Source organism: Gobius niger (assembly GCF_951799975.1).
Source record: "Gobius niger genome assembly, chromosome: 9".
NCBI lineage: Eukaryota > Metazoa > Chordata > Actinopteri > Gobiiformes > Gobiidae > Gobius > Gobius niger.
Window position 1 is genome coordinate 24,140,783 of NC_136860.1, and position 129,219 is coordinate 24,270,001.

The 129,219-nt window shown below is 41.3% G+C and overlaps 3 protein-coding genes across 4 annotated transcripts; all 3 read left to right on the forward strand.

The window, feature by feature from the left end:
• Positions 1-509: 509 nt before the first annotated feature.
• trim45 (tripartite motif containing 45) lies at positions 510-10,130 on the forward strand. Its single transcript, XM_079562537.1, has 8 exons — positions 510-1,158; positions 2,613-2,901; positions 3,459-3,604; positions 3,836-4,149; positions 6,524-6,653; positions 7,918-8,032; positions 8,717-8,843; positions 9,785-10,130. The coding sequence occupies exons 1-8, from the start codon at positions 677-679 to the stop codon at positions 9,937-9,939; spliced, it is 1,758 nt and encodes a 585-aa protein (XP_079418663.1). The 5' UTR covers positions 510-676; the 3' UTR covers positions 9,940-10,130.
• A 6,935-nt stretch (positions 10,131-17,065) lies between these two features.
• Positions 17,066-99,872, forward strand: man1a2 (mannosidase, alpha, class 1A, member 2). The gene is made up of 14 exons (XM_079563137.1): positions 17,066-17,312; positions 18,417-18,942; positions 31,673-31,934; positions 42,328-42,424; positions 56,905-57,023; positions 65,120-65,200; positions 77,778-77,872; positions 78,439-78,562; positions 78,639-78,732; positions 87,576-87,691; positions 88,322-88,541; positions 89,453-89,625; positions 98,043-98,158; positions 99,367-99,872. The coding sequence occupies exons 2-14, from the start codon at positions 18,629-18,631 to the stop codon at positions 99,500-99,502; spliced, it is 1,947 nt and encodes a 648-aa protein (XP_079419263.1). The 5' UTR covers positions 17,066-17,312; positions 18,417-18,628; the 3' UTR covers positions 99,503-99,872.
• An 8,046-nt stretch (positions 99,873-107,918) lies between these two features.
• On the forward strand, positions 107,919-112,597 carry tent5c (terminal nucleotidyltransferase 5C). Of its 2 annotated transcripts, none has more exons than XM_079562407.1 (2): positions 107,919-107,974; positions 109,242-112,597. In XM_079562407.1, exons 1-2 carry the CDS (start codon positions 107,943-107,945, stop codon positions 110,413-110,415), a joined length of 1,206 nt encoding a protein of 401 aa, XP_079418533.1. In that variant the 5' UTR covers positions 107,919-107,942; the 3' UTR covers positions 110,416-112,597. The 2 variants fall into 2 exon arrangements, with proteins under 2 accessions (XP_079418533.1, XP_079418534.1); XM_079562408.1 differs by lacking the exon at positions 107,919-107,974 and adding an exon at positions 108,152-108,288.
• Positions 112,598-129,219: the final 16,622 nt, after the last annotated feature.

The following is a 129,219-nucleotide window of genomic DNA, read 5'->3' on the forward strand; positions in this document are numbered from 1 at the left end:
GTTCTCGCCCAAACTGGCAACAGGAATAAATAAAATGACAGAAAACTTGCAATGTGTTTTTTTCTCACATTTATGACAGTGATCTACAGCAACAGTTTCAAATTGACATCTGTAAATTTCCTTTTTTTCCCTATTCACCTGCAGTGTCTCGCCGACTGTTATAATAGAGCATGTTGTTTTCTCAGCTCTTAAATGCTTTTGTTAGAGGGCACACATGTAAACCTTGCATGTAGGTTAATAAAACAATAAACTTTTTTCCTTTGTCCGTTAGGCTACATGTTGCTCCTTTTATTCATCAATTTATTTCTTAAGGCCTAGCAATATTTTTGAAAAGGTTTTCCATGCTTTACTAACTTGTCTGCAGTTTCTGGTGCTGTCACTAGAGGGGGTAGTGGAAGTAGGACCACCCCCACACATAGGCCTCCGGAGACTCCCATTGGTTTTGCACAGGGAGGGTGTCAAATGTCCCATCAACTCTGAATGCATCGGCAACTTCTGCATGAAAAGAGCGTGCGAGTGACCACAGGAATTTAATCAGTGAGTTCTTACGCACACAGTACGTCAATGTAGAGGCCGAAAGAAAGTGTTTTCGTGATGCTGAAATTGCCATAACAACTTCAAAGTTTTCTGGTTGATTTTTGGTCGTGGTGTGGAAGTTACTTGGAACAGAAGCGCAATGTCCGGGGCTCAGGAAAACGCGCTCCAAATCGTCGCGAGCCCGGAGAAAGCGCAGCAAAACGGGACGAGTGTCAACGCGAGGGCGGTGTGTAATGTGTGCAAACGCCTCTATCGGGATCCAAAGATCTTACCCTGTCTCCACACGTTCTGTTCGGACTGTATCGCCCAGCTGGAGCCCTTCTCGCGGTGTCCCTCCTCTTCTTCTTCTTCTCCCCGGGACAGAGCGGTCAGGCGGGGCAGTAGGAGCGAGGGCTCTGTTGCGGTGACCGTACTCTGTCCTGAATGTGACTCCGAGGTGGACCTGCCTGCGTCGGGACCGGCCGGGTTGAGCACCGACCACCTGGCGCTGGATGAGGTGTTTCTGGAGACCCTGGTGACGGACGGCCCGCTGCCCTGCGACCTGTGCGGGGAGGGATCCGCAGAGAGCCGCTGTGAGATCTGCGCCCTGAACCTCTGCGAGTTCTGCTGCCAGGCTCACAGGTAAAGGAGAGGCTAAAACTGAACTAACTGCCCCTGCAGACAGAGGGCAAGATGATGAACGTGAGGGTCAAGTGTGCCGCTCTGTCCACCAGTGTCTGCAATTAGCTGTAACAATAATTAGGCTACCCTAAAGCTCCATGGCAGGAATTCCCATGTGGACCCTAGACCTTCCGAGTGGAACTTTGGCTTGTGGATTTCAAAGGTTTCAAGCCAATTCACAATTTTGATAGCAACAATATCATTAGTTGCACATTTTACTTATTTTTTGACAAAATGAAAGACTGGTTTGGCAATAATAATAATAATAATAATAATAATAATAATAATAATAATAATAATAATAATAATAATAAAGGACTACACTTGTATTGCACTTTACAAGCCTGTGTTACCAAGTTTCTAAGCGCTACATTGTCATTATATAGTTATATAGTCATTATTCATTCACGCCGGTGGTGGTAAACTACTGTCGGACACTTAACAGGTGCGCATGGGTGGTGACCCTTGAACTGCCTTACTATAAATGAGTGTTCCCGCTTTCTCTCTCTCTGCCCCCACTTCAATAAACAGGGACATGGTCCAGTACTGTCCTCCAAAAAGACCCTCTGCTTTGCCTTATTCTCCACCCTTCACATCGGTCGGCTACACCACTGTTGTAGCCACAACTACTCTGGGCTCCCATCCAAGTGCCTACAACAAAACTATTGGCTTACTAGGCATAGGTATTTTGATTGATTGTTTATTCCGAGTTCAGTGTACAATATATATACATTTACACCATTTTTTACATTAACATGTGCAGCTTTTGCGACATTTTAACATGCATTCATGACATATATACTTGCCTATATACATAATGCTGTACATAAACTCGAAAAGGCATAGGTTAATTTATTAATGTATATAAAACAACCTTTGGCGACAAGTGGCAATTGCCTATATGCAAATCCCGATAGTGAAAGGTGCACTATGCAACGTTTTATTCAAATATAAAAGGTTGTTACTGTAGTTGTGCTTATTTGACCTTGTCGTGACCCAGCGGCTGTATGAGTGGTTAACATAGAGTGCCTTTACTTTCAACCGCATTGGTCTCTCTACAATGCTCCAGGATCACTTGTTCTGTAGATTTCCTGATGAGAGGGTCCAGTGGCAGACAAAACCTTCCAAACAATTGATCCTGAGGCGTCCTGGAAAGTGAAGGCACAATGCTGACCACTCATGCAGCCACTGGGTCACGACAAGGTCAAATACGCACCAATATCAACTTGTTTTTTTCCTCGCATAAAAAGTGACATTATGCATCTTTCATTTCGAATATTAGAATAGACTAAAAAAACGGTTGTGCTGTTGTGGTTTAAAGGCAGTCTGGGAACACCTATCATTGCAGATCATTTATCACCGTATATTATGGTATATGATTCAGATGGGCCCTCTTTTCTCTTAACGCCCCGCAGACGTCAGAAGCGGACCATCTCTCACTCGGTTCAGGCTCTCCATGAGTTGAAATCCCGTGGCCGCCTGTGTCGCCCCGTCCTCTGCTCGCTCCATCCGGGACAGGAGCTGCGCCTCTTCTGTCAGCCATGTGACCTGCCCGTGTGCCTGGAGTGTTCCGCCACGCTGCACCGGGACCACGGCTGCTGTCCCACACGAGATGTCATCCTTCGCCATGGAGACCACATCCGGGAACTGGTCTCTGTTCACCTGCGACCTCGCCTGGAGCGACTGGAGGAGTCCCTTCAGAAGGTGGAAGAGTTCTGTATATGTTTTGCTTTAGAATGACTTGAAGTATTTTGTTAAATGCCAATGTATGTGCTAGTCTTGGTAATTAGTTCTATGCCATTTGATTCCTCTGTTGTGTTACATTACTTTTTCTTGTCAGTTCTATTATTATTGACATTATTTCTACATTTTCATAACTTACTCAGATTTAAAAGATCTATTTGTCATCCAGGAATTGATTGATTTTGTTATTTATTTGTTCTTTTAGAATGGAACTGCTGAATGATTGGTCCCCAAGTCTTAAACCATATAGTTACTCTCATGACGAAAGCTTTTTGAATTATGTCACCATTTTTGGACAGCATTTTGAAAAAAAATATTACCTCAGATTATTAGTTGATTAGATGAGACGTTGAACTTTGTACCAATTACAGAAATAGTAACTATAAGCATCAGCATTTTGACAGCAGAAAGGCAAATTCTTCACCACTTCAGTATTAAGGTATATGCTCTTTGGTATCTTATGGTGTGAATGTGATCTATTTTGAAAGTGCTAAATCTCTCCTTCTGGCCCTGTGAAGGTGAATGAGTCCCAGGAGTCCCTGACCTCACATGTGGAGGAGGTGGCAAAAGAGGTGAGAGCTTTTGCTCGCGGATATGCCAGTGCTGTGGAAGCCCACTGTGTGTCTCTGCTGCACCGCTTAGAGGAGCTACACATACAACGCAGGTACAGAGCTCTGACATGAGAGCAATCAGGTTTTAACTTTGAATGTCTAATAGTGAGTTACATTGTGTCAAGTCAGTGTAATTGTACGTCTACCTCCTCTGAGCAGTGTTCTTTGACAATGAGTTTTCACTTTCTGTGCTTTGCTGTTAAATTATCTTTGAATAAACCGCCACGACCAGGACATTGTAAACTTAAACTCCTAAAATACCGTCATTCTGTCTCTTCCCCCAGAAACCAGCTCCACCTGCAGAGGGCTCAGCTGTGCCAGGCCCTGTTGGACGTCCGAGGTGGAGTGGAGTTTGCTGAGAGGCTTCTAGGTTGTGGTTCGGACGCAGAGATCCTGACGGCCAAAGCGGTGACCGTGCAGAGACTGAGCACCCTGTCTGAGAGCAGCTACGACCCGCAGGCTGCCGCTGGACCAGACGACGGCTCCAGCATCTGCTTTTTGCCCTCCGAGCCGGCGGGGGACGTCAGTGGGTACCCAGTGGTCGGCATCATCCACGGAAAGACAGTGGATCCCAGCAAGTGCACGGTGGAAGGAGAAGGTAAGCCAACAATATTGAAAGTTATTAGATTAGATATGATTATATGTTATTGAAGTAGATTTGAAGATGTTTGAGTAATGAAGGCTTTAAAAAAAAAATCCCCATAGAAGTAAAGAATTCAGAACAAATAATGTGTATGTGGGTGAAAGGTCTTCAGTATGGTGAGGAAAAGGTAATGGAACTGAAGCCCAAGAAAAGAAAATACACAAAACATTAGTGCTTTCGAATGGCCTGGTTAATGGCCTCCCTGTTCATATTATTGTCTTAGGAAGACTCTATAGACACATAGTTTAGTGCCAGACTCTGTTGCGAGTTACAGCTGGTGTGACTGTGTAGGGGGAGGAACAGTGTGGACAGACAGACTCTGTTAAAGACTATTGTTTCATGGAAATTCCTTTGGAGGAGAAGGAATGCTCCTGGGGCCCGGGGGGTAAAACAGTGACTGGGGATGTTTACACCTAAACACGTGCATTACAGAGAAATGCTGGGCATGTGGCAACAGTGTATTCTAAATCCTGGATGGAACCACTACAGAGGTACTTTTGTCAATATGACAAAAGAGTCGACATGCATGACATTTGTATTTCAGTGTTTCAGTGTTTAACCCATGTAGTTTAAGATTAAAATACAGATTCCCGGCAACTTGAAAATTACCATTATTGTAGGCATGGAATCAAAAAGGTAAGGAACTAGATAAACACTTTGCTGAAGAAAATACACATTACAATTTTGAACATCGACATGCATGCCTATTTGTATCTCTCCATCTCCATTCTGTTTCTAGTAAATGGAAATTTGTCTCAATTAATTTACATCGTTTTTTTTTCACTGGGAGCTGTCTCAAGTCCCTTTTTATTCCTTCGAATGATTATTTCTCAAGCTGTAGAGATACTTGCCCAGGCTTATGCATTTGTTGAAACAGAACTCATTACATACATTGTGTTTCCGTATTTCCTTTAATTTCGTTGCAAGTGTTAATGAGTTTGCATTTGCTCATTACACAGGTGACATGAGGAACAGCTGTGTCCGTTATGTGGACAGCTGCTGCTTACGAGGCAGAAAATTCACTCAATTATTTTGTCTGATATCTGTGAGTCAAGTTGCTCTACCAGTTGGAATTGTTGATGCATTTTTCTGTTGCTATTTGGTTCAATTCACAAGTTTAAAAAAAAGATACAAGATAGTGATACAAGCACTGCAGGGCCTTATATAAAACTCTATGGGTGAATTATTGTTTTTGAATGAAATATCCAGACGCAAAATTCACATATGTTGATACTTATACTGTAGATTATCTGTTAAGGATTAGGTCTTCAGACTTGCCATATGACCACATTAATCTTGTGTCTTTAAGTTCTGTCAGCTGAGAATATTTGCAACTCTGTGATTCAAGTATGTCACCATTTTTTGATGAGAAAAAAAGTCACATTTGTCCGTTTTCGCTGATTTTATGCCAGTTTGTTGCACTTTGATAGGTCCAGTGTCTGTTGACCATATCCAGGTCAAAGCATTTGCCTTCTATACAATTAAAGGAGGAACATGCTGTTGCTACTATCACAGAATATTGGCCTGCACTCCACCTCCATGTTAAAGTATTGTCTCTTTTATAATGACATGAACACAACCTATTGAAAAATTAAAAACAATCATCTGAACAAGTGGAAGCGATTCGTCTTCCTGTCTCTAAACAGGCCGAACCACAGCTGCTGGGAGGCACATGCTGAAGAACCCTAACAGTAGCGTCATTAGTTATCCCAGACCTATTAGACTCTGAAAACCAAATACCAAACTGCATTAATCATAGATGAGAGTGCAAATGATGTTAGCTTTGGAGCAAACTTGAAGCTGATGAATATCTTGAGTTGTTGAGTTTTTTTTTTCTTTTATTCATTTATTTATATGACACGACAAATGCACCTGACCAGTGAATAAGCTCTGTTTTAAAACCTCTTATTTTGCATGTAGGCACTGTAGCAGCCACCTGTGTGTTTGTCCAGTGCTGTTTCTGTTGGTTATTAATTGACCTGAAGTATAATTAGTTTTTTTTGTTATTATGCTAAATGAAGATGAAGAATAGAAGGTGAATAATTACTTGGTTATATTGTGAGTGTGACCTATGCCTTGCGGTGGCTAAATAAAACTAATAAAATGCTGCAAATTTCCTTTGACTATAAGCATTATTATGCACACTTTAGACCCCTGCTTTACAGTTTGTATTTTTTTGTATCTGTCCCTATCAAATAAACAAAAAAATAAATAAATCAGAAAATATGTAGTTCTTCACAAAACCTTATTTGTCTCATGTTGAAGAGTACTGCAGTGCCTTGTGTGTTTAGGTGACTTATAACAATATAATGATTGTACTTTACTACAGGACTGTTGCAGTGTTGCGTAGGCCAGTCTGGACACTTCACTCTGGTCTGTCGGGACTCGGGAGGGGACCAGCTAACCCGAGGAGGAGAGCATATAGTGGTCAGCATTGCCCACAAAGAGAAGCGAAGCTGGTGAGTTTAATATGTGTGTTTCTCAAACCATTTAATAATAATAATAATGCATTGGTTTTATATAGCGCTTTTCTGGACACTCAAAGACGCTTTACATTGCACTATTCGTTCACTCCATACTCTGTGGTGGTAAGCTACTATTGTAGCCACAGCTGCCCTGGGGTAGACTGACGGAAGCGAGGCAACCAGTCTGCGCCATCGGCCCCTCCGACCACCACCAACCACTCACTCACTCACTACATTCGCTAGGCTTCCTGGTGTTACCAAACGGTCTCCCATCCAAGTACCGACCAGGCCCTTCCCTGCTTAGCTTCCAAGGTCTGACGGGATTGGGCATCGCAAAGGCGGTATGACCACTTTACAACATTGATTCTCACAGTATAAGTGCTTAAGATGGCACCCTCTGCAGTGCCGGACTTAAACAGCTTTAATAAAGGTTTTGTCCTTGTTTACTAAAGTTTTGGTTTCGTCCTAATAGAGTTGATTTAGGGCAGTTAAAACCTGATTTTGATCTGGCAGTAGCTACTTGGAAAGGCACATTTATTCTATGGTGGAAGTCAGAGCCCTGGGCATAGCCGGCCACCTATGGCGCCATCTGCTGGAGGGCCAGCTGAATTGCGCTTTAATTTTGAACACCATGAGGTCCATGCTCCTGCCATCTACAACATCTCCGTTTTTCGGGCATACCTTTATAACAGAAAGAGATAGAGACTTGCCTTTTGTGTTGGAAACTAGAAATTTCAAGCTTTCAAATTACCCCTCCCTGGTCCTTCTACACCTCCGGGGAGCCGTGTAACATTGTGAAAATTTGTAAATTTATTTCAGAAGTACAGGTTCCTTTTTAAATGAATAGATAATCATAAAAAAATAAAATAAAACTTGCCGTGTGTCCAAAAGGTTTGGGATAGAAAAACACAGCAAAAAAAAAACGGTATCACTTTATTTTACAGTACCTTGATACATTGTACCCACACTTAATTTAGTACAATGTAATGTGCTCTGTAACAATCTGTAATAACTTGTACCTATGGGTTAGATACACAATGGAATAACTTGTGTTAATACTTTGTAGGTACATAATGTAATAGGACACGAGACGCTTAGGGTTAGAGCTTAAGGTTAGGTTTGGAGTTAGAGTTATGGCTCGTCTAAAATGTTTAAAAACCACCGGGATACAAATTATACAAAACATAAATGGTCACGTTTTATTTAATTTAATGCACTCTTTCAATGTTTGTCTGTATGGTTTGTGTCTTTTGCTCAGCACAACAGTGGCATCAGTGGTGGACAACAATGATGGGACCTATATTGTTTCATACACACCAGAAGAGCCGGGACCTTACTCCTTGTGGGTCTGTGTCAAAACCCAGCATGTCAAGGTACCAAATAATGGTTTCTGTTTTGTGAACCAATTGCTGTGCAGCTTGACATTTGTTAATGTAATGTCAAATACAACATTGCTAACCTTTTCATGCAGTGATGTATAACCTAAAGGCAACGCTCTCTACTAGTGTTTCGTAAACGGACGGCAGGGAACGAAAAGTGATCATATCTGTAATGCTGAGCGTTTATTTTAATTGAAGCCTAATTATTGACTGTATGATTGTCGTAATTAATCCTAAATCACTTTTAACAATTAATGGAAAGCGGAAATAAGACGTTTTGACCCCCAAAAGATCACACACACAGATACTTTGTGACAGGGTAATGAAATTTGGCACAAAATATGCTGATGTGATGAGGATAATAATTAAATTGCATTATTGGGGCTGGGTTTTGATTTTTCAAATAATACAAGCATAAAAATATATATATATTCTTGAATTTTTTTCAGTTTTTTTTTTTTTTTTCCTGGAAGAGTAGGATCCATAGTTCTTCCTGCCAAATTTGAATCCCAAAGTGAACCATTGTTTTGCCTGATCACACCCACTAACGTCCTGCCTTTTAACTTTTTGTTGTTGTTGTTGTCAAACTTTCACATATTCCTTTATATTTTTGAATATGTCAAATCTTGTCTGCTTTGCTGCTCTGAATACAGCTGAGCCCCCCTGTCATGTTTGTAGGGATCCCCATTCAACCTGAACATAAAGAGGAAGCTGAGGCGCCACACCGGGACGTTTCATTGCTGTTCTTTCTGCTCCAGTGGAGGATCCAAAGAGGCTCGCTGTGGCTGCCCGGGAACTATGCCAGGTATGTCACACAACACCTGAACCTGCTGCTGGGCTCTGAGCAGCAATATCAGCAGCAACAGACTGTTGACTGTCAGGCAGGCTGCATTACATGGCCGTAACCATCCTCACCGCTTAATGCAAAAATAAACACTTTTTCTACTTACCACTTTAACATTGAAATGTCTGCATAAAATTAATGCAGTTTTTGGTTTTCAAATAAAAAGCTACTCATTGCTTAAAAATATATACAGTATATATGTATTTTTTGTAGATTTTTTTTTATTATTATACTTTTGTAGAATATATATACAGTGCAACTAGCAAGTTACATGGTACAATATCCTTTCCAAACATATTATGCTTAAAATTTGCGAACCTGAGCTGTCCAAACCTTTTTCACTGAGGGCCACATACAGAAAAATATACAAACAACTGGGCCACACTCCGTTATGGTCAGATATGTAACTTCACTTCTATTGTATTAAAGTTAGCAAATTCAATAAAATGTTAACTATGCTTTTTAATTGAATATGCTTAAATTATATTTAGAATTTGCAGCGGGCCAATTAAAAGTGGGCCGCGGGCCGCAGTTGGCCGTAGTTTGGACACCCCTGCTCCATCATTTTATTCATAAATATCAAATGTAATTGCAATCTTAAAGGTGCATTATGCAACTTTTTATGCTGCATATTTGACATAGTAATGACCCAGCGGCTGTATGAGTGGTCAGCATGGCGCCTTTACTTTTGACCACGGTGGCCTCTACAACGCTCCAGGATCAATTGTTTTTTACGTTCTCTGGTGCGAGAGTTCGTCAGCAATGAAAACCTTCCACTACATAAACCCCCCCCCCACATATACGGTTGCATAATGCACCTTTAAGTATTGTCAGAAACATTTCAAGCAGCTATATTTTCCACAGTCCAATTGCATATCCAACATTTCTGTTGTGTCTGTCAGGTGGATTTAAAGGCTGTGGTCATGGCCATAAGGGACACCCAGGGAAGCCGCACTGGTCGTGTTGTGGCAGTACAGCAGAGCGGTCCGAGTGTTTACCCGAGAGTGTGTTAAATGCTGTTTCTGCTCGAGGCCATCTGAGGACTGTGGAGCTCTGAAAGAAATGTACGCGGCAAATGTCACGGTGATGAAAGCCAGGCTGCAGAGGAGCAAGACATTCATGACCTAATACGGCATTAGACTAATTGATGTCGGTCAGTGCTTGTCCAAGGTGCCTTTTATTCAACAATACACTGGAGTCGTTTCTGTACAAGATAGTGAAAAGTTAAACGCATCTTGTCAAATTCACTGTATTGTTCATTTGCAGAGAAAGTGCAAGTACGTATCCAATAACATAATCATGAACATAATCTGAATAAACAACATAACAAAATAAATCATTAGAGCATTTTCTATCTATTTGCCTCATTTTAAACTAGCTTTAGTAATCTATTTTTCTATATTCACTTCAAACTTGAAGCTTGGCTGTTTTTCTTTGGATATTATCTGCATTGAACGTGGTACCTCTGCACATGGTACTTATGTGATACTGTGATTACGCTGCTGTTCAATTGAAATACTCTTGATGCCTTTCAACTTTGTCTCCCTTTTCAAACATTTTTTGAAACGCTTTTATTTCTAAATTCAAAAATCACTTTTACTATGACAGTACTAAATAATTGCCATAAAAGGCTTCCAGTGTTAAGGTTACACAATACCCGCTCACTCCAGCAGGTGGAGGTGTACAACTACTTTCCCCCATTACCCCATTCAGAAATACTGACTATCTACTTGGTGAACTTTCCTTTTCCTGGGCTCAAACATCTTTACTGAGCTAAGAGGCTGATTAAACTGCATTATCAAGAATTGTATTTATAAACAAATGTTAACATGTCTTTGCTCATCTAGAAGTTACAGCATTTAGTTTATAGTTACCCGGGCCTAGCTGCATCCTGCTTGATCAAACTGTTGTTCATTGAGCATATTGAATAAATCAGTGGTCTGACAAATAAAACTCCACCCTTTGGGGGAAATGTTCAAATTATACATGCCTTTATTTCAAATTTAATAATAATTCAGGATTTGCACTTACTTATAAAGCCAATTCTCTGGGGTAGGGGGTTGGGACTAGTGATTGCATAAAAACTAAAGAGCAGTAGTCCACTCCCAGCTCTAAAATGGATGAATGGTTCTATACTTACAGTTACAGTGAGTATACATTGTTGTTGCCGTTTTATTTGTCATTACAACAACTTTACAAAAGAATGTGTCAGCTGCATTTGAGTCATTCTTCATTGCTGCTGGGGCCCATCTCCAGATGTTGAGCCAGGTTTATGGTCAGAATCATTTGGCTGTTGGATTGTGCAAGGGGTCATGGGGAAACCTGTGCACCCAGAGGAAATCCATCCAGGGTTCATTCCCCGTAGGGTCCGGGGATTGAATCCAGGACCTTCTTGCTGTGAGGTAAGAGAGTCAACCACTCAGCCACCATGTTATATTGTTTCTTTCTTGCATATGTGAGACTCATAACAAGGTTGGTTCTAGTAACCAGTGTAGAACCTGGAAGCAAGGTAGGTGCAGTGTCTTGCCAAATGACACAACACTCAATATGCACTAACCAAAGCTGATAAACTTCCAAACTTTGGATTAGTGAGTGAACGCTCTGCCACTGAGCCACTGTCCCCCACGCACACCCTCCCAAACACCTGCACTAGTTTTTTTCCATTGCATTAATGACTCACAGAGTCTTGTATCTATCTCAGACAGAGACATCAAGATATACTTAACTAGAAATGACTTCCATAACCGGCCATTGATATTGATTTATCATTATTTCACTTCCTTCTTAACTGCAGTGGACACGGGCAGTGTTTTGGGACCGCAGCCATCTCCTGCACACGCCAAATTGAACAATGACAGTATGTAGCTAACGACAGGGCTCCTGCCATCACCGTGAACCCTGGGGAGAGGGACTGCTGCCAAATCTCATAAAGCTCCTTCATGCGGCATTGAGCTCTCAAGTAATGTACCTTGTAATTGAGAGAGCCGGGCATAATGATCCAACTCTGTCCCTCAGTCAAGAAACATTTATGTATTTTATATTTTTTACTTTTAATGCTTTAGTGGCAAGTACTCTATGTGCAGGTTGTATGTTACGAATTGCCTCCCCATGAGGACATAATGATTATAAACAACTCTTGTGATCTGTTTTATTCATCCGTCTGTGAAATGGTAAAATAATAAATGGTCACATTTACAGTATATAGCACTTTTCTACCTGCTTTAGTCAGTCAAGGCGCTTTACATTTAGGAACCACTTACCCATCCACACATCAGTGTACACTGGAGGCAAGGAGGGTGAAGTGTCTTGCCCAATGACACAACCACTGTCACCCCAATGTGCCAATTATTGCACCCGGAAGTGAAGTGATAAGTGAACTATAAGTGATTATCCACTTATAGTTGAGTGATTGACAGGTGTGATGACCCGCCTCTGTAATGTCTATTATGTACAGCATATCTCGCTCAGAGTGAGAGGCTGTGCCCATCGACATTAACTGTTTGTGTAATAATTAATAGTTTTATGGTACAATGTGATTGAAAGGCTGGAGGGGGGCAAAATAGCTCATTCCTGACTGTGGTTATTGAATCTTCCTCTTGTGAATCTAAAAGTGGGGCAAGGACGTAGAACAGAATGTCTACTGGGGATGATGGAGATGGAGGTGCAAATGTTGTGACGGCACATGACACTGCTCATCCACAGATGAAGCATCTCTGTAAACCAACCAGGATATTGCACAGTTCCATCATTTCATGGATGGCAAGCACTATTTTAAAGGAATGTTTTAAAATAACATGAAGGGTAAGTACTTCCAAAGGCTCAAGATTTAAAAATGCAGGTAGATGCAGGTGCTCATAAGGAAAAAAGGCCAAACAAATGGATGAGCCGCTAAACTTGACCTTCACTTTCTCTCAGAAAAATATATTTTTTAACTGCAATGGCAAAAATCCCATGTTTTCATCACATTCATATTACCTACTAACATCCTGACCTGAAGTGACTTGTCCAAATCACTTTATAGACCTAACTTCACCTTCACTTCGCTCCAAGAAACCTGTGGTTGCCTTTGTATTCATGAGCTGGGACCCTCTGTTTTGCGAGGGCAGGTCACTCAGACTGAACCCTGTGTAACTCCATTAGAGACAAAGACGGAAAACCCATGCCACCAGTATAATACATTTACACAGCTCTGAGTGGGGCCTAACTAGCTCACGCCGCCAAATACTGCACTTAGAACGCCGTAAAGCCTGTTAGTTTGGAGCCAGGAGAGCCAGTCCAGTGCTGGCGAGTGAAGAGTCCACTTGTTTGGCTATGCTGTGAGCCATGCCTCAATTTCTTAATAAAGTGATAGCAGCAGCAGAGTGTCCACTGCGTTATAAAAATGAAGAGCAGTGTCACCCAGACCTGAAGACGGGGGCAGCTCTGGCGGTGTTTGGGAGGTCATCTTCGCACATCATTGTCACCAAAGGTACAATTCAATTTCTCATGCTGCCACTGTGCTGAAAACCCTCTGTAAGTCGGCCTATTTTCACACCGAAAGCATATGTAGGACTACAGTGTATTCACAACAATTTCAGCAAAACGAAGATTTCATTTCCGATACATGGTGAGGTGGTTGATTGATATTTGCCATAGGCTGACATCAGTGAATGGGTCAAACATGTTATGCAGAAAAAAGAAAGAAAAAAAGAAAGAAGTGATTGACATGCCAGGGTACATGACATTGCTTCCTGAGAACAGACTATGGTTTTGTCATGGAATCAATGTTAAATCCTCCAACCAGTTTTATGAAAAGCTTGATTCAATGGCTGCACTTTATTGCGTTTGGAGTCATATCCTGCAGCATCATCATCGACAATGCAGTCATTCTGAAGAAAGGTCTTTAATTGAGCACTCAAAATTTTTTGTATACGGCTAATCTTACGGAGAATGCAGTGCGAGTAATTCTGTGCTCATACTGACTTCTATCACGCATTCATGTGAACAACACTCTGTTTATCCATTCACCCTGCCTCTCCACAGAAACTCGTAATCACTGGTGATGATGGCGGTGTAAGAAAGAAACGCTCTGCTGCACCATTAAACACAATGTCACATAACAGAGTGAAATGCAGGGGCACTTGTGGGGACTGTATGCCGTTACAACCACCAGACCGTGGGATTGACACTTGAGACACACGTTTCTTTAGCACTCTCACTGAACAGAGCCAGAGGTGAAGACTGCCCTTGTACTGCACTGACAGACACAGGACATTGGTAATATACACTTTGACACTCAAACCATGACTTTCACCACCATACAGTCAATGACTTCCACATGTAGCAAGCACCAATAACGAAAACTTTTCATTCGCCTGATGCAATCGAAAAACAAAGGTTGTAACCACCAAAACAAATAATGGTAGCTATAAGTTAAGTTTAGTTAACTTTTTAATGATTTAGGAGAAACAAAATAAACTTGTCAGGGCCGCCCTACAGTCATGATTCAGTTTGATAGTAATTAATTTGTACAACACAATAGAATAAAGTCTGGCAGGTTATCTTCCTTTGGACAATGATGCACCAAACCATACCCCTTTAATTAATGCCCTTCACATATCCAGTCACCAGTTCTCATCTGAGAAATTTAAAACTGAATGAGCTGTCATAGTACACTCTGCAATTGTGCATTCAACACAAATGACACCAATGTAACTCAGGTTATACATTATGATTAGATATTTCTGGGATCTGCTTCTGCTTCTTTTTTTCCCCTGACATTTTGATTTTCCACACCATAAACTTGAGAGTGTGTAGTCTTTGTGTGAAATGTATGATAAATTCCTCACCGGTCCAATGGCTATCCCCTTGACAATGATCATCACAAATGCACCCAAGCAGAAGACACCCTCCCTCATATTTTCCTGAACTGTCAGTGTTTTTGTGTTCGCTCAGCTCTTTTTGCATTTTGTGTGTGGTCCGGATCGCGGAGTTGCATGGTGAGGCCTCTGTGAAGGTAGAACTTTAGCTCTAATTCACTCACTAAGGGGGAAACGTTGTAAATCACAGTGCCCCTCAAGCCCTGTTGTTGCCACTGTGGTGAAGGCCAGGCTCAAGGACTGTGTAATGATGGACACTGGGGTCTGTGACTGTACTCAGCAAAACGCCATGGCTGAGTTTATGGCTGGACTTTAAACTACTCTGATAGATCACTGTAGTGTGTGGGCAGCCACTGTCAGTGTAGACGAACAGCCTCCAGAGCTTTGGTTTATGAAGTGTTTTAAGTGCCAAAACAAAACATAAAAAAGAGACTTTGTAAAGTTCCCTGTTTTTTTATTTATTCACAAAACGGGTCACAGCAGGAAAGTCCCAGATTTGATTTCCGCACAAGTTGGGGCCTTTCTGTGAAAGCGTGTTCCTGTAATTTCTGGGAGAGTTTTTATGTTTATGGGCACTGTGGTTTCCAATGATCGATCCAACACATGTGCCCTAATCCTTACCAAGATCTTAGCTCAAGATCTGGACATTGGCTACCAAAGCACTGCTCCTGACAGGTTACCCTGATGCACTGGAATGAATGATGGGTCAAATGCAGAGGACAAATTATACATACTAATTGTAAGATAAATTATATGTAAAATGGGGGAGAGCCTGGTTTAGACATACTTTAGTCCTATAGTCTAGTCTAGAGTCACTTTTTCTCTAGACCCAATTGTCTTGTTTTATTGGTCTTGGTTTTCTGGTTTAGTCTTTTTTTCTTTCATAGTAAATGCAAAAATACATTTGGTTGCGAATATTAAGAACTTTTTGTCTTCTGTTTTCGGGGAGAATCAACTCTTTGGATCCAAAAGGTCTCTCACCCTAGATGGTGTTGCTAAGACTATAAAACAATGCAGTCCTTCAATTCTTCCAGGTGTTTCCTATACTTTCTACACACTTACAAATGGCGCACAATAAGGCTATAACACGGAAAGGCAATAGCCTGAAAACAGCCCCTCTTCAACAAACTTCAAAAAAGTTTTTCTGGTGTTTTGCATTGTCATTAGAACAAACTTTACTTTGGTGCTATTGTGTGTTGTATGTTTATGTCTCAACCATGTAATCTACAGTGGTAAAAGTGTGTTATGAGTTACGCTATGACAAATTATGGTTTCCTACTTTCGGTGGCCCTTTAAGCCTTACCACTGAAAAGCAAACACATTTGCTGCTGGGAAAGTGTCATCGCTGAGGTGTCTAACAAATTACAGCCTTCAGTGAGAGAGAAAGCTTAGACAGGTTTTGGGCTGGGAGTGTGTCCAGAGACAGAGGCAGAAGAAGCGACACCTGTCTAATAATGGACACAGTGTTTTTATGCTGTGAGAAAAGATGGAGTATTGTCAAGGCTAAAAGGGTATGATGAAGTGTGTTTATCCCAAATCCTGGCTTTAATAAAGTAGAGAACACGCCTATGATTGTCTTGGCTATTTGTGATGCCCCTGAAGTTTTACTTAAGGCTATACACCTAGTAAAACTTCACCTTTTCCATTGTTGTCGATTTTGGCTCTCTACCAATAGCCAAAGCTGCCATAGAAAAAAAAATACTAAGACCTATTGTTTCTGAAGGCCAATATTAATGAAGTAATAATTCAGACAAGCAGTTAACAGTGGGGTATTAGACTGAAACTGCATGCAGGTATGAGCATTGTCAGATAGTCCCTAACTTTTCCAAAATGCAATGGGAGTTAAAAACATCACGGATTACAAAATATAGTGTAACCAAATATAGTTTCTTTCTTTAGGATGATGATGATGATTTATGCCTTTCCCCCACACACATTATGTCAGCCTGGCCTACACAGTAGAGGCCTATCAATCAGACAGTTTCAGTTCCTGAAATGCAGGGGAAATTAAGAGAATTAATTTAAATTTGTGGATATAAAATTAACAAACATGGTTACATTGGATTGCCTTCCCCCCCCTCTATAATAGCCTAAATGCTTCATTTGTGTTTTTTTCATAGCCTATGATGATTCAATATAGTACAATTTCAACTAAACTAAAATAGGTGACCTTTTCCAAATTATTATTATTAACAAAAACAATAATTTAATGGTGCAAAAGTCCAGTTGTGTCGCCTACTGATGTGCCTGTGGGTTCATTACTACAGCAAGGATTTGTTGTGTGTAGGGTAAGTGTGAGACCGTCCCTAACAGAGGCGGCGCTGGATCTCACAGCAGCGGCGGCTCCAGTCAGTCACAGTCCGCCGCAGCAGCTCCACAGTGCGGCCGTTCACGCTCTTGAAGTCCGCGGACCTCCACGGCTTTGTGGCTATGATCTGACGGCTCCCTCATCGGACAGTGTATCATTTACGGATATGAGGACACCTGGTACAGCCTGTGCTACCAAACCATGGACCGGGATCCCTGACGGGCAGCGCTTTTCTCCCGTTTCACCGAGCAAATGAGAAAGGAGGTGATGCAGCGCAAGAGACCGCTTCTGTCAATTGATAACTAGCTAGCTAGCCTTAGCCACATATGCTAATAGCTAACATCAGCAGCACATATGCGAGGAAATAGACTGTTACTGAACTTAAGTATTTTACCGGCATGGTTGACCATTCGTTTGCATCATTAGCTTCAGTGGATCCCTGCCTTGTTATATTTACACGCAGACTTGTGAAGTTAGCCACTCGTTGCTAGCTAGCATTATGTATGAGCTAATCATCATCTCACAGACTGCCACTGTCAGGGAATGAACTTGGTATTCAGTGTAGACTGTGAGCACATCGTAGCAACAGCCTCGATGGAAAGCTACTGCAAAACAATCCCAGCCTGAAATACGGTTTTCTTACAGAAATGCCACAGGGGAATTTACCCCAAGGTATTTTTTTCCACGACCTCTTATTTTTAAAGGGAGCATTTTAAAGCCACCCTCGCTTGAACAGATGCTGAGCAAAAAACAGATATTTCATTTCGTGTCCTAAAAGGTAACGCGGCGAACCAGCTCGGATTTTCCAGTAAGCCTTTTACTCTGAAATAATGAAAAAAAACATATTCACGTTACAGTAGATTTGAGCAATGTCAAAGCTGAACATCCATCACTTTGACTTCGACTACATTGTTGTTGCTATATCCTGCCCCATTTCTGCACAATATCGAACCCACATTGGAGTCAATAACTTGATGTTTAGTCATGTCGTGCACGCGCAGGTGTGTGCTTTCAGCTCTGTTTGATCAGATAGTACCTTTTGTACTTACATTCCACCGGTTATTTTATAGACAGAGTCGGGCTGCACAAGTAAGCACAATGGATGACAGCGCCAAAGACATTATATCTTCTGGAAACGATACATCTGTTTCAATCCAAGAGGAATTATGTATAAAATGCAAACCCTGTATTTTAGACCCTGCCACCATGTTCTCAAATGCATGTGATTTTAGTTCAGTTCATATGTCAGTATCACTATGCTTTCCAGAAAATCTAAACGCGAAATTGTGCTGCTTTAAGATCCAAATAATTTCATATTTAAAACACAAATCTTTCAGTTTTAGTAAAATATTTCAATGATCTTTTCAGACTCACCATGACAGTTGTCCTGCTGACCTCCATCACAGAGGGACTACAGCCCTTCTTCTGCCTGGTTTCTGGATTTGTCACTGCTGGCATGAGATAATAACGTGGCACGGACAGTGAATGCTGCTACGACAACACCTGTGGCAGTGTTAGACCCATCCCCCTCTCACCCCTGACCCCCTCCCTGTGCCAAGTCCACCTGCAGAGTGTCGAACATGACCACTCCAGCCCTCCTGCCGCTGTCTGGCCGCAGGATACCCACTCTCTCACCGGGCGCCTCCTCGTTCCCCCACCACAGAGCCACTCTCAGGCTCTCGGAGAAGTTCATCCTGCTGCTCATCCTCAGTGCCTTCATCACGCTATGCTTCGGGGCCTTCTTCTTCCTCCCGGACAACTCTAAGCACAAGCGCTTTGACCTGGGCCTGGAGGACGTGCTCATCCCACATATTGACTCTCCCAAAGAGGGGAAGCACGCCTCGGGACAGGTGGTCATACATGGACAGGGAGGACATGACGAGAACAGACACAGGTAAGGAAGAAACTCCGTTAGCTGTCGGAAATTAGATGATGTTTATAGCTGAGACACATGTTGTGAAAAGTTCTACACTGCTGTAGTTTTGTTTCTGATCCCTTGTTGAGTCATGGTTAGGCTCAGACTATTGGAAAAGCTAAATGGCCATCTGCGAGTAACCAAATTGAAAAGAACAACATTTTTTGTCTGAAGCTATTTTCAAGTGTCTTCTGTTTCAAATCCTCATTAGAGCGTTCTGGGCACTGAGAAAGAGTCGAATGCTGCCTAAAAGTAAACCCTATCCATTCACGGTTGTTTTGACAAATAGGCGCTACTATCTAAGTGTTGCTCTGGTCTGGAGTTATTTCCTGCTTAATGGTTAGATGCCTGGCATGTATTCAGTGCACCAACATTATTTTGCAGTGGTAAGATGCTTTGCTACATCAGGTGCTCTGGTTCTGTATTATTTGTCTTGTGTCTTTACAATATGTTTTATTCTGTTTTCTATTAAGATAAGATAAGATAAGATAAACCTTTATTGATCTCACAAAGGAGAAATTCACTTGTTACAGTCGGCGTTCAAGAAGATCACTCAGAGTTAATAAAGTGCAGCTGATACATAGATTATTGCATGTTACTTTACAGTCTTATTGTAACCTTGAGAATTTTGAAAGGCCCACAAATAAAAGTATTTATTATAAAGGGATACTAAAAGTAACAAAAATGCAGATCGCAATACACCTAATCCAATTATTCTATTCTTGTATTCTTTAGATGAAGTTTTGGATATTTTGTTGAAAGAATGTACTGCCCACTCACACCAGCAGCTTTTTCCAGCCGCTGTTTTTGAGGCCAAACTGGGTCACGGATCCACACAGATCTGTTATCCCGATCAGGATTCCCCTAATTCGCCTCTTCTTCCTCTTGAGTAGCTTAATCCCGCCTGCATACGATTCCAATGGCATTTTTCTACAGTACGACTTAGCATGACAAAGATGTATAGGAAAATGAAGTACTCCCAAAGCCGAGCAGTTGGTGGAAAGTGTAATTTAATAGAAAAGGTCTCCTGCATGCGGCTGTAGGAGGGGCGCGAGTTTTACTGAGAGCTGGGGAAAGGTGGTAAAAGCAATTTCTCAGGCGCTTTCCACAGTGTTACCTCCCAGTTCCCTGCGGTGCCTTATCATTTGTCCAGGCCCTGAAAGCCGACCAGAGTTTGGGACGCGTCCTTGTTGAAATAATGTAATTATTGAAGCGCAGCAGATGTGGAGATGAAGTAGGACTTGGCTGAGGTCTCATGTGTTGGATAATGTTTGTTTTCCAAAAGATCCCCCCAAAAAAAGGTTCTTCTCAGTGTTGATGCATTGTTCTTCTTCAGTGGTGGGTGACATGCCAGAAAATCTGAATTTCCTTAAGGCCTTAATCAGGATTTTGATTTGATATCAGTTCACATGTACTCATATTGTCTTTGAGAGGTGACTAAAGCCATCAGCTTCGTGTGAAAGTTCTCACTTCCGCTATGATTAGTTCAATCATAGTGGATCACAGTATGGCGATAGCACAGAAACGGTAGTTTGCCACATGGATCAGATGATGATTTGATTTTTGTCAGATAGCCCAGCCTTAGTCCATTTGTTCTTATTTAGAAAATTGACCAGTAGAGGAAAAAAATGTTCCAGTACAGGAAAAAAAATGTTCTGGTTCTGTTCTAAATTTCCTCCAGATTGAAAATGTACCAGACTTAGTTGGAACAATTACACAATACATGCTGAAGTCCGTCCATGTTATGCACTCTTACTGTCTCTATCACCTTTATGAATGTCCAAAGCCAAGCAGGGTTAGGCCTGGTTCGTACCTGGTCGAAGGGTTTGTTGGCCTCAGTCTACCCCAAGGGCAACTGTGGCTTCACAGCAGCTTACCACCACCGAGCAGGGCTGCAACTAACGATTATTTTGCTAATCTACCTATTCATTTAACAATGCATTGATTCTCGCTTGGTTGTAAAAGGTGCATGGAAATAGTATTTTTTTCTAATTTTTCTACCACATAGAGCTAAAGTGGCACCGCTTGAGGACATGTTGATGGAGTAAACTTAAAGTGAACAGTTGTAGGGGTCTTTTTGTGCTGATTCTGCTTTATGATTGGATGAGGCAAAGACAGATATTTATGAAATTTACAATGTACAAAACTTTTTTTTTTGCTTCATTTAAGTCCGTGTTTACTAGAAGACGATTAATTGATTAATAAAATAGTTGTCAACTGTTTCAATAATCGATTAGTTGTCGATTAATTGTGTCAGCCCTACCACCGAGTAATGAGTGAATGAAAAACCTTGTGTAAAAGCGCTTTGGGGCGAAAAGCACTGTACAAATAAGATTTTATTCCCTTCTCTTCTTTCAGTTTCGCTAAGTTTCTCAGCACTGCAATATCAGCATGAGCTACAAGAATGAACAGTCACAAACATATCCTGTACATTTCTCTGAGGAGGTGTATTGCACATTCTTAATCACTTTTTTTTTTCTTTTTTCAACATTAAGCCAGTCTCTTGTTAGATTGGGTGCGCTGTAAGGCAGAATAATACCTTTTGAGAAGTGTTGATTACAGAATGGTACAAATCACACAGTTATTTCTATGGTTCGCAGTTTATGCAAATCTTTCGTTTTGCTGCTCAGTTACACTGCCTCAGCTCCTTAAAATTCCCCCTTTGTGCTGTAGAAGACCAGGGTTCAGGCTGCCTCTGGAAAATGAGGCTAAATCGTGCAGCAGATGTCCCGAGGAAAGCACAGCGACTGGTAATAATTTCACCTTTACCACAAGCCCCACGGTGAGCTCAGCCCTTCTTCACACCTTCACACCGTTAATAGTCTTATAAAAGCTTCGGAGAGAACAAAGGTTATTCTGCTATTTTAGCCTCATTCAGGGGAATATAAACTCTGTCGCATTTGAAAAGCACCGTACAACTTTTCACTGAGAGATTGCTCCTGTTTGCCGGAGCTTTAGTACCACTCAGTTCCGATGGTCGTCTAATCTCTTTGGTAACTCGGATCCCTGCATTAACCTGTTTAAGTAGAATACGGGATTAAAGCAGTGTAATGAAATACAAACTTTTAAACCACTCAATCCAGATTAGCAGGACTTCAAATAAGATTACCCTAATACCCAATTGCTGAAATTTCTCGTGTATATGCATTTTGGAATTATATTATCTTGACACCAACTAGAAAGTTATCTTGAGAATGAGCTAATTCAGTGGTTGTTCCATTAGACTACTATGTTAGCCATGTTTCATTTCCTTTCTGACAAGTAACTCGGTTGTGATTATGATTAGATCTGACTATAATACAAGAATCACAGGCATGCAGAGCTAAAGACTACAGAGTTCGCAGATTTCATTGTGCAATTCCATGGAGAATGACATATTTATTGCTAATAGACATTGTAATGTGTATAAAATTGATGATTGTTCATGTGTTTCAATTTCTTTGTAGTCCTAAGCCACAGAGTTGGATAGAATCTGCGTACAGTGTAGAATGCAAGGGTAGCACGGCTGATGTAAGTCGAGCAGCGTGTTATTGTCATTCGCTGTGAAGCCGGTGAGTCAGTGCTGTAAACAAGCAGGGCACATCTCGATTTGATTTTCAAACGGGGCTAGACCAGAAAGTACCTCAACGTGATTTAACTGTTTTAATCCATCATGTCCAAGCAGAAGACTTCAGTGAATGCATTCCATATTGATCTGTTGTGTTAACTATTTGTCTTTTTGCACCAGTCTTTACATGATGGTAGAACTGACAATAAAGTGAGGTATGAAAATATTTGAAGAATCAGATGCTAGCTTTACTTTCAGTGAGTATGAATCGTGATGCAATCAGAATTCTGTGCTATTAGGAGCATTGTCAACTGAACGAGGACATTTCTCTCTTTGTTTGTGAAGGCCTGTGTCTTGCGCCCGACGGTTTGGCAGGACAGACCATCCCCGCAGCCGTTAATGTTCAAAGGCACAACAAAAGGCCGGTGAAAGAACAAGCCCATGTTCCCATGCAACGTCTTCCACATAACGGAGTTGGTGCCTTGACTGGCGGTAACCCTCTTAGCTGCTTATTGCAGTGCCAGTTATTGTTAGTGGTGCTGGCTGATAACTGTGCTTTGCTGCTCGGATATGGCCATAAATCAGTCTCTCTGCCCTGTGGCTCTTATTAAAGGCCATGGCCAGCTTCAAAGTAAAGTTATTTATCATGGTTACTGGGATCTCTGATATCATTTCTGTCGTTTGTAAAGTGAATCTTGGTAGTTGTGTGTGTAGTTCCTGGATGCACCTGTGTGGTGGTTGGTTTTGTATTCTTCATAAATACTTTTTCATAAATATACACACTATTTAATTGCCTCAAGATTCAGTGCTCTGAGGTGACAGGACAGATGAGATTGAATAAAAGATATTGTTCAGTTGCAATCTAAATGTGAACCATGACTATTTTGGATTGACCAAGAAGACCACTGTTTGTTGTACAGTACTACAACATAAATATTTCTGGATACCTATGTAATTTTTAATCGTTGCACTTGCAGATGTTACATGTTAAAGGGACTATACGGAGTTTAAAAATGTATATTTTGTATTTTCATCCCCCTACATGTTCCAGCCATGTCCTAAGGTGTAGAATGAGCCCAGACCTGTTCACCACAAATGCCTCTAAAATCCTGCACTGTCACTCAAAAGGTTTTTACTTCGGGTTCGAAGTGCCGTCATGCACAAGCTTAATATAGAAGCTGCAGTTACAAGTATGACCTGAGGTGGCAGTAGTGAGTATATATGGCCAACTTGCATCTCGCTCCTTTAAATGAGTGATTTTTGCTGGCTCGCATTTGGTTGAAATTCCTCATCATTTATCATCCTATCGTCAGTGTTTGCCGTAACTGGCGTATTAATAATAGCTGTCATGTAATATTTTCTGATTTATTATGAGTGTAGCACAGAGCATCTGTTTCATACAGCTCTCTAAAAACAGCTTTGGTGTTGACATTAGGGTTTAAGAAAGCCCATATTGGACATAGATTCCAGGTTGTTTTTGTATAACACACTCTCAATGCTATGACCACCATAAAAATGAATATTAGCAGGCTGACAGATATTAATTTTGTAATTTTTTTGTGCATCATTCACTGCTTTCTTTCCTCATCAAAGGGTCATCCTTCAACTCCTCGCAGGGAAAAAACATTTGGCAATAGCTAATTTGTTCTCCTTTAGATCTCCTTCAGAATGGAAAGTAGACGTGAGCGTAAGTGAATGACCATATCAAGCTCATCCTTGTTGGTACAATTTCCAATGCTAGTCCTATTTAATTACTGTGTGAGATCTAATCACGGACAGTTGGTGTTTGGAGAAATGGGCAGCAACCGACCTCCATCAAACATAATCTGCTCATTAAAACCTTGGCCAGCATCAGTCCTGCCTCCCACACCTCTCATTTCCTGTTCAACTTTATGACATTTGCTTTTTCATTTGTCATATGATCTTCATATGTCTTTGTAAAGCGTTGCTGCAAAAATGGATTGGTTCAGGTGGAGAAATACGTGATGGACTGTTCAATGACTTTCCCTGACGTTTGTCTCTGCATCCAGTCATATGTGATTAAAATTTAATGTTTACAATTACTGTTGACAAAAGACCATGTTAATGACTACCATGCTTAAAAACGATGAACGTGAGTGTAAAATTGTGGTGAAGAAAATGTCTTTGTAATTTCAGGAACAAGGTTGTTTGATAGAATTCGGAGATAAAAAGGACAAAAATGTAACAAAGCCTTTTTACCTTTGAAAAGCAAGGCAATCTGTTCTCTGCATTTCTTACCAAGGTCCAACTAAACCCAGACTGTCACTTGGACTGTAAATCACCATTATTTATTATCATTTGGTGTTGTGTCTCTCTCCCCCATGTTTTCTCAAGAACAGCTAGGGAAAACCTATTGTCAGAAAAGAATAGTGTTTCTGATAAGTAAATGTTGTTCTGCATTGCTTCTCCGCTGCAGTGGTCACAAGGTTGTGCTACATTCATCGCGCAAATGTGGAGTTGTTGTTTGGTTTGTAGACTTCATCACAACAATGTGGGAAGTATTAAACACATCATGGAGTTGGCAACGATGATACGAAATTGAAACCTTGAAAAAAAAAAAAATGCAAAACTACTAGAAACTCCACTCAACTTGTAGAAGACATTTCACGCACCAGCACAACTCGACGACAGAGGCGAAGGTGGTAGAGCGGGTCTTCCCATGATCGGAAGGTCGGGGGTTTCGAATCCGGTTCCTGCAGGTGCACATAGTTGTGTCTTTGGGCAAGACACTTCACCCACCTTGTGTCCAGTGTCTGCGTACATTGGTGTATGAAGAGTGAATGGGTGAGTGGTGCTTTGCTGTAAGTGCCTAATGTAGGTGGAAAAGCGCTATACAAGTTGAGACCATTTACCATTCATGTGCTTCAGAAATAGTTAATGGATATTACATTACATTTGAGCTTTAGGAAACTTGTTATAAGCTTTATTAAAAAGAACAGTTGTTAATTTAGACTTAAATATACCAGTTGACATCTCAAAGGCCTATACGCGGCTTGTACGGAGTTAGAAGGTCACACAGATAACTAGAACCTCAACCATTAAGAGACTTTGTCATTAGAGTTTCACGATCTGTTCTTTAAAGAAGAAACTTGTTTACCTTAATAAATCCTTTTCGTAGTTCCTCTGGGGGTAATATAAGTGTAAATGGGATTATTGGGGGGTCTTTCATCTCCTCCTGTTGTCTCTGTCCAGAAAACCACCCTTGCAACTTCCCTGCCTCCGAGTTGGTGGCGCAATACACTATTAGAATCACGAAGAAGAAGCTAGCAGGCTGCGATTATATTTTTCCTAGGATAGTTGGTAGATCAACCAGTCACAAGTCATGAGAGTCAAACGTCACACATACTATATCAACCAATCAGTTTAACCCTCACCCTGCCCTAGCCACTAACCTTAAGGATAGTGGGCTGGTGCCTAATCTTAAATTAGTCTCTGATTGGATGATGAATGTCCACCGTTGACCAACTTTCCTAACGGGCAAAGCAAACTGCGGGCTAGCGCCACTTTAGCAATGTTGACAGCCAACTTTGAGTGAAAAACAATTATCTCCATTGTGTCATTGAGCTGTGGCACAATGTACACTATCCCTCTCTCCTTTTGTCTTTTCTGTCAGCGTAGTATTTACTCTCAAGGACAATTATTGAGTAAAAAACAACAACATGCTACCACACCTGCAGAGGCGCTTATGGCCTCTATGGGCATGAGTTACTTAGTTCTGTTTTAAGTCACCAAAAAGCCAGTGCAATGATCTTAACACACTGGATATAGTCATGCTCATTACATCGAGCTGCAAACCCCTTATACTCCAATATTAATCAAATATCGATCAAATCAAAACATATGATTTGATGTAGTGGCAACAACAGGAACTCTTTTTTTCGGAGAAGTCCTGTTTGGGAATAAGGATGAAGGGACGAGAGTAATGGTTACGGGGCAGCACATGTAAGTACCCATTCACAGATCACTTATGTCTTTCATCTGTATTCTCCCCAGTGTTTCTGTATCAGCTGTAACAAGAGACAAGACCGCTTCAGGAGCAGAGGCAAAGAAAATGGAGACACTTATTTGAATTGGTTTGCATGAGTGCAGGGCCGGGCTTTGTGATAGGGCATGGAGAACACCAAAATGGAAATAAATCAGCGGTCAAAAGAGTGGAGTGACAATCTGAAGATGCAAAACTACAACGTAGCAAAGTTTCACCTCTGGCCGTGTTGTGCAACAGTGGGCCCTCGTTATTTGAAGAAACATGATCAAAGTCTTTCCATTCAGCTCCAAAATAACCAATTACTCCTGCAGTTTTTGAGCTTTGAATTTCAAATAATCCTGTTTGTGCCACCACAACGTATTAAAACCCCCAGCTGTGTCCAAGCCATAGGTGTTCCTAATGATGGCAGCAAGATTTGGCCCAAGGATTGGAAAATGGATCTGAGGCTTCACAGGAGCTCTGTCTAAACGGCACACCCTCTGTAGAGGTAACAGAGGTGTGTTTGGGACAAGGCTGGTGATCAAACTGGGATCAGTGGGAGCTGACAGGAAAACATGTCAAGGTGATTATTGGAGAATGTTTTCATGTTATTTTTGGTGCTATACCAGCGGTACACTGGTTTTAAGTTGTTGCTGGGGCAGATCACAGGGCAGACATGGAAAAATGAACAGTCTCTTCTGTTTTTTCTTTCTCCAAAAAGTTATCTGTTGTGTCTTAAAACATTCATGCTGTTTTTTTGGAAGTTTGATTCCAGTCAATTATTTCCCCTAAAGACCTACGTAGCAACCCAAGAGATTCATGATAGACAAGATAGACATTTTAAATAAACCTCAGCTTTATTTAATATCGAATGCTTTCCACCCCCGTGTCATTTAACTCTCCAATCATACCTTCTGTTCCAAACCACGTGCTGTTACTACCACAGAATTGACAGAAAACCTGACGATTAAAACGCTCAATGACAATCATTGAGATTGACCATATTTGTGATGACGATTTCAATTAAATCTTTATATAATTACACAGCCTCTGAGTAGGGACAGACAAACAGCAGGAAATAATCCCACGATACTGAGAATAGCACAGAGACGAGCATTTGTATTCCAACCAAGCGCCTTGGCCATCCTACAGCAGTGCACACATGAAACATTCAATATCTTGGACTTGTACTTGGCGTTGTTAACATAGCCAATGCCTGATGCAAACCATTATTGCATTAAGCCAAACGTGTAGGTCAGAATGACACAACCACCATGTTGGACCACTGGGCTCAGGTGTTCTCATGCCCTAAAACAAAACCCCTAAATTTACCTAATTCTGCTGAGACAGTGAGAGAGGAAGTGCTATAACATTTTAGCCAAAGGGGATGTAGCCGACTCTACACTGACATGTGTCGTCAACTCAAGTTCAGGAAAAAAAAAAGTTGTGTCCCCACTCTTGAAACCTAAAGGATCTACTGAAACTTCCGTTGACTAAAAGCAAAGGTTGTTTTGCTCAGGCCACCTCATCCCCTCCCTCACGACACTTATCTCTGGATGGCTGGTGGCTGGCTGGAGGCAGGCTTGTCTCGTTCACTCAAAACTCGAGGGCCCTGTTCCCATGAGAGCTCTCAAGTTTGGAAAAAATATAAGGGCTACTTAAAGGGGTATGATGTATCAAGTGTTTTCAAAAGGTATAGTCAACCGAAGTCAACCTAAGATACAAAATTACACAGATCCCACCTGTTCATGGTGGCTGATGAAATATGAATTAGATGACACAGGACACATCTGGCATGAAAATAATGTCAGGCTGGATATCTATGTGATAGGAAAAGTGCAAAAAATAAAAAATGTTTAGTTCAGCCTTATTGTCGGCTAACTCGAAGCTTATTTGCGCTGCCAGAAAGCCCAGCAGCCCCACTCCTGTGCATAAATGGGTAAATTAAGTAATTATGCCTCGACTTGCTCGCTGTGACCTCTGTCTGTGCGAGTGTGTCTCAGTTTGTTGCCATGGTTACCTGGCAGCCTTTCTCTGCCGCTTTACCCCGCATCTCCACGTCTAAAAAGAATAGCGTGTCTGATATCCCGTCAGGCAACCAGGCCACTGCTGCTTGGCTCCACCTGCTGAGGTACAGATGCTCCCATCGCCATGACAGCACCAGAGGCAGATGTAGGGGACATGGTGAGGGCATGAAGTAATAGGAGCGAGAGTGCCATGCGCTACAGGGACTTTCCAAAGCCTCACACTCAGTTAAAAAATACAAAAACTTAACCCTATCCTGTTCCTAAACCTTCACTTTAATTCATTTATAATAAGTTTGGAGTAAAAAAGAGTTGTGCATGTTCTCCCCACGTAGGTTTCCTCCAGGTGCTCTGGTTTTCTCTGCCACTGAAAACGTGTACCATAGTCCAGGATGAATGAAAGTGTGTTTGTGAATGCACTTTCCTGCCCAGAAAAATCAAATAAAGGACATATTTATGCGCTCACATCAAGGCACCATTCACTGATTCACACGGCAAAACAATCTTCAAGGTATGAGGGAATTTAACTAAACATTCAGAAACCTCATACCCAACAAAGAAAATTGCAAATATAGCTCTGTATTGTGGCCTCCAAACCCCTAAGATTTCTGGTGCATGCCGTAACGGTACACAATATACATTTTGAATCCAGATTACTGGATGGACTGGAGTTTTTGTTCCCCTTTAGTGTTGTATTTTTTGCTAATTTTGTCTGTGGACAGTGTTTCCATGGTAAGGTTAAATTTATACCATTTCAACACAAACTCTGTTGGCAAACTGCAGAACTGTAGCCCCCCTATCTTCACTGTCAACAACAAATCAGTCCCAATCACAGACATCCATTAAGCACTGATATCACGGATCCACCACGCAGCATACAGCGCATTTGGCAATTCTTACAAACTCATGCTTTGACATTCAGAGGCGTACATGCGGTAATTGCAGCCTTGGTGTTGCAAAAATATGTTTTCTATCAATTAACGTCAGACACGCTGAGTTGCGGTTTATGAATATGTATGAGGCGTTTCCAGGGCAATGTTGTGTAACTCAGAAGCAGTTTGGGTCTCCGTTGGACCCGCATGGAAAATCACAACATAAATTTGGATTGTAAAAATGGAACTCTTTTCTAATTTACCTAACACAATACCAGCTGCCACTTTCTAAAGACGCATTCGCACGCTCTCACTGTCTGACTGTAAAACCCTTTTCCCCTAAAGAGACATACTTTGATGTGCTTCGCTACATTAGGAAAATATCAATGAGCTCGATAGTTGGCATACGGCTTTTAAGAGGAACGACTGGAAGTTATGACATTGATCACAGTGACTGCATTGGCCCTTTTTATTCCATCAATATTCTAATCACTAGCTTGTTTTTTTCTCAAATCAACAATGTTTGAAGTATCTTACAAGAAAAGAAAACGAAAAACAATACTATTTTTATGTGTGACTTGAGACTTGTCTACTGAAAGCATTTTAAATCACTTCATTGTAATAGAATTTGGCATGAAGCAATAAAGGTTGAGAAGATGGAAGTAAATGTCAGTGCTCCTGATAAACGAAAGCCGAAGATGCTTCTTGCACCAAACAGTTCAGTCTCATTTCATTTTCATGAGTTTTAGTTTTACATTTTAGGTGTGTTGGCTGGTGATATGAACCTTCCCACCTGTTCTGCCCACCCTTATATTCGTCCTATTTGTGCGTTAAGGAAAGATAATAGAGTATTGTCAGTGCCACAGCGTTGCAGAGGCGTACTGCTTCGTCCACATGGGTACCAGCAGGTCTTCCACATGTCAGGCTCATCCCACACAAGGGCGCTCACACGTGTTTAATAAACGGTCTCATTTGAACGCTGTCAGTGTTATCAACTCATTCAAAATAGCTAAAGGTATTTTTTCATTTGACAGGTCGATTAAAGCGCCGGAGAAGATAAGTGTGTCGCCTTTCCCATTATTATTAAAACAATCAAAGCCATTCTTTTTCTCAGCAAGTTACTACAGTGATCCATCCCACTCACTCGGCCTGGCACCTGAATAGAAAAATACAAAGTTTGACCTATGCTTGTCATTAAAATTCATTATGTATTGTACTGCTTCCCTGAAACCAAATGATTACAAAACGAAATTGCTGTTGTCTTTTCAGTCAAGGACCGTTTTATTCAAATGAAGCTCTACCCTTGAGCTAGCAACGCTGAGAGAATTGTAAGATATAGCCTTTTGTTTTAGTCACTGACATGCTTTACTTTGAAACAACCCAGCTACAGTTTTCCTCCACATTCTCAGTTCCTCTTTCACCTCTGTGCGGCCCGCTGTGTTTGTTTTTATTGTTTCTGCACCACGCCGCGGCGAGGCGGACATGTGCCGTAACCCCCCGAGGCCCGAGGCTCAACGGGACGGGGCAGATGATGTTTCTCGTCTTTTCATTGTTTTGTCTCGTCGCACCTGTCCTACTTCCTGGTGGTGATGTAACGGCGCAGTGCTGAGGGAGGGGAACGAGTTTCCCATTAGAGACTGCTGCTTTCGTCTGTGGTATAATGAGCAGAGTTACATATGGGTCAGGCGGGCCGCTTCTTGTTTAGCTGTTCATGGAGATGATAGTTAGCCATGCAGTGTGTCCTGGAAGTATTCACACCCCTCTATTTGTTTCCGTGGTATTATGTGAAGTCGGACACCGAAAAGAAATGTTTTTTTTTTTTCTTTTTTAATCTTAAAAAAGTCCAGACTCAAGCTTCGAGGCTGTACCTTGGAGTATCATGGGAAATGCAAATGTATTTTCCCACAGACTTTTCATAAATTTTCAGAAATGTTTGAGAGCAATGACATTTTTGCAAGTACAATAAGAAATCTTGTAAACAAACCACACTGATTACAAGGCCATTGTCCTTATTTTTCATGAGGCACATAATGAAAGGTTTTCTATTTCTATTTTGTAATGTTTTTATGTACTCGTAAACGTTGTTTTGTTGTGGTAATGGAGAGCATTTGCTGCTGGGCTGAAATATTGCAGATGCTGTTCTCGCACTATAGTTGAATTCTGTGGTTTTGATCGTTTTTCCTGAGGTGTGGTTCTTTAAGTCTCATAAGACGCATTGTGGAGGTCGGCGGCGTGCTGAATACTAAGAAACCAATCTGATATCTGTGCTCGCCCCCTGCAGGGAGGAGGAGGAGAGCCTGCGGGATAAGATCCGAGCGGACCACGAGCGAGCGCTGCAGGAGGCCAAGGAGAAGCTGCGAAAATCCCGCGAGGAGCTCCAGGCCGAGATCCAGACGGAGAAGACAAAGGTGTTGGAGGACTTGAAAAAGAAGGACCCAGGGCCAAAACCTTTGCCTCCGGTCCCGATGCCCCAAGTGGTGGGGGTGAACGACGGGGAGCCACCAGAACCCGACGTCAAAGAGAAACGGGACAAGATTCGAGAGGTAATACACAGATATCTGTTGAACTTTTTCTCTTGCTTTTTTACTTGAAATTGCAAGTTTCATGGTCACAATTGGCAAATCTGAAATGCATGTGATTCTTCTCAAATATTAATGAAGCAGTTCATGATTATATTGGTCCTCTCACAAGTGGTAATGCTCCTGAATCCCTACAGTTTAGCAGTTTTGTCCCTTTGCCTCATGGCTTGAAATAAATATTATGATACAATTAATTAGTGGGTATTCCTTTGAGACTTGAGTATTTTATCTTAACACTCCTACATTTTCCAATGGACAGTTCCCAGTGGACAGTCCATTTGTGTTTTAGAATAGCTAGGTCAAGCTGCTTTCTGTGCTAGATAACTTTACAGATATCTAGCTAATATAAAGTCATGTTCATGGTACATTGCTGCCAATATAAAAGATTGCTTTCTAGTGTTGCCTCAATGATTTGTTCGACATCCCTGTGAGCGTCTGTCAGGTCCAGTGTTCCTCTTTGCTGTGCGGCTGAATCTCTTTCTCTTTTCTGCACCGGCTCTTATTGAAGGCAACAGTAAGCCAGACGTGCGGCACCTGTTCAGAATTCAGAGGGTTCTATCTAGGGGTATACACTCACAGCCAAACCAACCTCTCCTCTCCTCCGCTACTGAGTTTTCGTAAATAATTGCCTCGTATCTTCTCGATGCGCTCCTTGGAATCAGAGCTCTTGCTGTAAATGGAGCAGGCCCATTCACTCCAAACCTGCCTTTGTCTCTAAATGCCCCTTTTGTTTGCTTCATAATCACCATTCATAGAGAAAGGCTGCACTCTCCAAATGAACACAGCTGCATTGGCTACAGCAGCATGCTCCCCTTACAGTCAGATTAGTGCTCTGCAGTACTCCACCAACACGACGAGCGTCTCACCTTTGAGCCCTGGATACTGCCATCACTTTGAGTATTCTGTTGGAGTATGCTATTTGAATCGAATATTAGGGATGCACTGATCTGATACTGGTATTGGATATCGGAGCTGATACTGGAAACAATACAATATCGGGTATTGGCTACAAATATCCGATACTGAACCAAGTGTTTGTATTTTAGCTTAAGTAATAACTGATCTAACATATTTGTAATGATCAGATCACTTCAAGTGAGTTGTTTATATTAATGCAATATCATGACAATAACATATGATTTTATTGATCTTAAAATGGAGAAAATAGTCTATTTTAAATTTTTCACTCAGAGAAAGACACTTTTAAGAAAGTCTCTTGGTATCGGTAAATATCGGATATCGGCAGACAGCAGGTGTCCATCAAAACACCACTAAGCAACAAATACAAAGCGTACCGCTAAAAGTTCCAAGTCTACGCCCTAAGAAATAACCATGTTGATCAAGTTAGTAATAGGTCCTTATTCTCAGATGCTACGAGCTTAGAACAATCTCAAATATGAAAAAAAAAGTGGATTTGAATTATTTTTCTGAATGTGGCAAATGTTAGAATCAACCTTGCTAAATACTGCGGCACCAGAAAAGCTGCTGTGCTGAGTGTGACCCTGATCTTAGTAACCAGTGACCCTTTGACGACCTTTGCTTTGAATGAAATGAGCTGTTAAAATTTCCTGCACCTGCACACGAGCTGGGAAAATGTCCCGTTAATGGGGCCAAGGTTTGTTACATAATAATCTGACACCATTAAAGCTAAGGCTTATGCGCGATAGTGTTCAAATTAATTGTATGCATTATTATAAATCTTTTAAATGCGTTTTCTGTGAGCTTTAAAAAGTGATTGAAATTGGCAGTAGTTCTCGTTGCCATCGTTTTGTGGAGTGACACCTTGGTTATGCCGGCAGATGGTGTGAGCAGTGGACATCTGTGTTTGCCTCAGTGGCTCAGGGGAAGGGTACCGCTTTGTTCCGTTATTCTCCTCTTCCCTTATTTACAAGATATTGCCCTATTTGGTTTGCTTTTACCATTGTTAGTTTTGCCTGTGTTTCTGCGCTTTTAGCCTTGATATATGTTTCTTGTGATGCAGATGCGTTTTTCCTAAGGCGCATTCATTTTAACATATTACCTTAATGTACATCCATTTATCTTCATGGATAAACAGCGGTGCAGGGCTTTTATGTTGAGTGGTAATATAGTGAAACATTTTATGTGCTTTTATCTCTCACAAACTCCTCCTCTCTTATTGTCTTTAAACAAATCCAACAAATCTGCAGCCCCTTTGACTTGGCCAGTAAAATGATCACATTTTATAAGGACAGGTTTATGTCCAGCGGTGAACAACAGTCTTTTTGAACTTTTACTTAAAAGGCTCTCTATCCCTCAGACCCGATAAAAGTCTCATTGTGTCTCAAATGTCTGTCTCTGTGTTGGAAAACATACCATCTTGCTTTATTAACATGTAGCGTGTGGACGTAGTAGGTCATACAATTAGATTGAAATGTAATTTGACGTCGTGGCCATGCGTAAACAAGCAGCCACTTCCCTCTCTCTTGGTACAGCAGCGTTTTTTGCCTTTTTCTGCGAATGCATTTGCATTTTGCTGGATACTTTTGTACCTCTTTGCCGTGTTTTTGTGGGGTTCGATGGATTTTTTGACTGCAAAGAACCTATAATGTTTCTGAAGAAAGCAGCTTTTTAGAAGTAAACACACAGCTAGCTTATGCGCTTAAGACATTTGAGAGCTACACATTTCTTCTTCTGAAACACTGAAGGGGCAGCTAGAGCCCCCCACACCTGCAGCACAGTTGAGGCATCACAAGAGGCGCTACAGGATACAAGGAAGGAACAAAGGAGAAGATGGTGAAAGACTGTTGTGGGGCGGAGGGAGCTGCGCAGGAGGAAGCGGAAGGAGGAGGTGGAAGAGCTGACCAGTGCAGGACACCACGCTCTGAAACAGGGACAAACCCAGAATGCGGTGCACCGTTTCAGAGGATCAGAGGAGCAATGAAGGTAGCCAGTCGGGTTTCCTCCGGGTGCTACGGTTTCACAACCTGCAAAAACATGCTGGTCAGGTTGGCCCACAGTGGCAGCACGCTCAGTCATGACGAATAAAGCACTTACTTACAAAACTGTGGTCAAGATCAACAGTCGGTCAAAAAAACAACACGTCGCCATTGTGGAGGGTGCCAATATTAGCCTATCAACACACACGATTGATACCGCGCTATATCAGTTGGATATAAAAAAAAATCAACAAAAGGGAAATCCCTTTTTTTTGTTTTATTGCGGTTTATTTTAAAGGTTTTTCTTCATTACCCACATTGAAAATCATAATCAATATGAGAAAACAAATCTTGATTCTAGTAGGCCTATACTGGACTTCATTTGGCTCAATGATCTTGTGTTGAAAACTGTTTATGGCTGCAGTAATTGACAGCGATCACGAGGTGCTCTGGTGAAGCGAAAGCCACTTTGCCCACTCTCATAACTGTCCTCTCTTTCTCTAGAGGAAACAGGCCTTTAGCGGAATATGGACTCTGTAACTAGCACAAAAACGGCTTATTTTATTTCCTTGTGGGTTGTTAAATGCACCTCCTGTCATTAAGATTTTAATTAAAGTTCTTCTTTCCATTTATGCTGTTTTCATAACTAATGTGATTGTGTGCTGTGATTAAGCTGCAGGAAATACAGCTACTCTCTCTGTTATGCTTTAAACTCCTCTATTGTACAACTCTAGCCATACAACATGAGAAAGAAATGACATTTGACAGCCATGACCTTGCAGACCACATTATGTTGTATTTATTATGTATGATTGTATATGCCAACATGGCTCTCAGCTGTTATGAGTTTCCTTGAATAATGGCTCTAACCTTTTCCACACGGACTCCTACATCGCCCTTTTACATATTCTATAGGTGCAAGTCTTTCCTCTGATCCCTGAGTAGTCCATATGTGCTGTCAGGTTGTAAGTGCTCAAATAGCCCTCCCTATGTTGTTGTTACATTTGTTGTATCCTGTCTTTCTTTTTTGCAGTTCCATTTTTTTTTTTTTGCATTTCACAGGATTGTTAAGAACGCGACCCATGCCCAAAACATTTAATCCCCGGCACTGGCTCGACTGTTTACACAAAATGTTTACAACTTTCAAAGGTCAGCAGCGAGCAAACATATTTTTGCTCTAAAATTCCATCTGCATCCAAGCATTTCTTAAGATTGTGTATCAGAGAAAGATGGTGACATATGAAATTGCCCACGAGGTGAAGGAAAGTCAGGAAGGGGGCACTCTGAATGGTCTTGTGAGATTGCTCAAAACACCGATCCTAGGATGTGTTTGACAATAACATGGTAAAAAGCTCTGAAAACGCTTTGTAGCACGATATCCCCATTTAAGTTATTCTCTTTTAAGACGGAGGAAACGCAATTCTCTTCTTCCACTTTAATTTTCGGCTTGTTTTCCCTAATTCGTTTTCTTTTTATTATGCGTCGCTTGTTTAGGAGTTGACTCGAAATAATTTTGCTGTGTGACAGTTTTAATGAACCTCTCCAATTAGCGCCGCCGAGGTGATGTAGAGGGAGTGACAGAGACGATGGCTGCGCACAAGATTACATATCCCACTGCGACGCTCTCCCCCAAGACTTTCCATACATAAACACCGCGTTTCCTGCCAGGGCAGTTGAGTGTAACCCGCATTGTATCCTGTATTTTCGGTTTGTGCAGCTCTGTGGTTGCATCATTCTTTACAGAAACGCTATGTGTATTCTTTCAAAGTTCATACAGGCCTCCAGATTGATAAGAGATTGTGTAGCTATAGTAAAGAGGTGGAAAATGTGCTCTATTGTTATGACACTGACATTGTTGACCGCCCACACTGAGAATAAAAAATTATGCAATCTTTGTTGATCTCGACTGGTAAAAAACAAACTGATATTTCCCGTCAGTGCATTTGCCAACTTGTTAGATATACAGTATTTTGATAAATATTCAAGTTGTGTTTAGATTATCAATAATGCATCTTTGTTGTTACAGTTGGTCACCCTTTGACCATCTACATTACAGTCCTTCAGCAGATTCAGTTTGAGCAATGGATGGAACGATCCTATATTGGTATCGGATATCAGAGCCGATACTGGAAAAAAATTGGTATGGGGTATCCGATACTGAACCGATAGCAGTTTTGGCTCTCACCGCTTTAAAAACACAACTTTCACCGCCTAATTCTGAGTGAATATGGACATGCTGTTTGCCATTTTGAAGGGAAGAACCTGGAGTTAGTTTTAACCTCCGCAAACATATTTTTGATCACCACTCAAAATGCTGCGGCTAAGAGCAGCATGCTAAAGCTAGTGGGAGAATGCTAAAGCTAACGGCAACTAAACTAGGCAGGGTCAGAAACTATGATTACCTAAAGAAGCCTCATAAAATAAATCGGCCACTGCTGGAGTGGCCAAGTGTTTTTATTTCAGTTTATGAAATGCTGGTGGGGATTAACTGCTATAAGATATTTGTAATGCACAAGTTGTAATGATCAGATGACTTCATGTGAGCTCTTCTTGGAGGCATCGTTTAATATCGGATATCGGCAGATTCACAAACCCCAAGTATTGGTAACGGGAGCAAAAGCGCTGGATCGGCACATCTCTAGTTTGAATCTGAGAGTAAATGAAATCACAACTAAGTGATTGCAATTAGAAAGTCACAAATTATCCATTTGTTTAAGTGAATAATGGTCTCTGCAAACAACAAATCCTCTCGTCTTCTGGGGAACTCTACGAAACCTGCCTACGCCATGTTACCTCTACAAACATGACAAAAAGCGCATGTGATTCTCATTGTGGTTTGTGTCTTCTCTCAAATGTTAACAATCTGAGAAAATAAGAAAGCCAAATCTAATTGCTGCTGCAGTACTTGTCAGAAACACTTGAATAGCCTTTATCTGAAAGAATGTCATTGTGTTTTATGTCTGTGCATCATCATCAACACAAATTGTTACTTTCTTTAAAAAGTGGGCTTGATAGAAACAAGCCACTTTAACTGCGCCGATTTCACGACAGGTTTATTGCCGCCCCCTGTCCCAGCTTTCAGTGTGAGGAGCCATTCAGCTGTGGCGCTGCCCCCATCCCCATGTATCTTCTGCGAGGGCTCCATTAGGACGGATGGGAAACCTCCATGGGGCGAGTTTAAAGCAGGTGTTGGAGACGTGTGCCTTAAATCAGACGGGACGAGTCGTGAGGTCACACCAGGTCTCTCATAACTCCCCCAAGATCCCAAACTTCCGAACGATATCCCTGGCACTCGAGATCAAACATGGCTCCTACCAGTACACGCTGTTCCTGTGTTCTTGGCTCTATATTAACTTCTGCTATCACCATAGCTACCATTGCTGCCAACAATACCACTACTTGTACCTCGAGTCCTGCTACAAACTCTTGTCATTGTGCTGTGAAAAAAGTGAACAATGCAAAAGTAATGGCTCTGCTCTGCGCCACTTGCTGTAAAGGGATTTATTAATATTTTACTGCCCCGGGGTCTGCAACGTTCGACCGTGTGTGGGACTTTAGTATATTATATATGGTTACATGAGTCACGCTGGGTCGTCCTTTGGGAAAGAGATGGCTGGAGGCTGGTCCTGCTGCTTTTTACTGCACACCGGACTCGGGCAACTGGTCGGCTGGCTTTTGGCTGCCCCTGTGAAGGTCAAAGCGCTTTATCCACTCTGCAGGCTTCCTGGTCATTAACATGGAGGCCAAACCTGGTACCTGGCTCTGCTGAATACAGTCAAAAAAGACTTTCCCCTTACTTTTCCAGTCTTACGTTGTCCCATCCCATTCATAACATGGTTCACCCCACACCCATGAGGCACCCATGAAAAACTACAAACAACTGCAATATGGTCAGAAATCCTTCTTTAGAGATTCTATTTTTTCCCCCTTAAGCCACGACTCAATTTTTTGTACTTATTGCTCAGATAAATCAACCTTGAAATGACCTATCCAAAGTAAATATTCAAATCCCCACCCGTCCACTCTTTATCAAAGCCGGCAGTGGAGTTGACGCTTCACTTTTCCTCTCCGACTCATCAGTGGGACGGCGAAGGGGAGGGGAGAGCGCTTTTTAATCTCCCTCTGACTCTGACCTTAATAACATGGGGCCACTCCTGGACCGCCGGGCCGTTCCAAACTGTGCTTCAGAGTATAATGTGTGGTGATTAATACATTCACTGTGGCACTTTGGTGACTGGCCCACATAGAAATAAGCAGATCACTTCCCAAGACGATAACTGAAACATACAGCCACAGCTTTGAAAATCTCCTCAGACTCGGAGCAAAGGCAATAGGGTTGTGCCGATGGACGATATCATCGTCCATCGTGATGGATGAGCAACATCACGAAGGAGAGCAACCATCGTGATGCCACGCCCCCTCCTGTCAGAAACACGCACTGGTCTTCTGTAGGCCTTGTAAACCTACAAACTTTGCAGGGATTGCACTGTAAATTAAATCACAGATGTAACTAATATGCGCGCTAGTGTCAGTAGCCTGCCAGAAGCCACGATATGTTAGCTGTAATTATTAAAGTAAAGACGCAGCGCTGCTCTAGTTCTGACGTGCGGGGCTCTCTCTCTCTCTCTCTGCAGCTCAGAGTTTAACAGCGCGTGGTTTTGCTTTGCTTTGCTGCGTACAGAAACTTAAATCGTTTTAAAATGACGAGATGGCTCTCACATCGGAGCTAGATGAGCGTGCGGATTATTCTCACGAAGGACCGAGAGAGGAAAGAGAGAGGAGAGAGAAAGGCGCGGTGCAGGAGTTACGAGGTCACGAGCACACGGACCGGGCGGCGCGTGGAGCGGCTTCAAAAATGTAGGCTACGACGCAAACTTCTAACTATTGTCCCGTTCACCCACTGTTTCTTAAACATTACGTTAAAACTGAGCAAATGCAAATAATAAGCTCCGATTTACATTTGTATTAGTGTGATAAGAGCCTTGGAGTTCACGCTCTGAATGAGTCGTTCTCCTCTCAGACTTTGCGCACAAGTTTTAACACATTTCTTTTGCAAAAGTCGTCTTCCGTGACTCTGTTCAAATTATGTTTAGTTTAGATCCATTTCGTTTTCCTAACATACATAGTAATATGCAGCATATATATAGGCTATGTAAATGTCTTTTAAAAAATGCTTATAATGAGAAATGGACGATATCATCGTCCATCACGATGGTTCACTGTAAACATCGTCAACGGCCAAGGGGACATCGCCCAATCCTTAAAGGCAAAGCTTTTTTTATTGTGTGATGCAGCTAGGTTTACTAACAATGTTTATAACTCTAAGAACGAGGTTATTGGAAAGTAGATGATTCGTTTTTGTGGAAATGTGAGATAGTGGTTTGAGTAAATGCGGCTGAGCTGAATACAAAGGGTGAAATGGTGGAACTTGAAAACCCCATTGTCTTTACTATGCTGTGTGTGTTGGCTTGTCTTTGCATAGGCCTTTGGACTCTGAGTTCTTGTTTAGGACAGTTTGCTAATGAATTGACAAATTAGCACATAATCTGCTATTTCGGCTTGTACAAACTAATTTGTTGGTTCCGTTTTCAAGGTGTCCTGATGGTGAGCGGTAGCTACTGTCAAAATCAATCTAGTATTTGGCTCCTTAATGACCAATTACTTTCCCAAGGTCCTTCTGGAACGAGTCATGTGTCAACTTTGTCAACAAGCTTGCGTTGCCACGCTTGTCCTTGCCATATGGACCAATCAGAGCTTGATGAAGCATCCAATCTACACAGATCACAGGGAGTGTGCCAGCGCCTAAGTGTCCATGTCCCAGTGTATATTAATCTGGTTTATAATGCTCGCCACGTGCGTGTGCAGCGTCATGGAAAGGAGCAAGGCCAAGAACACACCTCGTCTTTATTAACGGGCTCCCTGTCTTCTTCAAAGAAAGACTCAGACCTAGATCCCCTCAGGAGCTGAGGACCCTCTGAGACCCAGTGTTTGAAGTGCCGTCACCAAGGCTGCTGCCACTGGACTAACGCCAAATATCGCAATCTTTTCTGGCAGACACTACATTTTATCTATCAAAGTCAAAGATGCACTTTTTAATGTGCTGCTTTTTAGTGACGTGATTTTCTCTGGCACGTTGAAAAGTTACAACATTCCAACATTTTTTGCTTTTCATTGCAATTTGTCCACAGTCAACACCAGTGCTAATCCGACAGTAATATATCAGTCTGGAAAAGCTCCGGTTTAAAGTGTTTGGGAAGAGGATGAAGTTTCTTTTGGATATTTGCAGCTGATTGGATCACCAATCATAGTCTCCAAAAAAAATAAATGTTATTATAGTGTTAATCAGCATCAATGAAAGTGCTAGTATTTTATTTCATAAAATTCTTGGCACTGACTTTTTAAAGCATGTTCTGTTACTTTTAGCAACTTAAGAATGCACCGCACAAAATTCTCTTCATATAATGATATGGAGGACATGCAAATGTAACATACTCGGGAGCGCTGCCATGTTTAGAAAGGAACAAATATCACATTCGCAGATGTCCACTGAAGACCATACACATATCACTGAATGTGTCGATAGCACTTGAGTTAGAGCTGTGAGAAAGAAGAAATATTTGAAATGGAAGCAGCAGCAGTGCCGAGTGGAGCCTGGCTCTTTCTCTGCTGCTGCTGTGTCGTCTGTAGAGTTTGCCCTGCAGCTCCTTTCCTCTGTGTCAGGACTCATCTCGCCCTCTCCTTCTCTCTCATGCCTCATGGCCAGGTCTCCCTCACATCCTTCTTCTAAAGGTTAAATGAGGAGGAATCTCTGCTGTATTATTTAGAAGACAAGTGTATTGAGATTGCATCTGCTGTCATACCACACCACATTTTCACTTAGTGTAATGGTGAACCCATTGAGATTTGCAGAAGTGCAGAAGTGCAAAATACTTGGGCTGCACAATTAATCTCAGTCAAACCAAAATTAAAATTTGAAAAGTTACATTTAGCAAATTCAAATTTCTTTGGCTGTACAGTGTCCTTTTGCAAACCACTCTCCCTAACCATGGAGTTCAAACTTTTGCAAACATTCTCTGAAATGCATGTGATACTTGTATTAGTTGCGGCCTTTTTTTTGGTCTTGATGATCCTGCATGTGTTTAAATGATGCATGTGGTGAACTGAACACACAATAAAATACAGAAGTTAGCATGTCGTTCACTCTAACATATTCTTTTGCCATAGTGTGCGATGTATTCACTACCACAATTTTTCCATTGCTCTTGTCTGTCATGAATAACTCTATGGACCTGTTGACAACAATCATGTCTGATTTTGACTCACGATATCTGACATTCAGTCTCTATTAGTGAAGCTCAGGGGGAAATGAATATGTTTCGCTTTCAAATGAGCTGAACAGGTTTATTAAGACTGAACACACGCAACACCAAGTCTGAGGATTTTCTCTTTGTGTTTTGCAGATGATGAAACATGCGTGGGACAGTTACCGACAGTACGGCTGGGGTCACAACGAGCTCAAACCTATCGCCAAGAAAGGACATTCCACAAACATATTTGGTAAGTTGAATAATAATGCTTTTCAGTTCAATGGTTGCCAACAAAGTGGACGTTAAGGCTATGGCCACATATTTGATGTGTTACTTTTCGGTATAAACTTTACTGCGGAACTCAAGACTTTCTAATAGCTGTGTTATTAAAAACCAAAGGATAAGTGGAACCCTTTCTTCATTCCTCCTGGTTTCTTCCATGCTTTATAAGTGATGTGCCTGGTGTATTAGGCCATCAACAATGATATTCTTTCTTGCCATGTTTCTCGCAATTCTGTCGTCTATGATGTAAAAAGTGCCTAATATTTCCCCATCTCCCCTTCCCCTGTATACATGGAGACCCAGACATATTAAACAAATTAGTGGTGAGTTTATTGTAAATCTTTCATTCTCGTCGAGCTCCTCTTTCCCAGCGTCCCTGAGCAGCAGCTTGTGTGCGGTGTGAGGATGCATTCATATGAGGGTTTTGTGGCAAATTGAAATTTTCCATCTGCAATTTGTCCCAAGCCGGCGGTGTTATTCTGTGTGCTGTAGCTAAATGGTAGATAGATGATGTTTATTTTTGCTGCTGCCCATTGTATTCTTCCTTTCCCTGAGTCCGTGTATCTGCAGGTTATTAGATACAAGGCGCCCCAAACACACAAGGCCACACACAGCCACACGTTTATTATTGATGGGTTGCATCCTGTCACCCTACGCAACCTTCATACTAGAGCTGTGCGGGTGACAAGGACTGTGACAAGTATGAGAATTTATGTTTATTTCATAGCAGAGCAAACAGTATTAATGTACCAAGTTTCAGCAGTGAAGGAACAGCAAGAAAGATGCTACATTTCTGACTCAGAAGTGAAAAAAGGAACAAAATACGATCCTCATACTAAGCAGCTCTTCTCCAGATCATTACTCTCTGATAACCTCGAGTTCTCTGCTTGAACCTGCTTTTGTCTTCGTCTTTTCTCCTCTCTGTTGAAATGAGTGGAGTCCAAGCGCGGATACAAATGCAGCCTTTGTCTCGAAGGTAAGCAGTTCAGCCAAGGATAGTGTCTTGTAAAAAAGGAGCATGACACACGTTGTCTGAAACGGCAGCTTGGGAACATTCACGCTCACTTAGACACAGGCTCATTGTACATGACGGTAATGGCTGAGGTTCCACGCTGAGAGCAGCCGTGTGGAGGGAGACGTAAAGCTGTTCTGAATCTTTATGTACGCCGTGCGAGTGTCACACAATAGCACATTCATCTCTCAAGGTTCAGCCTAGTTCTTGTATTCAGATCTGCTCTCTTTGTCAAAGTACTTTAAAGTTTTGCTGACATTGCCTATTCTAAATCTCAGGTTTTAGTGTCTCTTGCCCAAGGACACTATAACAGCATGCGTCACCGGGAACCAGAATTCAAACCGGCAACTTTTTAGATGATGCACTTTACCTTCCGAGCCATTGTCGGCCGGTTAAATCGACGTGTGACTCACTCAGACTCGCTCGATAGGAGAGGTGAGTGGGGTAAAGTGTATTTTGAGCGTTGCTGCATTAACAGGAAAAAAAACACTGAATCACTTTATCACAGTATCACTGCATAGCTCAGGGATCACAGGATTGCAATTAGTTTTTATTGTCATATCACCCAGCCCTACACGCCATATCCATATCATTTTGATTTAAGCAAACGGGTGAAAGAAGAGGTTATCGTCAACCAATTTTAGGCAATAATGTAGTGAATCTGCTTGAGCAATTATTCATCGCAAAACATCAAGGTCAGCTTGTTTGTATTGTTTATTCAAGAAAATCCACCCAAACAGATTATAGCTGCTGTCATCATGTTTGTTGAACTTTGACCCGGGGTAAATTTGAGTGGATGGTGGTACCCTGACAAAGCCATGGACCTGCTCAGGCTGCCGTAATGAGTTTCAGTGGGACTCGTGTGTTTGTGCGGGCCCAAATCTACTGCTTTTGTTTGGGCTTTACGCGGCTGCACTTTGAATACACAAACATGCTCAATGCGATTTATCACGGTCACCCAGGGGTAATTGCGGGACATCGCTCTATTGATTAGCCCTGAAAGGATTTGACCCCAGCGAGCGTTGGGTCAGTAAAAGCAGAGGGTTGCTGCTGTGGCCTCTTGTTTGTTGAAGGACAGCTCAGTCTCATCTTTAAACGCCCGGCTCTGTGTTTGCTCAAAAACAGCTCCCAGGAGAGTCTGCTCATTTTACATTGATCTGGAGTATGTAAAGCCACACCGCTGTTTGTCCTGCATGTTGTGGTCACGCTGGCTGCAAATCCTGGTGTTTTTCAGATAAACCCCAAACTAAATCAAACGGTAGAGTCGACTGAGTAGAGAGGTCAGAGACTTGGCATTGCTTTGCGACTGTGGAAATTTTAAACACGCATGTGCACTGTTTCGTCACCGCCCAATGCTACATCTTGTGGGACACGTTCAACTCGCGCTCGAAGAAGCGATATGGTTTGTGGCGAAGCTTCGGGTACAACCACGTCTTACCCCTTAGGCTTGGTGTTTTGTAATATACCTTAAAATAATGTACATGTGTAGAAAATAATCCTAGGTTTGATAATACACTGCCTGAACAAAAATAAAAAAGTCGCCACCTGGATTGAACTAACTGTTGAGATGATGCAGTTGGCCAGGTAGGTTCAGCGACGCTACGGGCCAGAGCAAGCTCCATGGTTATCTTCCATGGGCTCAGCTGGTATGTGCCTGCGCCGCTCTTATGAAAAGAGAGGTCGTCTGAGGCGTGGTTTATTACAAGCAGCACTGAGAGCGGTGCTCTGATGGCAGCCTCACATTCATTTCCTCGTTTACATCGTGCTGCCTTGTGTTCTTCCTTAAGCATTATCGGTTCTCACAGGTCATCGAGAGCTAAACAATGTTCATGGCCAGAGAGTTCATGTAGCCTTCAGCCCTTCCACTGTAATGTGGGTCGGAACTCGCTTGACTGTAATAGCGTTAATGCAACCAAAACAAAAGCACATGTTCACACACGCACACACCGCTCCCCCCCCCCCCCTCGCTGCTTGCTGCAAGTCTGGTTAGAGGAAAAAGGCTGTCTTAAATGGGTGTTTCTCCACCCCACATACTTCCCACTTAAAGGAATAGGCCACCGTTTTTACATACTGAGATATGCTCTTACCTCACTTTAGCCGAGTTAATATATCCCCGTCTGGTCTTTGTCCGCGCGCTCTGCCAGGCAAACGGAGCACATACGCAGCCTCTCCCACATGTCACATAGCTCCAAAAAAGCTCACGATAGAAGCTACCACGCTCTTCCACGTGTTCCCTATTTAAATAAAGTTACGTGAAGCGTTTTCATGCGAAGTATATTTACACAGAAATGTAACGTGTCGATTTTATAAGCAGATAAAAAGGGGGACTATATTGTGAGGCGTAATGATACGAGGAGTAAAACGTCTGCGCAGTAACTCCTAAAGACTTCCCCCGCTCACTTCCGTCAATAACCTTTAGGAGTTACTGCGCGGACGTTTTGCTCCTCGTATCATTACGCCTCACAATATAGTTATAAAATCGACATGTTACATTTCTGTGTAAATATACTTCGCATGAAAACACTTCACGTAACTTTATTTAAATAGGGAACACGTGGAAGAGCTTGGTAGCTTCTATCGTGAGCTTTTTTGGAGCTATGTGACATGTGGGAGAGGCTGCGTATGTGCTCCGTTTGCGTGACAGAGCGCACGGACAAAGACCAGACGGGGATATATTAACTTGGCTAAAGTGTGGTAAGAGCATATCTCAGTATGTAAAAACGGTGGCCTATTCCTTTAAATGCGCTAAGTTTGGAGTGGCAAGATCTGAAAGTGCGCTCATACTCTGCCCGAAATGTTGCGCGATAGTCTGCATTTAGAAACACAAGATTAGGCCCTATGTGTCCAAAGAATGAGATCAGCTGACAACCAGAACATCCTAGATGACCAGGTTATTCCATGACATGAAGGGCATATTCCAAGATGCCAAAATGAATTGGGCTCACATTGTGAAAGAGTGGCTCAGGGAGCATGAGGCATAATTTTATTTCATGGATTGGTCACAGAGTCCAGATCTTAACCTGAGAACTTTTGGGATGTGCTGGAGAGAACTTTCAATAACTTTCAATGACTTCCTCTTTCTGACAACTTGCTGCTGGTGCAAAAGGCAAGGCTCAAGGTGGCAAATATGTAGATGGTGAGGTTATTTTTCTTACATGATGTGTGTGGATAGGATAAGGATCACTTCAGAGGGACAGAGCATTTCAGAAACAAGGTCACGATTCCAGATTGTGATAGAAGGAAGTAGAAGAGGTTTATAATATAATGTCTCACACTTAGAAAATCAAAGCATGTGTGAGTGATGGTTGACTCAGGGACATGTTAAATCACTTCCTGCTGTAGATCAGAAGACTATAGTGGTCGTGTGCCACACTGATTGGTTGTGTAATCTCCATGGCTTTCATGGCTGACCTTACCGTAGCGATGTGATTGGGTTTAATCTGGTGGATCCCAGTGGAGCAACTGCATTCTGCCAGTGACACTTTCCACTTCATCACTTCTCTGGAGGCTCACACTCTGATCATTTTAATCTAAGCTAGCAGAATCTCTCTCTCTGTGCCGCTGCATTGCCTTTTCCCATCGGCAGCTCGACATATTGGCAGTAAATGATATGAGCGTGGGCCTGAGGTGGAGCTGACGGCAGGAGCAGGAGATGATGTAAAAGTGGAGTGAACTGCGGACACATGGCTTGTTCCCCCGACCTGTTAATGCAGAGAGCTAACACATTATTAATGGCACTCGCTTTATCCATTATAGGATTACTTACATGCCGTTCTCCATAGAGGCCATCTTCTATCTAATACTCATGTAATACACACCTCCTCGTGTAAGCTAAAGCCCTGTCTAGTTTAGCCAGCTGTTTATAAATTAGGATATTATCAAACAGGCCTTCTTAGGACGGCAGTTTACAAGGAGGGAAATAATTGAATATTCACATCAGGCGGCAGATTGACCATTTGTGAAAGAGGCTTTAAAGTTTCCATCTGATCGCTCAAAAAGCGCCTCAATGTGTGTTGTTGAGCAAAGAAACAAAGGAAATTTACTTTGTAATTAAGGAACTGTTGGCTCATTTTTACTATTTCACAAGCTAATCTTCTGGTTTTGTTTGTACTTTGAACTTTGGTAGCATCTCTCTCCCCGTTGCTGCATTGAAGTGCACTACGGCATCACAGGGGCACTAACAAAAGAATGCACAGATTATTGGCGCTACGCAGTAAGGCTTTTCTCTGTCTGTCAAAGGAATGTATTAGCTGAATTTTGAGCAATTCAAGCTTTCAAACAAAGCATTACACGTGCATGCTCCTTCGTGTGCCCACATTGAGTGGTAGGTTTTATTTTTTTACTAGTTTTTTACTAGCCATACCGCCTTTGCTATGCCCAATCCCGTCAGACCTTGGAAGCTAAGCAGGGAAGGGCCTGGCAGGACTTGGATGGGAGACCGTTTGGGAAAACCAGGAAGCCTGGCGAATGGAGTGAGTGAGTGAGTGGTTGGTGGTGGTCGGAGGGGCCGATGGCACAGACTGGTCGCCTCGCTTCTGTCAGTCTACCCCAGGGCAGCTGTGGCTACAATAGTAGCTTACCACCACCGAGTATGGAGTGAACGAATAGTGCAATGTAAAGCGTCTTTGAGTGTCCAGAAAAGCGCTATATAAAACCAATGCATTATTTTTATTATCATTAGTTTTGATCAGATCCATGAATTCTGGGGTCTCTCTCTGTACACTGCTTTCCTATTCAGCATGTAGGCCATGGGTCCATGTGATTTGCTTGCAGCACCAAACGCAGAGCGATGTGTTCTAAGAAAGCATTGTGAGCATTGTGTTGAGACACCTTTCAATGCGGTCATGCGTAAGACTGAGGCAGAGAGGAGCCGTATAGCAATGAGACAGTATTGTGTTAGAAGAAGGCTTTATGGCTTTATTACGTAACTGTCTGATTCTACAGTTTTCTATTATAAAAAATAAATGGATATGAAAATGCCGGAAAAAAACATTTTATAAAAGTAGTTTCACAGTGACTTTGTTTTCTGACTCTTTACAACAATCACAGACTTTCTTTTTTCTCAGTTTTTGAGTATTGTTAAAATCTTATATCCGTGGTCAATTCCTTTTATATCTTTTTAAATAATTAGACATTTTTCGTAACAGTCTTTAACAGTAACAAAAATAGAGGGGTAGTGTATGCACCAACTTAACATGTCTAATCATCATAATATGTCGTTCTAATGTTGGATGTCTGACAGTGTTGTCCGTGTATTAAACAAGGGTTCTATGTAAGCCTGTGCTGAGCTGCTGTAAGCTGACAGCATCTTAATGCGATGTACACAACTTCCTGCCTCGTCAGGCCTCTGCAGTTTATTGTCTTTGGATCATAATGGCTTCCTGGCATAGTTAGTGTTTGTCATCAGCATCTTAAGTTTCACTTGGGGCTGTTTTACTGTGTGGTGTGAAGAGGGTCTCTGTTACACTGCTGCCAATCACAAGCCTGGGCAACTTTTCATTTGGATTAAAAACCCACATGTGCCAACTGCCAACAGTCATCCGAGGTGAAGATGTAATATTTAAGGTCCCCAGGGTCTAAACGTGCTATAATATGCCTTTACTTCCAAGAAATGGTTTGTACTGAATGCAATTTAAACCCTCAAATGACACAATGAATTTTGTGAAGCTTTCTGGACTTTTAAACATGGAAGCCCCACATCGTCACATCAGTGGGTGGGGGGGCAACCATTTTGAGATCATTTGTTTTTAGAAGAGATAGCCTGAATATGAAACAAGGCAGAAGTCCAGGTATGTCTTATCAAGGGAACATTATGATATAGTTAGAAGCTCATAAAAGGAAATATCACAATGTATTCTGTGCTTATTTTGTACAATGTTTCATAATGTTTTGTCATCGTTATCTCTTTTAAAACGCTCCGAAATTGCAGTTCTTCGATAATTCACTCTCAAAGCCTCTTGAGACGCCGTCTTTCGAGCACCACCTTATCGTTTCCTCATCAATTTTAAAAGCTAATCACTTCTCCCCCTCGGAGCTTAGACGACACGTTATGTTAATATATGTTTTCATAACTGATGGTGAAATTTGCTTCTGTTAAATATGAGCTAATAAATGCATTATTACTCTCACTGGATGAGACGGGGCTGCCTGCTGCTCGATGTGATGTGTGGCCTTTTTTTTCGGTGTTGACTCAGACACACTGATGACTGTGGCGGAGGTTCGGACAGGGAGGGGGAGGTTGATGATCACTTTATGAGCGCTGCAGGGTCGGTAGTCTTTGCGTTATTTGTTGTGGGGTGAGCAGTAAGGAAATGTCATGATTGATGGGAGTGTAATAAAAAAAGAAGGGGAAAACTGTAGTGTGCTTGACTTTTTACTTATTGTACATTGTTACGAAATGTGGGCAACGACATTGTGCAAATCCTTGAAAGGATGAACAATATGGCCATTTTATTTGACCACTTGACCGAATGAAATAAGAGGAACAGTATAGGAATAAATTGGGAAGATCGGGGCTAAAACGAGAATTTTAAATAGTTGTTACTCACATTTTAAGCCTCTGTGCGGCAAAAAGCGGTGTCTGTCAACTGCAAACCATAACCATGTCAGACTTTTTCTTTTTCTTTCAGATTTAGCTTTTAACAGACCTGTGCACCTAAATTGGACCGCTGGAAACAGAAGGATTTGCCTACTGCTGAGTCTGGCAGGAATGTGCATAAGCCCTAGTTCAAACAGAGAAGAAAAAGATGAAAAAGCTTTGCCCAGTAATTTTGTACTGACAGTCTGTGGGTTGTCTGAATCACTCCCCAATTTAACACCAGATGCTTATTCAGGCTGAAGTCTCTGAAAAACTTTGTGCATAATTTCAGTGGCATCTCTTTGGACCACATCTGGCAAAGACAGGCATCTGCATGTCTAATGAGCTTTAGTGATCAACGTAACAATAGTGCATGTAAATATTGAAACAAATTAGAGTTGCCCTTTGGATTACCGGTGAAATACGTAATAAAGCCTGTGATAATTTCATGAAAAGGTGCCCTTCTTGTTCTGGACACGCAGCACCTGACAAATCTGTATGGCATTTCTGTAATTGCTTTTTGTTGAGTCCGAAATGGCTTTAATGTCAGCTTAGCAATTATTTGCTGTTGGTGATTGCCTTGATGTCCCGTTCTGATAAAAAAAAGAGGGGGCTGCTTTCTTTAGAAGTGGAAGTGTTTGCTTGGTCTAAGGACTGAGTGCCCTCGCCCAATCCACCAGTATGAAAATATACTCAGAAATAGGCTGGACTGAATTTAAATGAGACAAGGCAGCTGTTTTACTTTCATTTGGCAATTTTCTGGGTGACTAATGTATGTTTTGTTTGACGTTCTTTTTGTTTTGTTTGCCTTGTCTGTTGTGCAAATGCATGACCCTGAAATCAAACATAATACTCAAATTTAAGTCATTTCTGATAGTATTTTTCAGTATGCGCTCATTTCAACTATATTCCTAATCAAAGCTGGTATTGTTGCGTTTAATTCCATCAAATGTCTTTACACAAACTGCCCCCCCCCCCCCCCCCCCCCCCCCCCCTCCCTGGAGTGGTCTGGCATTTGGCCTGCAGCCGGTCAGCCAGACAGTGGTTGGCGCGGGGCACCAGGACATGAAGCCTCTGCACTAACTCTGGGAGGCAGTGAACATAACACAGCAGATGTCTGGGTCTGGTGCCAGGGAAGTTGGTAACCAGTGGCCCCAATGGCACGCTGACTGCAGGTCGCGCTGGTCAGAGCTGGCTTTTGTTTGTGGTCACTGTGTGGACTCATTCTGAAAACACTCACTGGACCAGAAACCATTTGGATGCCTGCTGGTGACAGTGTCTGTGGCAATGAATGCAAGTGCTTCTAATTTGAAGGACGAAAGATGTTTTCAAGAATTCAAAAATGTTCTGAGCTTTCTGAAAAAGAATTCAAATGGTTGCACGGCTCAAATGCATCCACAAATTTAAATCATACAGCGACTTAAGTACCGTAGTTGGATGGACATGCAAACAGTACATTCATGTTATATACAAAAAGAGTTTCAAAAAAGTAATCATCAATGTGTATAGTTCTGTCATGATACAGAAATGCCATACTCTACTGCATCTCATGAATCTGATCAAAAAATATTTCCCAACTGCATTTCATCATTACCCGTTGTTATTGGCCTTTTTCTGGATTGTGACTTATGACCTTTTTATATTATTTAATGTGGTTATTGTAGTTATTCAATATGGCACAGTAAATTGCGAGGAGATCTTTCTTGAGACTGAACTGAGAGAAAGTAGAGTTGTGGAAGAAGGCCTTGGCTGTCACAGAGGTGTTAAAAAGTGACAGCCATGGAGAGATCTGCTAAAACAAGTCCACTTTGGCTGTCTGAGAATAGCAGACAGTGTGTGGAAAGGGAGCGTCTAGGGATCTCTCCATTAGAACCGTTTGATGCCAGAGAACTTTCAGTTTAGAGACAGAAACCATGTTATTGTTTCTGCATAATTCATTTGATCAGATGGATTTGGCATCCGTCCATGAATGACTTTGCTTTGATACTGTTGTAATCCTGCAGTATTATTTACTACTAACTCAAAATACATCATGTCATTTAGATTATCTATATGCAACAAAAAAACCTATAGCAATAGTAGACAAATTAGTCGTCAAAATGTTAGCCTTAATTGCATTCATTTTATGGGAGGCTGAAATAGTCCCTACAGTTGTAACAAAGTCCTGGCACATTTCATCATTTACAGCTCTGTCAAACTGTCTCAAATTTCCAAAAGCCTGACAGGCAAATGGATAATTGGCCTAAATCGTCTGTACTATAGTGTTACTCTTTCAAAATAAGTAGAACGAAAAGCATTTGTGCTGAGACTGCGGCTTAGGCAGAAAGCTGGTGGGGAATCAGATGAACTGAGAACAGAAGACGCTAAACAGCACAGCGCACTGCAAGTCGAAATGAGAGATGCTCCGAGTGAGAGAGGGAGTCCTAGAAATGGAACACAGGAATCAGCCCCAATCTGTTTTTTTGCGGAGTATCTTATTAGTCAGGCTTCTCAGTGCGGTCTATGGGGAAAACAATGTACCAACATGAAACAAAACGCAGGCACCACTCTCCAGCACTGAGCTCCTACTGTACCCCAACTGTTGTTATATACAAAAACAAATGACTAAATTATAAGCTAAACACTGGTCCTGCCTCACTTTTCCTGATGCGGAACAAGCGGGCTTTCCATCACAGACTGATCTACAGCCAGAAGACGGTTTACAAGACACTCAGGGGAACACAGCTGAATAATGACATCACGTTTGCCTGCCTCTCATGAGGATTCACAACGACAAAACAACAGAAATCCGATCTATTGAAACGGGCGAGGAGATGGCGAGGGGTCTCACGAGTGTTTGTGAGAGATTGTGATAAATGATCAGGCAGTCAAGAGTTCAGCTGAGGTACGAAGAAGACGGGTGACTGGTAGTTTAGCTGCTAATCTGGTGAAGGTGAAGGTTAGGAATATGGTTAAAGGAATAGGCCACTGTTTTTGCATACTGAGATATGTTCTTACCTTAGCTTAGACGAGCTGATACGTACTCGTCTGGTCTTTACGCGTGTGACTTTATTGCGCAGACGTCAAAGTGCTCCTAAGGTATAATTACGCCTTACAATATAGTACCCCTTTTTATCCGCTTAGAAAATCGACATTCTTCATTTTGTGTGACTATACTTGGATCGTGTAAACCAGTGGTTCTCAACCTTTTGGAGCCGCGACCCCCATTATAGCAGGTAAAGGGATTTGTGACCCCCCACCCGGGTCACACCTTGAGAAATAGGAACATTAGCCTACATAATTCTTAAAAACCACAGAAAAAAACAAATGGCTGAAATAAAATTCATTAAACTACGAACAAGTTACTCTGGTAAAATGGCAAACACATGCTACAATAAAACATTACATTATATGCTAATGAAAATATGTTTATATCATCTAAAATGATCTGGCGACCCCTTTGGGGGTCCCGAACCCCAGGTTGAGAAGGTGTAAACGTATTGAAATAGGGAAATCGTGGAAGAGCTTGGTCGCTTCTAACTTCACCCACGTTGGGGTCCATGAGGAGAGCAGGAGAGGCTAAATGCTAACAACATGTTCGGTGTTTTTGCGTGACTGAGCGCACACGTAAAGACCAGACAGGTACGCATCAACTCGTCTACGCTCAAGTAAGGACATACAGTATCTCTGTATGCAAAAACGGTGGCCTATTCCTTTGAAGGAGCAGAGTTTTGGGGTTTATTGTAACAAAAAGTTGAAATCCGTTTGAGGGAAATGTTTTCTTGCCCTATTCAGAAACAGCGAATTTCATAATAATTCGAAACCGGTTTGGGCTTTGGTTGATGTAACAGCAGGGACGAAATGCCAAACATTTAGGGAGTCCTACGAGATGTAGCGACAAGGAGTCAAGTTAAACACACATGTTCCTTTATCCGTTGGATAATAATCTTTTCCTTTACATGTTGAGGCCATTGCAACTGATGGGCCATTGTCAATGTTTGACCATGATTAGGTATTTGGTGGTCGCTTGCATCAGCCCCAGCAACCTGTGATCCCTAGTGGAGATAGGCCAGAAGATGAATGGCATGAATTTCAATTAGAAAAACGCGGATTGGAAGCCAGATGGTGAAAAGCTCGATCATTTAATAGTCAAGCCAAAAATGTTCATTCTCTTTGCGATTTATGTTAAAATGATTAAAAATGAAAAGATATGGGTTTGCAGTTATAGGGTCTGTCTTCCTGCTTGTTCTATGCAAATGAGGCCCCGAGCAATAATTCCATGTCTAAACAAGCCTCTTTCTGGCCAGTGCGTCTGAGATAAGCAGTGGCTGGCTCCCGTGAAGCCACAGACTGGAAGTGCCAATTCAGCTCCATTTGATGCACTTGGCTTGATTTAAAGAGGTTTGTGAAGCCCAAATGAAAAGTGAGTTATGGCTAACTGACACCGACAGACAGCTTTGTGTTGACAAAACCAGCCCCTTAGCAGTAAGACACTGATATGACGATGGAGGACAAAAGTGGGCTTGATTTGGCGAAGCTTAGAGCATTTTCGCTAATAGGGGGCAACACGACGAGGGGCGCATCGGCAACGGATGGAGTGATCAAGAAAAGATTAGGAAAAACACAGTGAGACAGTGATGAATGAGGGCAAACAGATGGTTAGGGGCAGGAGGGAGGAGGCGGTGAAGCAAAGAGGAAGACTTGATTGGAGCGAGAGCCAAAGTTTGCACACAAAATGAGAGGCTTTAGAGTCATTTGCTTAGCAGAAATTAGCAAACAAATCCTGCAAGTGATCTCCTAATGTACCTGCTTTAGCCGAATACATGTGCTCAAAATGTGTAGTGTTCAGCTCACCAAAAGTCCACTCCATTTCCCTTACAATTCCTCTTCATTGTGCCAATACAAAGAAATTAAAATGATGAGAGATACCATTTGTCTTCCTGTGCGAAGGGATTTTGTTCCCAGCTCAGACATTCATCATCAATCCAGTTCACTTCTGGGCATGACCAGGAGGACTTGGATTAGGACCAGTAGCCACAATGGCATTAGCATTTCAATTTTATATTTTCCGTATTTAAGCTGTGTAAGATTTTTCAAGATTGTAGTGTTGATTTAACCAGGAACTCAAAAGAGACTACCAACAAAATACTATTGACTAGTGACTATTGCTCAAAAGCAATAGTCACAAGTTAAAGTGGACATGTCATACAAAATTGTAGCTTGTAATCCTGCGACTGGGCATCAGAGGATTGATACTTAATAGAGGTTGACCGATACAGGTTTTTCTAAGGCCGATGCCGACTGTTTGGGATTTTAATTGGCTGATGCTCATATGCATGTCTATATGCATTCTTGTCTATAATCCTGAATATGAAGCTTCTAAACTGTAAAATGTGTTGAACTGTGACAGCAGGGGGTGCTTTATTAGGGGCATAAGGCTGATTAAAAACATTCCTTTTCCTTTCTCTGAGTGAAAAAGTGAATGGTCCTCTTTTCTCCAGTGTAACATCAATACAGTCTTAAATTTTTCTTGCAAACACGATATTACAGATCATTTATCTGTAAACTAATGTTAAAACATTAAACAAGGATCACTAGACTTTTCCACACTAAATATCCTCAGGTGCATTTTAGGTCTTTAGGCTTTTAGGTCACATTAGTATGAACAACTCACATAAAGTCATGTGATGATTGCAAATATGTTATATCCGTTATTTCATAAAATAAAATACAAACACTTGGCTCCAGCAGCGGCCGATTTTATTTCTTTAAATGATCCAGTCATACTATCTGTGACAGCTTTGATTAGTTGCCATTAGCATTAGCATCCTGCCGTTAGCATTAGCATACTGTTGCTAGTCCCGGCACTTTGCACAGCGATCAAAAATAGGTTAAAACTAACTCTCAACTGAATTCTCCAGGTTCTTGGCTTCAAAATGAGCAGCAGGTCCATATTCACTGAGGTTTAGTGAAACTTGTGTTTAATAGACGTTTTTCAGGCTGATTTTTATTGCAATGTTTCCCTTTCCAGTGCAAAGCTGAAGCCTCTATCACTTTCGGTTCCGGAGATATCTGCATTAGATCGGCCAATAGCCAATATTGACCTGATATATCGGTTAACCTCTAATACTTAACATATAATTAAAAGTATTGTGTATGAATAGAAATTACACTTGATATGATTTGAGTAAAGAAAAGAAAATTACCAATCACTGTGCTTCAGCAATAGTTGAAGAAATAGCCAGCACATTAATAACATGGCTAAAGGCTCAACAAAGTGGATTTTGTACGATATGTCCCTTTAAAGACAGGTCAAAGGGAAATGATCTTTTTTACTTTTTGTTCATCTGGGCTTTCTTGCTCGAGACATAAAGTAACAAGTGACCTTTAATAATCCAAAAGCTGTGTACAATTATCCTGGCCTTTCTATAGTGCCGCAGTCCTCGCTGTCCTCGGTTGTGGCACGCTGCGTTGACGGCCCGGAGCGAGCCTGTAGGTGCTGAAAGTGACAGAAGGAGAGAGCCGCTGCTGTACTCCACCAATACTCGGACCAATCTGTCAGGATCAGGCAGGGGGCCAGGGCATCTCACTATCTGCTCTGCCCGCCTGACTGCAGGGTATTTTTAGAGTGATTTAGGGGTTCCTGTCCATAATGATAATAAGACTGCGGCTGCTGCATGATGCCCGGCGCTGTTCGCGTTTTGAAAGAACTCGTAGATAAGAACAGCGGGAAGCCGCGCTGTGCAGCTGATATGAAATGAGCAGAGAATTATCGGACAATGCCTGGGGAATGGTTATGGCAATTTAATTGATCTTTCTCCATGAAGAGGTTTCTTTACGGCTCGATGCTATTTTCTGATTGACTTTTGTTGTTTTGCAGGTAATTCTCAGTTAGGAGCCTCGATAGTGGATGCCTTGGACACACTGTTCATCATGGGGCTGCAAGATGAGTTCAAGGATGGACAGGAGTGGATCGAGCAAAATTTGGACTTCAGTGCGGTAGGTTTTTATACACACCATTTCTTAGTCCTCCAATAAAAATCGCTCTACCACCTGAATTGGAGAAAGGATTTCTGTAGCTTTTCATGACATAAGTCCTGCAAAGGGCTTTACAAAGTATTTACAGGTTTTACAGATTATTTAAATTTTCTTCAGACATCTTGGACATAGAGAAAGAAATAAAGCATAATTACATGCTTCTCCGAAAGGGATACACCCCCTGCAGTATGTGCTTCAGAAAATTGGAAATTAGAGATAGCTGCCATTAGACCAACCACCACTAAGCACTCATTCACTCATTCACACCACTTACACAAACTACTTGTTATTCTCTAACGGTTTCTCATCCAGGTAACCAAGCCCGTCCCTGCTATAGCTTCAGAGATCTGACTGAGACTGAGCCTTGGGTCAGTAACAATGGCCATCTTTTTCCTCTGCCTACACTGTTTTTGTTTTTGGAAACTAGACTTGATCATCCCACACAGAGCAATCACAGGGCAGTCATGAAGAAGAGGCAGAGACGAGCTAACACCCTGACTCTGGGAGGACAAATTAACCCCCAGATCATTGTGGTGAAAGAAAGAGAGTCTGAAATTGGAGAGTAGCCTGGGAGACGGAGCGCTGTGTTGGATTACTGGATGGAGAAAACCTATATTTATCATTAAAATACAATTTGAGGAAGAAAGTAACTCTGAAAGATCAGTCCATAAACACAAAAGCGCAGATGCCAAAAGCATAGCAGAACAAAACAGTCTTAGTAATGACTTCTCTGGACTACACAAAAAGCATGTTATTATACTGGAAACTATAAAGGAGGAAACAAGTCTCATGCACCATTAGAGATTGGAGCAATAAAAAGTCAATCAGAAGAAAAAAATATTGCAAAAAATATGTAAAATGTGCTGAAGGCAATTACAGAATCAGGAGTTAATAATGAAGAATCCTTGCTCACAAGATGCTTCATAATTCTATCCTTGGAGTAAAAAAAGCAGGCCTCTTAGCTGAGACTAGTTAAACTGGATGATGGAAGACAGCGTTTATGACTGATATGTGAATTCATTTGTGTATTTCGATTCACTGAAAGAGCAGTCCAAAGAGGAGAGGACATTTCCAATTCTGCCTTTCTGTTTCTAACTTTCACATGCCGACTTGTCTGTTCTGTCAGTGTTGGTGTAATCGAAAACGCAGGATATAAACAATAAGGATTTTCATTAATAAAACTGCACTCTTTTGTATTATGATTTTATTTTAAGGCTTAGTTTTCACCTAACCCATAGTTATATCGTATCGATATCGGGATATCTGGCATGAATATCGAGATATTGAAATTTTGTCCATATCGTTCAGCCCTAGTGGATACCCAACCAAATGCTAGTAGTTTCAAAGATGCTACAAATGCAGTATAACTTTCAGGGTTCATTTTGTCAGACAATAGGATTAGAGATGTTGAAATCTTTACCTTTATCTTTACCTCATGTGAAGGAAAAGATTTCAACATCTCTAATCCTCTAATATTATTGCAGTATAGTACATTTCAAAACAGTAGGTTTCATGTCAGCAAATTGTATCAAAACAAAACTTGCCATGTGTCGAAACTAGTTCCAAAATTAAGGTTAAAATGACTCAAACTGAACATTTTCACAATTTCAAGTTACCAGTTGTTTATTTTTTAAGGCTCAGAAAGAAGACTTCAGTGATTATGAGATGTATTGTGGCTTCTTGCATATTGGGCGACGATAATTTGCCGCTGTATTGTGCAGCCCTTGTAGAAATGTATAGTAAGCATATTCGCAGTTGGTCTTCCAAGAGAATGTGCGACTGAACTGGATGTTGTACCGGGTCCTCCGTGGTGGGAAAAGGGGACAGGATTTTCTTTCGAGAAGATTAAAGACATCATCAGTCTCAGGCAGGGATTTGTCACTTAAACTTACTTGGGAGGGTAATTATGCCTGACATTTCCAGAGTGAGCGCACTGCGTCGATCTGTGTCAGTTAAGTTCAGAAATTTTGACCTTTGCTCTGTGTCTGTCTCGGCTCCGTTTGATGTACTCTATGATTAAAACTGATTTTTATAATTAGCCTGCACTTTCAACCTTCATCATTTGTAATAAGTTCCTATTGCAAGGGACAGTCTTAGCGAACCACTTTTATAGAATATGCATCACGAGGGATCAGTTGTTGAGTGTAGGCTTCAAAACAATGGATGACACAGTGAAATACTGTAGAGTTTAGATCCTTAATGACCTGCCAATGACTGAAACATTCTTTGATGTGATTTAATTTTGGTCTTATCAGTAATGACAAATTTTGAAGAAATTATTACTGTATTTTTGCGTAAACTGATTCAAAAGACGTCAATGTGACTTTAAAACTTTTGTTTATTTTACTCTCGCGAGCAGTACACAATTGTATGCGATACTTCAGCCTTGCCTTAGCCATCCGTAAACTCTGGTCAATTATCATTTCCCTACATGTACGTCTGGGTCTGATCTCAGTGGCTGCGTTACATCGGTTGAATTTCAACCTACCGTTCAGCGAGCGGGGGAGGCGGGTGTTGTAGATGACATCAAGCATTTACGCCGCATTTGCTGGTTGTAGTTTGGCAATGCCGGCGGATACGAAAGTAATGGAAGCTCTTCAATCTGTTCTTCAATTAAAATTGAAGCCTTGGAATGTGCAAGGAATGTCCCCAACAGTTTTGATAGCTGCTTCACTCACTGTGCGCATTACATACGACACGACCAAACACTAGCGAAAATCAGATCCAATCGTTTCAAAGGAGTTCACCCCTCCCACCTGATAACGGAGCTCAATTGTGAAGGTCCAGACCCTTGTACGAGGGTCTGGTAAAACCACGCTAGCGACACTTGCAAATTAGCAAACAAATCATTAGTTTCGGTGTGAAAATCAATGAGATTTGCCTCCAAGCACTGGATGAACTAAACACTGAACAAAAACACCTACATTGCCTGAAAAGTGTTGTTGCTATTACCTCTCTCTTCAAACTTTGTGCGCCTCCCACCTGCTTTCATACTTTGATTGTTTACAACACACGCGCGGCCCTACAGTCGTGCCACCCACCTGCCAACACCAGCACCTGCCCCCGATGCAGCACTAATGAATGATTAAAAAGCACAGTGTCGGGGCGAGTGGTGAGTCATTACTGGACTCCGGTGTCCTGGACTAGCCCCTGTTCTGCAGCCTGCTCTTACATGATGGATGGGTCAGAGTAAAAACTGTGCACGCTGCCGGCCTCAAAGATCCACCAAATTAATGGACTTCTATCACTCCCATTCATCATTCAGATCAGACACGGAGATAATGTATGTGTACACCGCTCAAAATCTTTCATTTTGTCCTTCTTGACAATGCCACAGCTGTCTTTTCACAGTGTTGCTCTGGAGCCATTCACACTCAAAACATGTGTACATGACAGCAAAGTGTAACATTATTCCCTCCTCGGCAGATCACAGTAAATCATCTGCCATTTGTACAAATCGATATTTCCACACTTTCAGGGACAAACACAAATGTTTCCTTCTTCAGGCGCGACACTGCAGTCGAATAAGGAAAATAATTCAGTTTAGAGATATCAATTGAAACCTTTGCTGTAGATTACTGAAGTATTTTGTCATTTTATGTTTTCATATAAGGCATTTTATGTGTAAGAGTGGCCCGAAATGGGTCACGTTCACGTTTTAGAATGTGATGCCATAATGTCGAAGACAATGATTTTCCTCATCAGTATTTGACGGTGATTGGATTCACAAACCTGCCACATTATTTTTGTGGCTGAAAGTCCTTTCTAGTGGACATCACTATATGAATATTGTCTCCACTTTAGGACGCCTTTTATGAGAAAATAATTGGGCATTAGTTTATATGTGCTGATAGAGGGGACATTGAACTTTTAAACTGTTTTGGCTTCGTGTTGATTGTCTTAATAATGACAGAGATATTCACCAAAAACTAGGACAACAAAATCTGCAGTTCGCCAGTTACCATAGTTACCAGTATGGAATTTTCTGTTACTGTCCACCTCAATTTTACACTATAGGCTTTAGTTTAGTTTATTTAATCAAGACAATGTGCAGTTACATTAAAAAGATGGCTGTACCAGATTTAGCACTATGCTAATTTCCATCTGTACAATTAAAATTACATTACAGAAAAGTACATAACAAAAGGCAATTTACGAAACGAAAGACAGTTAATACAATGTAGTGTATTAACTGTCTTTAGATTGTTGGGATGTCACGTGAACGCAACCTATTGCTTATAATTTCAGCGATATAAACAATGATAGATTGAGCCAGGTTTAAAAGTATGTTTTTGTTTTATTGACATATTAATTACACATTGTTCAGAGGGGATGACTTATCCGATTTTTGAATAAGCTATTGATGAGGGGAAAAAAATCTGTTAAGATTCAAATGTAACCTTTTGCGGTTCAGAGCTCAATAAATCTGTCCAGGAAGAAAAACCCTCTCAACAAAACGTCAGCATATTGAGTCAATATAGTCTGCAGGAGCTACTAAAGTCGAGATATAGAAGAGCATAAAGAAAACCTCATTTTGAGAAAACGGGTCCTACAGTCCACACATCAGCCTGTATATTTCTCCCATCTTTAGCCACAGCTATGGCCCTGGTTGTTTCCCAGAAAGGAAATGATCATATTTGGATTACAGCGTCATCTCAGGCGCCTGAACACTAAATATGTCAGTATATGTGAACACATACGAGTGGGATAGACAAAGACAAAGTACAGGCTGGAAATCGCCGGCTTGCTACCGGGCAAAATGCAATAAAATAAGCATGGATGAGTTTGGCCTTTTATTACTCTGACATTTAAACTAAGATATTACGGGAGAAAACTAGCTAAAAATCTCAACATTGACCACTTGATGAAAAATGGATGTTTTCACCTGCTGTGTCTCGCCTTAAACCAGCCTACTCTTTTTGCACATGGTTTGGAAATGTCTCTTTTGGTTCTGGAGCTTCATTATAATAACTACTGAGACTCTTATAACCCATATTGTGCTTATTTTTCTGTTAACCACATTATATTAAACCAAAAATAATTATAGCTAAAAAAAAAACACAAACTGAAGCTTTCCTTTACTTTTTTTTTAAACCTATGATAAGTTGTCCAAAGGTACAGCATTTTAAAACAGATAATAACTTTTAAATTGTTAAACCACACAAAGGAAATATCCACATTGATGCTTTTATTTTTCACACCAAAAAACCCTCTAATGGCACATTAGCATACTGTTTACACACTGGTGCACAGCTGTCATCGTGGGCAGCGTTTTTGCAGAAAGTGAAAGACGCGTGACACGGTGACTGAGAGTGACTCTGCTTCACCCGTTTCCCCCTTGTCACCTCGAATGACAGGTTGTTGCACAATTTAATATTTTAGTGTAGCCTCCCGAATGACAAGTTTTTCAACCGTTTTCATCGTACCATCATCACTTTTTTTCACGCTCTGGTGAAAGATGGGAGCAGCTTCTGTGCACGGTTTGAACAAGCAACACACCAAGAATAAAGGAATCATGTTCTATGTATGTGCAGCACTTTATTTATTCAGCAGGCCTTAGGAGCTAAAATATACCAATCTGCTTCAGGAAATGTAGAGAGAACCGTAGGGGTTTTTCATACTGAACCTTAAAGAATCTCGTTATAAGCTACAATGATCTTCTTAAGTATCTGCTGCTGTCTTAAAATTACATCCTAAATATCATCTGGGATAGCCTTGTGACTTGTGGCCCTGATTCATTAGCACTAGTGCATTTTTTTTTTTTTTTACTCTTGATTCCTAATGCAATGTGCTAATGGCTGCATTTTCCCTTATTCCAAGAAAAGAATCCATACTTCCCATTCAGTAGAAAATGAAAATTTTTAAAATGCCTGTGTGGCTGTCAAACCCCTCTCACACTTCAGGTTGGGGAATAATAATATGCAGTTTGTGCTGGGTGCTCTCTTATTTCGCCTCAGTGCCTGGGCTTTTAATATTGCAGCACTGCAGATCCTTTCTGTTATCTCTCGCACTATGTGGTGAGCAGCCCAAGAGCACTAATGCATGCACACAATCACACTTTCTCTCACAGTCTTTAAAGTGAAGTTTCAACTGGCCCAACTTTAATTGAAACAGAGGTTCAGAAAGATACTCGACGGAGTTGGAGGCACACTTTGATTAAAAGCCTGCTGCTGCTAAATGACGTTTGTTTCTGAAAATTAAATTAAATCTTGCAGCAGACTTCACAGTCGATGAATTAAAAGCAGTTATTTACATTATACGTCCCACAGAACTTTCTCAATGACAGTCTATTAACTTAAAGGACTTGTTTATGATGTCAAATATTGATTTATTCATTATGAAAAAGGATCTCCTTTGAAATCCTTTATGTTCAAACTCTCTAATTGTTTAGTTCGGGGGTAAATGCTGCATTGGGTCTGCACCAGTGGAGTAGCTGCGGACTCTGCAGACCATAAAACGTTAAAGATACAAAGACAAAGTCAAAAAAACTTGTCTAGTGTCTTCCCAACAGTACTGCAGCCTGGCTCTTCCTCACCCCAGCTTCACTGAGAGGGAGTAAAAAATAAATAAACAAATCTCATATAATAACTTTGAAAATATCCAAATGAGAGGAAACCAAAATAGGTGCATTTTACTGTTACATTTAGCCATAAGGACATGTTTTTAAACAGTTCAATAAACAATACATTTTTCATCAGTAACTCACTAATCCAAAGCCTTTGTCCCATTGGACTTTTCTGTTATTCTGTTCATAAACCTGTTACTTTTCCCATTTCATTCCTAATAATCAGTTTTGTATCTCGCATAGTCAAACCTTGAGCATTTTATCACCTTCCTTGGCTGTCCCCTTGAAAACTTGCCAGTGTTTTTACTTTCTCTTTTATTTTGTGCCTAATCGTAGAGATTTCAATTACAGATATTTTGTGCTTTTGCGCGGCATTGCTGACCTGCTCTGCGCGTTGCCAAGAAACTCCTGAAAACCCTGCTTGAACAGATGTTAAGTTTTCTTCCATTACATCGTGTTGTGTTTCATTGGCGACCGCGGGCCCTGCTGCGTTGATGTGTCATGGGAAAAGTGAATTAATACCAAACTGCTTGTGCGGTGCTCTTATGCGTCATTGCACGAGCAGCATGGTTCCTCTGCATCCTCTCTGTTTCGACTGCGGGCGCTCATCTAACCAGGGCTTGTTTATGGCGCTGCATCTCATGGGACCGGCCCACCAAACAACGGTTTCAAATGGCACATGCATAACAGACAAAACAAATCTTTTTTCTTGCTCTTTGTCTCAACCAGTAGCATTGTGTAAATGCAAATACTGTTATGATTTAGGAAGTAAAATGTCCTCTGCAAACAACAAAATATCCTGTTGCCATGACCTCGGCAAACGTTTTCTGAAAGGTGTTCAGTTCTTTTATTTATTTAGCAGTTGATATTTCAGTCTTCTCTCAAAGGTTAATACTCTTGCTGTATCTGATATATTTTTGTATGCAAGACTTAGCTGTTTTATATTTCTTCTAAAATTGTGCTGTCCACATAAAAAAAATGTGCAGTCCCTATATGTTTGAGAATTAACCATGGTGTTCGAGAGGATAGATGAGAGTATAGGCAGCAGTCTGGATGTCTACAGGAGATGTTTATTTACCATCAGTAATTACAACTATGTTGCACTACTCCTAAAATTCAAGTCTGTCTATGCTTCCACAGAAAAGGGATAAATACCCTCTCAGAGCATCACACTGATACGCAAGCAAGCATTCAGTGGCTGACAGTGGGCGCCTGAGCACCACAGTAAAGGCTATGACAGAGATAGTACGACTTTACAGCTTGACCCAGTATGATAAATAGCAATTCAATGTTATCCTCTAACAATATATTGTCGATTTTGGTCAAAATAAACAAAAATACAAACATCACAAAACTGATCTCCACGTGCTTGTTAACCAACTCTGGCATTTAAAATTACTTGCTCGTTATCCCGTTCTTAGTGATAAATTTGTCAACAAAAGGTTGACTTGATTCAATATAAATATAATATGTAGTTGTTTTGTTTTCCCAGAATGCTGAGGTGTCGGTGTTTGAGGTCAACATTCGTTTCATTGGAGGTCTGCTGGCTGCATACTATCTCTCAGGACAGGAGGTGAGTACATACATTTAGTGATGCCATTAGCCTTGCTAGTCTTCTGACTTACTCATGTGTTGGAGAGTAAGACAGTCTGGTTCTGTTCCATAGAGACAGGATTTGCCACAATTCATTCTTCAAGGACAAATCAAACTGCTAACTTTGCCTGTAAGCTGAATTCCCACAGTTTATGAGCGTCCATCTTGTGCACCTTAGGCTGGTTTGTTTGAATTTGCACCATCGGTGGTTTGAATCAAATGACTGTATTTTCATGAGGCGGGTTTTACATTTGCTGACATCTGGTACTTTTATTGATACTTTTTGAAACTTAAAAACTTGGAAAAAAATTATAATTAGTGGATATGCTACTGTGGTAGTTTTGAGACTTGGCTGTGATTGGCTAAAACAAGGCATGCGACGCGTCGATCCAATCAGAAGCAAATACTTCTCATACTTTGTCAGTTTCCTGAACAATTTAAACAGGAGCTATTTCAGATATTACTGTGCTTATGTTAAATGCTCTATAATATCAACCTGGCTCCTGTCAGGTTATCAAAGTATCAGGGCCAAGTAAATCTGCTAGATTTGGAGGTTATTTTCCGCTTACAGAACGAAATGAAAAGGTGCAGCACATACCAATTTTCTCTGACTGGTTCACGGATTGTCTCACATTGAAATTGCAGTTCATTGGAGCAATACCCAACAGCTTCGATGGAGTGTAAGTCAGGAGTAAGTCATTGTTTGTGTGGTCAGCCCTGAAACATTTAGTTTATAGACTTGCTGGTTATAGTTATATCAAGAACATATTGCTTACAAACATGCACCTTTTGAACATTTGTTAATCTGCCTTGTCAGAATGTTCAAAAGAGAGAACAGTTTGTCCCTGAATATTGTTTCTGAAAGTAAAAAATATGTTTAAAAAAAAAAGTCAATTGGAATGGCACTCAAAAAACGTTATTTGAGGCAACACAGGAGCAGAATTGTCATTGAAGGACCAAAGAAAAATGGCCTAGTGATGGGACTGTGTGGTTGGAACTGTCAAAGAGGAGATGGGCACAAACAGTGACAAGATGTTGTAGGTGTTGAAAAGCAGAGGGTGAAATGAGCCTGATAAATGAGAGGGAGTCAGCCACTGAGAGCCATTCTTCACTCACTCTGGACATGTCCTTGAGCAAGGCACTTAACCCTCCAACTGCTCCAGTCAACCAAGAGCAAAATAAATGGTTGATTCTGGGCAGATCCCCGGAGAAAATTGTGTGCAACTGCATGAATATAAAGCAGAGAGCTGAGTGGTTTGAAAAGTGCCAAAGATGACGACTCGAGTGGGGAGGAAATGAGAAGCAGGGGGCGAGCAGATGAAGGTGGCATGTCGGGCTTTCCGGCAGCTTGATAATATGGTCAAACAGGGAAGGACTCTTATTTTTCCACTTTTACAGCTCAGGATTCTGACTAAGAATGCTAGAATTTTTTGTTTTGTTTCGAACTTTTAGCTAAATTAGACGTTTCCTAAATCATCGCTAACTTGCAATTGACCTTATATATTCTGCCAAACTGTATCTGCCTAAACCCATAATTATGCTAACTGTCCTACTTCCCACTTCCATTTTGAAAAGCAGAAACTAAATCCCTGTAAGTTGCCTTGTTGTGGCTGAGGCTGATGTCTTTCTGAATCACTTAACTTTTTCTCCCGGAGCCAGAAATGCACCGTGCTCTCCCCTGAGTTTAGGCTGAAGAGGCAATTTATTATTAGTCAGCTTCAGCAGTCAAATCAGAGCGTAACGCGTCGATGATGAGTGTGCACTGTGAAGGATTGGAAGCTGCTTATGAGGGAAATTACTGCGAAATAAAAGATGTACAATAAAGTGAATGTGACAGGCTCTTGTTACGGCGAAATGTTTATCTCCAGACATTTAACTTGTCCTTTTAAAAGACCAAAGCATTTCCTGCTTTCTGAAGATTGATTATGTTAATGTATTCACAAGTTTTTTATAAGCTCCCCATTCTAATATCTTAGCTTTGTTTACTTTGTATCCTTAAACTAATAATAAGCAGTATTATTTAGCTTCCGGTTCACCCGTAGACATTTACTCCTATACTTGTTTTTACCTTTCATAAGAAGAGCTATGACTGCAGGGTTAACCTTGTAGTAACTTGTCAAGTTATAGTGTCTGTGTTGCTTTACCACGAGCTGTTGTCTAAATATTTTCCAGTGGCTCTAGTTTGATTATTCACTGGCTGAAACCTCTCTTTCCCCATCTAACTTCACGGCTCATTTCTTCACAGCATTTATTGGCTCTTGTTCCAAAATCCTGCGGTCGATCTCTCCGCTCTGCAGCTTAACTGTACAAGTGTTAAAGCGAACATGCTGTTCAATGGTTGGAGATTTTGTATGGATTTGGAGCTGGGTCTGACTCTGAAATAACATTTAGTGATTTGCACATTTTAGGCTCTCACTTTTTAGTCAGGAAACTGAGCAAAAATCTGAAGTCGGAAGCCTCAATGTGTATTCTGTAATGGCCATTTTATTATACCTACTTAACCTCTTAACCCCCACCTGAACCGAGCACATATTCTCCAGTTTGGCTTTACCTAAATCTAGGAAAGCTTGAAAAAAGTGTCAAAACAGCAACAAAAGAGCGACAAAAACGTGACCAAAAAAGTGACATAACGAAAATGTGAATGGGAAAAAAGTGGCGACAACGCAAGGAATAGATCAGTTTGAAGGTCTTAGCTTCCAAATGAGGCATGACACTGGCCTATGCTGTAACCTTTTTGATTTGGGCAGTTGGTTAAGGCGGGGGTTAAGAGGTTAACATGATCACAGAATCTTGCACACACTGATACATTATGCAGTTGGTTTTATTGTTTTGCAGTACTGTGTTTGCAGACATGGGAAAAAAAAGAGACTGTTGCTTTTCATTACCTGAAAGTAGCATAAACAAGTGGCTTGTTCCCTAAAAGCTGTGAAAGTTAGAAATGAGTATACCACAACAAACAATATATAAAAGAAATATGAAAGCGGGAAATAAACTGGGTACAGGGCCTTTAAACTAAAATGTGCCCAGTCCTTTGTAAGTTTCATCTATCACACACTGCAGCCCTAGAGGGATTCTATCAGTAAAGAACTTGAAATAAAATAAAATCAAAACATGCATATTATTGAAAAGTACAGTACTCTAATATGCAGCCAAGTGTCAAAGAGAATTAGGTTGAGTTTTTGAGCCATTACAGCTCAGATTTTCCCACTTTGATTGTCGAGCTGTAAAAACCTGGACCTCTCATAGTGAAGAAAGCTATCTCGCGCCTTGTTCCAATGCAGTGGAGCCTTCGTAACGCAGACAGTTTGGGAAGCGGAACGGCAGATGGCCGAGATGGTGGAAGGTCATTGCACCGAGCACAGGCCTGTAATGTGGCATAATGAGAGGAGAGCGTCTGAAAGATGAGATGCTGCTGCCGACTGTGCCTGGATCATGCTAGGCTGTAACCACAGAGTAGATGGAGAGGCGGGTCGTCCAATGACAGAGCGGGCTGCCACAGTGAGACCGATAATGAGGGCTAATGGAGGAGGAACACTAGGAAGTGTCCCACCCTGAGCCCAGAGTGCTGCGTAGCCTGCAAAATAAGACTGACAGAGACAAGCAAGACCCATCACACTGTATCAACTCTGACGCGTGGAGAAGCTGGCCTTAAGTCTCACGTCAGCTGCCTCGCTTCTGCCTCGAAAGATACACTAAGGCAAGGCACACATGAGAGACACCCAATCTGGAAGACTAAATATATATGTTTGTGTGATTTGGTTGTTTGGGCGGCACTGACTCCCAAACTTGAGGGCTGGTGTTTGACCGGAGCCTACTGTCATGGTGCCTGCTGTCATTGTGCCCGTGTGTGACTGTGGTTTGTGAGTGATTGAGTGGGCTGAGCTTTAGGAGTATATATTGGCACCAACGCTTACACCAGTCTGGCCCGCGACTGCTGTGTTTGTAAATGTTGCTAAACTTACACAACGGCGTGTGCGGAGAGTAAATGAAAAATGCCCGAGATTGTCAAGCAATGTAGAGAATAATAGTGACATCAAAATAATAGGTCCAGCATGACACGTCTAGAGTATTATACAATCTAGTGCATTCTCAAATGTCTTTCTGAGATTATTTGGATCTATCTCTTTGTGGGAAGAGGTGCAAGGACACATGGGTTTAATGTTGGTCACTTTACACTTCGACGTTTGAATCAAATATTCCCCACTGCGGCCCAGAGACACACATCACTTCAAGCAACGTGAAATGAGGTTAAGAGTGTGAGAGACGGATTATCTGTTGATGGCAAAAATATGCTATTTATGATCCACTCGTGCCAATCAAAGTCACCTGCATTAGTCCTATAAAATAAAACCTTTTGATTCCTGGGATTGTATGTTTCTTCCCTGAACATCATTTTGGCTCATATTAATTAGAGACCTTACGTGTTGCAACTTGCAGTCTGCAGTTTTAACCACTTTAAGGGGCAAATCCCTGATCATCAGCCACCTACTCTACTTATCTTTGGTGTGAGGGATGTTCTTTGGCGCTCCGGTTTAGTCATTTTGAGAACCGACTGCTGTCTTAGTTGACCCTTTACTGAAAAAGCCTTTAAACCGCTGTGGCTAAGACCACCCAGTGCTAACTTTCCTTTGCAGCCATCCTCTGAAGAAAGGCTGTTCCACCAGCAGGCAAGCACTCAAATGAAACATTACAGCAGCTTCTCATTGTGCCTCGATAAATCACTTAGAAAACAATGTAAACAAACATACACCGCCAATCTGTCTCCTGTACTCAGATGAATCTTCAATGTGAGGGAAATTACACTGTATCTGCAATTAAAGTTGTATGAGCATTGATGAATTGGAATGGAGTGGGAAGTGGGTCTGGGGAAAGAATGAGCGTTTTTGGTAACGAATATGACACATCGAGAGAAGTGAGGAAGTAGAGCGTACACCTAATGGGGGGAAAAATAATGAACTGTGGCAAAGAGTTAATATAATGAGGCTAGAAGAGGAAGTGGGCGCAGGAGAAACCAAGAGAAAGATGTCATGAATTAATAGTGACCACTCACAGGTGTGCAGCAGTGCAAGTGAAATATTCAGCCTGGAGTTCAGAACCGTTGGAGTCGTATTAAAAAAGTCTGCCGTTTTGTCATGAAACTGAATTTACTTCTGCTCGAGTTTGGTGAATTTTCTAGCTAAAGAATGAAAATGCAAATCCCTTTTTCTGTAATTAGAATGTAACTGATGCTTTTTTTTTTTTTTTTTTTTTTTTTTACTAATAGTACGGTCCCAACCTCAAACCCCTAGTCCTTCTTTGCTAACTAGCCGCAGAGCCAGTGCAAGCAATATTTTATTTTGGCTCATGACAAAGCTTTCTGTAGTGCTGCTAATAATACCTGATATTTTACTCCATATGCGTCCACTGTTAATGCATTTCTCTTTGAAGATGTCCCACATTATATTTTAAAGTATGAAAAAGAAGCTTTGTTCTATTTTCAGCTCTCCTGTGGGACTAAAGCTGGGTGAGCGCTTGCGCAGCCCAGCTCTTATGCTCGGTATCGTGTGAGCCTCCTCAGAAACACTCAGTAGACAAACTATATTAACAGCTTTTGGCATGTGTTAGATACCCCTCAGTGCAAAACATTACTCCCCAATAGATCATTTGACGTCAAAATGGGAAGCGCAATGTGGAGTGTGGCATACAGTAAAGGCAGGGATACAGCGGTTGACTTAATCCTGTCTCTCCTGTTGGTCCTTGGGGGCCTTCTTACGGAGCCGCTTCATTCAGCACATTTCACAGTCTACTCCTTAATCCCTTTAGGAGGCTCCATTACATGTCAAGAGTGGCCTGCCGCTTCCATCAGGGACTGCGTTGGTGCTTTAATTTAGCGCCCTGTGAAAAATGCTGATCTTATTAAGCTTGGTTGGCTCTGCTCTTATTATCAGCACTACATTCACTGTCCAGTCTTAATCAGGCCATTTGTAGAGCATGTTGGGCTCTCAGGAGACCTGCAGCGAAAGTGAGGGATGGTGGTGTTGAGTGTACACAGCAAGTCTTGGGCAGAAATGACTTCCTTTGATAAGCAACGACCTCCGGCAAGGCAACAAAGTGGAGAAGCAGATACAAACTTTAACTGTGTTTAATCTAGATTAGGGGTAGATTCTCAGTGAACATATTGTGTCTGTCCCACAATAACGGTAACAATTAACAGTTCCAAGATGAGGATAAAGTCATTCTTCTTTATTGTAGTTGATTCTTGGAACAATAGTGACACTAAATGTTATTAAAATCTTGCCTTTGCTTCACTTACAAATTGGTATCAGCAGAAAAAAAACAACATCGCTTTATTGGTGTTTTCATAGGTTTCAGCCACAGGATTTATGGGTGCTATTTGAAGGAGTTCATTTTTCAAACGGTTATTGCTGTGGTTATGATATACTGTATGTTCCAGTAGTTGGCTAATATCACAAAAGCGGGGATTGCCCCAGATTTGAATTTGGATGATGGAGCGTTTGTTTTACTTCTCCTTTGTAAATACCCTTCCCATGAAGCAGACTGTCTTTGTGGAAATCTGCGTCCCAAACAGTGCCCTCATGTGTAATAAGAGGATGATTGGCCGAGTTCGGGACATGTTTGAGGGGAGGATTACATCTCTCTCTGTCCCAGGGACCTCACATCGATGTACCATTTGGCTGCGGCTTACGTCCAAAGCGCCTTACGGGAGGCTGCGCACAGTCTGCACAAGGACGGGTCTCTGTAGAAATCAAGCGCTCGACTCCAGCAGCAGAAGTGTCATTGGCTTCAACAGGGTCACAGCGTGTCACTGCCGCTCTCAATCTGCCGTCTGGAGCTTTGAATTTGTTCCATACAAACAAACACCTTGCGTCTTTGGGTCACTGCGTATTCTGAAGGAGAAAGAATAAAGGCTTCGACTGACAAAGGAGGAGAACAATACATCAGTCGACCAAAATGTTGTTCTGTCTGAAGCCATTCTTTTGGATGATTCAAATTATTGTTTGATGCATGAAAATTGACTGTCAATATAGCATTTTGTCTTTTGTGTACATGACCGATGAAACTGGGGGAATACAGACTTAAATTAGGAAGAGACTGGTCAATATCTATCTCTGAAATTTTTAAGCAACTTTCATTTGCTAGAAGACGTTTTATATTGCATTGTGTTAGACCATGGATCTATTATAAACATGTGAGGCAAAATACTTCCTAATATAGCTATTTGTGTGCTTAAAGCTACACTAAGTAACTTGTTTACCTTAATAAATCCTTTTCGTAGTTTCTCTGGGGGTAATGCAAGTGTTAATGATATGATTGGGGGGTCTTTCATCTCCCCCTGGTGTCTCTGGCCAGAAAACCACAATTTTAACTTTGCTGCCTACGGGTTGGGGGCCCCAATACACACTAATAGAATCAAGAAGAAGAAGAAGCTAACAGGCTAATGGGCAAAGCTAACTGGGCTAGCGCTACTTAATCAGTATTTACAGCCAAGTTTGTGTGTAATTGGATGTTCAATATCCCTCTCTCCCTTTCTTTTCTGTCAGCGTAGTATTTTCTCTCACGGACAATTAATGAATAAAATAATGCAACATTCCACGACACCTGCAGTGGCGCTCATGGCCTCTAGGGCACGAGTTACTTAGTTCTGATTTAAGCTGCATTTTGTGCATCTCGAGGTTGTAGTAATTCCTGTTGCTTGTTGTGATGTGTATTACGTTTCTGTCTAGAGAGAGGAATATATTACAAATAAATGCTAAAAAATTTGAAGAAGAAGATCTTCATTTATATAGAGCCTTTCACATACATAGTCACAAAGCGCTTTGAGGTTGCGCCTTCGTTGTGCTCGTCTGCACTCTCGGACTCCGTCTAGTTGCTTGTTTTATTTCATATTCCAGACTGAAATGTTTTTTTTTCTTAACACATAGATACCTTGCACCAGGCTTAACCAGCCGTATGACCTTGCCTCATTCCCTTTTGTCCAGCTACACCAGGTGCAGCTGTTCTGTGCATCTGTGTGTGTATTGTATCATTATGCAAGAGTGTGTGCCTATTTGTGTTCACTGAGAGAGTATATCCTTCAGTGATCGATTTTGAAAAGTGCTGTAATGCATTTTAAAAGGCTGCTCAACACTAAAGCTGTCAGAGCAGCAGGGAGAAGTTGGGAAGCCGGCCCAACCAGACAACAAACTGTCTAGGCCGCTCCTCTCTAAGGATTCTCCCTCAAAGCTCTCAATATCCTAATCTTGTCTTCCTGCTACAGTAAATATGATATCCACAGGGAAGATGTGCGCGGCCCGCAGGGTGTCATGCTGCAGTGATTTGGGTATCTGTCAAGGACACAGGTGTAACATTGTGTGCATAAGATGAGCAAAGGTTGACATTTTTGGTTAATATTAAATTTTGCAGTCAGACAAGTTCACTAGGGATTATGCAGCGGATTTCAAAACATATAGGCTATGACTCACTTTTTTTTCTCTTTCCAGAAGATTCAAAAGTTGAGCTTAGACATGGGCACAATTCAGTAAGATATTGCTATGTTGGTTTTGTGTAAATGGTATAGTGCAGGGGTAGGCAACGTCAGGCCCGGGGGCCAAATCCGGCCCTCCAGCACAGAACCTCTGGCCCCCAATATGATTTTGAGAAATATTATTATGCAAATAAGGGATCAAATACCTGTTAAAGTACTCTAAAATGTGAGGAATAGTGTCCTTTTATAGTGTATTTTTTAAATGTCCTTGCAGAACATCCCACTTGGTCATATATAATGTAAAACACTGATTCTCAACTGGTGGGTCGGAACACAAAAGTGGGTCGCGAGCCTACAGGGAACTTTTTTTCAATATTTTCCATCTGAAACTACACAGAAACACACTGGAGTCTGTTAAAATTAATATTGTCGTTTTTTTTTATCATAATTTCAGTCGTGTGGCCCTTAATTTTGCACCCTTTCAAGACCCTATTGTCAAAAAATGTACACTCCAAAAAAGAGCCTTAAAATAACCATATATTCATATTTTTTTCTGCTTCTTTTTACAAAAATCTTAAGTGGCTTTTGGGTCATTTTGATAGGCCGTGGGCTCCAGTGGCTTTCGGGTCAAAATGACCGAAGGCCCCACGAGGGTCTATGTCTTGTTCAATAAAAACATGTGGTAAATACAATATTTTATACGATATATGACAAATTACAGTTTTACTTGGTGGTACTAAAGTGGTCTCGGAGCCGGACCACTTTAGTACCACTGATGTAAAACATTGGCATTTGCACAAAATGGTTCTTTCTTTAGGCTACAATGGTGAGGTTCGGCCCTTGGTGTTTTGGCTATGATGAAAATCGGCCCTCTGTGACGCAAACTTGCCTACCCCTGGTATAGTGACTATAGCACACTTTTACATTAATTTCCTTTACCTGCAATAAGCAAAGGACAATGGATTGAGGTGCATTTTTAAAAGGAGAAAATATGTTCACAAATTTTCTACATGGATAAGTAATCTAGGAATCAGTGTCGTAAAAAATCCGTCATGAACTGTTTTTATTTGTCATAAATCTCTCATTATATGCATTTTTAAAAGAAAGCTATGTATATAGGCTGTAGGTTACCTATTATTTATGTTAGGAAAAAATATGAGATTGCAGGATAAATGGAGCTAAACTAAACATGATTTCTGAACAGAATCACGGAACACGAATTTTGCACTAGAAATGTCTTCAAACTCGTGCGTAAACTTATTCAGAGCTTCATCTGCTCATCATTATGAAGGCTCAAATTTCACTATTACAAATACATATTGGAGCTTATTTGCATTTTCTCAATTTTAGTGTAATACTTATGAAACAGTGGGCGAACAGGACAATATTTTGCAGTTCGCCTCGTGCGTCTTCATGCGCCCGATCCGTATTATCTTACCTCCATGCACCGCGCCGCTTCTCTCTGTTCTCTATCTGTCCTTCACGTGTTTATCCAAATCCATGCACTTTCAGCTCGGATTGTAAGAACCATCGTGGCACTAAAAAGCTGCTTAGTTGCCGCGCAAAATAACAGCAGAAGTGCACTTTAGAGAGAGTGCCCCGCGTGAATTTTCCGTCAAAACTAAAAATATTACATAAATGACGGAGAATGTTCAGTTAATGTAACCTCTGACCCATGGACCCAGGATATATCTTGTATTGTCAAAGCAAACAGACCCATTGCAAAAAACTTGGCACTGAATGGAAAGGGCAGTTACTCCTAAAGTTGAATTTGCTGTACGTGTTGTTTGAATATCCCTGTTGCTCAATGCAAGAAGTGCCCTGGTAGGGGTCTGAGTAATCTAGACATTTTTGTACTTTCTATGTTGTTCATGTAGCCAGAAAATGTATTATTAAGTTCAACATTTCAGTGTTACATCTCAGTCCAGCCTCCTAAAGAGAAAGCAGCTGCCCTGTGACCTCCTGTGCTAACACTCCATCGCTGAACGAGATAAAGCATATGCACAGGTGGTAATTATCTCTTCCCTCTACCTGTCTCAGCAGCTTACATCGCTTCACAACCAATAACTCTGCCCTTGATGCTTTAGGAAGCCGGCCCCTATCTCCAGAGGGTCTTTGTATTCACATGGCCGCGCGCAGATGGGAGCAGTGAGAGAGATGATTATCACGAAGCTAAAGTTTTATCTGCGTCTGCCCTGATGAGAAGCTTGGATCCCGTCCCTTCTCCGTGACATCAGCAGCAGCAGAAGCACTGATAATAAAATGCAATGGAGTTTGTAAAGGGCCGCTATGTGCCGCTGCCAGGAGACAGGCTACGAATCAGTGGAGAGGTTTATGATGACGAGACAGACACCACTAAACCTGAGGGGACCTGGACTCTCAGACAGAGCAAGCGAGGATACAAGGAAACTGTTATTTCAAGGCACAGTAAACGTTTCAGTCAAAAGGGTTGGGTTTACATCCTAGAATTTGATGTAAACATTTCATATACAGGGCAGGGGACCATTATTTGTGAAAATTTAGGTAAAAGGAAAAAAAAACTGCCATTTTAATTATACACCTAAAAGATTAGACACTTCACCAATGTTACATGAATGTATTGGCTTGATATTTGAGATATTTTGGGGCTATCTGTTTTCATTTTTGAAACTTTGTATTCCCAGAAAACCAAAATCGTCCCCTCACTTGTGCCTTATGAGTGGGCTTTGACTAGTTTCCCCAGTAACTCTAATTTTTATTTCGCCTTCCGAATGCCCTGAATATCTCCATCATCCATTGTTTGTTTCTGTCACGGCCAGTTCCAGCTCTGTGTGACCTCCGAGTCTTCCCGAAGTGGCCGGGGCGGCTGCTTAAGCATTCAGCAAACACCTGCATGTGTTATGGCTCCTCTCTCTGTACTGAGGCGGTGGGAATTTTCCATAGATCCAGTCTCTCTATAAAAACTGACCGCTCTGACAGACTGTTGATGAATCGGCCTCCATCTGCCTCTGTGTGAAAGCCACGGTTGCTCATTGCTCTGCGACCAAACTCAATGTTTCCCATAACTCAGCTCTTATGCTGTATAATGTAGTCGTGGCAAGTGGCAAATGATGCACAATTACTGGTTTGTGAAGGATATATCTTGTTTTGTCAAAGCAAACAGACCCATTGCATAAAGCTTAGCACTGAATGGAAAGGGCAGTTACTCCTGAAGTTGTATTTGCTGTATGTGTTGTTTATGCTGCAGGATAGAAGAATGGTTTCATTGCAGCACATTGGGCGGTGTGTTGGCATCATGAGATTGGTTATCCTCCTCAGATTATTTGCTTGTCTCTTCCCTCTCTTCACCCTTACCTTACTGTTTATTGTCCTGTTCAACAACAAACAGAAACATTTGCTGCGTTGACACTGGTTTGTGGCATCAAAGTGTTGAGAAACCGCCCTGGGACTAGCATTGCACGAGATTGTGTGCGCTTAACAATTTTTTTTTCTCTATTTTAGTATTTGCAACACTAAGTTTTGCTATTCCTTTGTTGCAAATCTATTTTGAACATGTCTGTTTCAAGATGTTTGCTTTCGCAGCGGATCCACATTTACATTTGCTTGTATTGTTTGCTTGTTAGCCAGCAGGAGACAGCCAGCGTAACTTGTGTTCTTTCATCTTTTTGATTGGCATCTCAAGACGGGAGGAAAAGAAAATCACTGTCTGCGGCGTTCTTCATCTTTCCGCTGCCGTATAATCTGAAATCGGACACGCGTCTATTTTGCCACATCACTCTGTTTGTGTCTGTCTGTGTAATCTATGCCGCGCATCTTGCTTAGCTCCGAATTTTTGACTTTTATTCTCCTGTGTTTAGTTCAAAGAGGGGGTTTGCACTGACATGCTGCCAGCTGTTGCCGTAAATTGGTTCAGTTGTGTCAGGTCAGATTGTTATTAGCATTTTGTCTGTCTCTCGCCACTTCGCCTCGCTGTATGCCCTCACTTTTGTTAGCTTTTTAAGTTTGCACCTGGAAAAAGTTCAGCCAGTGTTTTGGGAAGATAATTAATCTAGTCTAGGTTTTTGGTCAAATGTTGGGGTGTTATTTAACCTGTTCTTTTTTTGTGTTTTTGTAGGTTTTCAAAATGAAGGCGGTGCAGCTGGCCGAGAAGCTCATCCCTGCTTTTAACACCCCCACAGGAATCCCCTGGGCCATGGTCAACCTCAAGACGTCAGTAACTCTCCTCCTTTGAAACCCACAACTCAGAAATATTGTTTGTTATTTTGGTTTCATTCGACATCACTAATAAAGTTGCATATATTAGTCACATTATTTCACATAATTGTCTCTGTGCATAACTTCCCGTTTCGATCCAGCCAAAATAAAAGCACACAGGTCGTCTCATTGATTAGTTCAGCAGGTACTTGCAACATTACACGAATATAATTTAATGTCTGTTAATAGTGAGGCAGAAAGAAAGTTGAACTAATGAACTGCTGAACTAATGAATAACATGGTGCTTTTATTTTGGTGTGCTGGATCAAAACAGGAACTTCTTGGGCGGCATTGTTATGAATTAAATGATTTGAACATTTGGGCATCTCTTCAATGTGACCTACTTCAGACTTCAAAGAGTCCTTCAGTCATGACTGCACTTTCTAGCCACGGTTTTGATGATTGAAATGGTTATTTGAAAAAGTAACTTCTGAATTTACATAAGGTCTTGTGTGTGACGTACATGTTGAGTATGTGACTTATATTTATAAAGTATTATTCTGTTTTCTGCGTGTGTCCAGGGGTGTTGGTCGTAACTGGGGCTGGGCCTCTGCTGGGAGCAGTATCCTGGCCGAGTTCGGGACTCTGCACATGGAGTTTGTCCACCTCACCTATCTGACGGGCAACCCAGTCTACTACCAGAAGGTGCTCCACTGTACTAATAACACAGCTTTTGTATGCCGTGTTTTCAGGCCTGACCAATTGTGTTTCTCGTTATCAGGTGATGCACATTCGTAAGCTGCTTGCCAAAATGGACCGCCCTAATGGTCTTTACCCGAACTACTTGAACCCTCGGACAGGTCGCTGGGGGCAACGTAAGTAAACATGATATGCTTAGTGAACCCTAAAAAACAAATCGATGCTGCCCTGACTACAGTGTAAACCTCGCTGTTGTTTTACACAATGTCCTATATGGTTGAATGAACTGATTTTCGGTCTTTGTTTGGCCAATGTCCAGCGTGTTCCCCTTCTAGCCCATAATTGCTTGGATTGGCTCCAGACCAATCTAAGCAAAATTTAAAAATAAATAAAGTATTTAACCTTAAAGATTTGCATAAAATGATCTTTAGACATTACTAGAGTTGAATGTTCGGATCTGTTTACAAAGTGAGCGCAATTGACACAAACTAATTGGAGGAAAAAGAAAAACTATCTCCTCTAATGAGAGCAAATTGGCGCCAGCGGAAGACAGGAAGAGGGGAACTCAGAATTCCCATTGTATTGATTACATTTTGGCGGCACGCCCAGGGAAATTAACAGCTCTCCCCAATAGGAAGAGTAAGACAGAGTGACACGCTGCTCTGACTCTGAAACTTGTCATTTCAGGACAAAGGAAATTTAGAAAAATGTGTCATTAGTGAGAGGGAGACAAAAGGGCTGCCGAACAATAACTTCATTAATTGAGGTCTTAGTTTCTTAGTGTGACATATGAAGATGGATGGCAGCTCGTTTTAGTGGGGACAATGAAAAGTGCATGGTGCTTTGGAGAAAATTACAGCACTTTTAATGCCAAAAAGCAAATTACTGGTGAAATAAATCTCCACAGCTTTACTTCAAAAGCTCTAGAACGTGATTTATGTTTGTAAGATTTTTTTTTACAAGATAACAGACTTATTGTAGCCCAAACACTCATGGTAAAAGGTAGAAGCATCAAAGTCAGATGGAGCAAATAAAGTTTATCTGGTTTATTTAAAAGGTCAGATTGTTGAAGCTCAAATATATTTGTAATCCCACATTACATCGCCAGTGCTGACTTGGAAGCAGAGACGACCTCACCTCCTTGCCTCACAGTACACCCCCAACACAGCCCTCACCTGCCCCCCATAACGTAAACGCAAGCACATGCACTCCCAAATACTATGAACTGGAAAACCAACCTGAAATCCTCATCTGTTCATGATCGTTTGTTTATTAGTCCATAATCCAGTTTGAGAGTAAGGGGGGGATAAACCAGTTGAGGGGTCATGCAGAATAGTGTTGTGGCTTTAAAGAAGAAGCATTAAAAAAATATATATATATATATTCATGGCACGAGTTCCCAGCTCAAACTTTATAACATCAGAGTCTTTGCCAACAAAATCCTCTGTCTCATAAACAAAAATACAAATATACTTGCCTCCAGGCTGGGTTAAATAACACTTTGACAGAATTTGTATTAATAATTTACCCATAACTTTTCAGATTGTTTAAAAGAGTAACATTTCAAAAACAGTGTCCCACAGTTTCACTGCCGCTTTTCACACACACTTTTTAAGCCGCTGCACATCTTTGAGTCCATCACTTCTCGTGTTCAAACATTTGGAATATTTAGCATTTCTCCCCAAAGTGCAATCTGACTGTTTGTTATTCTCTTTTGAAACATTTTTTCCTTTGCCCACAATTCACTGGAGTGTATTAAGAATTCCTTTTTGGTTGTTTCAGCTGGGAGAGGTTTGAACCTGCTAAGGCTCTCTTATAGTGGATGCTTTAATGCTTGGGGACAGATTGATGGTTTTTGGAATATTTTTACAAGAGATTTTGTTCCATTACAATAATACCAAAAAAAAAATCCTTTCTACAATAGCCTTGGAGAACATTTTAAGCATTCATTGTGCCTGTCAAATTTAAAAATCTCAGTAGATTCAGCTCAGGCAAAGGAAATGAAAAGATTGGATCTGTTTGAAAGAGCTGCATAATGTGGAGGTGTGAAAAATGCTTTATTTATTCTCTATGCAGCGACAGGAGAGGGCGACGCAAAAATGAAATTAAACGCATTGAGGGTGTTTTCATTGTACAAACAAATGAATAAAAGAGTTGTTTGCTTTACCTGTCACCGAAACAAATGGCGTGCAGTGATGGGTGGAGGCGGGATTAATGGGCAGTCTCATTAATGGATGAGTCAGGGCTGCAGTCAGGCGGGTGCTGGTGTAGGTGCACACATTCGGGGACAGGCAGGCAACAAATGAAGCAAGATGAACTGAAGGAGATTGATGGATAGATGGCACATTAACAATGAATATTTCGCTGACAGGGGGTATGCTTTGTTTTGTATGCACGGTCGCACAGAGCAGACTATTGTTAATGTTTATCGCGTCAGCCCAGAGACTGGTCTATGCCTCACTCTACGAGGAAGATTGTGCAAAAAAAAAAGTGATTAGAGGTTTAAAAGAGAATTTTATATTGAGGATATACTTTTTTTTGTCTGAAGTAGCAAAGGTTTTTAATAAGTAGGCCTCCAGTTCGAAGGCGAAACTTCATGTCTAAAAACGTACCCTAGTGTAGATTTTCAGTTTCTTAAAAGTGTTGCTGCTTCTAGCTTGCACATTGTCGAGAAGCAACGGTAATTTTTTCTTTAGAATTTTTGTTAATTGTTTCTATAGTAAACCTCAAGGCTACGTTTACAAAACAGTGATTTGATTTTTGTGAACTGATTCATTTGGCCACCATGAATCCATTTTAATTTTATATACAGCCACAATCTTTGCAGATCCGAGAAATAAGATAATAATAATAAGATATCCGATATTTACCGATACCAAGGACTTTCTTAAAAGTGTCTTTCTCTGAGTGAAAAAAAATATTGACTCTTCTCCATATTGTAAGATCAATAAAGTCATATTTTATTGTCATGTTACAGATGTTATCAATTAGATCTGTTGATAAACCCTTGGATAAATATTTTTACAAGGATGACTTTTCTACACTATTTATCCTTGGGTATATGACAGGCTTTAGCTTACATTAATATAAACAACTCACATGAAGTGATCTGATCATTACAAATATGTTAGATCAAATATTTCTTAAACTAAAATACAAACACTTGGCTTCAGCAGTGTTTTTTTTATTTAATTAGGCTACTTTAGGTATTTCTATCACAGTTTCTGACCCAGCCTTGATCAGTTTTCATCAGGATTAGCATGCTCCCGCTAGCTTTAGCATGCTATAGCTAACTGCAGAATTTGGGCGGCGATCAAAAATACATTTGCAAAGGTTTAAACTAACTCCTCCAGGTTCTTAGCTTTACAATTACATACAGCATGCCCATATTCACTTAGATTTAGGTGGTATAAGATGCGTTTTAAGGCGTTGAGAGACAAAACTGGTATCTGTTCAGCATCATTGGATATTTGTACCCAATATCGTATTTTTTCCAGCATCAGCTCCAATATCCGATACAAGTATTGGATCGGTGCATCCCTAATTACAAAAGTCTCAGGCAAAGATGTATAGTTAGTTATAGTAAAATTGTTGAGCTTACTAGTGCACACAAATGTAACCACTGCTGTAGAGGCTTATGAGTTGTGAACACAGTCTCCCCCCGTGGACAAAAGTCAGCTCTTCACCTCCAATTAAGAGACAAAGGACTCCCCTCTGAGCAAAGTCAAGGCTTCATTTTTCTCCAACCGGCCGACTGAGAGCAGATAGCTAGAGGCCATCTTTCTCAAAATGACCAGACCTTCACTAAACATGAGCCACAGTGGATATATCCGTACTGTTTATAATGCAATCTTTTCCATTGTGGCTCAGCCTTTCCCAAGTCACCACCACGAGAGAAAAAGGCCTGTCATTTCTGCTGTCAATTGCATGTTCATTCACTTGTCCGTACTTAAGATTGTTACTTGTTAAAATCGCAATTTAAAATCTAATCACAATCATATTACCAGTGTGAGAAATTGTAGCTCGATATTTCCCGGAATCATTCAGCCTGAGCAAAGCGAGTGCATTGGCGTAATACTTAAGCTTTATTGCATGTGTAGTAGCAGCGTTAGTTTGTGATATTGCTTCATGATTACCCCTGGCAGATGTTGCAGACCATTATGCATATCACATTAAATTAGATGTCACAATATAATGCCAGTGTATTAGTCCAAAGTATAGTATTTTCAATATCGCTATGATTAAATTGTAATTAAACATCCGAGGCTCGCAGGCTTCGTGCACAAACTACAGCAGTATTGATCCTGCCTGCTGTCCATGTGTGCACCCAAAGACCCAACACATTAATTAGCTGCCTTTCCATCAGACTTAACCACACTATTGAATACATTAAAGCGGCGCAGGATTAATTAGCACCAAGATAATCTGAAATCAAACTCCAGCTCCTGAATCGCCCGCCAAGCGAGAACGTGAAGAAGCAAGAGCCGTCCCTTTGATAAGCCCGGAAAATTGCTTTGCAGTGTAAGTCGTGTAAAATATTAATTGGGCAACTATTTATTTAACTTGTCTTTTTTGTGATAGGATTGCAAAATGAAAGACTAACTGAAAGCTACTAAGGTAAAATGGTAAATGGTAGTGGCAATGTTATGTACGGTCAAAGGCTCTATCAGGGTTAGAAAGCATTAAAAGTTATTAAATGAATTTAGCCAAAATCAAGGCCTTAGTTAAAGCAGTACTGTTTACCTTAATAAATCCTTGCCCCCGGGTCAGAGCCACCAATACACACTAATAGAATCACGAAGAAGAAGCTAACAGGCTAACGGGCAAAGCTAACTGCAGGCTAGCACCACTTAGACAGCATTTACAGCCAAGTTTGAGTGAAAAAAATGTATCTCTATTGTGTAATTGGATGTATAATATCCCTCTCTCTCCCTTTGTCTTTTCTGTCAGCGTAGTATTTACTCTCATGGACAATTAATGAGTAAAAAAAGAAACACATGCTACCACACCTGCATTGGCGCTCATGGCCTCTAGGGGCATGAGTTACTAGTTCTGCTTTAAAAAAAATACCCAAGTCTCTTTCCTCTGTTTGCAAATCTTAAGAAATTAAAAATGCTTAGTTTTTTATCTGTGTTTGTGGCATAAAAATGTAATATTCGGGCATTAAAAAGTATAAAATTGTATTTGCTTCTGCCTGTATAAACCCTGTCTGCTGACTCAATATAGGAACATAAAGCTTCTGCCCACTTTGAATTTTTGTAAGTAATTTCTAACTTGCCATTATTGGTAGTGCCAGTTCCAGTTTTTCATCGTAAAGGGCCCAAGTTTTGAAGGAGAACTGAAAGTGACAAGACAAAGAATGTTTCCAACCTACTCGTAACAGCAAGTTTGTAATGTCGTTGTCGCAGCCTATAGATTTCCAGTCGCTGATCCGTTGCTCAACATTTAGAGTTCCAGCCGCTGTGACAAATTAGGTTTTCGCGTTGGCTCTTAGTTTGCACATTTGTGAACATCTGTAACTCTTGCCGAGTCAGACGGGGACACATCACATTCACTTCAATTCATTTGGACAAACGACGAGCACCAAGGCCGTGAAGCAAGGCACTCTGCAGGCAACAGTTTGAGCTCAAAATGAACTATTAAAGCAGCTGCCATTGCAATTGCGCGTATATTTGTCTCGAAAAACATCAAAGTTAGTTTAAGGTGATGATATAAGATCAAACTGAAGGTGCGCCTGAGCCATAAAGAGATGTAATGTGGGGATAGAGGGAAGAACACAGTGCAAATGTGTGTGTAGGAGTGGAGACAGTAGTTAAGCCAAACTAATGAGTGCTGTGGCTCTGCTCCTCGGTCCTAATGACATCCTCCTGTGAGTGACAGCCTTATTACTGCAAACGTCTCTTTCACTACAACAACACACAGAAAAACACCTCCCACTCTGGTTTTAACCTGCAGAGAACTTAATCAGTGTTTGGTAAAAGCACATAAACAAGATATGGAGTTATTGTTCTGCTCATGGAAGCGATTATTTTTAAAATTAGCGCAGTAGCCATTGGAATTTCAGGATAAAGTGGCTTCACTGCATAACCTCACCCCTTGCCCAATCAATCTTGTATCAAAACCAGGAATCACAAAGTGGAAATCTTTACTCTGTTGCCGTCGGAGTGCGTTGTGCCGCGAAACTCAATAAGCCGCACAGACAGAAAGCATTTGTTGTGATCTGGGCTGTATGTGACCTTCACCTCTCGTTTGATTTGGGTCCTTTTGAAGTTTGCAGAGGACGCCGCCCCGTGTTCGCCCGTATCTTCGCGCACGTTTCAGAGCATCCAGTGTTTGAAGTTCAACCCCGCGTTTGATTGACAGTCGCTCCTGGCACGACCTTGCACTTTGATTGGCACTGAGAGGGAAGGGCTGAGTGTGGGAGGATGTTAAAAAAAAAAAAAAAAGCAGAAAAGAAATCTGTGAAAACGAGAGATGTGATAGAAGAATATATAATTGGATGAAGCATGCCAAGGAAATAAACACAATAATGGAGGTGCCTTTTTGTGTGATTTGTTTTCATAGAGAGAGGGCGGTGAGAATGAGGTTTCTAATGCTATTTTTGTGTTAATGTACAGTACTGTAAGTGTGAAAAGGCTTTTACCAAGTGAACTTCTAGAAATATTGACTTCTATAGTATACCTTCACATTAAAGTAATAGGGCACAATGACATAATGAGCAAATAAAGTTAACTAAAGATCACAAGGAATTCATGCCTCCATTATTGGCCGGTGCTCTAAGCTTCTCTGTTGCATAACTGTCTGCCAACCTTTTCACTTATGCAATAATGTCATTAAAACCATTAATACCTAACTAGTCATAGTCATACATTTCTGCTTGTGGATGCTAGACGGTGCAGAAAAAAAATGGCTTTGGGCCACAAGAAAAAGGATGATTCTTGAACAGAGTTTGGCAGAGCAGCAGACACCAGTGGGTTTTTTCCCCAGGTCAGAAACGGTAAACACATTTCTCATTTGCATTGGAGACTGCCAATAAATGCAAAGATCCTCAGAGAAAAGGGTAAATCCAATAGAGCTTCTCGAGCTGCATGAATACAGGTGGATGATACAGTTTTCAAGGCATTATTGTGTTTTAATGCCATGTTCGCTATTTAGATGCTATAGAGCTTTGGATAGTGTCCTCAGATTCCTACATTTCCTGAAAATAAGTGGGAAGGTTTTAATATGTAAATTGTTCTACCATGTGCATAAAAGCATTTGCACATGTTTTTATCCAGCACCTAAACAGAGTTGTTTGTGACTCTCTTCTGTTTTTATATATTTTAGCAGATGATCTACGGACAATGTTTCTCAATGTATAACAATAAATCCTGAACTCTTTACTGCATTACTACAATGGACTATCTGGCATGTTGTCTGTGCTCTCAGTCGTACAGGAGTTGTCTATCCTAGATGAAGGTTCTTAAGTCATCGTCTATACTCTGTAGTTGAAAGGTAGAACTAATGGGAGTAGTAGGCTGAGAAGTGTAGTCCGCCTGTGGGCAGAAAGCCTTAGTTTCACTGAGGAAGCTTTCTGAAGAGGCAAAGAGAAAAGTCCTACACTTCAACAACAGAGTACAGTTAAGATAAGTTATACTTTAGTAATCTCAGTAGGGAAATTTGTTCTCTGCATTTGACCCATCCTCAATGCTGCTAGGGCAAACACACAGAAAGGCCCCGTCCAGGTGGGAATCGAACCCAGGACCTTCTAGCTGTGGAGCAGAACCTTCATCTATTTGGCATATTTAACAAAATGCCAAATATGAATATAATAATCACTGTTACAAAGTTGTAAAGGTGATAATATGATTTTTATTTGGAAACATTTTGCTTGTTTATTCTCTTGAAGTTTGATCCTAGAAAGCAAACAGTGGAGTTTAACAAAATGAAGATATTTTTCAAGCAAACAATTTAATTTAGTTTTATCGCGAGTGGCTGAACTGTAGATTTTTGGCTCGTTTTACAAAACCTCATGTTTGCTGCTGGAGCACTTTCAAGTGCCCGGTCACATCTTCTTATTTCAATGAATGTAGATTTCGGCTCCTCTCGTTGCCCTTAGTAATATCTCCAAGGTTGTTTGCCAGGTTCCTGCTCCTGCGACAGAAGATGAATAATGCATCACGCCCTTCCTCTCCGTGCCCCTTCATTTACCTACAGGCGTGTTAATCAGACATAGAGAGGATCTCCTCACATCAGTCACAAAGCATATGCTCCCACTCTCAATGTGATTTAGTCGAGCTGCAGATGTACTTATACAGACTGCAGAGGAACAATTGCATCAGCATGGAAGTTTGTTTGCTTAAAGTATATTTGATCTAATTTGCAGGAAGTGCACTGTAGATGATGGAAAGTTGCACTGCTTAGAAAACTCCTAATTGCTTATGTACATTTGTTGTCTACTGTAGGTTGAAGCTGTAATGAGTTGTAGGAGCAAATATAAAAATCACATATTTTGCTTTGCAAACAAGATCACATCTTAAATGTCAATGTAACATCTGTTCCAGTACACAGTATTCTGTTGTATTGCTGCACTCTCAGTTGTCACGTTCAACTTATTAATATTGATTATGTGTTATACCCTCAAGAGATATAGATTTCGCAGATCTCTATGACCTGCTCCCGAAATAGACTGAAGTGGCTTTGAAAATAAGATCAAGTGAGCTGAAAATGTCCTCTGGAGGATAAAATGAATATTTTCTTATTAGGATCAGAGAGAGCTGGCAGCGTCCCATCCTCTCAGTGTGATGTTCGGCAAACGAGGACAGCTTTAAAGCTGTGTAAACTTGTATGAGGATGAATTGGGGACATTGGAATGAAAGCACACCATGGGATGCATAAACATGCGCGTGAGCCAGTGCAGTTGTAGGTGTGTTAAATAACGGTGGTTACGGGACCAGCTGTGGGCTCTGGCCTGTCATTTTCTCTGCTGTTCCTCCTCTTTGCGATCCACACCATGTTTAACACCATTCTCGTCTTTCAGATCACACCTCGGTTGGAGGATTGGGGGACAGTTTTTATGAGTACCTGTTGAAGGCATGGCTCATGTCGGACAAAACTGATACTGAAGCTCGCAAGGCCTACGACGATGCTATTGAGGTATAACATAAACTCACCTTATGGTCAGCTTGTCTTCCAAATGATGTTACCACTCATTTCTATCACTTTCACATGTTCTCATGGATCAGGAAAAATCACGCACACTGCAAAAACTTGCAATGTATATATTTTATAAGGACATTAAGTCAACGTTTCGGCGCTACAGCCTTCAGTTTGCTGCCTTAGCCTTTATAGCCTGAACCCATATTGAATATATACCATTTTATTTCAAAGTTTAAGTACAAAGTAACAACATTAAAATGTCAGTCCTGAACGCTCTGGCTTCTTCCATCTTCATTATTATATTAATACTTTATTATGAATTGGACATGCGCATCACTCATGAGTCATGTCCCTTCATGTATGAGCTGTTTCCTAATTATGGCAGAAAGCTGATTGTTTAGACATGTGACCAGATGTTGCAGGTCTAAAGGTGATCGCTGTACCTTCTTCACTGCAGTGACAGACCCATCCACTTTATTACCACTCATTTTCCACAACAGCCTTAATGCATTCAACCCACACTGTGCTAAATATTCCCTCCATAAACGACTTAATTACCTGCCATCGATCACATGTAAATGTCCTTCTCGCATTTATGAACACAAACAACAAAATGGTTTTCCACAGGCCATCGAGCGCCACCTAATACGCAAATCCAACGGGGGCCTCACGTTCATCGGGGAGTGGAAGAACGGGCACCTGGAGAGGAAGATGGGCCACCTGGCGTGCTTCGCTGGTGGGATGCTTGCTCTGGGCGCTGATGGCTCTCCGGATGACAAGGCCGGACATTACCTGCAGCTGGGGGCCGAGATCGCACACACCTGTCACGAGTCCTACGACAGAACAGGTGAAGGACATACATTTCCATAATGTAAAGACAGCATTTTAGAAACAAGACAATGTCCACAGTTCTCCACAACGATGATTTAACTGTCAATTTAGCACTTCTAGTCTTTAAATGAAAACTAGCAAACTACCACTTTGCTTTGTCCGTAATCACAAGTGTGTTTGAATGGCAGACCAATCATCTGTATTGACGAAAACCTTTAAAACACACTTGTCTGGAAGTGTTCTTCTCGTGAATCAATACAAACAAAGCTGTGCTCCTGCGTCATGATTGTATGAGTTTGAGATTCGGAACATAGGGTTTCCCAGGACGAAGGCAACCGGCTGCCATGGAAACAAATGAAGCTAGTTTCTCGTTAAAGCAGCGGGGAGTTTGATCGCGGTAGGTGGTCATTTTAAAACTGACCGGTTTGACTCTAATGAGCGGATATTCACTTGGGCCTTTTAGCACATTAGAGGCAGACTTGCTTTGTCGCTTTACCACAGCTTCACTGTTAAAGCCAATCGCTTTTAATTGTGTGAAATCCACTGTTGAAATTATAGCATGTCAGGGAAGCGCAAGGAGTTATACATTAAATACACTGTAACAACTTGAGTAAACTTCCTGTCCGTTTGCATCCACTAATAAATTAAAGTTCCATCATCCTGGGTTACTTGTACACTGGCTCGAAATCCGCTTGGAATTAATTCACATGAACAATCAGAATGTGCGTGAGGGTTTGTGAGCACAATAAACAAATCGGGGGCTTTAGCTTTACTACCTCCTCCTTTATCGTTTTGAGGGGAAGAATCAGGCACCCCAGAGTTAATCCATAATAACAAAAACGCTGGAAACGCTGCCTTTTTCTTCCCTTTTGTATCGCCATGTTTCAAATCTCTGCGACCCTTTCTTTGTTTTCCATCCTCACGCAGTTTTGAAGCTGGGCCCCGAAGCGTTCAAATTCGACAGCGGTCTGGAGGCGGTGGCGGTGCGTCAGAATGAGAAGTACTACATCCTTCGGCCCGAGGTCATCGAGACCTACTGGTACATGTGGAGATTCACCCACGATCCAAAATACCGGCAGTGGGGCTGGGAGGCTGCGCAGGTGAGAGACGAGCTTTTGTGCATCAGTGAAGAAGACACGTCAGCCATAGCGAAATTTACTTTACTTTTCCAATTGTTATGTTCCCCACGAATAGATTTTTCTTTTAATTGTGAAGCCGTACCCCTAACTATTTTGGTCTTGACTTCTTTTGTTCTATGAAGTGAGTTTCAGGAAATGGGGCACAGCAGCTTTATTCATCTGAGTGAGTTCTTTAGAGAAGAAAAGCCTTGACCTCTTGAAAGCACCATTACCTTTATTATATTGTGAGAGTGAACCACATTATAGATGGTCAATGAGATTTGGAAATCCAACAATTCAGTATGACATAAGGTGGCACATTAAAAGCACTTTGAAATGTTATCTTTTCAAGCCATTGTATTTGTCTGAATAGGCCGGATGTTTTATTCAGTCAGTGTAGAATCTGGGTAGATCCTTTAGATTCACTGAGGGATAATGTTCTTGTGACAATGTAATGTAGTCTTTAGCTGTGCGAGTGTGTGTGGATGTCCAGTTGGCATAAACAGTGCAGAAAAAAGCTTTTTATTGTTTCCGTATCCCTTAAGTCTTGAAGGCTAAAATTAACTGAGTCAGGATAATCCTATGATCATTTTCCAATTTGGAGAGCTCGATTGTTATTCAGTGCTATTCCTGCTCTGTGGCACAAACACAGACACACTCTGCTTATTTGTCCAACACTCAACACAAACTGACATGTTGTTTTCTACCCACTTACTGGTGCCATGGCAACAAGATAATCATTGATGCACACTTAACCTGCGCTACAAAGTATAGCCATTTAATTCTGATAAAAGAAATGCTTTTTGTTTTTGGTGATTTTCTTTGTTATGCCACCACAGGTTAATGTTTTATCACCCTTTGCTGAAGCAGTTGGTTCAATATGGTTTTAAGTCTTGTCCTCAATACCTTCCCTTCAGACAGCGGATTAGTCCTCAGTCAGCGGTTCTGTCTCGTACCTTCACATATCCACTACTTCTTAGGCCTTTTTTGTCTGCCAATCTTCATGTCACCTTTCTATGTGCGTCTGAGCGGGAAATCGTTTGTGCCTTTGTGTTTGCGAGTGGGAGTGAGTGTGCTGGCCTAAAGCGCTGAATGTGTTTGACAAGGCTGTTTATAACGTGTGATTGTGCACAACATGAGTGACACTATAGAGGGCTGCTGTGGAAGGAGCTCATCTCTGCCTCATGTATTATTTAACATTAAAGCTATAAATGCTCTCATTTGAATATGAGGGAGATGAACATTTGATCTATCACTGACATTAGTTTGTACATTGCAGTTAAAGTTGCCCTGACACCTGTATTTCCCAGTTTCATTTTCCCTTTTCCCATTCATGGTTCAGTCATGTGACCATAATTATGGCTGCTGCTGTGACATGACACTTGACACCCTTATGTGTGTAATATATAATATGTACATTATTTCTTCTTCATCCGCGTGAAGAAACTTTAAAGACTATATATACTATGTCAACTGGATGGTTTTACCTGTTTGATCAGAACGCTTTGCTGATCATCCTATCATCATCATCAGTTGGAAAGCTCAGGCTGGAATCCTCTGAGCTTATTCACAACTGCAGGTGGCCACACCTATGTCGGACTGTGTTGCTAGATAAGATGGCAGTTTTAGGCCTAAGACTTTGTCTTCTTTTTAACTTAACCGGAACATTTTGATCAAACATAAAAACTCGTCTGGTTGACAGGGTATATCGTCTTTGATTTATGATCATCATAAATGTTACCCAGACACACATTTGCTTCAAAGCAATTTAGAGATAAAATAAGTTATTTTATGTTATACAATGAAATCTCTTGGTTCTCAAATATTGCACCAATAACACAAATTGCTCTAATCATTAACTCGGCTCGTTGAACACAGCTTGCTAAGAATATAAAACATGTGCTTGATCTTGGCATTTTTAGTTCACGACATTTGTACATCTCCCAATTAAGCGTGGCTACAAAAGAAACCACATGGGATTATGATCTCTCCCAGTGGTTCTGTATTTCACACCAAGTACCACCTAATGAAATATTTTGTCTTTCAAGTACCACCAGGTCTAGGTCAAGATCAAAGCAGAATTAAACCAGGTCTAAAATAGACCTGCATTTGGTCTAAACTATGCGTAAACCATGGTTGAACTAGAAAAGTACCAAACTTGAATGCCTAAAGCATTAATTAAATCATCTCTCCTCAAACAAAGAAAGTCTAAAATTGAAGGTGACCCCATGTATCACCTGAAGAAACGCCACCCAAGTGCCACCAGTGGGACATGTAACAGTTTGAGAACCACTGATCAATCCAATAATCCAATCTTTTTCCCCCCCCGTCCCTTGAAGCTTTATTTGATGTCACTTTTTCTATCTGTACAAAATCCCTTTACACATTAAGTCTATCCACAACAATCGTTTCTGTTACTGACTAACCAGTTAAACAGGATCCTTGTAGTTCGCTTTACTGTCTTGTGCAGCTAAACACGGACCATTACCTTAGCTTGGTTTTAATGTTGTTTTTCTCATTTCCTAATTCGACTTCTGTGTGTAGCACCTGAGCCGGTCTATAATTATCCCCTCGGTCACACTCTCAAACACCTGCCTTCGGCTCAGTCTGTGGGGTACAACTTCTCTGTTTATGTGGAGCTCCAAAGTCACGCCTCATTTTCACTGCAGCAGTCGTAGCACTTGTGGAAATTAAAATCTGCTTTTATAAAACGTGTTTAGGGCGTGCACTAAGGTGAGTCCCTGTATGTCATGACACCTAATCACCTCATCATGCTATAAAGGTTCTCTTCTTCTTCTTCTTCTTCTTCCACAATTCTAGCATCTGTCCTCAAACAAAATCAAATTAGTGCTAGTGCAGCCTACACCGTTTAATAAACCGTTTAATAAACCGTTTAATAAACCGTTTAAAAGTTAATGACTCAGTGGTGCTTTCAAAAAAGCACTGGCACGTTCTTGTATAATAAATTGTGTGCTTGTGCCCTCATGCAGCTTTAGGCAAGTGTAATTGTAGGTGTGTTGCCTTTTTAAACCAAAAGGAGCCATTACCTTTAAACTTGCGTACAATATAACTGACCTTGCATCACATGAATGACCGCATTTTGAGGGACTATTTTCTAGCAGATCACTCCACCGCTGCATAGCTTATACAACCACGAAGCTGATGCGCCTCAAATATAACTTATTTTAAATGCAAAATGGTCAAAATTATTCTAGCGACACAGGCATTTATATCGTTAGTCTGGTGTTATAAGTGATTTGCCTCAGGTGCACTGTGGAGCGGGTCAGACTGTTTTAATGCAGGCTAGCTGATACCATAGACATGCACTAGCCTAGCGCCACTTAACTCTTCAAATATAGGACCTGCATGAATTACAAAAAAAAATATCTCCAGAAATCAACAACCCTCTGGATAACTAGGAAATGAGGCCCTATGTCAAAAATCCTGATATATCCCTTTAAGTCTCAAATGTTAATGCCTGTGGATTTTTTTTATTCCTTCCTTAAAATCTTGTGCAATTGTGATGTAGGATTAAAGACACAAAGACAGAGACTAGCAAAAGAACATAGCTTTTTATGTACTTTTTACCTTTGAAATAGAAATGCATTGAGTAAAAGATCCCAGGGGTCCAGACCTGCAAAGTTATGCCCTCTAAGAACACCTGAAATGTGCGTGGCTTTGTCATGGGTTCTCCTGGAGATGAACAGGCAGCGGTCAATGATAGATCCAGTAGATAGATCCAGATGTGCAGACAAATACATAAGATCCAAACCGTGTCATAATTCGGCCTCAAAAGCTTTGTTTCCAAAATAGTACAAGCATAATTATGTGAAATGCGCCGCTCTTGCACCGTGATGCACCAAACCGTGGGTCCTGCTCCGTGAAGCAAACCGTTATGTGGCTAAGCCGATACTCTCCTACTTGGCTTCCATTGAACACCATGTATTCACCCTTGTCCAGTGCTCTGTTAGTGTCTTATATGGATAAAGCCGCTCTTTACAATTTCTGCTAGTCTGTACATTTTGCGGGGATCAAGGTTTTTTATCAGCGCGGGTCAGGATTGTGTTGGCATTGTGTAAAATCCCATTACAGGTGCGTGTCAGGCAGAATCAGGTCGCTCTTCTGCTGCGATCCTTCAACGTGTACTCGACGTCACTTCTCATCAAGGCCACTGTCACTTTCCATGTTATATATGTCCTGTGTGCCTTTATCATTGTGTACGTGTGAAGGTGAAATACAGCTGCTCCATCGTGACACGTGCCCTGCTTGGCTCTGATTTCTCTTGTGTTAGTGTAGCTTCTACATTCACATGGACATTTTACAACACAGAAAGGAGACGTAAATATGAAAATGATGCTGCCAAAATCCCATGCATTTCAGAACATGTTTGTAGAGGTCTAAGCTAAATGGTTAGCCCGGTTTTATACTGAAGAACCCATTAAATTAACAGGATAATTTGTTGTTTGCATGGGACATTACACTAGCATTGCAGCCTTTTCGATTAGCTAACTCGGTTGACACAGAAACGGTCACTTGAGTGGGCAGAAGATCATCGTGTGTGCTTCGGGGAAAGACAAAGAAAGACATGATGCTTTGCCTTCATTGTGAAAGTCAGTCATGATCCGAGGTGTAATGCAGCCTGAATGTTAATAGAAGTCCTGACCCACTGTAATAGCCCTCAGTGTGAATCAATAGAGCACACAGCTACTATAGGCGCTAGTGGTACCAACACCTGGATGACGAGTGCTGCATTTTGAATAGGATCGCCAGTGCTAGCAGGTAACACTGTATGAGGGGCAAATGCAGCTTTGACGGTTCCACTGTTTATTGCTGCTTGTTCTCATGAGCCAGCAGCACCCGGCACTTCTTAACAAGAAAGCTGGCCCTCAGGGTGGCAGGAGCTTTATAGGGTAGATTTAGTAACTTAAGATTTAGTGGAATCTATATTGTATACTGACCTAACCACCAATAAATGGGTTTCGGGCATCTAGTACAGGCCGTGCATGATCTAAAAACTCTAATCACAGAGAAAGGATTTATGTTACCTCTTTGAGAAGGAGGAAAACTTTGGCAAAATCAAGCAGTGTAGTGAATTAGTGCAAGGACATTGTTTGCTATGCACAAGTGGCCATGTGGTCCTGGGTGTAGCTCCACTGTGTTTTATTCTGTATCTGAAGGAGCTACACTGAACCTATTGACAAAATGACTCCTCGCTATCCATTCTTCACTTAAAGTACATTAACAGTAACAAGAAATAGAGGGAAGTATAAATATTCAGAACAATTGCATAGGCATTCAGTCATGTTCATGAGTAAATTGTTTCAATCAATAACCTTTAAGGCATTTATATTCATTATCATGCATTTTATCACACACAGCACCTGTATGCCATCTGTTGTCATAGAAACACCTCTGCAAACAAAGAGGCATTGAGGTTTACTTTAGCATGTTTTCATTCTTTCATCAAAAAGCATTTATCAGGCTGCTTTGTTTTCGCTCTCTGTTCTTGTTTTGAAGAATAACTTAATCCACAAAACATCCGTGACTGTAGGAGAATCAAAGCTCTCAAAAAAAAAAAAGAAGCAAAGAGGGCATTTTTAAGAGAACCCGCTAAGGGTGAGCAGAGATTTGTGCTGAAAACGGGTGATCCTGCAAACGTTGTGTTGGGATATTTTGACTTGAATCTTCAAATAAACATGATCTCTGCTCTGTTTGAAGAAACTCATAAATCACCCCGGGAAAAAAACACTCACACAGACAGGCCATTTTGGAAGTAGATACACTGAAAGAGAAGAGAACTCGGACATGTTTGCGTTGGCTTTCTGTCGTTCAGTTAATTACCCATCGCAGTAGAAGCTTCAAAGTCATCGACTCAAAGCAAGCCTAAATTTTAATTCTTTGTTAATATAGCCATGACTGTTAAAAAAGTAGCTTGGAGCAACTTAACTCTTTGCTTCTGACACATTACTGACGCAAAAAATGAGGTTCTTAGACCACTCTTGGCTGCCACTTGCCGGGCACTTGACGCAATTGTGTTGTAGACGAACCTAATAAAACCATTACAGAGGCAGCTCCTCCCACAGTATCAGCCTGACGTTGAACAAATGAGTCTTTAGTGTTTGTCGTTATGAAGATGCTTTGTATCAAAAAAAGGGACAAAAATAGAATGTAAATGTTGGTGAGGGTGTGAAGGCGCTAAGCTAATCTTCTTTCTCTGCAGCCCGTGTCTGCTGTGTGTGTCTCCCCAGGACTTTCTCTAATCTGTCACAAGCAAAGAAATTAATTATAGCATGCTTTTGTAAGCTTATTAAAATGGCGCCCCCCCCTCCCCCTCAACATCTTTCTCTGTTTATAGACCTCAACACTGTTTTAGATGATTAGAAGTAGTTTTGCTCAATAAGTAACGTTTGTTTGATTAATTCGATAGTGCTCGTATTTTTCTGTGACAAGTGACAAGTCCCAAGTGGGTAATGAAGGGCACTTTAGGGATGTCACACACCTGTACCTCATCATGTTAGGTTAGCCACATTCTGGACAGGGTTCAACTGTGTTCCTATGTCTATAAGAATTATCCCTGTGTGAAGAATATTATTTATAGATGTATTTACACGTGGATGAATAGATGTGTAAAGTGTAGCCGAGTGTCAAAACAAACAAATATCATTACTTAGCGTTGACTCACAGCTTTTCTTGCTATAATCACAACACTGTAGATACAGACAGCACCTTAGGGAACGCCCTTAAATGGCTACAGTCGAGGGGGAAAACTAAGAGGAAAAAGAACTGTTTCACCGATTACTCCACAACTACATCAACAAATGCTGAATCACGAATGTGTTTTTTACCAAACTGCATTTAACAGAGAATGCTCACATTAGCTTCATCCTCCAAGCAAACTTAAATTTAATTGTGCTAAATTTACTTAAAGTCCACCAGAAAATGTCTTAAGAAATGCAAATGTGTCAAGGCGACATGTAAACAAGCAACAACTTCCCTCTCTCTTGGTACTGCTGTGTTTTATGCTATTCTAGTTTCTATGCTCCACATTGTTTTATTGGATACTCTTGTACATCTTTGCGGTGTTTTTGTGAGGTTCAGCTTTTTTTTTTCCTTTTTACTGCAGAGTCGATACTAGTCATGAAGTAAAGGGTTTTTTTCAAAGTTAACAAACCACTAGCTTCTGAGATCTACACATTTGTTCTTCTGAAAGGCTGAAGGGGTGCCAAGAGTCAGATTGGTCCATAATGGTGGCACGCTCGGGCGCAGCGGCTCAGGACTAACCCAACACCTGAACATAATTTTGTTGTGCAGCTGTACAATAACAAATAAAGCACTTAACTTACTTGACAAAAATAATGATTTCCAGAACTGACTGACTACCTTTTCACTAGGCCATGCCCCTAGTATGACAGGTTGCTGTCTGTGTCTATTGATGCGTTCATGTGGTTGTCAGGAAGTTTTGAAAACGCTTTCCTCAGTTGGAAAAGCCACATGAACGCTCGCTCAACTGGGGAAAGCAACAGTGGAACTCAGGTCAAAAACACGCTTCCCGACCTCCGCACCTGACTGTGGAAATCAGCTGAATGTTTTTCAAAAGCATTAAAGCCTGTACTATGCACGTGAACACTTTTTATTTGGTCTTCCTGTCTCTGTCGAATGCAGAGGTGTTTTCTGACCACTCTTGGCTTTCCTGCTTTTTTCCTGCCTCTGAGTTTTTATGTATGTGCTTTGTCTTAACTTAACCTGATTATAATTTTGCATATCTTCTTTTGTAATGCGCATTGAGATGCCTTGTGTAACAAATGCGTGGCATAAATAAACATGCCTTGCCTTGCCTATTTTCAAAATCCCCTGTTTCTGACACACGCAAAAAAAGAACATAAACCAATTGAGGACAATGACCGCATTTCACATGAATGCAGCACATACCCAGAATGTGTAATATTCAACTAATGTATCATGAAGTTATCAGACAATATATAAACTGTTGCTTGTAGACTCTTATCATAGTAAATGAACTTAAAGCCATAGTATGTAACATTTCACTCATTAAATACAATAAAACCACCACGGCCACCTCTTTTCACACCTGTATAACTTTTGCTGGGAACGGTGGATCACCAGCTCGTTTCCATGGATATGCTGTTGCTGTGTTTGACTACAGGGGGGCCAAACCATCAATGCTGTATCCATTGCAAAAATAGCATTGACAGGGTCCAGCTGCTCATTAGAAGCACATTTGTTTATGTTTTGTTGCTCTTGTGAGATGCCAGTGTATAACCTGGAATATTCCGCAGTATTGCTTTAAGATGCTGAGATGTTCAGTCATCAAAATCAGTTTCTGGTCATACAGTGGGCTTCCACGGTCCCTTACGTTCTGTTTAATTTCTGCGTTTCAGGCCATCGACAGGTTCTGCCGGGTCAGTGGGGGTTTCTCTGGTGTGAAGGACGTCTACTCCTCCAATCCCACCTACGACGACGTGCAGCAGAGTTTCTTCCTGGCCGAGACTCTCAAGTAAGTCCCGCTCTCCACTGCGTGATTAATGCTCACCATCCATAAGCCATCACTTCATTTGTTCACTGATTAATTCTGGGCTCCATTTAGATTAATTTGATAAATTGGTGGGTCGGATGATTCCTGAGAACGTGCCACTTAAAAGTAATTGCAGCCATTATTTGGATGGTGTTCAAATAAATTAGCAAAGATGTCACTCAGACATGCTTTCGGGGTTTCTTATAAAGATAACTTGTTAATATCTACAATATTAACTTTTTGGACTTTTTTATCAAATGTAAAATCCAATAACTTAAAATTCTTTTAAAAATTGTATATAGACGTAATTCATAAATAACTGTTGCCATTCATAACAATAGTTAATGCATGATTTAATGCATTACGACTGTACATGTGTATAGAGGGGATCATAATAAACTAAACTTTCTTGAGTGTTAAGGCCCAGTCTTCTGCCTTTTTATCATGCATAAAATGTTATTGTTTTGATATGTTTAAAAATATAGGTGGCGGCATAGAAATACATTTCATTGCACCATCATTGAGGCATCTTTGAGCTTCTTGCTGTGGTCCAGAGCAAGAAGTGAAGTAATGCAGCTCTTTGCCTCCCCCTGGTGGTTGCTGTGATAACATACCAGTCGTTTTTATGTAGATGTCTAAATGCATACACATAAGTTGCCTTCTCAAATGTAATAAACAACAAAGTCCTAAAGCACAATCCAGTCCCTTTAAATTATACAGATCTCAGTGAATCTGATGGCGCCGGAGCCTGAAATAACACTGAAATTTGTCTTTGTGAGTGGTAAAGGTCAGTTGCCATAGACGGGAACTTTCAGAGACGTGACATTTGAATGTCGGGGTGTTATGCAGACTTTGGTATCTCCGTGCTGGGTCTGAGCCGTCAACAGCAAGAGCCACAACAGCAGCCGAGCGGACAGCGACTATATAAAGGGGCCCGTGTGTCGGCAATGATGAATAAATACATTTGTGCTAGTGCAGCCTTAATTAAATAAAGCTCAGGAGGTTCTTAAGTTTCAAAAGCGGAATTGTTTGTTCACATCCAGCAAAATTTGTTAGTTGTAGTGTGTTTTTAAATTACTAAACCTGCTGTACGTTTAACAAACTCTCTCTTCAGTCAATACCGCTGCTGTTGTGTCGTACTATGTTCTGTATCTATAATAAACGCTTGTCCCCTCTTGCCCCTGTCCCAGATACCTGTACCTGCTGTTCTCTAATGACGACCTGTTGCCGTTGGAAACCTGGGTGTTTAACACCGAGGCCCACCCTCTGCCTGTGCTGCATTTGGGCAACATCACTCTGCCGGGCAGCGAGCCGTCCCAGCGGTAGAGCCCACACTGGACACTTGGAGCTGACATAGCACTTCAGACTGGAACTTTACTTTGACACTGTTTAAGTTACACGGACGGTTTCCACGACCGACACAAATCAAAATCAAAGGACCGGGCTCCAACCGCGGAGGCTTGAATTTTTGTTGTTGTCTTTTTCCGTTTATTTGACCAAACTTTGGTGGACGCAGAAAGGGGACACTAAGCTGCTTCTGTGAAGGATCAGGACACTTGGACACTGTGCAGAGGAGTGTCCCCACAGACGGGCACACGGACAGACAGAGGTGTGGACTTGACAGGGTCTGTTTTTGGTTGCGGGAGCGTTTTTCATTTTTCTGAAGGACAAATCATTTCTGGGACACAGGGTGCGACTCGAAGCCCTATTTCCCCCACTCAGCCCTGTGCCGCTCCACCTCCTGTTAACTAATCTTAAACTGCTCTGATGGGACCACCGCCGGACGTCCCGCCTCAATCATCTCCATCGCCGCTCACCTTCTGCTGCTACAACCGGACCCTGCTCCTCACGGCTCTCTGACCACCGCTTTCTTTGTGCACACTTTTCTTATCTCCGTCCATTTTGTACATTTAGACCTATCATCTTTATCTTTGTGTGTGAGAGAGAGCGAGAATGTCGAGCTGTGCACTTTTTACTGTTGTCAGAGTTTAGGGGCAGCACTTACTAAACAAATACCCGTCTTTTGTGTTAAATTATAGCTGTTGTATGCTTTTGTAGCGCGTTCATATACTCTTCTTTTCAAACTCTGTCAAACTTATCGCACAGAATAAATTCTAGCAATCTGAAACAATAAAGTACCATTCTTTTCGATGGCATGGCCAGAAACGTGTAGAGGTACAAGGAAAGTTTAATGTTTAATTTCTGATGTTTAAAGCCAACCTGTGGACAAGTGTCAACAGATCAACAAAAGATTCATTAACGAACATATAAAGCATTTGGAAGAAGAGTTAATGTATAATGTTTGGCTGCATATTGTCAAAGCAAAGCAACATCTTTGGAAGCTTGAGTTGAAGTTTATTTATCAGGTGAAATATTACGCATATGCCACAGTCACCACTTTGTTCTTAAACCCATTACTGACCTCTGTTTGTGTCTGAATGTGAGTGACTTTTTTTTTTTTTTTTTTTTTTACCATTCTCTGGTTCAGCGGTCTGACTACTAAAGTTGAAGAGAAGGAATTGCACTAGAGCCGAAGTTTCAAGCCTTATTGTTTAATGTGAAGCCATTACTGTGCTTGATTATGTTCTGTACAGCTGCATTTTTTTTTTTTTATCTTCCAATTGTTCTTTTTATGTTAAATTTCAGCTATTGTTAATAATAGCTTCATAAATGCCTTATCTTTTTTTGTTTCATTATTAAAAGTCCAGACATATCCTTGTGGCCAAATTTGTCTTTAGCAAAAGATTTATACAAAATTAAGTTAATGTTGTAATGATTTATCCCAAATACACTTTATTCACACATTTAGACCCTGCTGTTGCCCCACTTATGTATAAATACACAATGAGCCCAAATTTCTTCATTAAAAAAAGATCAGTTAACTCTCAATCATCCAGGCGTGTTCAAGAGGAGCAAATGTTTTCATAAGGTTTTCTGGACTGGTTTAAGAAGATCCGGCTTTGTCTAATTGAGCAACAAATCAGCCAGTCAGTTGTTTTTTGAAAGCTTTTTCTACTGTTTTACTCCAACCAGAGCCAATATATTCAAACTCTTCAACTCTGACCTTATGTTTGTTCTGGTTTCCCCGTCAGGCCCCAGTTTATCCACAGCACTATCGTATGCCCCGCCCCTTTTCTCTGACATCACTCTGACGTCATCATCCCGGGCCGAGCCTGGGCTTCATCGAGTCTCATGTGAGCGCGCGGGATTTTGAAAAATGAGTGTTCTGTATTTGTATTTTTACTGAAGTGAAAAAAATAAATGAAAGTATCTGTAAATATGTTTAAAATCTAAACACAATAAAGATGTTATGAAAAGTGACCGGGTTTTTATTCATTTTTTTGTGAGATTTATACTTGCAACAACTTTTTTTCTTACCTTTAGCCTTTTATGATCATCAGACTTCCTTGTTTGCTAAAGAACTGTCCAACAGGTCATGACAAAGAATTTAAACTAGGGGTGTTCATGATAAACCAGACAATTGATTATTCACCTTCACCAATAAAGAGAAACATAAAGAATTGACCGTTGAGCCGTATAGAAGAAAGTATTAAGGACAAACAATTAAGCAACTGTTTCCTAAATTATACAAGTTGATTATTTCTCTTGAGTTAATCACTACTTTTTGGATTATTTAATTATTACTGTGTTTATGAAGAAAACCTTGCAGGGACAAGTTCATAGGCACGTTTCAAAACTGGCAGGGTCACTTTTCAGGGTCACTGTCACAGAAATGCCAGAAAACGAGCCTGCAAGCTCATGAAATTGATACAAATGCTTTTTAATTAGATGTGCCTGAGTTTAAAATATACTAAGGAAGGACAAAACAAATTTCTTTCCACCAATAGCAAAAAAAATCAGGTATAATTTAATTTAATGGCCTAATCTGCCGTCTCCTTTTCCTGATTAGTACTTTGAACATCCTGATCATGATTTTTCTTAAGGATTGTTTGTTCTTCTGCCTTGTGTTTGAGCTCAGTACAGACTGAACTTCTTTACTCCTCAAGGCTGTTAATGTGAAGTTATGAGGAACCTTTCAGTGACCTTTAATCTATCTTTAAGAGGGAGAATTATCTTTTCCTGTTCATCAGAAAGGTGTTCCAATGTGCAGGAATGTGTTCATGTGGCATCTAATGTTTCTTATTGTTACTTATAACTATGAGGAAACACAGAGGATTTTGTTTTTTTTTCAACCACTTGTTCCCTTTAACGTACAGGATGCGAATAATTGAAAAATGTACAAAAGAGCGGTAGACGGTTAAAACATTTTTGAGAAAATGCAAAACAGGCTTGTACAATGTCCCTTATTAAAGGCTCTGCACCTGATGCCCATTTTTTGTGGGTTTACAAACTGTGACAGAGGAAGTGAGTAACACTTTAGACACAGTAGTTGTGGCAAAACTCAATCCAAGCTTTCGCTATACGTTTCTAACATCCCACTTCTTCGCTGGTGAGTGAGAGGAGTTTGTCGGCACTTTCCACAGCTTTGAGGAGCTTTTACTGTCACAGTAATTATAGCCTGCTGGTTCATAAACTAATAAAAATGCTTTGTGTTGAAAGACAAGGTACAAGGCCTTAAAGCATTCAAGTGTACATTTATGAATACGTGCAGAGTAACATTGTTTAACTTCAACATCTTTGTAAATCTATGACTTTTATACCATTTGACATTATATGTCAAACAGTCTGAACTAATGTATAGTGTTTTTTTCATATTGACAATATTTCTTCCTGCTGTGTCGGGTGTTAAATGTATCAATGTCAAGTTATTTATGTGCAATTTATGAGAAACATCTGAAGAATTTCCCAATAATCCACAGAGTGGCCCTAATCCTCTTCTATTAACATTAATGAATTGAATGTATTTTCATGAAATGATGATAACCACTATTTACAACAAATGCCATCTATGGCTCATTCATTGGCTTTGTGCTGTGAATGGAAATATTAAATATTAAATGTAATCCTATACATGCTATGTCGATGGGTCGGTCTTATTGGTGCTGCTCCTCTCAGAGCCGCTGAGTCCGATTTGGGTCAATTTAATTCAAGCTAAGCCCAAGTAGCACTGGTGATTCTTACCTCAACTGTCATCTGGAGTCAACTTTCTTTTCATTTTTGCAATAGTAATGTTTTTAAGTCCAACTTTTTAAGAGCCTGTTTAGTTCTGAATATATCTTGATCCAGGCCTGGTGGTATAGGTCAAACACAAGGGTCAAACATTTTATGAGGTGGTGTGAAATGTTTGAGAACCATGGCTTTACAGAATTAAAGTTGCCATCCTGGTATAATTAAGCTCCACCTCGGCCCTGGTCCAGCCCAATGGAGGAAAAAAAAGTCTGGATATGCTCCTGAGAATATCAAACACTACTCCTGACCATCTTTTATACGGAAAGTTCCCATTGCAATGATGCGTGCTCAATGCATACTTATCACAACAGGTTTTATGGATCAGTAACATTTGTTTTGCCTGCAACTCCCAAAACACCCATCTCTATCTCACTCACAGCAGAAAGTCTTATTTGCTTTGTTAACTTATCGCAGATATGTCCTGTCTGTAATTAACCAGAGTCTGTTTCAAATTACAGGATCAGGAACGGAGGAGTTTACAGACTGACAGGTGATAAAGGAAATAGGGTGGCGGAAACCGAGCCTGAAATGTGTGTGCTTTAGATACTACATGGGAATTTTGGCTGAGGGGAAAATGTGCTCAACCTGACAAACTCACCTATCTGACCAGTACTTTTCCAGTGTGCTTTTTCCATTTGCATCAGGTGCAGCATGCTGAGGATTGCTTTACAAATCAGCAGCTGCTATTCTCCAAAACACATGCATTTGTGGCAGGTTTCTCCTCAATGCTTCTTCTTCTTCTTGTCTTCCTCATGCCACTAAGAATGCATTAGTGTATTTGTAAATTGTTTCTCAGTGACTGCTAACAGTGCTAACTAACCATGCAAGATGATATCACACCTTCCAGGCCTTTAAACAGAATGCAATGAAGTGATCAAGACATCCATTTTCAGCATCTTTTATGAGCAAAGCCGTGTGTCAGAGATAAGCCATGAGGTCACTGTAGTGGTGCGTTCCTTGGAAGGCAGGAAACAAAACTCCAATGCATTTGATAAGGTTAGCAAAAACCACAAACCAGACTCACAGGAAATTTTGGTTTCTCTAACTTCATCCACTTCCTCAAAAGCAGTTTTCATTCATCACTGCAGGGGTAAACGCTGTAGTGAAAGCATACACAGTTGAGTAAAAGAAAACACATTTAGAATTTATTTCCCACTTAAAACATTTACGATTTACCAGGTTACTCAGCCGTTTGGAGCTTTTAGTTCAACTTTTGTGTAAAAATCCAGTTCATAAAGAGGGGGTTGACGATGTCCTGCATTATAGCGGCGTGTTTGGACAGACTCAGACAACAGAACAAGCAGAGATAGAAATGTGGAGAGGAGTCGGGAGTGGTTCAAAAGTCTATGTTAATTCCATGTTATAGGCTCCACTGGACAGAGGGGGCTAAGTTCTCAGGCTGACTGCATTCTGTGAGTCTGTACGGCCTCATGTGTTTTCTCTGATCTCTGAGCTCTACGCTGCACAGGTTTTGTGAATCAAGTCACTGAATTCCTGTAGAGTCCCAGGGAATTTGCCCTGAGTAGTTTGAGTGATACAAACCAGCTCCATCGTGACTCAATAATGTACTTTTATGTAACATACTCTTTACAGAAGTATGTCTTGAAGGTAATTTCTGGAAAAGTATGGCGATACTTTTTACAAGCTTTGATATGATAATTTCCTTGGAAGCTGCAAGAAGGACCGACAAATTGTGTTCCTACAAAATATTGTCAAATGCAGCTTTGGAAACCACCTTCAACCCCGATGATGAAGATGTTTACTACAACTTGCAAAACACTTAGTTCGAATCTGTTGTGGTAAAAAATAAATGTATGAATCATTTTTTGACAGGATCCCATTTGGAGTCCCGCAAATGGGGTGCTGTCCACACGCTACATTGAAGTGTCTTGCCTACATGACGACAATCAGCACCCGTGGGCACCCCGGCCTAAGGTGCCATGAAACCACCAGTATTGAGTGGAACCGCTAAATGAACCAACACCGGTGTGCCTTGTGGTTTTCTCATGCTTTACTGTGACTTCCAAACGTCACAGGCGACAGATGCTGCTTCCTTTGGTAAAAACACAACGCCGTGACATCACACTTTCCCTTTGAGTCAGTCGGAGATCAGATTAGCTCAGGCTGTCAACAGTGGACATGCTGAAGACTCATCGCTGCCATGGCTTGTGTGGGAGTGCTGGGTCCATTTAAAATCACTAATGTGTTTGAATGTGTAAATGTGCAGCGGTGCTCGGTCGGCCGTGCTGCTGCCGTGGACACTCTGAGTCACCTGTCGTCAGAGGAGGCAGGTGGCAGCGCTCACACACACACACACACACACGCACGCACACACACACACACACACACACACTCACACACACACACACACACACACACACACGCACACACACACACACACACACACACACTGGGACATGCATCTGCAGGCTTCAGTGAGCAAACACACAGGGAGCTTCAGAAAGGGGGAAACTCAAATTCCCTCCTGCCTATAGGACTGAGTACCGTTACACTTGTTTACAATATTTGTACTTTAACCGTACTTGGTTTACAATATCAGTAACTGAACGTTTTTATCCAATACTTGTACTAAAATATGTGTCATCTAGAACCAGAAAACAGAACAATAATCTGTTCCATGAAATACTTTCTTTTATCCATCCATCCATCCATTTTCTTCCGCTTTATCCGGGGCCGGGTCGCGGGGGCAGCAGTCTCAGCAGAGATGCCCAGACTTCCCGATCCACAAACACCTCCTCCAGCTGTTCTGGGGGGACCCCGAGGCGACACCAGGCCAGCTCGGAGACATAGTCCCACCAGCGTGTCCTGGGTCTTCCACGAGGCCTTGTCCCACTAGGACATGCCTGGAACACCTCCCGCGGGAGGCGACCAGGAGGCATCCGGAAAAGATGCCCGAGCCACCTCAGCTGGCTCCTTTCGACGTGGAGGAGTAGCGTCTCTACTCCGAGCTCCTCCCGGGTAACTGAGCTCCTCACCCGATCTCGGAGGGTGCGCCCAGCCACCCTGCGAAGGAAACTCATTTCGGCCGCTTGTATTCGCGATCTTGTCCTTTCCTTACTTTCTTTTAAATTTTTCTAATTTATTTGAAGTGAAAACAACCAAGTAACTTCCTTCAATGCCGTCCCTGAATGCATCAGGCATCAAAACTTGGTCTCTAAATATGTATTTTTTTGGTACCTGCTTGTGATACTTTTATTTTTTCGATTGCAGTAGTGCTTAAACTTTTTTTTTGGTACTGTAAGGATATTGTTTAACGATACCCAGCCCTTCTTCCACATCTAAAAGTAAATATCAATAGTGAATGACCAATCAATTTCATGCTCTTAATTTATTTCACTGTTACCCATACATTATTATTTTATTATAGATAGATTCTGATAACATTTACCTTAATGAGACCTTATTGAGACCTTACTTAGAGACCTTAATGAGACTTTACCTAAAAGTTTGTAAAAAGTAAAAAAGTAATGAGCACCAAAGTGACTGAACATACTGATTCAGTTTTGTCTTTGCTTTGAGTATGACTTGACGTTTCCCTGTGAGGACGTTGGCCCTCACCAAATGACAAGAATTGAAACTCGAATCGTCACACCCTAAAAAACTCTTAATTTGAAATAAAACCACAGCAGAGGGGATTTTGTAACCTAGACAGCAGCATCATCCATTATAGCTTATATATATTATGATTTAATACAAGGTCCTTTGTATTTGCTGCATTTTTGGAGTTTCATTTAGAGTGGGTTGTGGATTGTGGATTGTGTAAAGGGAATCCCCTGCTCTGTTTCCTTTGCACTTGACTTGACTCAAACCTCATTGTGCTTGGGACTGTCCCACTGCAAACAACTATAGGCGTACATCCTCTAAGTTAAGCTGTCTTTAGGTTAAAGGCAAAATTATGACATTGGGTATAGTGGGGACATATAGCTTATAGCTGTAATGTCATGTGGTTCAGAGAAGGAATAAAACCATATCAGACAACCTTAAAGCCTACGATGCTTTCTGTGTTTCTTTTGATTTCTAATTTTATCTTTGGTGGCTTATAGTGCTTGGCAGCAAGCTAATAGTAACCTATTATAGCATTAATAGTAACCTATTATAGCATTAATAGTAACCTATTAGCCAGCTGACCCAGCGGGTTAAATAGTAGTAGTATACTATAGGGGTGGCCATCTGTGAATCTTTATGCAATTTTGGTTTGTTCTAAATGGAAAGTTATCCAGATAACAGGGGAATTTTGCTATTGTTTTCAGCAATTTCTTTTTCTTAAAAAAAAAAAAAAATCTTTACAATTCTATAATACATCAGTTTATTTTAATGGAGCTCAGGTCACTTTGAATGTAAAAAAAAAAAAAGTTAAAAAGGAAATATCCCATAATAGGCCTACTATCAAACAGTATTATTATTATTATTATTATTATTATTATTATTATTATTATTATTATTATTATTATTATTATTATTATTATTATTATTATTGAGCATTTATTCATTTTGAAGAAGAAGGTTGCTCCTGGTTACCTAGCAACGCCAAAAACTTGGTCAACCAATCAGATGCGTCGTTTGGCGCATTGATACACTCGGTAACTGCTTGGTGAATACTAGCCATTTGTCGACGATGACTGTTCAACGTTTCGGTAAATATATCAAGTGTGTATCTGTTTCTAGTTATTCCCTTCATTCTGTTTTATTTTGTTTGTTTGCTTAAACTACGCCTGTCAGTTGAGGGTTGTAAAAGAGAGTAGTAAAATCCGCCCGCCCCCGCTGTGTGGCTAGCTGTCCGTGGGTTGTACTTCGGCTTTATAAAGCAGGCGTGTCCGGCGTGTGCTAGCAGTACTCGTTTTACCCGGCGTCCCATGTGTTCTCCTCAGCAGTGGATTAACGTTATGTGGAGGCGTCTGCGAAGTTAACCTCTCGTTTTTCGGACTATACACGCGTTCAGTGCCGACTTCTGGAAACGTAACGTACGTACCTCATTTAGCTACATTTTTTACGCATCGTCACATTTTAGTCTGTTTTTTTAAAGTCGGTCGTGCGTGTTGCTTCTGATTAGTTGATAACATCCATCTGAGTTAACGTTATCTCTGCTTTGAACGCGTGCGACGCCGAATAAGCCCGATTTTAGACCGATGCCTTCGTTACTTGTGGTGGGATTTTGTCTTCGGCTGTCGTTAAAGTTAGTTGGAAAGACTTTTGTTCACTCGTTGATGTAAACGGACACAAAACGCATCATTTGTCTCTCAGTGTGAGGGATAAAAGGCAGGCTCAAGCTGGGGTTTCTAGAAGCCGCACGCGCTCTGTGCTTTTCTTTGAAACGCAGCGCGAGCAGCTTTCCTCGTGCACCGCATCAATGGGGTCATGATTTAACCCCATTACCCCCTCACCGCTGCAGTGTGCTTTACATGTGGTGTCTTGCATAAAGTGAACGCCATTCCATTCCTCTCCAGTGATGGGCAGAATACAGAAAGAAAGAGTAGCCTACTGTTTGGTGCCGATTTAAGCAAATGAATGAAGAATAAAAGAAACAAAATGACACAAAAATAACTTTAACAGCTGTACTTGTCCCGAGCGACAGTAAAAGACGAAAGTATAGCAAACTAGACCCAGAACAGTGTGCGGTCAACCGTCTTATGTGGCCTTTTGAGAATGAGTTTTGCTTGGGTTAGAGATATCCATGTATAGAGATTAAAGCTAACATCCAGACATTATCTCTTTGACCAAGCGTTTCCCTATTTTAACTGTAAACTAATTCAGTGCATAGTTGAGAGTGTTTTATTTATGACCAATCTTCACATTGTGGGCTAAGCTTCCCATGTTTTGTTAGTATTTTGAATGACCTTTACTTTGGCATACTAGTGATAACAGAGCGGTTATTCCTCTAAAGCAAACCTGACCAAGACTTGTTTGTTTGTTGCAGTTATCCTGTGGTGTATGACATGATGGAGAACAATGTGGAAGCAAAGCCCTGCAGCGTCAGTGTCTTGTCCTGGGAGCAGGTGAGCCGCCTGAATGATGTTCTGACAGAAGTGGTGCCCGTCCATGGCCGCGGGAACTTCCCCACGTTAGAGGTGCGGCTCAAGGACATAGTGTCCCGCGTGCGCTCTCGCCTGGAGCTGAGCGGCATCAGGGTAAAGGACATGCGCCTCAACGGGTCCACGGCCAGCCACGTCCTGGTGCAGGACATCGGCTGGAGCTACAAAGACCTTGATGTGATCTTCAGAGTGGATCTGCCCAACGAGGCGGAGTTCAGGCTCATCAAGGAGGTGGTTCTGGGCACGCTGCTGGACTTTCTCCCTGAGGGCGTGAACAAGGAGAAGATCTCGCCCATGACGCTGAAGGAGGCCTATGTGCAGAAGCTGGTCAAAGTGCACACGGAGCAGGACCGCTGGAGCCTCATCTCACTGTGCAACAACAACGGACGCAATGTGGAGCTCAAGTTTGTGGACTCCATTCGGCGGCAGTTTGAGTTCAGCGTGGACTCTTTTCAGATCGTCCTGGATTCCATGTTGTCCTTTTATGAACTGGCCACTGAGCCGTTGTCCGAGGCCTCTCACCCGCAGGTGCAGGGCGAGAGCATGTATGGGGATTTCGATGTCTCTCTGAGCCACCTCAAAAACAAACTCATCGCTACCAAACGCCCCGAGGAGATCCGGGGTGGAGGCCTGCTCAAATACTGCAACCTGCTGGTGCGGGACTTCCAGCCGTCTGACGAGGAGGAGTTCAAGGCCCTGGAGCGCTACATGTGCTCGCGTTTCTTCATCGACTTCCCGGACATAAGCGAGCAGCAGCGGAAAGTGGAGGCCTACTTACACAGCCACTTTGTGGGTGAGGAGAAGAGCAAGTACGAATATCTGCTGATCCTGCGGCGCGTGGTGAACGAGAGCACCGTGTGCCTCATGGGACACGAGCGGAGGCAGACGCTGCACCTGCTCTCCCTCATGGCCTTCAGAGTGTACGCTGAGCAGAATGCCATCCCAGATGCCTCCTGCGTCACCTGCTACTACCAGCCCGCGCCCTACGTCAGAGACCACAACTTCAGCAACTACTACGTGGCCAACCAGAACATTCCAACATGGCTGCCTTGTAACTGAGCGAAGGGGCGCACCTGAACAGGCTGCTCACGCTTCTCGGCAAAAGGGAAGGAAGATTCAGAGAAAAACTCCCAAAAAAATGATGGCAATAAATGTTTGTTCCTCTCAAGGCACAAATCTATTTAAATGGACAAGTGTTTGCTTTGTTTTTTGGGATCATTTTTCATTCCTTGTACTCAGAGCTGTGTAGGTCCTTGGACAAAAGCAATATTTTTAAGTGTTATTATTTACATTTATTTTCTCCCCCATTTTCAGCTCGGTTTGTGTTTTTCCTACTCTTTAAAAGAATCATGTTTGTGCCTTAACTTCCAAGTTTACCCCAAAATATGTTTTCTTTTTGGGAATCATTTTGAGAAAGCTATTGCCTTAAATTTGGTTTCGTCTGTGGACAAACTTACAAAAAAAATGTGAAAAGCGTGGATAAAGTGGCATCGGAGGAGTTAAGCAAAAAATATTAGTGCACTGGTGTTAAGATAATATCAGAAATGAAGTTCTGTTCACGGGGACATGTGGAGACACTACTTTCCACAAACCTAGGCTACTGGATATAAATGTTCCAGAAGGAAGTTCCTTATGGAGCCTGCTGGGCTTGTTTTATTTGAATGTAGCACACAGTGAAGTGTGGACTATGAAAGGTTCTGCTGGAAGAGCGTCTTGCCTCTGGCTGGACGTCCCATGGGCTGACTGTCTTCCTTAAAAGGAGCAGCACATGGCGAGGCGCAGGGCTGTCCTGTAAGCAGACCCCGGTCTGACGCAGCGCACTCTGGCTAAAATTTGTCTATAATTATCCTGTTACTCTGTGCCTGAGGGGGAGGCTCCTGGCACTATGTGGGAGTTCCCTTCCTGTCCGCTCCTCTCCCCTTTTGTGGTCAAGGCAGGACAGGAGCTCGGAGGGACCATGGCATTTGGAGAAAAACACCCATCTGCCTCTCAGAGGTCCCCTCTCAGCCTTGTGTTTGATTTATTGTGGATGCCGCAGCATTCTGTAGCTGCAGACCCCAACAGCAGCGTTGGAGACTGAGGATGAACTGCTATTTAAGCCAGTCTATTTTTAGACGTCACATTTGAGTGGTGCAGTGTGGCTCTGGCCCGCACATGGTCCGAGCTCGGTCTTTACAGTGTGGTTCTGTGAGCTCTCAGTGGAGTGTCTTGGTGCATTTAGGGAAACTAAAATGTTTATCATGCTCCAGTGTACAGGCGCTGTTTACAAAGCCTGTCTGTATCTCCATCTCTAATGTTGAAGTCCCTTCAAAACAATATTTTCATCTGGTTTGACATTTCCATCGAATGCAGATGATACTCCAGCTGTCCCTCACGCACCACACTGTCTCCTGCCTGTGACAGCGCTGCCGCTGAATTTCCTCTTCTCGGCAGCTCTGTGTTGACAGCTGATAAGAGCTGTGCGCCTGTTATCACCTCTCACTGCACTGTCCCGGGATGGTCAGCTTGGCCTGCGGTCACACCCTAGGGTCAGGGCAGGGTGTTGTGCTCTCAACCAGCAACAAGTGCCTTTCAGAACTGACTTTGTTTTTATGGGGTTGTTTTAAATATAAAGGGACGGGGATTAAGACAAAAAAAAAAAGTGTCACCTGGATTAAAAATAACAAGATGAAATTGTTTGGGGGGGGGGGGGGGGGCAGGGGGGTTTTGTTTTTTACTTTTTATCTTTTAGTTTCCGTACCTGTCTAGTCATTCCCATCTTCCTCACCCGTTGTGGGCTAGTACATTTTCTAAACCCTCTTACCTGCCTCGGCCAAATGTCTAAAAAGCAATATCTGAAGTGCACTGACAGGTCCCAGGACATCAAATCAGAGGCCTTAGTTCTTTTGTGCCTCCAGTCGTGGGGGACGCACATAAGCTATAAGGGGTCGTCTTTACCGGTGCAGAAGTGTGGGGCTGCTTCTCAGGGACATGTGGGATATGGAAGGGCGAGCTTTAGTCCCATTTCATTCAATTTGAGGAGTCATTCTTGTCATGGTTTGGACAGAGGGGCTTCACTTCATCTGGTTTGTGTCTTGGCCGCCAGTTTTTGTCAAACCAGGCTTTTCCCCCCAAACAATGTTTAAATAAGGAGGGGACAAAATGAAATCAAGTCTAGTCTGCCAGTTGAAGCTCCTTTGCCTCACCTTTAGTTGGCGCTGTGCTCTGACCGGTGCAACGTCAAAGAAAATGCATTTTTTTGGGTGCATTTTCGTTCTGACACCGTGTGGGACACACACGAATCGAGACCCCTCCTCAAAAGTGTTGTTTACGGTCACGGCTGAGCGCTAAGACCTCATGTCTTACACACTCCGGTCAGGACTCGATGTACGTGTTGTTTTGAAGAACAATGTGGAAAAGTGAGGATGAAGTGTGTGTTCTTTATTTTTTTGGAATTTTTGTTTAAATTTTTCCGCCCCCACTTTTTTTTTTTTTTTTTTTCTTTTTCTGCTGTTTCTTTGTCAGTGTTATTACGACCTGGATGTTTCCCCCCACACCGCCATGTGTCGGACGTCCCGCCCGATGGAGGAGGGGGGTCTTTAGTGCAGCATGCCTCCCTCCGGGACGCCCTTATAGGTATTTTTTTGGGGGGAGTGGGGGGAAAACTGCTGGGGAATGTATTTAGTGGTCTATGCTTGTCTGGAGTACAAGTCTTACGCCATAGGATGTGACGGAGGGTTTGTCTGAAATATTCTTGAGTTTCCCTCGTCGCGCAGCAGATAGTGTTTACGTTCATGTTTGGAGGTGTGTGTGCTACATTTGCATGTGTGTATGAGGGGCATGCCTGTGGATAAGTTTATATATATATATATATATATATATATATATATATATATATATATATACATATAGTGTGTGTATATATATGTATATTAAAAAAAAGTGGGGAATATAATGAAATTTGTCGCACTATATATATTTTTTGAAATGCAAAAAAAAAAAAAAAAGCTTATTTTGTCAGCTTTGTGATTGTGACAATGACTTTTGATGGTACAACCTTTATACCATTTCATTTCAGCACTTTTACCTCACTAGAGTTTTTTCCTATTGGATGGAAATGTACATCAGGAAAATGTGTTTGAAGAGAAGAATAATGAATAAAGACGTTAAGTGCAAACTAGACCCGCGTTTGTCTTCACTTTCAGAAATGAGTTTGACATTTTAACTAAATACTTTATGAATGAAGTCCCGGGCTATGGAAATACAAGTCCCATTCACAATAACTTTTACAACTTCAAATATCGAGAGTTAAAGGCACGACAGAGGCTGATCATTTATGAGAGCTGACAGTAGCGTGGATGAGTTACCACATAGGACATTTTAATGGGATTTGGAGAGTTGTAAAAGATGACTAATTCTTGACTCAATTCAATCCTTGAAATATGAAATTGTCACTTCTGTTTAGGACAAACATTTAAACCTTTCTGCTTAAAACTGACGATACTGACAGAAGTATTAATCAAACTAAAACTAAAAACCTGTTCTCCCTGGTCAGAAGCAACTTTATTTAAGAATGTCTCTCAATACCATATCCTTGCTGTTATAAGCTAATCCACTTAAATATTTACTACCTTTTTCTGATTTAAAAAAATAGAAACACCCCATATTCAATCAAACGTTTAACTCTGCTCAAAAACAACTCCACGATCCCCAATCAATACTCTTTCACAGTTACTCGAGTCTTGCTTTGAAGTAGCAGCAGTTTGACAGATAAAAGTTGTGCGTTCTGTTTGCCTCCGCTGACCGCAGCCCTGCACGCGTACAGTGTGTGAGTCTTGAGTTTTTCCATGTGTTTGTCAGAGGCGGTGGTTTGCGGAGCGTCGTGTGTCAGTGGAAACGCGGCTCTTCTGCCAGTGCACGTTTATTGGGTGATAACCGGCCGGACGGGGCTGCAGCGAACATGGAGCTGCAGGATTTCAAACTCAGCCGACCTCATACAGAAAGTTTGCTGAGCCCCTTTTTATTACTTCTATTTTATTACGAAGTCTGATACTAAAGTTATATTTTCTTTTGGTTGCTATAATGTTATTAGTACTCCGAGCCAACATAGCAACTGCAGACCCGGTCCATTTCTCTCAGATATAGCTTTGCTGATTCACAAAAGATGCAGCTTCGATTTTGTCATGTATGATTTGTATTTCATTCGATTTTGAGTCAGAGTTAACGTCCGTAATCTGGAATATACATTTCTTTGTTGCTTTAGTAGTGCATGATTCTGATATGTACAGCTTTGGTAACATCATGTGACAAAATACAAGGAAAGCAGTTTCTCAAGCACAAAGGTACCGTACAATTTTCAGAAGCATTTCGCAAAAAGGAAGCACTAACAATGGGCGGGCACAGGTTCATGACCCAGAAATGCAAATCAAGTAAAAATGCTGATATTTTTAAATGGTAGGTCTGTGAGGGGAACTTCTTGGCACTAACCATAACCATTTCTGGGGCCCTAAGCAAAAATCCACATGGGGGCCCTACAGTACATATCCCATGGATATTCGACAAAGAGTGAACCCATTTACAGTCAAAAAACCCTTTACTGTGCAGTAACAGGGCAGAAGTGGAACATAATGACCTCAATTCAGGCCCCGTCCCTCTGTTTGAGAACCACTAAGCCACTGTGAGACTGGGATTGAGGACTACTACTACTCTTCTATTTCCCAACTTTTTACAATGGTAAATGGCAAATAGTCACATTCTCTCACCTCTGGTCCCTGACCCACAGTTTGGGAAGTATTAGCATGTGAGTTGCCCAATTCGCTTTAGACTGTGCACATTCAGAGAACCAGAGTTACTGTAAGTAACTGCGCATGAGAACAGTGTGGATTCAACTTATATTTGAGACAAATAGGCCGGTAACAACGCCTTGATTAATCAGTGTAGCATCACCGTAGTTTGACTGAGATGTGGGGCCCTTGCGGCTGCGGGGGCCCTACGCACCTTGCATAGTTTGCCTATAGGAATAAACGGCTCTGACCATTTCCCTGTTCCTTGTCCTAATTTTAAAGGTGCATTATGTAACTTTTTATCCAGAAAAAAAGTTGATTAGTGTGTATTTGACCTTTCAGTAACTTGGCAGCTGTTAGCATGGTGCCTTTACTTTCCATCACAGTGGCCTTGGATCAATCGTTTTTACAGTTTCTGGCAGGTTTTCTCTGCTCATAGAACTATCTCCATGGTTTCGCAACGTTCAACAGAGAAAACCTACCTGAAACCTAAAAACAATTGATCATAGGCAGTCATAAAGGCCACTGTGAGAAAGTAAGGCGCTATGCAAACCACCTACACAGCCGCTGGGTCACTGAAATAACTGATAAAGTAAATTAGCCGGCGAGTCTGCTTGAGTATTTGACACATATTTAAGGGATTAGACTAGAAGTTTCAAAAATAGACCATGCAGCACTCTTTGTTTTGAGCGGTCGATGACAGGTTTATTTAGCTATAGCATACGGAAATCCCAGCGACCTGTACGTCATGCAAGTAGTTGTACGTACTGTAAACCCTTCTCCCTGCCGCTTGTTTGCTCTTGTATCTGTCCCTCTCCTGGCGTTTACAGCAGAGCCATTAATAAAACACACAGTCTTATTGACAGGCCTGACTCACTGTGGTGACGCAGTCGTGCCCTATGTCTGACCACTTTTCCATTCAACAACAAGCCCCCCGAACTGTCTCCACCACAAGTCATTTCTTCCTGTTAACTGGCAGCTTTTGTTGAGGTCAAACTGTTCAGATGAAAATATAGGTGGGATTTAGGGCTGCACGATTTTAAGAAGAAATATCTAATAGCAATGTAGACATGTAGTGTGATTGGGCAAGTGCTTTACACATTTTAAACGCATCCAAGACAACAAAGTCGGGCACTGAGAGAAGACTGGACCTGCTAAACTAGTACAAGAATTCCTTTCAGAATGTTTATAAAGGTCTAAAAGGTTCCAGACACAATTAGAGCCATGGAGACAGATATTTTTCTGTTTGCAGGTATTTACTATACTGCCTAACAAATTATGTGATCCTTTTTCTGCGACCATTCAAATGTGATTAACTGTGCAAGTCACAGTCCATACAATGATTACGTACCTATCCGTATCTAAAGATGCGCTATGCAACTTTTTATGTAAAAAGTTTGCATAGCGCCTTTACTTACCATCCCGTATCCATGGTTACGTATGCATTCCATTACGAAAACCGACCAGAAATCTTTAAAAACCTGAAATAAAATCGATCCTGAAGCGTCATAGGAGCCCCCGGGATGGAAAGTGAATGTGAATCTGGGTCACTGAAAGGTCAAATACACGCTAATATGAACTTTATTTTCTGTGTTTACAGAGAAAGTTGCATCTTTAAAGCAGGAAATAAGCACAATTGGACCCAAGCCCAGTGCTCTAATAGCTCTTTATCTACAGCAACCATGTGTGTGCGTGTTTTTTTTTTTTTATCATTTGTGAAGTAGAACTTGAGACCTCATGTTTTCTGTCTGTACAAAACCAGTTGTCATTGTCCCAAAGAGAGAGAGACCTTTAGTTTTCTTTTCTTTTCTTTTCTTTTCTTTTCTTTTCTTTTCTTTTCTTTTCTTTTCTTTTCTTTTCTTTTCTTTTCTTTTCTTTTCTTTTCTTTTCTTTTCTTTTCTTTTCTTTTCTTTTCTTTTCTTTTCTTTTCTTTTCTTTTCTTTTCTTTTCTTTTCTTTTCTTTTCTTTTCTTTTCTTTTCTTTTCTTTTCTTTTCTTTTCTTTTCTTTTCTTTTCTTTTCTTTTCTTTTCTTTTCTTTTCTTTTTCTGCATAGAGGGTAAGACTAAATTATGACTGTGGTGAAAGACCCATGACGTTAGTAGGTGTCTGATATGGCACTATTTGCTTTGGTGCTGTACCATTTGCAATAGTATGTCGCCTGTATTGATTTTGCGTATGAGTAATATGGGTTGACACACGACTGAGTTCCTCCTTACAGCTGCTGTGTGCAAACAGCTTGAAGTTGCACTGCACTTAGTCAATGTTTGGTTTGCTACACCTGCCTTTTTATCAATATTCAAAGTGTAATCTTACAAATCCAAGTAACTGGGATAGTAAATGTCGTTTTAGTTGTTATTTACTTTGACACTCAGCATGGAGTCTGAAGGGCTTGCCCTCTCGGCTCACAGCAAGAAGGTCCTTGGGTTCAAGTCCAGGACAGGGGGGTGGCTTCTGTGTGGTGTTGCTATGTCCTTCATTGCTGTTCCCCATCAACCTAACCTGACCCAATATCTGGAGATGGGTTCCCCAGACATTGCACTGCCGTCACCCTCTGTGATCTATGTCTGTAAATTTTGATGTAATAATAATAATGTACATTTCTAGTCTGGTAGCCTCGTCCAACTGTCCTTTTCTCTTTTGGAGGTAGAAAGCACTGGCCCCTCTCTCCATGGGTCCATGTACACACCTCTGTCCCGTTCACAAATGAAACCAAAATACAAAGGCCGCCATCTTTGTTTGTTGAGGTCAAACAATGCAGCATCTCTGGAAAAATACCGCTACATTTCCACTGACCGGAGGGACAATGGGCTGGTCACAGTGACCAACAAACAAAACAAATTGTCGTTCTCGTTGAAATGCCACTTTGTAGTGACTGTTTACACTAAAGGGATGTTTTTTTTTGTTTGTTGGAATTTCTGCTAAGGTCAGATGAGGTCGTGTTGGTACTATACAATGTTGAGATTATTACGCCGATGTTGTTGTTGTTGTTGGTATATGGAAAGGACAAGACTACTTATGATATATACTGTATATTTTTTTTAATATATTTTTTTCTTCTTGTCATATAGGATAGGATGAGCTGTGTCCAGTCCACTACAACCTTTACTTAATGATATATATTATGGCCATACCGTGTTACATTTCACCAATAGATTTAATAAAACTGAAGCAATTATTACAAGGGAAAAATGCCTCAAAAGCATTGCATCCATATACTGTAAGCGGAAGTAACTTTGCTGGGACATCACCAGCCCGTCTCCATGGAGATGTTACTGCTTTGGTTTAGTTTGTTGGTTCCCTACCCAATCATAACCCCACATTACACAATACATTTGGTCCTCTTCTAAATGCTAGTTCTGGTTTGCTATAGCCGTCATGCTTGTTTATTCTAGTTTAGTTAAGTTAAAGTGTCCACAACCCTCACAAACTCTCATTTATTGCCTCCAGAGTGCACATACACTGGAGGTAAGGAGGATGAAGTGTCTTGCCCAATAACACAATGACGGTATGCGCTGGCCGTAGCTGTGATCAAAGTGCCAAGCTTTGAACTGGCAGGGGAACGCACATCCGCTGCCTTCATTTCCCTCCCAGTTCTCTAAGGAGTATATTAAAAACAATAGAAAACTAGAGATTGGGAATAATAGATTGTGTAACCTTGTGCTTTATTGCTTTTACTCAATAACATGCATCAAAATGTCAATGTAAAATCTGATGCAGCACAGGCAGCACTAATTGGAATCCATATATCTAGAGATTGTCCTGAAAGTGAGGGCAGCTGCTGCATATGTTTAACTGTAAACATCGTCTGGTCTTACTTTCTGCAGCTCTGTAACTGTGATTCTGGATGGATTTCCCTCTAAAGAAACAATCTATTAGAGAGGACCTATACTATAGTGTTTTTACAGATGAGCTGAACTGACTGATCCGCTGCCAGGGTAAAATATAAAACTGCACCGTTCAAGTGACAGAAATCTGGCGGTACTTCTATTGGAGTTCTCTATTGTTATCACCAAAACAAGTTACATTGTATTCAGAGATTCCCAGATGTCACTACAGGCAAAACACTAGCTTTACATTTCCAGCAGAAGTAGCCATTTTCACTTTTAGTTGTTGAGCGGCTGCTGGCAGAGATGCTCCATTCTCGCTCCCTTTTGTCCACAGCTATTGTGTAGCTTCCCCCAGGTCCAAAGTAGCTGGGAAACTCATGCCATGGGTGACCTCTGACCGGCAAACATTGTGTTAGTGATGAGAAAAAAAGTGGACTGTAGCCTGTTTCTTTAAAAAGCTGACAGTTTCTCAGAGGTTTGTTGACATCTGAATCAAAACTTACATTTTTATGACAAATCTAATCGCTGTATGAGTCATAAAAATGTATTTATGTCGAAACTCCTGGGACAATTTGACCGCTTCTGTTTGTGCTGTTTCATGCTAATGGTCACGCTGTTAATTCGCCAAACTGCAATTCTCCATAAGAGACAGCGGTTTTATTTCTGTAGTGTCCACGTGCGCTCCATTGGTCCTGACTCTGGACTTCGAGCTGACAGGGAGCCCGCAGTGAAGGCAGTGTGAAGTGGAGCAGCTTGTCCAAACAGAGCTCAGATCGATGGAGCTTGTCCTGAGAAACAGGTGTGAGGGCCGTGGCCGAAACAGAGAAACTCGACTGAGAGGACACTCATTTACATGCAGCATTGGGACATTTTACCGGAACAAACACACTTTACTGACAACAACAGGGAACTTATTTGTTTTCAAGTGCAATGATACTGTAAGGAATATCATTGCTGCAACTGCTTTAGATGGCATGGCACTACCCAAAATGCAGATACAGTATGAACAATGAACTTACAGTGCCTCTCGTAAGTATTCATACACCTTGAACTTTTGCACATTTTGTCATGTTTACTATCCTAAACATAAAGATTTTATTTGGATTTTTTTACTGAACGTTCACACACAAGTTACAGACAACTGTGAAGTGAAAGCTAAATGATACATGATTCTGTTATTTTTCAAAAAATAGAAAACCGAAAAGTGGGGCGTGCATAAGTATTCATACAGCATGAATGAATACTTTGTGGAACCCCCTTTTACTGCAATAACAGCACAAGTCTTTTGGGGTCTGACTCTACAAGATTTGCACATGTAGAGACTGACATTTTAGCCCATTCCTCTTTACAAAACAACTCAAGCTCTGTCACATTAGAAGGAGAACGTTTGTGAACAGCTGTTTTCAGATCTTTCTACAGATTTTCAATAGGATTTAGGTCAGGACTTTGACTGGGCCATTCTAACACATTAATATGTTTTTATTGAACCATTCCATTGTAGATTTAGCTTTGTGTTTAGGGTTATTGTCCTGCTGGAAGGTGAATCTCCGCCCCAGCCTCAGTTCTCTTGCTGACTCCAGCAGGTTTTCCTCCAAAATGTCCCTGTATTTGGCTCCATCCGTCTTCATAACTATTCGTACAATCTCCCCAGTCCCCACTGAGGAAAAGCAGCCCCACAGCATGATGCTCCCCCCCGTATATTTGACACTGGGGATGGTGCACTCAGGACGATGAGCAGTGTTAGGTTTGCTCCATACATAACGTTTTGCATTTGGGCCAAAAAGTTCAATTTTTGTCTCATCTGACCAAAGCTCCTTCTTCCACATGGAGCTGTGTCCTCCATTTGACTTCTAGAAAACTTCAAACAGGATTTCTTATGGCCTCCTTTCAATAATGGCTTTCTTCTTACTTATGCACGCCCCACTTTTCACTTTTCTATTTTTTGAAAAATAACAGAATCATGTATAATTTTGCTTTCACTTCACAGTTGTCTGTAACTTGTGTGTGAACGTTCAGTAAAAAAATCTAAATAAAAACTTTATGTTTAGGGTTGTAAACATGACAAAATGTGCAAAAGTTCAAGGTGTATGAATACTAACGAGAGGCACTGTACATGTACCCAGTGGCAGTACCACATTGAGAATCTTGTGACACAAACCAGGGTCAGGCCGACTTGGTGCAGTGCCAAAAAGTGTCTTGGTGAGGCAAAATGATTTGAGAATATTTGAGTAATGCGTTGTTGGTCTCTGTATATGTCGTGGCTGCATATGTAGATGTTGTATGTAGTTGTCGCGTACAGTATGTAGTTGTTGCATATGTGTTTTTGCATATAATGTAGTCTGCTGTTGCTCCTTGTTGTTGCTCCATGTCCTCGGTATATGTTGTTGCTTCTTGTTGTTGGTAGCTGTTGTTATTGCCTGCACCCATTGCCATTAATCAGCCACTATTGAAGTATATCTGTATGGAGGACCAAAAACTCCATCCATCCATCAACCCATCCGTCCATTTTCTTCCACTTTTCTGTTTCCGAGTTGTGGGGGCGGCTGTTGGAGCTGCCCAAATCACATGGCACCAGCCCCCCTGTGGCTCCTCCTTCAGGTGGTGGGTCCACAGAAGGACGGCCTCATGGTTCTAACCGGGCCTGTTGGTCTCTCTACTAATAGTGCTACCAGACAGTGAACGGTGGCGAAACATTGCCATAGTTAATGAATTTCTTTACGTTCAATAACTTGTTGACTCTTGTTAAACGTCAATATTTGCTCTTCTTTTATTTCATAACGTGGGGTGTGTTACAGGAAGAGTGGGCGGGAGTGTAATTAAACTCTCTTTAAGTTCAGATCTGATTACCGACATGATGTAGATAACCTTATAACAACAGCTGTATGGAATGTGAGGAGAAAACGTAGCATTGGCCTTGAAAAGGTTGATTAAAAATGGGGGCAATTCAATTTATGTACTTTATTTAATTTATTATGTCATTAGTCTATGTGGTGTAACAAGCTTTCTGTCTGAAAAGCAGACCTTTGATGTTCAGGAACATATTACATCTACTCCTCTTGTTGTTAAGTTTAGCTATACTAAATTAATCTCCGTAGAGACAATTGTTCCTTGTATCTGACCCATCCTCAATGTGGCTGGGCAACAGAGAGCAGTGATTTTTTATTTGTCAAACCATGTGAATAATTTGAAATTTCTCTCATCCTTGATTGTGGAGCGGTGGGTGGGAGGGAGGTCAGGGAGTTCAGCTTCCCGATTGTCTTGTGTATGAAGCTGTTCATCAGTCGACTGGAACTGGCCTGTATATTCCACAGTCTCCTCCCTGAAGGCATTACCTTAAAGAGACTGTATGATGGGTGTGAATGGTCCCTGGTGATTCTGAAGGCTTTGTGGGTGAGACGGGTGGAGTACATGTCCTTAATAAAGGGGAGAGAGGCTCCACAGATCTTCTTCACTGCTTTCACCGGAGGCTCCTTCGGCAGGAGGCAGTGCTGGCGCCGTGCCACACAGTGATGGGGCTGGTCAGGATTCTCCCTATAGTCCCTCTGGAGATGTTGCACATAACGGAGACTGGGACTCTGGCTCTTCTCAACTTATAGAGAAAATGAGGCGCGAGCACTAACCGCTGCACCACCGCTTGTTGTTTTCTATGAATAGTTTTAGTCAAATGAGTTCAATCTTGAAACAATTCAGTGCCAGGTTCACTTCGCTTTTGGACATTATGTGTTGTTCTGCTTTACCTGCCTTGGGGGAATCCCAAAGGAAAATGAGCAGTTCTGACTCATATACAATTTCTATTACATTGAAAGTGCTCTGAGTGCCTAATGTAGGTGGAAAATAGTCCATTTCCCATTTGTTGGCTGGTTGTGTGCTGTCCCAAATAGATAAACAAATAAAACAACATAACGATCTTATACCATCTCTTTTTTCAGGTGAATCCTCCAGTGTCCTCAAATGATGATTCCCATTGCAGTTGTCCCTTTTTATTGGTAATTCCTTTGGGGTAACATTTTATGATATATGTATTTTTATGTTGTGAAAAAAATGATTCCAGTTGCTCATTCTATAACCTTGAGTCGATTACAGAAATGTAGCAGCATATGTAGTTGTTACAATGACATGGTTGAAAGACAGCGGATGTCTTTCTCATTCCTCAGAATTCATCCTTGGAAAGAGGCCCTCTCCGGGTCAGTTCCTCAGAAAACCGGACAGTGTCAAATTGCACCACGTGAACTTAGATGTAGGCCACAAGTAGCGGTGTTGCCCCCTGAAATGCCCCATGACCCATCGGCATGTTTGCTGAAATTGCTTTGACTATTTGGGAATGAGTGTGAAGTTATTTGTGTCTTAATTCTAACGGTCACTTTAATTTGTTCATATTCACTTTACTTCGAGACAAATTTGATGACTAAATGTAAGATTGAATAGTTGGTTTGGCTTTTCATACTTAAAGGAATAGGCCAACGTTTTTACATACTGAGATATGCTCTTACCTCACTTTAGCCGAGTTAATATAATAGATCCATGATATATCCCCGTCTGGTCTTTGTCCGTGCGCTCTGCCAGGCAAACGGAGCACATACGCAGCCTCTCCCACATGTCATGTAGCTCCAAAAAAGCTCACGATAGAAGCTACCAAGCTCTTCCACGTGTTCCCTATTTAAATAAAGTTACATGAAGTGTTTTCATGCGAAGTATATTTACACAGAAATGTAACGTGTCGATTTTATAAGCAAATAAAAAGGGGGATTATATTGTGAGGCGTAATGATACGAGGAGCAAAACGTCCGCGCAGTAACTCCTAAAGACTTCCCCCCGCTCACTTCCGTCAATAACCTTTAGGTTAATATAGTCCCCCTTTTTAAGACCAGACGGGGATATATTAACTTGGCTAAAGTGAGGTAAGAGCATATCTCAGTATGTAAAAACGGTGGCCTATTCCTTTACAACGCACTCAAAATTAGATAACAAAAGACTTAATTTACTTGATGTTTTTTTTCTTAATCTTGCTGTATAAATCTTCCCCCATTCAGATTTCTTTATCAGTTACTTAACCTCTTACGCCCCGCCTTAACTTAATTTTCTCCAGTGCCTGAAGAGCTGTTTCACTGTTGCTCTTCAGTCAAGAAGGTTTTAGATTTGGGTAAAGCCGACCTAGAGAACCTGCCAACAGTGTACCCTCAATCAAAGAACCACTTTAACCTTTTCTCTAGTTCGGCTTTACCCAAATCTAGAAAGCTTTTTGACTGGAGCTTACAGCCTATAGGCCAGTGCCTCATTTGAAAGCTAAGACCTACAAAACTGATGTAAATGGATCGCTTTTCCTTGTCTCTTTTTCATCTCTTATTCATCACTCTTTTGTCTCTTTTTCGTCACATTTTTGTCTCTTTTTCATCACTTTTTTGTCTCTTTTTTTATCATTTTTTTTGCCTCTTTTTCATCACGTTTTTTCCCTTTTTCATCACATTTTTGCCACTTTTTTGTTTCATCCTCACATTCTTCTCGATTTGTCTCTATTCTGATGCTTTTTTTCCAAGAAAATGTGCTCAGTTCCGGTGGGTGTTAAGGGATAAATTCAGTTCAAGAAAGGTTGCAGTGTGGTTTTGAGTTGCACACTCCTATCATCACGCGAAGACTCTTACAGAACTATATGAAGAAACTTAAAGTACAGCTTGTACTCCTATATGTGCACACACATATCCACCTGTGATTCACCTGTTTGTGATTTGGCCACAACTTTAGCCACTGTCTCACATGGACAGCTTTAGTGGGAGTTCATTTCAGCTGCGTGACGTTCGGCCTTACCACTTTTCCATTGCAACACAGCATTAATAACGCCTTGGAGGAGGTCCCGGGGTAGTTTTCTTCATTTGCATCTAATGTGCAAGCTGTAGTTATAGGACAGACAGTTGAACCGTTTTTGTTTGTGTAAAAGTTCCCATTTAACAAGTTCATTAGAGAACCAGCAGCAACCAATGTTTGAGCACCTAATCCCCGCACGTCACACGGCGAGGACCGGAGAAGATGGATCTCTCCTCATTTGCACCGGACACAGCCAGCCTCCTCCTGCCGCCCGCTTTTATAATCCAGCTGGAGGATTAGCACACGGGTCACAATGGCCAGTGTCCGGATGAGACCAGGTGACTGAGAGGATGCAGCTTTTTAATCAAACACTCATTCGCTTCCTGGAATATGAGGCTGTTTTTCTGGGGAAGAGCAGAGCGTGATGGGAAAAACGCATAAACGCAACACCTGCTGTTTAGCGCAGGATGAACAAGCACAAATGGGTTTAGTGCAACAGAGTCGGCAACGATATTTACGCAATGGGAGACGACGTGACTGTTTCCAGTGGTGCAATTTAGACAGACATGGCACGTGCAGTTGCATTTACAGGATTGCTCTCGGCATATTGCAGGCATATGTGCAGTAAATAAAAACCTTCATGTAGTTTTAGTGCAACTGGAAGCAGAGACCAAGGCAAGGGCCCCATTTGGCAGTCAAATATGTAATGCCCAAAACTGCATTCAAAAAGGCATTTACTGTATCTCGGATGTTCTTAATGGTTTAAAAAAGGAAGTAAAACTACATTTCAAACCTAACTTGAAAGCCAAGACCCTCCAGAGTTCAATGACTGATCTACTAGAGAATGCAGTAGCACTAATTAGGACTTGAGAGAGACCTTTTTCAGTTTTCCAAGCTGCATTCAGCCATAAAATCTGGCAACCCTAAGTGTGTTGCTCATTCTACAGTAACTCCACCATGTCCTTCACAACCGGGGCAGCAGCCGCGAATCAATTTAATTAACTAAAAAACAAAAGCAAAACGTGCATGAATTTAAGATAAGATGACGTTCTTGGTACGGCAGTCCACATTCAGGCGCTCAGTCAGATGTGGAGAATCCTCAGTTCAGTATGTGACTGGCTCTGAGTGATTGATTATTTGTCTTTATGGTGGTCAGCAGACCTGACACGTCCTCAGAATAGACACCGTAACTGAAGGCATGCTGCACATGCACTCCCTGTTCTGGCCATTTTTATATTTGTTTTAAATGCCAGAGAATCACATGCTGGTGTCGTGTATCAGTTGTACTACTGTCATGTGGACTTCCATTTATCTAATTATGGACCATTAAGTTAGTGGTCATTCATAAAAGTCCCTACATTACTTTGAGCCATTGCTGGTAAATAGTTTTTTTTTTTCATTGTTTTATAAATGTTACAAGATTGATTCCTGGTCAACATTGCATTAAATGTTTTACATTTTAACTAAGATCCTGTATTCATGACGGGAGAGTGTTTCAGCACATCCTAATGATTGTCAATGGGGTTAAGATCTGCACTCTGTGGAGGCCGATCTATGTCTGACAATGATATCTCATGCTCCTGAATCACTCTTTCACAACGTGAGCAGATAAATCCTGGCATCTTGACAGGCAGCAGCTGACTTTACCCATATCACCAAAACTAGGTCTAAGAGAGGATTGTGCCTGAAAGATGGCTCACTAGGAGTAGGTCTTCAGGACAAGCTGCTGCTGTGTGAAAGATAAGAATAATATTGTGTGTGTATAAATAATAAAAGAACAGAATACCGCAGCGAGTATCAGTGTTTAAGTCACCCTGCCCTTCTGAAAACTGTTTTCTGCCAATTTATCTGAACACAAGAGTTAAAAGTATATAGTAATAAAAATAATAATAATACAAAAAGAATCTCAGTGCAGGTCGACTCTAGAACTGATTTCCCTCTCATCCATGTAAGTCTTCAACCCATTTATTATTCATACAATAGGCTTCTGGACAAAAGCACTCCACAGTCTGATTATGAATCACTGTGTTAAAAAAACAAACAATTTATTGTGTTATTTCCTGTGAACTCTCAAGCACTTAAAATTAACAAACATCATACCACTACAGATAAAAGATTTGGCTCATTAATATTTACATTCACAACAGTCACATCTGAATTAACCTGTGGGATAATCTGAAGATAACTGAACGACTGTGTAAGCTTTCAGTTGAACAGAAAAAGGTCCACAAGCTGTCATCTGCTCTGGGTTGTTTTATAGTTGAGCACATTTCATCCTTCGCCTCAACAGGCTTCGTCAGCAGCTAATGAACTCTTAGCAGCAGGAATCTTATGTTGCGTTTCTCCATTGTCAGATCAAGTCTTATCTTACCTTGCTGTTCAAGTAGAGACGGCTTTGCCTTGTTATAGACGGACGTCATAATAGGGGGCGTGGCCTAGCCGAGGGCAAAGGGAAGCTTATGTACATATGAACATCACGTGACTCCCGAGTGATTACTCAGGAGGCGCTGCTCATCCCATCCCTGTTAATTCCCTATGAATTAGTAGCTGTGCTTTGTCTAAAAAAAAAAAAATAGCTCAAGATTACGTGGAAGGCAGTGAGTTACTGGTGGACCGTCACTAGCGCCACGTTAAACACATCGCGTCAGGAGCAAAGAATTCAACAGAGGAAAACTTCCATGCTCATCAGTGTTTTTGTCTTGAAGCTAACGGCTAACACGAAATAAAAATGAAAATGGCACCAAGAAAAAAAAAATTGGTTTCATTTTTGTGGTGTTGCTTTTTGATACTAGCCGTTAGCTCTGAGATAAAAAAAAAAGAAGTACTACCTGAATAAACACGGATGATTTGACATCACTAATTCTTGGGAAAAGAGAGGAAGGACCGCGGCGTCCAGAGATCGCACATGCATAGAGCCTATTACAATTTCTCACTGGCGGGCTAGCTGCACACACAAATAAAGTTGAGTCAAAATCATATAGAAATGTCATTCTTGCATTAGAAAATTAAGCGGATTGAGCAGTCGAAGTAAAAAACGGCACTCAAAGTTAGCCGTTAGCATGAAGCTATCGTTGGAATTCCCTGTTATTTATGAGCCATTTCTCTACACGTCTTTGTATCTTGGTAGAAAGACATCTTCGTCTGTATCTATTTGTTCCACCCATTGTAAGGCAGGGAAGATCAACCCTTTCCCACTAGAGCAGTAAATCCCCAGCCAGTTGCCAAGATGACACTAGTTGCCGATGAAGCCTCGAGGTGAGAAGCACAAATACAAACAACCTAGCAGACAGCTCGTGAACCCTTTTCTATAACTGAATGGTGCTTTTTGGTCAGGGACAGCGTTATGTGGATTCTGAGGAGTCGTTTCTCATTAGTGCAAGTGGTGGCATCTGTTGGCAAAAAAAAAAAAAAAAAGATTTTGAAGAGGATTTCTGCTACTTTTTACGGTAGGAATGCAAATCACACGTCAATCCCAGTCATTGTTTATAAACTTTTTTTTTTTACAATTGATTTATTTTGGAATGATACACCTGTTCATTGCATTGATCATTGCAAAGAGAAACAAAAACATAAATATACAGCGTTTGTGTCTTTGTTCATGATTTATTTATTTTGTTGAGTGAGGATCAGTTAGTTGGTCTGTTGCGGAAATTATGTTTTTAGTTTATGCCAAATCTGCATCTGGAGCCAATAGTGTCTGGTCCACATGAAACGAATGTAAAATCTTTGATCATAATAAGGAAGTTTCGGTGTTTGTATTTAACTTTCATACTTCACTTCTGAAGTGAATTTAATATTTTGTGGTTTTACCACAGACTTTTGTTTTAAGGGAATGAGCAGAAACAGTTCATGTGAATTTCTACTGTAAACAGATTATAGTTAGATACATGGTGATCAGATCAGAATTTGATGGTAGAATGGGCCTTTTTACTGTCAAAATGCAGATGTTGTGACCCGTATTATGGTTTATATGTCAATATGAAAGATCTTCCAGCATGAAACAAAACACTGGCATAAAGGTCAATGTCAGCAAAGGTTGTAAAGATTTCTTTTAATCTATAGTATGAAAACGGGATGGTGTTATCCAATGACACCGTTGAAAAGACTCATGTGGCAAGTTTGTGGACACAATCACATGAAAAAAAAAAAAGTATTTTCTTGATGAAAACATGGAGTTACATAGGCCCATGCCCTCCATCTGCATACATGATATTGAAGTCTAGATTTTGTGAACGTAACATATTCTTGGAGAAAAGAAGTGACCACAGTCTTGAATTCTTTACAATTTCAGGTAAGAAATTAAAGTAGAGTTGAGTGACATGAGTGATGCCAATACAACATCTTTGGTGTTTTTTAAGTATGTTGATGTAAGACAGAAGCATAACATCTGTATTTTGCATTGTGTCTGTGACAGTACCAAGTAAAGACACCCCAGTGCTCCTTTGTTGTTGTAGGTGATGAACAGTGTCCTGCAA

Coding starts and splice junctions, on each gene's coding strand:
- trim45 (XM_079562537.1), top strand. CDS start 677: ATGTCCGGGGCTCAGGAAAACGCGCTCCAAATCGTCGCGAGCCCGGAG. Junction 8,033..8,716: donor TCAAAACCCAGCATGTCAAG/GTACCAAATAAT, acceptor TCATGTTTGTAG/GGATCCCCATTCAACCTGAA. Junction 8,844..9,784: donor CTGCCCGGGAACTATGCCAG/GTATGTCACACA, acceptor TGTGTCTGTCAG/GTGGATTTAAAGGCTGTGGT.
- man1a2 (XM_079563137.1), top strand. CDS start 18,629: ATGACCACTCCAGCCCTCCTGCCGCTGTCTGGCCGCAGGATACCCACT. Junction 57,024..65,119: donor AAAATTTGGACTTCAGTGCG/GTAGGTTTTTAT, acceptor TTGTTTTCCCAG/AATGCTGAGGTGTCGGTGTT. Junction 78,563..78,638: donor ACCCAGTCTACTACCAGAAG/GTGCTCCACTGT, acceptor TCTCGTTATCAG/GTGATGCACATTCGTAAGCT.
- tent5c (XM_079562407.1), top strand. CDS start 107,943: ATGACTGTTCAACGTTTCGGTAAATATATCAA. Junction 107,975..109,241: donor CGTTTCGGTAAATATATCAA/GTGTGTATCTGT, acceptor TGTTTGTTGCAG/TTATCCTGTGGTGTATGACA.